The sequence below is a fragment of the Candoia aspera genome, chromosome 1, assembly GCF_035149785.1.
Source record: "Candoia aspera isolate rCanAsp1 chromosome 1, rCanAsp1.hap2, whole genome shotgun sequence".
Taxonomy (NCBI): Eukaryota; Metazoa; Chordata; class Lepidosauria; order Squamata; family Boidae; genus Candoia; species Candoia aspera.
Window position 1 is genome coordinate 40,489,692 of NC_086153.1, and position 122,226 is coordinate 40,611,917.

The 122,226-nt window shown below is 40.7% G+C and overlaps 3 protein-coding genes across 5 annotated transcripts; 1 reads left to right on the top strand and 2 right to left on the bottom strand.

The window, feature by feature from the left end:
• Nucleotides 1–2,337: 2,337 nt before the first annotated feature.
• On the bottom strand, nucleotides 2,338–9,130 carry CRIPT (CXXC repeat containing interactor of PDZ3 domain). Its single transcript, XM_063302710.1, has 5 exons — nucleotides 9,029–9,130; nucleotides 7,000–7,065; nucleotides 5,161–5,215; nucleotides 4,373–4,476; nucleotides 2,338–4,249 (listed from the first exon to the last, which is right to left on the bottom strand). The coding sequence occupies exons 1-5, from the start codon at nucleotides 9,042–9,044 to the stop codon at nucleotides 4,185–4,187; spliced, it is 306 nt and encodes a 101-aa protein (XP_063158780.1). The 5' UTR covers nucleotides 9,045–9,130; the 3' UTR covers nucleotides 2,338–4,184.
• A 157-nt stretch (nucleotides 9,131–9,287) lies between these two features.
• PIGF (phosphatidylinositol glycan anchor biosynthesis class F) lies at nucleotides 9,288–38,249 on the top strand. Of its 2 annotated transcripts, none has more exons than XM_063302719.1 (6): nucleotides 9,288–9,392; nucleotides 10,175–10,425; nucleotides 12,226–12,317; nucleotides 15,826–15,942; nucleotides 29,268–29,376; nucleotides 37,900–38,249. In XM_063302719.1, the coding sequence occupies exons 2-6, from the start codon at nucleotides 10,198–10,200 to the stop codon at nucleotides 38,011–38,013; spliced, it is 660 nt and encodes a 219-aa protein (XP_063158789.1). In that variant the 5' UTR covers nucleotides 9,288–9,392; nucleotides 10,175–10,197; the 3' UTR covers nucleotides 38,014–38,249. The 2 variants fall into 2 exon arrangements, with proteins under 2 accessions (XP_063158789.1, XP_063158796.1); XM_063302726.1 differs by having other exon boundaries at nucleotides 9,293–9,508.
• On the bottom strand, nucleotides 32,958–69,805 carry RHOQ (ras homolog family member Q). 2 transcript variants are annotated; one of them, XM_063302745.1, is made up of 5 exons: nucleotides 69,196–69,805; nucleotides 68,082–68,140; nucleotides 43,569–43,733; nucleotides 40,733–40,828; nucleotides 32,958–38,590 (listed from the first exon to the last, which is right to left on the bottom strand). In XM_063302745.1, the coding sequence occupies exons 1-5, from the start codon at nucleotides 69,344–69,346 to the stop codon at nucleotides 38,558–38,560; spliced, it is 504 nt and encodes a 167-aa protein (XP_063158815.1). In that variant the 5' UTR covers nucleotides 69,347–69,805; the 3' UTR covers nucleotides 32,958–38,557. The 2 variants fall into 2 exon arrangements, with proteins under 2 accessions (XP_063158815.1, XP_063158807.1); XM_063302737.1 differs by having other exon boundaries at nucleotides 32,958–38,594.
• Nucleotides 69,806–122,226: the final 52,421 nt, after the last annotated feature.

A 122,226-nucleotide genomic window follows, 5' to 3' on the forward strand; every position in this document is an offset into this window, starting at 1 on the left:
GGAAAAAAGAAAATCTTGGTCGGATGGAGTTGATAAGATCCTGTAAAGGAGGTGAGATGTTCAAAGGCAATGTGATATGAAATTGATTAATGAATACAGTAGAAAAATCCCAGGATCCCTGATCAAGAAGCAAAGCTTTTGTGATAGAAAATTGGCTGCATTCAATTGAACTTTTATTTGGCTCATAATCTCTCACAGAAACCCATCAAGTTCCTGCAGAATCCCAGGGTTCTGCAGAACACATAAAAAACCCTGGTACATGGGATTGATGTAAACTAGATTTAGCACTTTTTCCTTTTAATTTTTTGGCCTATTACTTCTTACAACTTTTCTGTCATTTGCATAATATTGCTCATGTCAAAGGGAATAGAACAATGGTTAGATTATGTATGTATGTAATAATAAGCCTGCATGTCATAGCTGGAGAAGCAACCTGTCTCTCCCAAAAGGGATTTTTCCTTTTTGGTTGCTGAATACTACAATACAGAAAACACTGCTGCTTAACACTAAAGATAAGCTGCTTGTTCAGAATGAATGCACAATAGAGCCTCTGCCTTTTAAAATATAAGGAAAATGCACACATCACACAGACATATTTCCAAATATATAAAACCAATCCAGTATCCCTATCCCCCTTGTATTATAACACAAAAATAAGGGCAAAGGAACCGTGTACATGCTCACTGTGCTAAAAATTACACTTGATTAGGGGTTTTTTTTGCAAGCACTGGTATTTTTGAATATGGATATGTACATATTTAAATACCCTTCCCAAAAAAACAAACCCTAGCTTGAATCTTTCAGTGATCAAGGAAGTGCTACCAAGGTTCTTGCTTGCATAAGAACATTTATTTTATTTATTTATTAGATTTATATTACCGCCCCTCTCCCCCAATGGGGAGACATAAGGCAAAAGAGCTACCTAGTTAAGTTTTCTGCACAGGATATGAAGACCCTTGTCCTGTTCCACTGCTGCTCACTGGCAGCCTATCTTTATGTCAAAAACATTTGAAAAGCACCATTATTAGGGGAAAATGATCTAAAGTCTAATGCTCCTTATGTTGATCTAAGGCAGGGTTTCTTAAACTTTTTTCTCTCAGGATCCCTTCCCGCTTTAAACAATTTGGCACACCCCAAAAGAGCTTTTGTTTGTTTGGGTTATATTTATCAATATTTACTGCATTAAAAATTAAAACTGACGCATTTGCTGTCGCTACCACTTCTCACAATTGTTGATGGGATTTTAATATTGTATTATTTTTAAACATAGGCTGTAAAGATTTTATTTATTTATTTAAAAGATTTATATAGACACTCATCTTACACAACATTACCCTGGGCAACTCACAAATGGGAGTTAAAAAGTTTTTTAAAAAACATAAAAACCAACACAGAAACTCCTAATACCCTCAAATACAACACATCCCCTCACTTCCACAAAGAACATTACTGGGAACCAGCCTTGCACTACCCCAACACTTGTGGGAAAAACCAGGGCTTTTTGGAAGGCAAGGAAGGTTGGATCCCCCCAGAATCTCATGGGGACAGTGTTCCAAAGGGCAGGGGCCGCTACCAAGAAGATGCACTACTGAGGTCTCACTAGATGGTAACATTTAAGGGAAGGGACCTAGAGCACATCCACCCTATCAAACCTAGTGGATTGGGCAGATACCAGCACTTTAAACTACACTGGGAAATAAACTGGAAGGCAGAGCAGCTTGTGCAACAGTGGTGAACCACGCAGCACCCAAACTGAACATGCCACTGCATTCTAGACCAATTGTAATTTCCGGATCATCTTCAAGGGCAGCCCATGTAAAGTGTGTTGCACAATCCAACTGAGAAGTCACCAGGGCATGAGTGACAGTGAGCAAGGCCTCCCGGTCCAGGAATAGGCACAATTGCTGCACAAGATGAATCTGTGCAAAGCCCCCTCAGCTATGGCTGCCACCTGCTTCTTGAGTCCATGGGGACCCCCAAATTGCATACTATTTCTGTCCAGGGGAGTGCAACCCCAGCAAGAGTCAAAGATGATACCTCACCAGAAGCAGGAGGACCAAAGAGTCAGAGCCACTCTGTCTTGTTAGGGTTTTGTTGAAGCCTATTCTTCCCCATTCAAACCCGTATAGCCTTCAGGCACTGGGCCAGATTTATAGATAGTGAAAATGTCATACAAAATATTAGTCAATTCCATGCCCTCTTTGCTCACCTTCACCATCTGAGAGGGACAGTTTTCTATCCTGGCCAATTGCAGGATATGCATGAGACATTCTTGTGCCATTTGTATAGATGTTGTTGTGGCCAAAACCAGGCTCACCTAAAGCAACCAAATCACTCTGAAGATGCAACATACATTTATTAGCATGCAAATATTGAAAAAGGGCACACTGGGCTTACAGCCCAGTTGGGTAGCCCTAACCAAAAGCAGAACCACAAATTATATGCCTTTGGCCTACTACATTTCAAAGACAAGACAAAGGAAAAAGGCAGACCTTGTATAAATTAAAGTGTGACATTGGAATGTTTTTGATGAACCCATCTGTGTAACTTTATTTATCCCTTCCTACTAGGTCAGCATGCTAGCTGTACTATCTTTGAGATACAGTCAGTGAATAGAAACATTTTGGTTTCCTGGGCCACAGGTTACTATCTGATTCTTGCCCCTGTCACCACTCAGGGTCAATTCTGCTTGCTGTGAATGTTTTCTTACAAGAGCACTTTAAGCAGTTCACATGTATTGGGGGGGGGGAATCTCGCACATTTGGTATTGAACATAGCTTGTGTGTGTGGGGGTACCTTTTATCACCACATTGTGATTAGTTCACAATTACAGTATATCCCATGATTCAGTTACTGGGATCAAAGTTAGGTAGTGGATTCATATGGCTGTCCATTTCTCAGATGTTAACCTCAAAGTAATGTATTTTTGTTGGCCCCCGAGTCATTGGTGTTTATGGAACTTTCAAGAAAAAGATGTGGGCGCTATGGAGGAGCCTCAGAAAACAGTCTAACTGAACACAATCACAATAAAATTTTCTGTTTGACTTAAAAGCTCTACATCATGTTCAACTTCATAAAAGCTATTAATTAAACATGACTGGAATTATGCTGATTGTCCCTTTCTAATCATTTTTTTAAAATTCTGACAATGCACTTACAATTTGGCAGAAATGAATCAAACCAATACAAGTCTATCCAATTCAGTCAGGTAGCCCACAGTGAGATAGGCCAATTTAATTCCCTCTCCAATGAGAAACTGTTGCTTGTTTTCTGCAACACACTGATAAAAATATGCAAACAACATATTAACCACTGAGTGCTGTAATATTCCATATAAGAGAATCTAACAAAAAAAAATCCAAAATACGAATGCAATAAATTGGGAACACCTTACATTCTTTCTCCTCTTTAACAAGTAATACCTCTATACTAATTGTACACCATCAAGCTAAAGATTTATTTTAGTAAGATTAATCCTATCTTAAATTTAAGCCCCTGTAAGTTTAACATTAAAAATGAAAACAATTTTAAGTGATAGCAGTTATCAGTTATCAACCAAAGTATTTAGAGTGTACAACCCATTGAGCTGAATGGAACTCAATAGCTGTGTATTGTTATTTGCCAGATGCTTTGACAGCCTCTGTTGCAAGCAATTCTAGGTATGTAACAAAAGTAAACTGAAAAGCTTCCTATTGGTGTAGCTGGATTACTAAATTACATAGCATTATATTTAAACATACATTTGCCACACAAATCGTCTTAAGCCAATCTATTTTATCAAGATTTTGCTGGTGCATTCAGCAGTCCTTATTCTTGATGTAAGAGTAGCTGAGATGATGGGAAAGTTAAACTATTTGCTGCCCTTTAAGTTTCTCAAAAAGAAACTTAAATTTTGAATGTTCTAAGCACTTACATATTCATTTTATTTTTTTCCCATTTGGCAGATTTTACTATATCTACCAAAATTCCAAATGCGTATTCTGATTAATCAAATTATGATGAACAAAGCTTTCTTACTCCAAATTAATATGAGCAAGCCCATTTAATGCAGATTTAAACTTAGAACTATGACAGCACAACTATCCCGTGCAAGTTCTCTAGGAGCCTCCCATCATACTATTGGTGCTGATGATGTTCAGCAATTGCTTCTATATTCAAAGCTGGTCAATTAAAAATCACAATAATTAAACTGATGTTTGCTTGTAGTTTTTTGTATCCAAGACTTTCTTTCCACACATTGCACAGATACCTGTTAATAAAAAGCACAGGAATATTAAAATTACTTTTAATCCTTCTAGTACAACTTAACTTGTTTCTCAGTAACCACATAAACTTTGAAGGAAAGAAACTGGGTTTATGGCAAATATCTCACCTTTTTTGTATGCACATCCCTGGCAGTAATGAGAGCCTGGCTGATGAACTGAACTTTTACAAATTCGGCATATTGCAAATTTGTTTTTGCCGTAAGGATCAAATCTAAGAAGATAAAAAGAAGTGAATTAGCTGTTTATCACAAGAATTTCTATTTACTTCCATATATTTGCAACAGATGGGGGAAGGGGGAGGTGGACATGAACCCAAGAAAGCTAATAAAAGACCCAAGAGAGTTTATTTGTTGCAGTTACATAAAACTATCAAAATGCAACTTGCCATTTTGAACTACCACTATAGATTTGCACAACATAATCTATATAAACTACAAGTGGCCATGTTTTCTCTTACACCTTTTCTTTTCTACCTATGGGTTAAATCAGCCCAGAGGACATAGGCATGATAAATTCCCCAATCCTTTATTTATTTGTTCAGTGCCTTACAGAATTACCACCATCTAGCCCAGTGTTTTTCAAACTTAGCAACTGTAAGATGGACTTCAGGGAATTTTGGGAGTTGAAGTCCACACATCTTAAAGTTGCCAAGCCTGAAAAACACTTATCTAGCCACTGCTTCTCAAGTTGCAGTGATGGTGGTAAAGAGTTACAGGTGCTAAAGGTACAGGGCAGTGGAAAAAAAGCTTCTATGGCAACCCAAGACTGGAGGAAGTAGGAGTGACTATATGAGGAAACATGGAAGAGAAAGAAATTCAGATGAATGTAGGGAATGAAGAATAGGCAAGTTAAGAATTTTTCCAGCATTTGACAAATGAATTAAGATTTTAATTACCTTGCCTTTTTTGATGTCAATGCCTTGTTTTCATTTAGTTTTCTCCCACCACTTTCTATAAACAAACAAAAAAATACAATTCTGAAACCATTGCAAATTAAAGCTGAAACCATTAAAAAGGAAAAATAAACCAAGTACCCAGTAATAAACATAAAGATGAACCATTTCTTTTACTACCACATAACTACTTGTGAGGCCTATCTAACACTATACAGGTAGGCTTCCGCACATACAGTGGGATTTTGCCTTCCTTCTGCATCCACACATGTCCACAAATCCTCCCTCCTAAATTTCAAGGATTTATATGGACTGAGGGAATTTGTTTTGATTCTACTGTGTGGGATACCCCTGGATACAACATATTTTGCATATCCTTACAGAACTTAATCAATTTCCTCTGGTAGATCTTTTGCTACTGACCTCAGTAGTAGATCCTGTTCTCTCTGATAATTCGAACAGCCAAAACAGAAAGTGTACATAGCTAAAGATCAAAACAGAACTGCAGGGGCACTCACCTTCCTTTGGAAACTACTTCAAAACAGGAAAACACTTAATTAAAATCAGGACATCATGTATCTGTGGGATAAATATTCACCGGGTTTCTCTAACCTTATATGATTAAGAATTTCTGCATCATAGGACATGTAATATTGCTATCAATACTTCATAAGTGTTTGTACAAGCAGTCAATAGAAGCCTTATTTATTTATTTAATTTATATTTCGAATTTTGTCACTGCCCATCTCCCTCAAAAGTTCTGAATTATGTATGAAAATACTGTCGTGGTAAAAGGTACCCCGCACCCCATACACAAATAAGCTGCATTCACTACCAAACCTCTGAGATGCCCCCCATACATATGAACTGCTTAATGTGCCCTTGTAAGAAAACATTCATAGCAAGTTGAATTGATCCTGAACGGTGACAGGGAGAAGACTCAGTCAGAAACCTGTGGCCCAGTAAACCAAATGGTTTCTATTCACTGACCATATCTCAAAGATAGTATGGCTAGCATGCTGACCTAGTAGGAAGGGATAAATAATAATAATGTCATACTGATGGGTTTATCCAAAATATTCCAACGTCATGCTGTAATGTCCACTGTGTCTGCCTTTTTCTTTTTTTGTTTTCTTTGCCTTGCAATGTAGTGGGCCAAAGGTATATAAGCCCTGGTTCTGCTTTCGCTCAGGGCCGCTCAGCAAAGTAACAAAGTTTTGCTGGGGGTCCAGGATATACTGTATTATTGCTTGTATGCACGCACATAAAATTATGTTGTATCTTCAAAGTGATTTGGTTGCTTTAGGTGAGCCAGATTTTGGCCACAACAATATGGTACCCCAGAGAAAATACAACTAGAACTATGGAATACTAAATATCCTACAATGATCCAGCTAAAAATGCTGAGTTCTTTAAACTAGGTTCAACCAGACAAAGTTCAGTCATGTTCTTATTATCAAGTTGTAAAAGTTTTTAGCAGCAATAGTTATTTTCAAGGAAGATTAATTTACAAATGTCCCTGTGATGTTCAGATGGTTGAAAGGAAACCTGCTTATATATTATACATAGCAGTTCCAGGTTCTGATAGTTTACTGCTTAAGTTCTTTTGGAATTATTACACCTGTATGAGAAACTTTACTTTTCTGAACAAAGGTAAAAGAAAACATACCCATGTGATTACTGAGGCAATAATTATATAGAAAATAAAAAACATACAGCTTGATGTGAGATCTGCAGAGGTTTTTTTAAATTGACATTTCCTACTCACTTTCCTGATCAAGAAATGAGAAAGTACTCTAATTATCAAAAATAGATAGCAGTTCCTGTGATACTTAAGAATACCTGTTGTGTTTCTTGCACCATCTTTCCAAGTATCAGGTGTAATTACTGTACCAAGTTTTCTTTCACCTATGAAGAAGCATAGAAAAGACGGAATAAAAACTATGATAATATAATAGATTACAACAGCGCAGTATGTTCAGGTCATATTATTTCACAGATTCACTTATGATGAACAGCAGAAATGCTAATAATATAAATACTAGTAATATAAAGTACCACATGCCATATAGCAAATTTTTCTATAATTATGACACTCTAAAAAAATTGAACAGCCACTGATGATGCATAGAATCTGTCCTGTGACTCAAGAAATTGCCCTATGGGATTTAGTGAGTTTTTCTACTAATACATGTTTTTAAAGCTGCGAGGTGTTGGTCCTTCCAAATACAGTAGGGATTACTTATCAATGACTATGAATAGGTCTATGACACGTGTTAGTAACTATCACAAGAAATTCTGATTAAATGAAAACAGGACATAAATGTAAAAATAACAAATGGGAATGCAAACAAATTGGGATTTGCAGATTATGAGGAATAGATGGCAAATTGATTGAGTTAGCAGAAATTCCCACGATCACATACATTGATGCTTGATGTGTAGTCACCACATAAGCTCCTTGAGCCTAGGAAAGATTAGGATTGCTGTCATGGATGAAACTTGTATCATAATAGTCCAGTCTTGGATATGTAATTTTTACAATTTATCAGCTGATAATTTTGAGAATAAAGTGCATATTTTCACAAAAGAAGGTAAATTTGTTTCTGGTTTCATATGCCCTAGAAATAAGAATATATAGCTATGCTGTCAGTGTAGCACCTTTTACAGAGAAATCCATGTAAGGCTGCGATCTTATAATCACTGAAATCATTACTACTTTCGAAACTGACACCTTTCTAAATTAATAGGAATATGCTAATTTTATTCCCAGTATTCTGGATGACAGACTTGTTTCCTGGAAATCTGCAAGTGGTATGTATACTACTAAATTATATCAAGTTAACAGGAATTGAGTGTGTGTGTGTATGTGTGTATATATATATATATAAACAAATAAAGATAACTTGGGATATAGGTTTTTCTATGCAGATAATATTAAAAATTTTGAGAAAAAAGAAAAATAATATAGTCACTACAGCTTAATTCTCTAGTGACAATAACATTTGTGTAGCCAAGTGGCTAAGAGAGACAGTCAGTAAGAGTTCTTGGAACTATAATCCCTATACATCACTACACAATCCTATGGGTTGAGAAAGGGTGTATTGATAAGCTCGAATCTTGAATCTTGTTTTTGAAATGAGCTTTCAGGTTCTCTCTTTCCCATCTATATTATGAACTTCGTAAGTAACAATCACAAAAGCTGACAAAAAACTATTAGCATAATAAACCTCTCCTACAGTTGTATCTGATCAATACATTCCAGGCGTTTTGTTACCAGTGATTTTCAGAATAGCAATCAACCATCATTGCTAGGATCTACTGAAAACTTTACAGTATTCACAATTTTGGGGATCAAAGCATCCAGCAAACCGCAACCTCATGGCACCTACTCTTCTAAGTCACTTTAAGCAGTCTGAAAACCTCCATCGTGCGTTCATACTAATGCTTCATCTGATTCAGTACCTCCAAACAGAATAATCTTAGGCATGTATACTCACAGAACCAAATCCCATTAAGTGCACTCAGGATGGCAACATAAGGCAACGGTCCCCAAACTTCTGTTTTAAGTATGACACAAAGAAACAAGTCCTTGGCTTTTACAGCAGGCAGCCCTGTTTTTGCTTGTGGGACTGAACGGAAAGCATCAGGCACCGACTCGTTCAGAAATACAACTAGATTTCCTTACTGGGGGAGTGGGGGAGGCAGCCATTCCTTACTGGAAAATCCTGAGGCCTAAGACAGAAGCGTCGGGCCACCTGAATTTTACTCATTTCTCAGGAACGAGCTCCAACGAACGGCTCTGTTGTTCAATGATCCTCCCCACCTTACCCCGCCTGTTCTCCCACCATCACCCATCCCTTCAACTCACACTTCTCGCACACCATGGCGAAGGCCTAAAATACCGAGCAGAAACCGGAGAAAACCGTCAGCCGGCTGACAGAGGCTCGAAACTCCTCCACAACCATCCACTTCCGAACCCCCCCCCCCAGCCTTCACGTTTCCGCTTCCGGGTTCCTTGCTCGCTCTCGCGCTTGCGTCCACTGGTTGAGACCAACTTAGTGACCGGCGGAATGTTGTACGGAAGTAGTCATGACGTAGAGTCCGACGACGCTACTGTGGGTTGAGTGTCGCCGGTTACGCTAAGGGAGAGCGAAGGGAGAGCGGAGGTTGTTTCTTGGTGAATCTATGACGTATTTTTGAGGCTTTCCCAGGTAGCATCTGGGAAACGGCAGGTAAGCTGGAGGGGCGCCGTTGTCTCAGAAGCCTTGTTTCTTGCCTCTCATAGTGGTGACCCTGCAACCACCTGCCTCGATATTTTTCCGGATAGCCGCCTCCTAAAAGCATGCACGTAGATGAAGGAAGGGAAGCGGGGAAGGACTTACGTTATTAGCGGTCTTCCTTCTTGTCGATTAGTCCCTTGCACATTTTCACCCACTCCCCATCCTATCGCATTTCGGTAGGAAAGGTAACTTATTTAAACAAACAATGCAGAGGCTGTCCTGAAGTACCTTTCGGTGCCCCATTCGGAATAAAAACCTATATCGGTAGGTGTATCTGTTCGCCTCCATTTCTCAATGGTGCAGGTTGCTTGGAAGGAGGCCACATCCGAACAATGACTCAGACAGTGATACTTCCTGTTTTTCTAAGAGTATATATCTCTACTTCCAGTTCTGTTCATTTGAAATAGAGGTGTTTGCAACTGAACCACCCCAGAGCATAGGAGAGGTTGGAAAGACTCAGATTACTTTAGATTGGCATCTTTTTGAAGCATGCTGAAGGTCTTAAAGGCCATTCTTATTAACAATTTTAAATATTTCTATTTTCTTTCATATAACAAATTGTAACTTTGAAGCTTGCTTGTTTTTTCATGTCCCTAAAAGTTCTTGTAGGAACATTTTCTATGCTATAAACCCATTCTATCTCTGCAGGAATACATTGCCATTATCTTTTGTATAAAAGAGAATTGCCTTCACTATCAATATTAACATAAATGCTTTAATTTGGTTCTCAACAGGTGGAAATTAAAAATAATACACCATGAGAGATACAGAAATAAAGAGACTGCTGACTGCCAATGTCCTCTGTATCTTTTCTGTTATTGTAACCACTACTGTTCCTTCTTTGTTCTCGAAGGATTTCTCAATCCTGGACTCACACTTAACATGGCTGTGCATCTGCTCAGCAAGTGTTGGTGTTATAAATATAATTTTACATATGATTTTTAAGCCATATCTATCTACAAGAAGATACTCTCTTGCCCACAAGGTATGTTATAATCTTGATAAAATTTAATTGTTCGTATGGTGCATGGATAACACTTTTACCTGGCATCTTTTGATTCTCAAAAATGTTTTATATGCAATAATGCTATATGGTAGGCCGTATGAGAGAGCAAAACTGAATGAATGATTGCATGCCTTTAACTATTTAGGAACTTTATGGGTGCAGTCAGAATTAAACTCAGAGCTCCATGTCTTCAGCATTATTCCACACCTCTCTCAACTAAAACAGTAAAATATATGTATCATCACATCCTCTAAATAACTAAATATTCTCTTAATATTTCTGCTATAAGGAAGTTGATTTTTCTTTAAATAATAAGATATGCCTTAGCTATTAATTAAAACTGATATTTTTCAGTATTTTAACTATAGAACATTTGAGTTGTAGTGATACAATCTTATAAAGCTTTATTTTATAAAAGTCCATGTTTGATTGCATTTCAAGTTTTAAAAGGATCCCAGACATATCAAGTGAATTTGCATATCAAATGAAGTTGCATTTCAAGTTTTAAAAGGACCCTAGTCATATCTCCCAAAGAATTGCAGCAAATGGAGAGAGAAGTGGTAGCTCTTTATAAAGAGGTTAGCTAGGTTTTCCTGACATTGTGACTGGGCAAAATATTTTGGGAGCTATGATGGTGAACCCTTGTAAGAAACCTTCCAAGCCCGTGTGTGTAAGCTTGTCTATTGTATAGGTTGTGTATAGATTTATCTTGCAACAGTATGGTAATCAGAATATTGTTGTGGGATTTACAAAAACAAAAATAAACCTACAAAATTTTCTAGCAGTTATGGTGAATAAGTATCCTAAAACTGATTGAGAGTCAGTTTAGTGTAGTGGTTAAGTCACCAGGATAGAAACTGGGGGACCATGAGTTCTAGTCCTGCCTTAGGCACAATGCCAAAGGTGGCCAAGGTTGACCTTGGGCCAGTCACTTTCTCTCAGCCCTAGGAAGAAGGCAATGGCAAACCACTTCCAAAAAACCTTGCCAAGAAAACTGCAGGAACTTGTCCAGGCAGTGATTAGGACACTGACTGATTTTGTGGAATTTGCTTGCAAAAGTATCCTTAGCCTGTAAATCTGATTCTGACAGTATTAAATCAGCTGTGGAACTGCAATGGCTGCTAAAAGAGCATCTTCCTAACCCTGAGTGCATCACAATATTCAGTATGGACATTGGGATAAAACTAATTCAGATTGTAGCATCTTAAATTATACTGGTTTCCACAAGAGATTGAAACCCATGCTTAAACATCTGTTTGAAAATAAATGAGACTTAAAAGAGTTTCAGTCTGGGCATTTTGTTTCAGTCGAATGCGTTTAAACAAGCATTTTACTTTAATACTAAAACTCAATGAGACAAGTATTTAAATAATTTATAGTCCAACAATGAGCAACCAATGGCTCTGTGCAACTCCTAGCGTTTCAAAAGCCATGCTGGAAATCAGATTGGACTTCTGGCAAGAGGGATAGATTCCTGCCTAGCAGACTGTGGGACAGGGGTGGGGGCCAGGGAGTCAGGCGGGTAGGGAGAAGAGAAAGGATGGTGGAGAGAGAGAAGAGGATACGGTAGTTATTCTCAGTTTTGGTCCTGACCACCAAGATACAGCAAGCATCCAAGCATTAGTTCAGTGTTAGTGATCTAGAAAAGGTTTAGAAGGGTTTTAATCTAACATAACTACACCTAATCATGCACTTTATGGAACAAGGACTTGTTTTCTGTAAAAAAGACCTATGCATATTGATGGCATTATATAGATAAATATTCATTCTCTTTAAAAGGTGACAAGGTTTATAAGATGCTGTGTATACTACCTCATATCTTGTATCCTCTTCCATGGAATTATTGTTCTTTACGGAGCACCATTAATAGAGTAAGTAAGTCTCTTACAATCCCAACTGGTAAATCATAAAGCTAAATGTTTAGAAATTTAAACCACGATCAGTCTGGATTTACAGTGTTCCATATAAGACCCTGTAATAGAGAAGAGTAATACTGGATTTGCTTTTAGGTACTTGCATAATTTGTGGTTCTGGATAATATTAAATATTAATAATGAAGACAAAAGTGATACAGCCTATCTGTTTAGTGAACTTAATGATAAAAAAGTCAAAGTGGCAGATAGTTTTGTTTTCCGGGCTTCAAGAATAAATAAAGATGACAGTTTGATGGTGAAGTAAAGACACTAATCCTACAGAAGAATGCGTAGTCAAAGTTAGACAAGATAATGAAGAATAAGGTCATTTCAATGACAGCAAAGGTCAGAATAATTAAAACAACTGTCTTTTCAGTGGTAATGCTTGGTTGTGAAGGTTTTACATTGAGAAAGAGAGAGAAAAAGCATAAACACCTTCAAATTATGGATCAGGTGACATTTAGTAAGATTATCGTGGACTGCAAGCAGCAGCAACCAATCAGCTCTGGCCCAAATAGACTGAATTTATAATACAGGCATGTGGTGCACGGAAATGATGGACTAGAAAAAAGAAGTATGTTTAGGAAGGTTGAGGGAAATCAAAAAAGTAGAGAGCAGATAACATGGATAGATGTGATCAAAGGGATTACAGGAATGTCCTTGGAAGAGCTACTGGTTATTAGCAGAAACAGGTCAAGATAGCAAGCATTTATCTGTGCTGTCACCAGGAGTGTAACCTTATTCAGTAATACCTAACCATGATCTGTGGTAGATATGCCAACATTTTAAATATTTTTAAAGTTACATTCCTACACATACATAATTATTATTCATTGCATTTATATCTCACTTTGCCTCAAGGAACTCAAGTTAATTTATATTGGAGTCTCTCCTAGTTTTATCTCCAACAACAACCACCCGTAAGTCAGGATGCACTGTGAGAAATTACTTGGCCTAGAGTCAGTCAGGATTTTGATTTTGGCTCCCTTGGTTCAAAATGAAGTATTGATAGCAATATTATTTTTTCTTTGAACCTGGCTTATTTTAATATATTATTGCCAAGTTCTTAATGAAGTACTAAAATTGTACTTCAGTTGCAGGAATGGCATTCTGTTTCAGGTTCTACAGATGAGCTCAAGTTGCTGCTACAGATCTGTCAATCCATTTTAAAGTTTCATTGGCAAAATATAAAAAGGCCAAGGAAAGAGATGTCTTGGAGTTGGGTGGCCTTAACAAGTCAAGTAAATACATGCATATATTCTAGAAAGATGAGCAAGTGAAAACAATTCAAACACATGATGCTGCAGGATTACATATTAAATCATAAAATATGTAAAGTGTATATATGCAGCATATTATCAATGTTCTGAGCATTTATATGTCATTTTTAAGTCTGTTTTAGAGAGTTAAGGAAAATTTATGTTAATAGCTGGGGGAAAAACAAAACACAAATGTTATTGAGACTTGATCATAATAAAACTAGGAAGGCCTAAGGTGGATTTAATCACACTAAATTCCATTTTTGAAGGCTGGTCTGTCTCAAAATGAATAAATACACTAGCATTACAAGGAAGACTGGCATGACAGGGAGAACTCTAGACATGAATTTTCCCCCCAAGCTTCCAGTTTTCTCTGTGGGATATTTATTTACTTGCTTGGTTGCTTGCTTTCTTACTTATTTTGTATGGAGGAGCATTAAGGTTCTCTGTCTCCAGCATGCAGTCTAAAAAGGTAAAACTAGCCCAAACTGGAAGCTTCATTAGGTTGGAGTTCTGGAAACAGTGCACTGTAGTGAAGAAAAACAAGATTTGAAGTATTCTAAATAAAAAATCAGTGTTGTGGGGTGGTGTTTTTTTATAAGTGGTTGTCCAGATGTCAGTGTTACATCAAAGATCTAAATTTTTGATGGGTTCTGTGGCAATGTGTTCCAAAGATGCTCTTCCTCCAATTTGCTACTGATGATTGCTGTATTACAGCAAAGTAATAAAATTAGAAAAGCACTTTTGAGAGTTATGACAATCACCATGTGGAATTTTTGACTTTCAGAATTGTGAAAACTCAGCTTTTATATAAGATGTATAAATTGATTCACTCCAGAGTCAGACACTGTTTGTGTTCGGATGTCACATTAAAAATTAACCACACATGCCCCAGATCATGAATTCAGGAGGAGATCAGAGGCATTTGCTTTTATTTTGTATTCATTACAGCCTGCTGTGGTATTCAAATTTGGCAAACATGAGTAAATCTTCACTGAGATTTGTTTAGATCTTTATTTTGTATGACAGAGATACACAACTTTTTCTAGGCCAAAAGCCATAGTTGTGTGGCACGCTGGAGGCTGCTTTCCAAAAACTTAAAAGGTAAGGCCAGAACAAAAACCAAATTTGATTTCATTTAATTGACATCTTTAACACTGAACAATTTCCCCATAAAGCTGTTTATATACATTAAAATGTTATTTCAAAAGGATGTCAGTTATTCAGAAGACCAAATCATGTGAGTCAATGACCCCTCAATTTTTTTATATTGCCAACAGAGAAAATATGATGCCCATCCTTTCAAATACATTCTCTGGGGAGTCCAGTAAACTCAAACTAAGATTTTTTTATGAATTGGTTTTAATTTTAAATTCGCTGAAGGAAATTTCACATTTTTTAATATTCCATTATTGGGTGTTCCAGTTCTTTAATTCAGGAACCATAAATGTCCTTAATGTCAACTTTAAAAATATTCTCTGGTTTTTAACATAAAAACTATTTCAAACATCAACTCCATCAAGTATATTTACAACTTGGGTTTCTCCGACACAGCCAAAGCACCCAGTCCATGAAGACACATTAAAACATGCTTGAGTTGATAATATCCCCACTCTTGTGAATTAGGGAGAAGTCAAGAAAAATCTTTAAAATAATCATTATGAAGTAATTGTATTCCAGATTCTCCTCATAGCTTCGGCCGAACATTTTGCCCCTAATTGACATTTAATCTTAATTAGAATTGAATGTAGTTAATATGATATACTATCCAGTCATTTTTCATAATTCCCCATCTCCACCTCCCTGGTCATATTAAAGTTATCATTGGCAACAAGTTTTAGAAATATCTGAGGCTATCCTGTAGCTCAGAGGCCTCAGATTATAATGGCTTTCATTTATGAAACTGACTGATTTCAACAAAGAATGAACGTTGATTACAGTCTGAGTGTAATAGTATGCTGTGACTAACTGAACTCGAAAGCAAAGGTTTCCAGTCTCTTTATAACCTTTCAGGAGGAAGAAAAGGAGTGTGCAAGCCCAGAGGAAAGCTAGGCTCATTCCTACTTTTATAACCACAATTCATTGTAATGTCTGAACACAAATGCTTTGCAGTTTATCTTACCCTTTCATTGTGTTTCTCAAGATAGACCTTTAAAATAGCTTCACTGACTTTTTCTTTCTTCTTTTTTTGCATTCCTTCTTTCCAGGTCAGTCTTGGAGACCTTCTTGTTTGCAGTTCTTTTATCCACCTTTACTACTTTGCCCTGCTTATGTTTGCTGGGGCCAAACTTTCAAATATGGCTCAGAGTGTTCAGTAAAAATGGGTAAGTTGCATGCAGTTGAGATTTGCAATGTCATTGGTGCAGTTGAGATTAGACACTTCTTTTTTTATTAATAATAGTTAAATAATGGCCATATTCTTATCTGCGGCGAGGTGTAGAAGGCTTCTACATTCTGGCTTAGTAGATCTAAGCAGTAATCTAATGCACAACTGCTCAGTGGCTCCTTCTCCTGCCACCAGAAGTAATTACAAGTATGATTTCTTTTCTCCTTCATTTATTGGAATTAGGATCCCTGCCTTTTTTTTTTATCTTAACAAGGCAGAATTTATTCTTAGCTCCCAATTCTGGGTTTTTAAAAAACAAGCCGGTGGTTAGGTTCAGATGACATACTATATACTACTTCTCTGACTTGTGTAATTAGTCTCACCAACAGGAGGCATCAAACTGCAGAATTCAGCTTTGTGGAGCATTTAAATTAGGCATTAGCATTCAGACCCTAAATTGTGATAGATAGTAATTACAGTTAGTAAGAACAAATCTGCATCAAAACTTTTGATTTGAAGCTGGCTTCTTTTCACTAACCATATGTAAGATTAACGTCAGCAAATACATCCAGTCACATGGTCATACTAGAGAGGTGGAGTCCACAAGCTGAAGGTAGCACCATTTCTTCATAATGCTAAACACTGACTTCTCATTCTTTGCAAATGTAGCCAGAAGTGGAAACAAGACATTGGCTCATAAGCAAACACAGTTAAAATAGCTTTATATTATGTTAGTTAATTCCTTATGTACTCATTGTTTATTTAATACATTTTGTTTTCCTTGAAAAAAAAATACTCTTTGAAAAATTGTTCCTAAAAATTTGGGTGTGTATCGTGCATCCTTTCAATAATAACTGTCTTTTGGAGTGAATTTATTTTAATAATTTTTTACATATTTTGTTCAAAACCTCCTGTTAAACATAAGCATGCAAAGCCAGGAATGTGCTGAACTATCCCAAATGCTCTGTTCTCAGCAACTTGACATTCAGTTGAAAAGGTCAGATCTCGGTGTAGAAACAATTTGATTAAATGAGCCTTGAAATTTGGCTTGTTGAATCTTCTCTGGTAATGTCTTTCATGTGCTGAACCCATTTATCTTAAGGCAGCCCATTCCTCCTCCCAATTCACCTGATTAAAATTGAAAGATTTCTTTAAGAGTGTATGCCAGCCTTCCTTGAGGGTGTGCCTATGGTGGCTATGTCTCTCATGCTTAGTCAGATAGACTGGAGGTGCTGGTCTATGTAGGTAGTCCTCTCTTCACCTCTCCCCACCCACCTGTCTCCCCCCATCTCTGCCCTTTTGGCCACCTTGCACTCCACTGCCTTTGCCAGTCTTGCTACCCCCACCTGACTTTTTTCCCGTTGCTACTGATGAGGCGTGCCTGGCCTGGCCCTTCACGAGGCAGCTACTGGCCCCATCAGGCCTTCTTCTTGAGGCCATGCCTGCCCCTTGGCCAAATTGCGTGTGGCCTTCTTATGAAGTTTTGGAAGGTAGGCGTGTGAAAGAAGGCCCTAGCTGCACCTGTGCAAAAGAAGGACCTTCTATCTGGGTCCTCCTTTCATGCCGGCGCAGCTGGGACCTTCTTTTGTGTGCCTGCCTTTTTCAAGACAGGTATGTGAAAGAAGGACCCTTCTAGCCAGGTCCTTTTGCGAAAGAAGGCCCTGGCTGGCATGCAAACAGCCACCTTGGCCAGAGTGCAAACTGGGGCCCCGGCCAGGGCATGAGAAAGGCCCTGGCAGCACAGGCACGAAAGAAGGCAGTGGGAAGAGGGCTCTGACTCGTACAGTAGTGGTGTGCATAGTGGCGTGCGGAGTGGCATGCAGTGTGGTGGCGGTCAGGGCTGGGTGGCAGGGGCAGCTGACAGCAGTGGGTAGGTGCCTGACCAAAAATTGGTTGTAAATGCAAATGGGCCCAAATTATGTTCACGTGATTGTGGAGGTGCTGCAACGGCCGGAACTTTGAGGACCAGTTGTAAGTCCCTTCATTCAGTGCCATCGTAATTTTGAATGGTTGCTGAATGAATGGATGTTAAGCAAGGACTACCTTTATTCACAAGCTAAAGAAATAGCTTAGGATATTTGGGATCTAGTGGGTCATGACACTGACAAAAGAATGTCATGCAGGTGTGCAAAAATAATTTATTTTGTCCCTGCCTGTCATGCAGGCAATAGATGAGGCAGCACTGACTGAAGAAGGAAAGTGTTGCATAGATTTGGGATTTGTAGGTAGACAAATTCTGTTTTTTGAGTTTCAGTGTCTGTTTACTCCTGTATGATTGCATAGACCTGGGATAGCACTGTGTTAAAACTGAACAGGAGACAAAGTTGATGATTAACGGAAGAAATGGAATTTATCTCATAAGAAGCTGTAATTTACAGAGTGAAACCATGAGTTCATCTGTCTTACTGCCTGTCTTTACGTTTCTGATGGTTGTTCCCTAGTATTTCAAAGAGGAATCTTTCCTAGTCTAGCTGGAGGTCTAGATTAAACCTAGATTAAAATCAAAATCTTTTTAGGCATTGTATATATTCTGTCACTGAATTAACATTCCTGTCTCAAATTCTCAGATTTTTGTAGAGGAATAAATAATTGGGGGAACATTTGGGTCATGGTAGTGGGAAATGCATTTTGGAATGGAGACTTGTGGGAGAAAATTAATTTGAGATATTCAGAGCAGGGAAAATAAATTGTCAAAATCAGAGAGAAATAAAGAGATGACCACTGAAAGGGAGAGTTGTTTGTCTTAGATGCTATTTGCATTATTTATTAATCTCAGTAGTTTACTTCAAGCAAAGTCTACATTGCAGCAACAAATGATGAGTAAAGAGGATGGTTTGGGACTCACTCTTTGCTATCTTAGTTAAGTCTTTTCTTGATTAGGTCCCAGCCATGAACACTCTAGCAATGAATACTGATGAAGCATGATAAAAAAATAGGTACAGGCATACTTTGTTTTATTGCGAAGCACAATAAAGCATATTGCAATAAAACAAGGTATGCCTGTACCTATTTCTTTCTCCACTTCCTGTCTCAGCAGCTGCACTACCAGAATTCAGAAATAATTACTATCTCTTCCCCCTCTGCAAAACTCTAGATTTCATTCTTGCTTGGCTGTAAGCTTATTTGATTTTCATTCTGGTTTGGCACATGTTATTTAATCCCTTTCTTGAGAGAGATGCAGCGTTTTAAATGGAAGCCTTATAGCTATGGCTATGCCTATAGTGGCCAGCAAGCCATGAGAGACCTGTGTCCTGCATGGACTGGCAAAATGCCTCATCACTGAGGTTTCCCATCACCATTAGTGGGTCTAAGTACAATGGAATTCAATTAGGATTACTTTTGAATAGGCACATCCATACGTGCACTGTTAGAGTCTAAAATTGGAAAAAATTAAGAGCGTCAGTACTGGAGTGTAAATGCGTGTGTGGGAGGGTTGTTCCATAAGTTAGATGTGATAAAAACTAAGCTTGCTTTTTTTAATTGGCCATGATTTGTTGTTAGCACAAATATAAAGACTAAGCCTAAAGTGAGATAGATTATACTGTCAAGTAAGCAAGGGAGATCTTTCTCAATCTGCGTAGAATATTATTAAATAAAACAGGTTTTAATGTTGTAGGTAACAGGTTATTTAGGCATCTGGAATAGTGCTTTGGTTTTCTGATTTTGCCTTTGTGTGTGCCATAAACATTTCTGAGGTAGAAAAAAAGTTGTGATTCTCTTTCATACAACTGTAATATCATTGCAACTGGAAAGCAATGTTTCTGTAAAACAACAGTTCTCAAACTTTTTGATCTCAGGACCCATTTACATTCTTTAAAAATATTGAGGACCCTAAAGAGCTTTTGTTTATGTAAGTTATATTTATCAATATTTACCATACTAGAAATAAAAAACTGAGAATTAAAAAAATATATTCATTTAAAAATAATCCCATTCTAGGTTAACATAAATAAAATATTTTAATGAAAAATAACTGTATTTAAAAAAATAGAAGAGTGACATTGTTTTAGATTTTTGCTAATCTCTTTAATGTCCAGCTTAATAGCAGACAATTGGATTCTCTTATATGCTTCTGCATTCAATTTGTTGCAATATGTTGTTTTGGTTGAAGTGTATGAAGAAAATCTAGCCTCACACAGATATGTGGTTGGAAATGGAAGGAATATTTTAACAGTCTTTTCTGCTAATGGTGGAAATTTTTCTTTGATACTACACCAAAATTTGAGAAGTGGTAGTTTCTTAAAGTTTAGTTGCAAGTTAAAATCTGAAATCATATCAATGTTTCACATTGTTAACATCCCTTGACCTTTGAATGGATCTTTTACCCATGCATGATTTTGTAGCATCATGCATTGGTCATTTGGAAAATATTGGTGCATTGAGTTATGTATATTTTCCTAATGTTGACACATTTCATTATATAATATATTTAAAAAATCACAGTGGCAGATACAAATTTTCTAAATTTCTAATTTTCTCCAGAAAGCCGGAATTTTGTCATTGGCAAAAAATACTGTCAGTTGTTTTCCTTGAAGTGACAGACTCACTTCATTTGTTTTCAAGAAAATGTCTGCCAGATACTGAGATCTGAATAACCATAGTTTGTCTATCATTCCTTCTTTCGAGTTAAAAAAATGTTGTTCCATGAAAATAGTGGCTAGTCAGCTTGCAACTCAAAGAACTGCACAAGTGCTTTTCTTCAAGACAACCATCGTACTTCAGTATGCAGCAGAAGTGATTTTTGTGTATTGTACTTCCTATTTTGTCACACAGAATATTAAAAAGATGTATACTCAAGGGTTTCATAACATTAATGAAAATTAATTTATAAAATTAATCATTTTTACTGCTTCATCAAGGACGTTCTTAAGTGAAACTGGCATTTTTTTCACTGCAAGTGCATGGTGGTGAAGAATACAATTACTACTACAACAGTCCTGGTGTCACTGTCTTGATTTATACTAAGGCACCAGCAGTTTTACTCACCATCACTTTTGCAATGTTGTGCAAGTGTCAACATGGCTGCTCCAGGATAAACCATGAGATTTAAAAAACGCTATTCAACACTTTGTACATTTCATCACCACTTGTGTTTGTTGACAACCATTCACATAAAAGATCTTTGATGGTTAGTTGGTGCTGATATCAAACAAATATTTTTTTAATTGTAAATTTAATAAATAAATAAAATAAATAAATACCAGCAAAACAGTAAGTCCAACCATGTCTGTTGATTTGTCCATTTGTAAGGGAAAAGTACAGTTGTGATGATGAGATATTAACTCCATTTTCACATTTGCAGCTGAATCTTTGATTTGTAAAAAAAAACAATTGTTCGCTTTTAAAAAGATCATAACTACTTTTAAAATATCCAATTCCTTTTTCTTTAACTCTGAAAATTTGGTCTCAAAAATGATACCACAGCTTAACTGGCACTATAATACTATTCAAAAATGTTCTGTTGCATAAGAAAAAATAAGATAAATTATTAGGCTCTATAAAGCTGAGGGAAAGATATTTTTTGTCAAATTTTTGTTTCTTATTTGCATTTTTCCCCAGTCTCTTTGGAGTAAATTCCTTCCTTCCATGAGTCAGAGGACTCCGTGATATGTCAGTTTCATCTTTTTCAGCATCTGCAGCTGTGGGATGAGAAAGCAAGTCTTCTAATCTCCCTTTTTTAAGCCAAAAGTCCCTCCTTAAATATAAGAAAAATATATTATAAATACATTTTCTTTTATAAAATATTATTCTAAAACAGTAACAGTCTTTTAGATAAAATTTAAACATTTAGAATTTTTAAAAAATTAAATATTGCAAAATAGGACAACGAACTGTATTTACTTCTTGTTTTTCTGTGTAGGCACAGGAAAACTTTGGGATTTCAAAATAACGATTGATTGGATGATAATGAGGTTACAGAGATTACAGCAGGTATAACCAAAAATAGCTAGTTAAAGCACAGAAGTACTGAGATGAATTTAGTTAGTCTCTGAAAACATATATTTTTCCTACCTTAGAAAGTTCTAGAAAATACAAGATTACACAAGCACACATTCCGTTGGCCAGCACAGCGATGGCATGACATGTAGCCTTTGGAAAACTCCATTGTACACTTGTGAGAGAATGAGAGTGAAAAAGGCCTTGGAGATCCCCAGGGGTCCGAAGACCACATTTTGAGAACTATTCCTGTAAAACACCAAGTAATACAGTGTCAAAGGGTGCCTTTTCTGGGTCAACTAAGAACCATCATGATAATTTTGATGATTTTGTTTACCACAAGTACGAATTGAATTACAGAGCCTGCAAAGTGTTTAAGGGGAAATATGACAGAAATATTGGTGCCTGACTCGATCCTTGTCTTTTATGTGTATTTGGTCATCTCATTTCTGCAAGTGAAAAACCAGCTACAAAAGTTCAAAAGCAAATGGTATTAAGAGCAAAGTAAAACAAAAGTGAGAGAATAATCTATATAATCATCTCAGTGAAAAGAATTAAAAATAATCATGCTTAGAAACTTCTTGGAACAAATCAACTTCCAACATATGTTGGAACATTACTAGATGAGATCTCCAAGCTTCTTGCAACTGGGAGTCCCACTGCTTTGGCATTGCAACAAGTCAAGGCCCTTCACATATTTCCATCATAAGCACCTCAGTTGAGCATGTGTATAAGAATCCAGCTAATTCAAGAGGAGGAGAGGGCCCTGTTCATCATTTTATATTAATATAGAGAACAGCACACTCAGTGCTTGTGCATGTGCATTTTGTAAAGCCTGAGCTGGCTCCAGAAAGTCAAGTATGGTACAGCTTGCATGAGATACCACTGCATCTTCTCTTTTGGGCTAGATACATACAGTTACCAAAGTATCTTCCTGCCCACCCAGTACGTTTTACTAACTGACTATTTTCTCAGGAGGGGGCGGAATGAAACTCAACCAATTTTAATTAAAACCCAACTCCTGATGTTAAATAAGCATAAATCCCCTCAGACTTGTGTAGAGACACATCTGGCTTCAATTTCAGAAAGCAGCAGCTCTGTTGCTTCTTCACATAAGTGCTATTCACAGTTTCCATAACGATTTGACAAGAATATGAATTTCACCTGCATAAAAAATTTGTGATTTGAATTGGATTCTTTCTTAGTTGTGAATTTAAATTCTCAGTTTATGAGCCTTTTGTTCCCAGCTGAACATAATTGTTAACACAATGGAAGAAATTGCAGTACATTCCAAATGGTTCATGACCAAATCTAATATTAATTAGTAAATCTTGCTGTGCATGTGGAATCCCTAAATTGCACCAATGCCTCTGAGGATGGGATTCTGGCCCAGTTGACAGATTCTGCTCCAGTACTTTTGTTGAACAGAAAATGCCCAATGTTTATGATGCAGAATTCTCACAGGGCAGTTTTCAGCTAAGGTACTTTTTTGACTCTTATTTTCTTCCGAGAGTTACAAATGATGGACATAAAAGTTGGGCTCACATAATGATTGATTATGTGCCATCAAGTCAGTGTCAATTCTTAGAGATCACATATATTTTCTCCAATTGTCAGTCAATTTATATTTTCTATCCATGTGGTTTTCTTAGTAAAAATACAGGAATGGTTTACCATTGCCTTTTCCCATTGATGTCTTTGCTCTTATCACTAAAATTTATTTATTTATTTATCAAATTTTCTCACCACCCATCTCCCCCCACAAGAGGGACTCTAGGCAGTTTACAATAAAAGTAGTCAATTAAAACAATAACCATAAAATACAAAATACACACAACCATATACAATAACCATAAACATAAAATGATCATCCACCTCCAGCATCTTCCTATGTGGTTGAGCCTGTAACTTGGTTATGTTGACTGTTGTTGGTTTTATCTCGGCTCTTATGTTTTTTTATTTATTGTTTTGCTCTGATGTTTTTATCTGGTTTTTATTCTCTGTTAGCCACCCAGAGTCATATGTTTGAGATGAGCAGCCACATAGAATGAATGAATGAATGAATGAATGAATGAATGAATGAATGAATGAAAATCTCTGCTGCCCAAAATAAGTGCTTGCGTGCTTTAGCTGGGCAGCTAGGATGACCTTCACACCTTGAGTGACCCTGCTGGCAATATATACTTTTGGCATATACTCCCAACCTTCTTCGCTAATCCCTCCCAGGAACAGTACCCCCATCACAATGAGGTAGCACAGTTAGGGGCAGGGGTGTTGGCTGGTTTATGGTTCAGTGCATTGTACAAACCCAACAGTTGGTTTTATTCAGTTAGCCATGCGTTAGTTATCAAGCCAACCTAGCCATAAAGATAACCAAAATTTCTGCCTTCATGGCAATCTCTAGAAGAGTTTTCTATAAGATAGTACAACCATCACATCAAACCAAGATTTATCCTGTGGCTCTTCCCAAGTGGCAGTTCCTTCCCTTTTTTCCTGCTTGGGTAAATTTAACCCATAGGCTTGAACAAAATGGCAGACTATAACTTGTCTTAAGTGAAAGAAGAATGGAGATGGGAAGATGTAGGAGCCACAAAAGGACTATTTTAATGAGCAGCAATGTATAAGTACTTTAACAATAAAATGTAATGCCTCATAATTGCATCATATGATTTTTTTTTTGAACCTCCAATAAAACAGCAGGTGCATATGGAAAATTTTTATAAAAAATCAAAATCTTTGAGCATTTTATCCTTTCTTAGAAAAGAATGAGCCACACTGGATATGTAGAAAATAGTATTTTAAGAGTTATGTTTTCAGTATGGAAAAAAAGACTTCACATTTTAAATCATATAACTCCCACTTGACTCCCTTGCTAGCTCTTCCATTATTTTATTATCAGCATGGAATTAAACTGATTCAGAGTTGGTGAAAAGAAGGAATATTGCAGAAATTATCCTAACTGAGGGAGATACAAGGTTTTCATGTTGTGGGAGGAAGCTCATTTCCATCATCAGCAGAAATAGAAGTGCCCCTTAAAATATTACCCAGATTGTACTTTATTATATGACACATAATTACTGAACTTTACAATGTGACAGGTTTTTAAACGTATTATAAAGAACAAAAAATGAAGTAATTTTTTTTTAAATTATCAGCAGCAAAGCAAATTATAGCCCAGTCTGGAAGCATATGAATAGTGTTTTGCTGATGCTCTAGTCATAATGTTTGGACTTGATGGAAAACATAAATTAAAATGACTGGAAAAAGACAATAGAGGGAGTTTACTTTTTTTTTTTTTTGCAGATTGTCATGCCTGACTAATCCACCTAAAGATTTTCAGCAACTAGTAAAAATGAAATGTAATTTTAAAAAATTCCTAAAAGTTTCATATCGAAAAATGTGTATGTATAAACAATTTGAAAATAAAATAAAATAAAATGGTTGCCAAAAACCTATCAACCCTTTCAAAATAGTGTTTTCATAATTTTTGAACAACATAACGATTGAGCCATGGAACAGTCTACATTCAAAAGGGAAAGTGTGATTTGTATTGCTGCAAAGGCCTAATAAAGAAGTAGCTGTTGTGCATAGAAAAAAACAAAATGCTTTGAAATTTTGGGACCACAGTTTGAAAAGTAGAGTGGACTTGTGTGACAAAGTCCTAATAATCTCCTTTATGCTTTGTGAAATATTACTAATGGAAAAAGCACTCCCAAGAAAATGAGATAGTTTCTTTTCTTTTTTTTTAAATAATAAATTTAGGGCAACTATGGTATTCTTCAGAATGTGTAGTTTATAGGTCCTATCATTTGTTTTAGTAAGAACTATTAGAAGGCATCCCGTTAGAGATGGGTGGTAATTTTGTTGTTTATTCATCCAGTTGCTTCCGACTCTTCGTGACTTCATGGACCAGCCCATGCCAGAGCTTCCTGTCGGTCGTCAACACCCCCAGCTCCCCCAGGGATGAGTCCGTCACCTCTAGAATATCATCCATCCATCTTGCCCTTGGTCGGCCCCTCTTCCTTTTGCCTTCCACTCTCCCTAGCATCAGCATCTTCTCCAGGGTGTCCTGTCTTCTCATTATGTGGCCAAAGTACTTCAGTTTTGCCTTTAATATCATTCCCTCAAGTGAGCAGTCTGTCTTTATTTCCTCAAGTATGGATGTTAGAGTAGAGACTGAGTCAGAGGATGAATGGGACAGCCGGGAAAAACAGCTAAGCCAAGCTGAGGAAAGAAGACTTAACAATTTAAAAAAAGCCTCCGAGTGGGAAGAAGCAGAACAGCTGAAGGAGCCAGGAAGTGAATCGGGTTCGCCACCACCAATCAGCGCTTGAGAGTGGCGTGTGGCAAGGAGGGCTGTGTAACGAGAAGCCCGATTGGCTCCTACGCAAAAAAGGCGAGAAAGCCGAAGATATAAAGAGTGCCAGAAGCCAAAGCCAATTGTCAGAGACAACCGTTCCTCTTTACAGCCTCACAATTTCTCCTCAGCGTGTTCAGAGCCGTCTTTGAATTCAGAAAGCAACCTTGATCTTGATAACCACGATCTTCCTGTAGAGCCTGTCATTCTTCCGCCTGCCTCTCCATTTGTCTTGGCTCCTAATTCTGCATTTCCTCAAGGACTTAATTACCTCAGCAGTCACTGCCGTTTCTCTGCCTTAGAACACTTTGTGCAGTGGGGCTTCAACTGTCAGCCTCTGACATCATCATTCAATTGTCAGCTTCTGAATTCAGCCCTGTTGTAATTATATCTATACCTTTTGCCCCAGCATCGTATACTTCAAAAAGCCACTGTCACCACCTCACCTTAGTCTGTCTCAATTCTCGTTCTACCATTGATTCATCTTGTTAAATACTAAGATCACCGGGTTCCTCTACCTCAGCTTCTGTATTAATTCCACTCCCTCGGAACCGCCCTGTTTAACGCCTCAGAGTCAACGGCTTCTACAATCTTCAACCAATCGGTAAAATAGTACAGTGCAAACAATCCATTTACTCCTCAATTGTATTCTGTCTGTTGCCTATGACTTTCTTTGCTTATACCTTAATTTTAAGAATCAATTTTCCCAGAGTTAATTACCTTGTACGTAGAATCCATTCTTTTTCTATTCAGAATTCCATACTGAATTCAGTTTCAAAAATTGAAATAATAAATTTCTGTTAATTATTAGACCTTCCACTGAGGTAAAATTAGCTTATTAAAGAATTGTTATTAATTCAGAGTCTATCGCCTAAACAGGACAATGGACTGGTTTGATCTGGCAGTCCAAGGCACTCAGAATTTTCCTCCAGCACCACAGTTCAAAAGCATCAATCTTCCTTCTCTCAGCCTTCCTTATGGTCCAGCTCTCGCAGCCATATGTTACTACGGGGAACACCATTGCTTTAACTATGCGGGCCTTTGTTGTCAGTGTGATGTCTCTGCTCTTAACTATTTGATCGAGATTTGTCATTGCTCTTCTCCCCAGGATTAAGCGTCTTCTGATTTCCTGACTGCAGTCAGCGTCTGCAGTAATCTTCGCACCTAGAAATACAAAGTCTTTCACTGCCTCTACGTTTTCTCCCTCTATTTGCCAGTTATCAATCAAGCTGGTTGCCATAATCTTGGTTTTTTTGAGGTTTAGCTGCAAGCCAGCTTTTGCACTTTCTTCTTTCACCTTCATCATAAGGCTCCTCAGTTCCTCTTCGCTTTCAGCCATCAAAGTGGTATCATCTGCATATCTGGGATTGTTAATGTTTCTTCCAGCTATTTTAACCCCAGCCTTGGATTCCTCAAGGCCAGCACGTTGCATGATGTGTTCTGCGTACAAGTTGAATAGGTAGGGTGAGAGTATACAGCCCTGCCGTACTCCTTTCCCAATCTTAAACCAGTCCGTTGTTCCGTGGTCTGTTCTTACTGTTGCTACTTGGTCGTTATACAGATTCTTCAGGAGGCATACAAGATGACTTGGTATCCCCATACCACTAAGAACTTGCCACAATTTGTTATGGTCCACACAGTCAGAGACTTCAGAATAGTCAATAAAACAGAAATAGATGTTTTTCTGAAACTCCCTGGCTTTTTCCATTATCCATCGGATATTGGCAATTTGGTCCCGAGTTCCTCTGCCTTTTCTAAACCCAGCTTGTACATCTGGCAATTCTCGCTCCATGAATTGCTGAAGTCTACCTTGCAGGATCTTGAGCATTACCTTACTGGCATGTGAAATAAGTGCCACTGTTTGATAGTTTGAACGTTCTTTAGTGTTCCCCTTTTTTGGTATGGGGATATAAGTTGATTTTTTCCAGTCTGATGGCCATTCTTGTGATTTCCAAATTTGCTGGCATATAGCATGCATTACCTTGACAGCATCATCTTGCAAGATTTTGAACAGTTCAGCTGGAATGCCGTCGTCTCCTGCTGCCTTGTTATTAGCAATGCTTCTTAAGGCCCATTCAACCTCACTCTTCAGGATGTCTGGCTCTAGCTCCCTGACCACACCGTCAAAGCTATCCCCGATATTGTTACCCTTCCTATACAGGTCTTCCGTATATTCCTGCCACCTTTTCTTGATCTCTTCTTCTTCTGTTAGGTCTTTGCCATCTTTGTTTTTGATCATCCCATTTTTGCCTGGAATTTACCTCCGATGTTTCTAATTTTCTGGAAGAGGTCTCTTGTCCTTCCTATTCTATTGTCTTCTTCCACTTCCACACATTGCTTGTTTAAAAATAATTCCTTATCTCTTCTGGCTAACCTCTGGAATTTTGCATTTACTTGGGCATATCTCCCCCTATCACTGTTGCCTTTTGCTTTCCTTCTTTCTTGGGCTACTTCTAGTGTCTCAGCAGACAGCCATTTTGCCTTCTTGGTTTTCTCTTTCTTTGGGATGTATTTTGTTGCCACCTCCTGAACAATGTTGTGAACTTCTGTCCGTAGTTCTTCCGGGACCCTATCTACTAAGTCCAGTCCCTTAAATCGATTCTTCACCTCCACTGCATATTCCTTAGGGATATTAGTGAGCTCATATCTAGCTGATCTGTGGGTCTTCCCTAATCTCTTTAGTCTGATCCTAAATTGTGCAATGGTCTTGTTTTTACTGACTGTATAGATGTCCGCCACCTTTGGCTGCAAAGGATGTAGTCAGTCTGATTTCAGTGTTGTCCATCTGGTGAAGTCCATGTATAAAGCCGTCTCTTGGGTGGTAATAGGGTGAATAGGGTGTTAGAATCTTTAACTTCTAAAATGTCAGCTTTTTTAGAAAGACTAATAGATGGGAATCTTTAAATGAGTAGCTCATATTTTGTAATATTGCAGTCCTGCATAGATAAATCAAAACTATGGGTGAGTAAACAAATCAACCAATGAAGAACAGGCAGTTTTAAGGAGTAACTTTTTTTTCACTCTTTTAGGGCTATGTCCATCTGGGATAACAATCTCCAGATTATCACGATATGCAGTGTGGTGGGAGCATGGCTTGGAGCATTTCCTATTCCACTGGACTGGGACCGTCCATGGCAGGTTGGTTGCTCTATTTTATATAAATTAAAAAATTTTAATCAGACCATTTCCATCCAGTCCCATGTTTAGTTTGCAATTATCTGACTAGTTCCATTATAAAAGCGTATGAGCAAATTGTCAAGTGTCTTTCCTGTTTTGCCTTCTAGCATTTTCTATTCAGAGACTGCTGTCTTTAAGATTTAATTAGCCTGAAAAAGAGCCACTGGTAGATTCTTTTTTCCTCTAGAAATTAGCCTAATCCTCATTTTTCAAGCTTTCTCAGAGGGCTATCACAAATCTTGTATTAATGAATTCAGCTGTTGCAGCCATGCCTTTTGAAGCTGAGCACAGAATTTCTAAGCAATCTTGTGCTTGACACATTGAAATATACAAAGTATGATGTGGCCATTTAGCTCTCTACCTCTGATGCATTTTTAATTGTTTTTTTTAATTTTATAAGTTATGACTGGTATTTATTTTAGCTAGATCTTCTTCAGATGATCAAACTATAGCCTGTATTTCAATTCTGTAGGAACTAGCAATTTACAATAATCACTTCAAGGCAGGTTACCATAAACAATTCAAAATCAGTCTGAAAAATTGCAATACAAGAAAACACAGCCCAAAGCAATTCAATAGCGTAAGATCATTCTGGACTGCAAAAAGGAGAAGATAATTAAGCTTGACCCTAAAATAAACTGTCTTAATATGTACTAGCCAGCATGATGCTTGGGGTTGAGGCTGATAGGTCTGTCAGAGAAGGAATTTGAACCATTTAAATACCTCCACTGTAAAGGCCCTTGAGAACAACATGGTAGAATGTTTTCTTTAGCAAGCTGTAAGTGGATGAAGCTGCTTTCTCAATGTGAGTTACGTGGTTGTCAGAACCCTTTCATATGTGCTCAGTTCAAACAAGGCTAGTTTATGTTAATGTTAAAAGTTAATGACATTTCTCGAGTTCAAGCAGTAGCCAGTCAGCATCCAGCCCATTAATGTCACGGAGGCCATGTGCTCTTACATCCTCTGAGAATTGGCCTGTGGTGTGCTGTTACCTTCCATTAAAAGCACTTAACAAACTGCATTTGAAATGGCTATTGGCTCCAGATTGATCTTTGAAAAAGCCATAGCTGAGCCACCCTGTGCCGATAACATATTTTGCAGTTTTCCAACAAGTCCTTAAGCATTTTGCTGCTTATAGGAAAAATGAGAAGCTGGCAGGATTGCAGGAAAACTGTACATTCATCTGTCCAAATTACTGTTGGGGGTAGGGGAATAAACTGATTCTGTTAATAATGTAAAGTGGATTAAAATATTCTCAAAGCAGATAAACCCCCAACTAGAGGGTAAGATATTTGGCATTAAGCATTCTGAATCTTGTTAGATTGAACAGAACGTCTAATGTAAATGTAGTCTGTTAATTACTACCCTTGTACAGTTTTTCACCTCAGAACTAAATGCAAATGATCTTGCTAGATAATTCAGAAGTAATAAATTGAAGATTGGGATGCTAGTTTCCTTTTTTTTTTTTTAAGAAGCATACATCTAATTATATTCCCACATATTTTTTACACTAGATAGATCTATGGTAAGTAATATGCATCAAAATATATAGCAAATTGAGGATAAGCTCGTAGAGGCAACAGCACAAGAAACCAGGACATTAAGGGGAACACCAGTGCCCAGCTTCCAAGGTGCCATGGCTACAGGAGGGAGGGAGGAAATGCCATGAATCAGGATGAGGTGTGAGTTCCCATTAACAGACAAGACTGCCCTCCACCTCCCAGTTTCAGAGGAAATGCTGCAAAGCTGCCTTCACCATCTTTTTTTTTTCTGGCAGGGACTGAGCTGGTATTGGCTCACCTTTCCAAAATTTTACGGGTACCCAGAAGCACAGAGCCAGTCTTACCCAGCAGGGTGCTTGAGGGCAGAGAGGCCTCTGTTGAAGCAAGGGGTATTTAAACAGGCTGATTGGGGTATCACCTTTCATGCATCAGAGCTCAATTTGTGGGTGAAATGGGTTTTAGTTCATGAAACCCTACACAAGAATACCTGATAGTATTTAAGATACCTCTTGATTCCTGGAAGCTTTAGAAAGCATCCTGATAATAATATTTTGTTTTACCATAATTTCTCCTCTAAGAAGCCACCGGAAATGGCTAGGCACACACTAACAAATTTAATTATAGGCGTCGTGAATTACAAATTGACAGAACTTTCAAATTCACCACCAGGCTTACTTTATTTTCTTTATTATCCTCTTAATAAGGGATAGTGAATGAAAGTATGTATTTTAATGTTGCAAAAGCAGCTTATAAATAAAGCTTTACCTCAAAACTGTAACAAACAGATGAGTCACTGGGATGAAAGACAGTTTCTGCTGAAAAAACAAGGCTCAAGAAATAATCAACTGGGTCATTTATATTCTTTTAAGAACCAGTGCTTCCAAAACAATAAATAGAGAATTGACTCATAGAAAAAGGAATACTTTTACTGGTGAAAGAAAGCATAGCTTTGGATGTTGCAATCTACTATGTCATTTAATTTGCACAATTTCCTGTGCAGAAATCCGCAAAACTTATACAGAGTTCAGGTACTTGATGCTTCTTCTTGGCATCAATTACAAAATGATCCTCTTGGTATGCATTCTGAGAGCTCCTGAAATCTTGAACGTTGCGGCTCCAGGATTGTACAGTAATAATGTGTATATATTCAAATAGCCCTTTCTGGTTCTTTGGATTTGCCTTAAACTGGTGCAAAAGTAAAGTCTGTTGCATTTTTTGTCAGGGCTTATTTCTAGAGATCATGGCACTCCTAAAACCATTTCTGCAGTATCCATAAGAGAAGGGGGGACTCTGTGGCTCTCACAATGCTTCTGACATTTTTAATAAAGAAAAAGTGTGGGAGAATGGAAAAGTGATGACTGCACAGTAACAGCAGAAGAATGCTTAGAGAGGGAGGGAGTTATTTTTGTATTTCTAGCTTGGGAAATGATTTTCACAGCAGAGGCATTTGGCATCATAGAGTTTTAAACCAGAGAGAGTTGTAGTAGCAAAAGACATCCAAAATTAATTGATGAGAAATTATCAAGATTCTCAGCTTTGAAAATTTCCCATATAGTTTGTCTGTAGAGATAGTGCTAACTTCTGTAAATCAGTACATGTTTAAAGAAGCCTTGTATCTAAGTGATAGAAAGTGAGCCAAAGGATACTGTGCAGCACTTTTCTCCCATGACCATATTCTCTTCCCTGCCCTAATTGGAAAAAAACTGCAGCCAATGTAGCCTTATTTCCAATTTAACTAGGCTTTGGTCTCCAAAGAATCCTGGCTATGCAAGGAGCAAGAAACAGCCTTTAGCAGTATTAATCTCATTAAGTCTGAATGTATGCGCCTATTGCCCTTGGCTCCTCTGAGTTGTGTTAGGAAATCTGGTGTGTACTTTTGTGATAGACTTACGAGAAGGAAGATGTAATTAAGGCGATAGCTAGGAACATAGCAAACCAATGACCTTTTTAAGAGTAGATGATCAGGTTCAAATATGCTGGGTGTAAAGGGATTGAATGATACAAGTTTTTCATACACAGACTAGTACACCATTGCCTAGATTGTTTTATTATTGTTTAATGTCTGGTCAATTCCTGATGAAATTGAAGTTATTTTGAATGAAAATGTCCATTGGAAATTCAGCCTTCACCAGGCCAAAAATGCAGTATGTTAGCACTGAATAAACACTATTTAACATTTTGCAGAAAATATGCAATGCCATGTTACTGAACATGAATAAGCAAATCTTTGGTTTGAAAAGCAGGCATGACAGATTGAAACAGTTACTTTTCTCAGGCTGTAAATAAAAGGCAGAAGCAAGGTCAGTAAGAGTCCCTAAGGCACCTCATGAAAATATTACTATCATCTTGACTACTCTTCTAAAGACCTCCAAATAATCCTATACAACACTAAACGCACATTTAGTGATATGAAGATTAAGCACAAAAGATCAAATCAAAGCAGATTACAAACAACAAAGAAGTTAGTTTGATGAGTAATATGATGAAAAAATTAATGGCTAGGAGAAATTGTGGAACAGTAAGATGGCTTTTTCCTGCCTGTTCTCTTCAAAACTAGTTCTGGAATAGCCTTCAACCTGGAGCCCCACAGGTGGGATAGGATGATATCTCAGAGGTCTGTCAATTGTATTTCCAAAACACCAGTAAGGGAAAGCTGTTCTAGAACTTGTGTTTGTGCATGCATTTTGCAAACTGGAGACAGGAGCTAAATGCCACCCAGACAGAGAAACAGACAGACAGTTTAGCATTCTATTGCCTGGATTACATTTCGTATGTTGTCCAGGTGATTAGTGAAAAACAAGATGAAGGACAGGGGATTGTAAATTGTGCCTTTCATAAAGGTTAAGGAAATACAGTGTGTACCTATCTTAGCATAGCAAAAGGCACTGTAAGGATGGCTTGAGCTTATAGCATTCTACGAAAGAGTAGAGATAAGCTGCAACAGTGTTTTTCTTCATTTAAATAAAAAGTTGGCCTCTGTTGTGTTATTTGGGCCAACAAGTTTCAGAACTGGAGTCAGTTCATTAATCAAATAATTTAATCTTTAATTTTGGCTAAATGTTTAAAAGTCTGTATCAAAATAAACCATTGGTATCAAGAAAGATTTCTCAACCCTTTTACTTTTTTTTACTTTTACCTTTTACTTTTACTTGAATAAAGAGTAGTTCAAATAAGTTAAGGCCCGTGGATTGGGATAGCAGTGCTCTGCTTCACATTTCTGGTTTACCTAACTGGGTATTGCCTTACATATACATATTGTAAATTATATTCTAGTAAAGACTTGTCTGTACGAACCCCCAAGCAGGTAGATCAGTTTTCCCAGCCTGGATGTACAATACTGTACTTCATTGCAAGAGGCAGAATTCCTAGTTACATTGGCCGAGAACCATGAGAGTTATTGTCTTAACATATGCAGTCATAGATTACTACATGAAAATAGTTGAAAGGAGTACTTCCAGTGGGGCCATGGCGAATGAACATCCCTGAACAACAGGGACAATATTATGGCTGAATTGGTGGCTAGATGCTGGATCTAAGCCTCTGAAATCTCTCCGGAGAAAGGAGGGATCATGAGATCGCCTGTACATATTATGGACAGCTGCTACTCATGAGTAGACAGCAGGAACTGATGTTTCTGCAGTGGCTTGTGCGTTGAGCAGCTGGGAATTGAGGAATTTCATCAGGCTCACAAGTGTAATATAGCCTCTAAGGACTTTACGTTCAACTGATCCTCATTTCTTAACCACTTTTGGAATTATTTTATTTTTAAAAAAATACTGAGAACCCTCAGAACAGCACGGTGATGAGTTGTTTAAAATATTTTTTTTAATACTTGTGACGGGGGAAGATACTTCATATTTTTTCTCTTTCTTTTTTCTCTGCTATACTTACATTTTTTTCTTGCACTTTATATTTTTTGTTCTTAATTTTTTGTAGTTCCTATTAGTTTTTATCTGTACAATTGTAATTTCTGCTAAAATTATTATTAAAAAAAGAAAATGGTTGAAAGAAGAGGTCTACAGGTCAGGCCCACTGATGTACAAAGGGGTCCACTGACAATCGTCAGATGCAGGAATGATGGGGTGATTGTTGAGAATATCTGCATACTTCTAACACCACAGAAATAGTGTGGATCACTGTACATCATCAATTCATATTAAGAACATACAGTGATAACTTTTAGATTGGAGCAGATAATGATGACAGCTGCAATGTTATATCTGCAAGTCTGAAAGTGAGAGCAAGGCATTCCCAGTTCAAGCTAGATTGTTTACACTGTGTATACATGCAAGAACTGTATGGTAGCACAAAGCTGGTTTTTGGCCACAAGTTCATCATTCTAAGAATCATTTTACAGTAGCTAACTTAGAGCAGAATAGCTGTGGCTCATGGCAAGGAAGGCTATTGTGCTAGCAGCTTGCATTCATAGGTTAAGAGTCACTTTGCTAAGAGATGCAAACTCAGCAGAGTGGAAATAAATGTGGGCTTTGTTATGAAAGAAGTAGCCCTATTCAGTGGCTCTCATGTGTAAGCTTTATATATGAGGAGATGGAGGTGGGATGAACGAACTCTTCCTCCCTTCCCCATTCTCGCTGCTTCTGTATGTGATCGGCAGTTGTACAGCAAGACACTTCCTGGGTTACAGAATCTTTGAACAATTGGCTTCAATGTGGAGGATGCAACAAGAGCACAAGGGAGGAGTAGAACTAACTAGCCCCCCTTCCTCTTTTTTCTCACATGCAGAGCTCAGGCAAAAGGGGAAGCACTGAATAGAGCTAATGCCTCTTAATGTCTCTCATCTGCATCTCTGCAAAAGTCTGCCATTAATTTTCTCTTTTATAACAAAGTTGGGGTAATTAGCCAGCTCTAAACTAATGTTCTTAAAAGTATTCACTGAAATGTCTTTATTTTATATTTATAGTTTGTAAATTTCAAATCTGAAAGCTCCTTAATAAACTCTAATCATTTTTAAAATTTAAATCATTTTCAATATGCTTTAACAATGAATTTGCAAAGGCAGGACACATTCATAATTACCAAAATGCAGTCCTGCCAACCCATCCATTCCCTCTGTGCCAGCAAACCCTTCCCTGCTGCCATTGCTGAGCAGCAAAAATTAAAGAGGGAAACTGCTCCTTGGAGCTACATATAAAAATCCTGTTGTATAACTCCACCCATATTAAGCAGCTAACACTTCCTGACTTGCCCAATAAAGATAGCTTGGACTGGATTTCACTTAGAGAAGAATGATGCTCAAAATGATGCCCTGTCCAATTAAGGAACTCAACTGATTGCCTATCCATTGTAATTCGAAGCAGCGTTCATTTGCAATGCATTCATTTTTATTACACTGTGACATTTAGTGAGTAATCAGTAAAACCAATTAAAACTATTTTATTGACTAAAAAGGTGCCCTGCATGTCAGCCTTTTTTTTAACCTTAATTTTTGTGTGTATTTATAAAAACTTTAGGAAGGAGGCACTATCCTGGAAGCAGCATTCATTTTTTTTCCACATTCTGAAGCTTCCTCTTCTAAGATAGGTTATGATGGGCATTATCTGAAAATAACAAGTATGCTTTCCTTCTCCGTGAAGTTCTTTTTTTTTTTTATTCAGATGCAATTCCAGTTGATCAATCAGCTGATTTGTTAAATTAGTTATCTGACTGATTGATAACCTGACTTGACTGATAGCCATTTACAAGTGGCATAGTATCTTTATTTTGTTCTGGGTGGATCTGGCTAGCTACATCTGATTTCACCCATCACAAACAGATCTTGGAGTATAGTTTCAAGGCTTAAATTCAGTTAGTGGTGCATAAACGGGATTGTGCTACCATGTTTATGTCTTCATCTGTTTAATACTGACTAGGGAATTCCACATAAATATCTGGCACTGTTCCTGGAATTTTTATCCTTACATATTTCACCTCTTGATTGAACACACAATATTGGGATATTGTGGAACTGCAGCTCCACATTGCCTATACAACTTGGAATTCGAAGTGCAGGTATAACACATAAGCAGCAAATATATTTCAGGAACTGCCAATTAATTTCATTTGAGAACAGCACTGAGAGGGAGGGAGGGTTAAAAAAGAGAGATCAACAGTTTTACAAAGGCTGGATCTAGTTCCAATCATGGGAGTATTCTCTAAACCAACTTCTGCTCAGATTTCTGTTGCTGGTCAAAAGGGGCATTTTGGTATAGAACCCAGTACCCATTTCCCTAATATTCTGGAGCAGCAGCAGCTAAGAAGACTGCAGGAAAAGTGATGAATTGGGAAAGACCATCAGTTCCTCAATTTTTTACAGGGATTCTTCTCCTGGGTCAGACATCTCCAGTGATGGAGAACCTTCTATCCACAGAAGATGGATGCTCAGATCCAATTCAGTATGCTTTCTAGCATGATAGCAGAACTTTATCTTGCAAATATTTGTTGCTATTGCTGGCAGAGAAAGGTCATTGCGTGAAGCAGTCATTATCATGTGTGCCCCTGCCCTTCCCTCTGATTTATGGTCTCCTTTAATATGTTTCATTCAGTTGTGCTTCAATATCAAATGTGTTATCAGAGCTACCTAGGAATGAAAGAATGCAGTAGGGAAGGGAGAGGGAGAAGCAATACAGACAGTTCTAACCATCCATGCTTTAAAAAGTTAGCAACTTAACTGGAAAATAAGAATACATCAACTGCTCTGACCACAGATGCACCACATATTTCTTACCTGGTTCTGATCAAGCATCATATGCAATAGCCAGCAGCTAGTTACATTTTAATGCACATGAGTTTAAAAACTGTACAATTGTTCATATTCATAACAAATGCTTGATGGCTATTACCATTTTTTGGCATTCTTGGTAAAAGCAGGTCAAGCTTTGCAAAGATTCTGTACCCCCTTTTGGTTTCTTTCAGTTATACCAAAACCTTGTGCTCATTAAAGTACATCCTTTTCTTCTTCTAATACAGCATTTTCCTCTTTCAGGTGTGGCCCATCTCCTGTTCACTTGGAGCCACCTTTGGCTATGTGGCTGGTCTCCTTATTGCATCTTTGTGGATATACTGGAATAGGAAGCAGCTTACATATAAAAGCAGATAACTGGCACAAAGAGGAGAGGCATTTTGATTGTGCAATTCCATGAAGACTGCACAGGGGTATGGGCAAAGCAAAAGGCTTTCCAAATCTTTTCAGAGCATCGTGGGGCTTTGTTCCTCTTTTTTACAGCATGGTCGACATGCAGTGACAATGTGATCATACATTTGTTGTGTGTCCTAAATTATGTTACCCCTGAGAGATTGTACCTTTCTTCCCATCTGAATAAAATCTTCGCAGTAGATGGTGCCTACTTCTTCACACATTTGTGATTTTCTCCCTCCCCCTCTGGGGTTCACCAAATGCCAGTTCCTAAAATCAGCTTCCCTGTCGGATCAGTGGATCTCTTAATAAGGTGTTGCTGTCTTGAAGTGTATATTTGCACAGTGTCAGAAGTTTCACAGCACGCGTGGCCATTGTCCCAGCAGCTCTCATGTGATCAGGCAGCAATTAATGCATCTTGAGCCTATTCTCTTTTTCATTGTATGTTTCTTTGGAGTTAGAATGGCTATAATGGCTTCATCAAAAACAGTCTTCAATCCTTTCTGCGTTAAAGCTGAGCACTCCACATAGCAATAGGCTCCTATCTGTCAAGAAAACAAATGCATTTAATAGCTGCACAGACAGTGGCCATCTTCCCCAAACTCTATTTGCAAGCTCGGGGGGCTTTCATTTTTATTGAAACATCGATGTTCATTTTTTGTTCTGTCTTTGCCCTGAGAAGAATGTTCCAACACTCTACCTTCCAGAAAAAGAAGTTATTCAAGTTTGTCTTTTGGTGACAGATTTAGAATTCTTTTCATTACATTCAGGGTTTGAAAGAAAAACATTAAATGCACTGGAGTTTTCAGTTTGTTTTACTATTGGCTGTATATTTGTATCTGAGGCATTTTAGGAAGGTGTAAAGAGCAAATGAAGTGTACAGATATTTAACATATACACAGAGATTACCATCAGGCAAAAAATTGTCTATGCCCAAATACATCATTGCACCTGATACAATATTATACTTCAAAAGCTTTAAAAATTCAGGTGGTTATTTTAATTTTCTGACTCATATTTTCACTGTGTTCCATTGCCTTCCATTCAAGTAAGTTATTTTTTAATTATTGAAAAGTACTAAATGAACTCTCCTACTTAGCAGTATTTAATACTATATTTTATTCATGAACAAAACAGCTGTATTAACAGATAAGATTATGTAGTGCTTAATTCTTACATAGCTGCCTTTTAATGCAGTACCCAAATCTGCATTCTTGCCTCTCCTTTTCACTGAAGGAGACCAAAAGTGGCACTGGCTCATTTGAAAAAAAAGTCATACTAGGAGTTAATTCCCTGAGACTGGGCACAACTGGAATTTTGGGAGCACATCCTGGCCATGCTCACGGGTACTGGCAGCTGGCCATGCAAGGAATTTCAGGTCTGGAAAGAAGTCACATACTGAGGAAAATGGTGGAGAAATGCAGTATTAAATTTTACGGATTTAAGTGTAAGAAAAGTGAAAGTTGAACCAATGTGCAGAAAAATGCTGTGTTTGTAATTAGTAGAGCTGAAGAAAAATGTCTGAATGCAAATCCTCCACACCAGCCCTCGTATGGCCTCACTGTCCACAGTTATGAATGGGAAGTATAGCCTAACATAACTGGAGGGTATTAGGTTAGGGATGAATTGCTGTTATACAGTTATCTGGGAATAATTGAACTAAATGGCAATTTTTTTTCTCCCAAACTTTTTTTAACTGTCAATGCTACACTAAAATTTGCTGATTTTATTTATTTTTATTTACTTGTTCGAGTTACATCCTCCAAGAACTCAAAGGGATTTATATGGGGATTCCTTTCGTGTTGCCGTGAAACAGCAACTTTCAAAGTACTGTAGGTTGGGCTGACAGTCCTTGCAGATCCTTTTGTTGCAAGTCTTTTCATATAGAAAGATAAAATAAAGGTAGGGGAAATACAGTACACATAGTACCAAGCAAGATCTATATATGGCTAAAACTCTTGTGTCTGTCTGTCTGTAACCTAAGTACCTCAAATGGGCTAACTTACAGAATGTGTCCAAAATCCAGGACCATTATTCCCATGGGATTGAAATTTGGGAAAGTTGTGGCTGCTTCAGCACTGCCTCACTGCTGCAGTCAGCCGCAGTCACGTGATTGTCATTTCCAATGCTCCCTGATAGCTTCCCACAAGTCAATGGGGAAGCCAGCAGGAAGTCTAAACTCGATTGTGATTGCTGACACTCCCTGCCAGCTTCTCACAAGCAAAGTCAGTGGGAAGCCGGCAGGAAGTTTCAAGTCCAAGACCAGTAGGCAGGTTAGTGGCTGCTCCCATGTGGGGAAGGGTACGCAGGGGTGTGCTGTGGGTCAGGGAGGGTGCGCGAAGATGTGGCAAGGGTTGGGGAGGATGTACCAGGGTGCACAAATGCAGCGCGAGTACAGAGGGACTGGGGGAGGGTCCGTGGGTGGGGGAAACTTACTCAAGCAACTTGAGAACTTCCATGTCATCTTCCCCATTGACTTCCTCCCTGAAAGCTTCCAACAAGCAAAGTCAGTGGGGAAGCTGGCAAGTCAGAAATTGCTCCCACTCCCTCTGCTTTTTTGCCAACCCATGGTCATTCTGTTGATCTGTTTAGGTAAGTAAATACCTCTGAAACAATGACCCAACTGAAACAATGACCCAAGGGTCACGGGTTGTCTAGTTTGAACTCTAAATGTCCAGCTTACCTCTTTTGCTAACTTCTGTCCCTGCTCCATAGATACTGGTTTTTCTTTCATGTCATTTAGCCTTGCTAATGTTTTAGGATCATCACGAAGATCAATCTGTTAGGAAAGTTACAGTAAATGTGTATACTTCTTTCTACATGATTCAAATCCAACTTTACATCATAGACTTTATTTAAAAAACAAGTGGCTCCAATACAAGTTAACAATGCTGATGCCTCACTGAACACCTTGGGATTTAAATTAGGCATATTAATACGGAATGCAATGGATTTAACTGCAGCTAACTCATTTAATCTATAACCTTCGCTTTAACTGGAATCTTAAGCCTACTTCCATAAGGTACACTGTGGTACAAATGAACTGTGTTCAAATGTAGGAGGCCCCATCACATTTCCAGAGAATGACCTCAAGGCATATTGTAGCAACCTCATTTAGACTAAGCAGCCTGGAATCTAGACTACTGATCTCTAATCTGGTTGTCGTCTTCCTCCATCAGATATGCTGAACTAAAATTCCCAACATTTTAGTTTAGCATATAAGAAGCAAGAATACACAAGAAGCCAATAACTGGAAGATGAGAGGCAGGGACTGCTTAACCTTCCCACTTAATTTTCTTTCTTCTGCTGACTTGTGAGACCAGAAATCAATTAAGAAGCAGCTCAGAGGAAATTTGCAGAAGAAAATAGGTAGCTGGAAGAAAGGCTAAATGTCCCCCAACCCATTCTTGGTTATTTGTTCATTCATTCATTTATTCCATTTAGGTACCACCCAAGTACAGAGAAGATAACAGATGTACAATTTACATCAAAAAAAAAGTAAACAAGATGGCAAATCCAGCCAACGACACAAAACATATACCACACACCTAGCAAGGGGCTCCATCCACCTTAGGCCAGAGCCTGGGAGAACAGCCAAGTTTTCAAGGCCTCTAGAACACTACCTGGTGGGTGCTTCAAAGTATCTTTAACATGACTACTGGTAAACTGGGGTGCTTGTGAAAAAATTATTTCATAGACACAACTGCTCTTTGCAGCTTCAGAATGAGTTCTGGACCTTTGTGATTTCATGGATTCGGGTGTTGAGAGTCAAGCCAATTTATTTCTAGCTCAGCTGTGGTGTACTTCAAGCCACAGTAAAACTTGTCTTTTCTTGGAATTGCTGCAGCTTTATGGAGCTAGTTTGTTTCTATATTTGTGAGCTCCCCACTGCTGATTCTAGCAGGTCTTTCAAGGTAAGAGTGGTTTGATGGCTCTGCAGCCAACTCATTCATAGAAATCATTCAGACATTTTTGTATAAAGACCAATGGATAGGTGGGGGGTGGGGAATACAAGCAATTTTTAAATTTCCTTAGTGCAGAATAGGGATTAGGGGATTTCCAGCCTTCTAGCATAAGCAGGGCAGTAAATGCATGAAATATTTGCTCATTATTATTAGTACATGAAGTCAACCCACTTTTCAAGGATTAGGGAATAGGAGTACTGTTGATATGCCCACAGTGTGTAGTTCTGTCTTGAATATCAGAACTAATTTCATGGTTAACATTTCAACATGAAAAAAAGAGGGAAATGGTAAGATGCATAAATTGTGAATAAAAACTGGGTAAAAAAGCAGAGTCTGACTGTGCGGTAGTATATATGTAGGACCATATTGGTGTGTTTCCAGAGGAGGAAGGTACTTTCTTACATTTCTATTTGGAAAGCCAGTGGTGGGCACTGAGCCCACAAACTGCCACAACCACGGGGGTAAAAATGGGTGAACCAATTCTTCCCACCCAGAGGGTACACAGAGTTGTATATGTGTATATTTATCAGCAAAGGAGACTCGTTGAAGACCACAAGACTCTTCTTTCCATCCAGCTGCAGCATGTGATACCCATGCTTGTCTGAATCATCTGTTTGATTCCTGTAATTGCTGCTTTATTGTTTATGAGCAAACACCCTTTTTGTTCATAAGCAGAGCACATCAAGATGCAGAGCTTTGCTTTCAATTTAAATGCTGAAAGAAGTTTTAAAAATTCATAAAGAGGACAAAGGGGGGTGGGTATTCTCAAAGGACTTGGTTCCCTAACAAGAGCAACAAAAGTAGATTGAGATGCAGTTTTGTTCTCTCTCTTCATTGGGACAGTTTCTCCATTCCATACTTAATCTTTCAAGGCCTGTTTACAACTAATGGTGTTAATCACAGAAGGACTAGAGGGCTCCAGTTGTCCCTTCTAGCTCTAAAATTAGATTGCTTTGGATGCATTTCTTGTTATTTTAGTTGCAAACTAGAAATATAAGCCTACATGCTTGGAGAGAGCAAGGGGTGAGGAAACTAGTTGCTGGAAAGAGGGAGAAGCTAGATTTATGTGACAAAGGAAATTATAGGTATTTGGACTTTACTTCATTCCAATTGTAAGTGGTACCTATCAGGTTAAGCCAAATGTTTTATGGGAAAAGGGTGAGTTTTGAAAAGAATTTTCAGGGAAAAATAAAAATGGCACTATTCTGACCAGGGCTTCATTGCATAAGAAAAAATTAGAATGGGCAGAGCCCCTGAAGAACTTAGGAATCTCTTTAATAGGTGATCTTAGTAGAGTTAGAGAGGTGAAGATCACAGGAAGGAACATGCCAGTGATTTTTAAAGATTCTGAGAATATTTCAAAGGCAAAGGTAAGTGGTGCATGTGCTTTTTGTAAATGAGGAAGAAAATATCTGTTGCTATTTCCATGGCACATTCTCACCAACAGAAATAGACATATATGTAACAACATAACATAACATAACATAACATAACATAACATAACATAACATAACATAACATAACATAACATAACATAACATTCAAGCTACATACCTGGGTTCCAACCAATAAATAAGGTACATTTGGTGCATATTCTTTAAGTTCTGGTACCCATTCCTCCTTCACATTCTGAAAAGAAGCTGGATTTACCACGGAGAAACAGATGAGGAAAACATCAGTCATGGGGTATGACAGCGGTCTGAGGCGATCATAGTCTTCCTGAAGACAGACATTTATATATACACATATTACTTTTCACTAAAAACTTGAATTTTGATCACAGTCTTTTCTAATAGATACGTGTTGGTGTTTCTAAGCAATCACTGTCTCAGTATTACATGCTGTATAAACTGAGAGTTAAAAGCCCCTTCCAATCTATTGCAAAATATGCATTTCCCCTACTTTTGGTCAATTCAGATGGTAATACTACTACAAAAACTAGACAGTGACCTTCCCTATCAACTGCTACAATATACTGAATGATGGATATATTTTTAAGAATTATTTCACACACACACACACACACACTAGAAAAATTATCTTATTTTTCAAGACGTTAAGCCAAGCTGCGGCTGTTGTCTGATTTTAACATTTTTGTGGATAGTGTCTGAAAGAACAAAAAACTGAATGGAACTTCTTGCTTCCTTGGTGAGGTCCTCACCAAAATAATTTAAGAGCATTTTTTTTGGATCAGGTCAAAGATTTATGAATACATTATCCACACTGGCCAATCAGATGCCAATAGAAAGTCCACCTGCAGGATTCAAGCACAACAGGGCCCTCTCCTGATATTCCTTAGCAGTTGCTATCCAGGACTCGCTGTCTCAATCCTGGAAATAGCCTAAAGCAGCTGTCACAACTAATGGCTGTCTTTAACCTCCATTACTTTATCTAATCCCTCTTTGAAGTGGTCCAGGTTAGCAGCTACCACATTTTGTGATAACTGTTTGAATATCTGATATCATATATCTGTCTTGAATGTTTCATTATTCAGCTTCCTTGCAAGGGACTGGGTATTCTTATTATATGGGATGAAAACTAATCCCTTCTCAGCTCCATTCATGATCTTATACATCTCTATCACATGGTATCTCAAACACTGCAGTGTTGGCTCATTGGAATCACCCTCCCCTTTCACATGTTGCCTCTCTGCAGCTCTAGAGAAGAAATACAAGGTATGTTGTAAGTTTTATTACTAATTCCTTCCATAAGGATGGAATTTGCCTTTTTCACAGCAGTTGTATGTTAACCTCTACTGTGGAGTCCTTGGTGCTCTCTGAGCTTGGTTGTTTGCTGCAGATGTTTCATTACCCAACTAGGTAACATCAGAGCAATGATGTTGGGTAATGAAACATCTGCAAGCAAACAACCAAGCTCAGAGAACACCAAGGATTCCATAATTCAACCCTAAGCTACATATATTCTCTTCTATTGGAACCTCTCTGCCATAACTCCAAGTCCTCTTCCCTGTTCAGTCAATTTCAGTTGAGACTCTAGCAGCATATATAAGTTTTTAGTCTTAATATGTATCACTTGCTCACACTGATATTTGACATTTTAAAGCCTGATTTGCAGAGATCCTTTGAGAACTCCTCAGTATACCCTTTTTGTTAATCACTCAAAATAATTTGATGTTTTCCACTATCTGTACAGCCTCACCATTTATTCCTAATTCTAGATTATTCTTCAATAAGTTAAAAAATAGTGGCCCCAGAACAGACTCTGTTTATAGTCCTACATTTAAGAATAAATTCTCGCTTTTTTGAGCATTTCCCCAATGAAGTAGCACTATGGCGTGAACAGCACACTACCATAACCATTTATTTTACCTTACTAATTATTAAGAGAGAAAGTCCCTGCTTCTGGTCTTTGGAACATAGATTTCTAAAGCTAAGATTGCCAGTGCATCATAATGAACCTTGATTTTGGATGTCCTAGCTTAAAATAAATAAAACTAGTAAGAGTAATGAGACCTGCGATTAAGCATAGCAAGAATGGAATATGTTTTGAAGAAAAACTTTATGAGGCTTTTCATCTTAGTTTTGCTTTAAAAAATTACAGAACAAAAATATATAAAATCTGAAGCTGATAAGAGCACATTCTTCATTTCTCTCAAAATACAATACTTTCAAGATCCGGTGAAACAGTTAAGAATGGAAGCAGATTTCAAAGAAAGCAAAAATTCACACAACACAATTAACCTATGAACTTTACTGTTACTGGATGTGGTGAAAGCTACTAGCAGTTTAAAAATTTATTAGATCAATTCATGGAGACTACTAGCCATAAACAAACAAAAAATGCAACCATGTACAAAAGACAACCTCTGACTTGTGACAAACAAGCCACCTGGGACATTGTAATTTTTATGTTTGTAAGCCTAGCTTTCTCTATTCCAGTCATTGTATCCAGGAAAACATCTTTTCTGGATGGAGAACACAGCATATCTGAAAGTAACTCCATAATTGTGAATTAAATCTGTTTCCAGCATATACAAGCTGTTGTGAGACTGAACATAGAAACATTTTTAAGGAGCTAGAAGTCTTTTAAGAGGGACCTCATTTCTCAAGATACACACTGGAACTGCCATTTGTATGTATTGGAATTCAATTCCAATAATACACAGAGCATCATGGCTATGCTGGGATTGGTTCAACAAATCTGGACAACAGAAGGTTGGGGAAAGCTAGTATGTAGACATTACAGTACTTTTATCCCTCTATCGATTATGCGAAAATGTAATATCTACACAGGACAATGGGATACCTTGACAGATAAATGTAGACATAAGGAAGGCTGATCCCCTTTAAATATGCTTTAATTCTCTGTAAATTATGATTGGGTAGACTCATTAAACTAAGCAATAATGTGATTTGTTTAGTTTTGCTTTGGCATGATGTACACATGGGTTTAGTGAATAAACTATTGTTTATTTTAGGACAGCAAGCCTCATTTTAAAGCCAGTTTGTTACTGACTTGTTGAATTCAACTGTAATTTTAAGTGATGTTTGAATAAGGATACAGGACTTGTTTATGGTTTCTTAGCATATTTCTAGTTGGCTTTTGTTACTGACAGCACTGCAACATTTAAAAAGGTATGGATTTCAGTGTTAAGGGCACGCAAGTTTGCAGCAATTCAGCAAAATAAATTACCAGAACTTTAGACACATTACTAAACTCATTAAAAATAATAATTGATGGATTAAGAATACCATTTAACAAAAAGTGTACATGCTTGATTGTCAGCCTATACACTTACTGCAAACAATTACTTATTCTCTAATTGAGATTAATCACCGTGGCCAGCCCCCAAAGACTTTATATAGCATTTGGACTTTATATTGAATTGTCAGGATACTTCTACCACAGATCAGAGGATGAAAGTTATTCATCTATTGTTCAAGGCATGATGTTTACTGGAACCATCTAGAAGATAGTTCATGACCAGTGAAAAAATACAATGATAGCAGCAGACATACTTCTGCAGAGTATACACTATACAAGCCATCTATATAACAGGATACAGATCAGAGCCCCTCTACTTGCACGTTTCATCATTTTGAAAGTGGCTTGATTTATTTGTACTGTTCCGACTGGTTGTATCACTTCAGGAAGCATGTAGGAATTTGCCTATTTCCATGGAGGTCATGCAAATCTTTATGTTATACAAAAAAATAACATGCCAGGGAGAAGAAGAGGCTTCTTTCCTGACATGTTAGTTTTCAACATGCAGAGTGCTTTTTTCATATGTGTGATATTCAAACAAGGCAATATCTACTTACAGGTGAAGTCGATTTATATATTGCTCATTCTAATACTATTTTTCTCTATTTTATAACGTGATTTGAAAGGTAGATTGATTCAGTGTGTTTTTCACTGCCTTAAAAGGCGTCATTCCAAAAGCAGATGAGAGAAAAGAAAAAGAACTGAACCAAAGTGGTATCAAAGCCAGCTATCAGTTTCAGATTAGACAGCTGAGAGCTTACAGATACAGCAAGAACTTCTCATCCAGGAGTTCCGGTAAAAAGCTATCATACAATCTTCCGCAAATGGATGCTCTCCAAAAATCACCTCAAATCTTATGAAATCAATGAATCTCATAAGTTTTGTGCACTCTCTCTCCTGATATCATGGACAAGCTTTTTACAGTCCCATGTCCAACCTTAAGGATTTCAAAAGAGAAGAGATTACTGTACACAGTTTAGAGATAGAAGGAGGCATGAGAAAGGAAGTCAAAATAACACCACCTTGATTTTGTTTAGTCTAGGATGGGACAGAGAGAAACTTGGACAGGCTTTCAAGATTCTGTTATTATACCTTACAACAGTAAAGTAGCATTCCTGGAATTCCTGTCTAGTTTCTTGTCCTGACTTATGTCAAAGGGCTGACAGTAATTAACAAAGGTGGACTAATGGTGTGACCAGTTGTAAGGCAGCTTCCCATGTTCAACCCCCTCCCAAACTCTCTGATCAAGAACTGATCTGACACACATACATACACTTCTCCCAGCTCTGCGACAAACAAACGATTTCACAACCTGTGTATCAAGTGTACTAAAGAAAATTATATTAATCTTCTTTTGCGTTATTTATTCTTTCCCACCCTTCCTCTCTTTCTTAAACCATTTCATATCATTTTTTGTGATGATTTTTTTCTTTATTCATCAGAGGGCAGATATTCAAATCTTTACTGAGACTGTACTTAGAAAACTGCATGTAACCCTGCTCACTGTATCTCTAAAAGGATATTCGAGAATTGGAAAAGATGCTGAAAAGGGCAACCAAAATAACTGTTGATGGAGCCATTCTTCTGTGAAGAAAGGGGCTACTAAGACAAAAAGAGAATAAGGGAGGGGCATGAAAGGCAGATGCAATTATTAATAGCATACAGAAAGTGGCCAAGATACTGCTTTCTCCTTTCTGACAAAACAAGAACATATGGTAGACATCCAAAGAAGCTAATTAATCGGAGATTCGGAGCAGAGAGAAAAAAATTCCTCACACAAGTAATAGTTAAGCAACAATATTTGTTTCTTTAAGGTGTTGTGATTCCTTCCTGTAAACTCTCTCACCCCAGGACCTGCCCCACCAACCAAGACAAGCCATGATTGTTTTCACTGGTATTCCCATCCATCAGTTTATTTTCCTCCAAAAGGAGGAAGATGCCTTCCTTTTTCCGTTTAAATGAAAACACCACAAGGATAGTTGAAGCCCATTATATTGGTAGTCAAGCTGTAGAAATTCAGGCCTTCCAAGGCATGTTACCAGATTACACCTGACAAGACATAAACTGGCGTAAAAAATGAAATGTTTAAAATAGTATTTAATTTATTATTATACTCAGGAATGAAGCTGGGTGTTGGTGATGCAGAAAAAGGTTCAGGATTCAAAAAGCCAATGTAAGCAAAAGAACAATGGGCAGGTCCATCCAAAATGGGAATGAGCCTTAGGGAAAATAGCTTTGTAAGGAATCAGGCAAGGCTTCATGCCCACCCAAAATAAAATAAAATCTCTAACATCTCTTATGGCACCTAAATATCTGGGTCCATTTAGATTTTCCTTCTCGAATTCTACAAAATCACATTCCACAATCATGGGGTAGGCTCAAAATCTTCTTGCTTTCACAGATAGCTGCTGCTTCATTATTTAACCTCAAGAGGAGTAGGGAGGTGCAGGTTGTGCTTGCTTAGGATTTAGCCAGTGGTCTTCCTGGTCTATCGTATAATAGCAGAAGGGATTAGATTACAAATCAAATGTGGGTTTTTTATTTTTATTATTTTAATTACTTTAGTAGAACAAAACAAGTTTCTGAGAGAGAGAGAGAGAAGAAAACCCATCTATCTTATTTTGTTCTTTTACAGCAAAAAGGGAGAGTGGAAAGGCTGAAATTTCCAGCCATTGCATCACCTCCATGCCTCCTGAGGCCCTCCAAATGCAGTCTAAATCCTTAAAGAAGTTGGACAAATTCTTTGAGGACATGGTTTTCCATGATTATGGGTCAATAATGGCTACATACTGACTCCACAATGAAAGGCAGGATGTGTTTGAAGGTTGGGAAGAACAGTGAGAGAGACCTAGGCTTTCTTATCCAGCTTGCAACTTCCCAGGGGCATCCTGATAGCTACTGTAGAGAAAAAGGAACTGGATAAAATAATGTCCAGCAGGGCCTAGTTCTTATGAACAAGGGGTTAACTGAAGCACCATTCCCCAAACCACTGAAAATCATATTCAGCTACCCTTCCCATTTTTGAAATGTCAGCAGACAATAGCCAAACATTTTCAAGCAAAGCCAGACATAAGGCTGCAAAGATCTTCAGCATAAAAATCAGCTTAAAAAAACCCTCTTCCTGAACAGGTTTCAAGGGGCACTGGTCAACAAGAACACTTTAAGAGGGAAAAATAGGGATAGGCAGATCAATCTAAACCCAATTCATGCCACATGTATTCAACTATGATTCTAGTCTGTTGGGTGTTCTTTTTTAAACATTTACTTTTATATCAAAGTTCTTTCATATTTTCTCTGATACTTTCTCTATACAGTTTGCACAAACTAGCCCAGTATATGCATTTGCTCCCAGCTTTCCCAACAGCATACAGTTAAGCCAAGAACAAGAGATATTATCAGATTTTAATTATAGAGTCTGTTGCCATTTCATTCAAAACAATATGTCCGTGGCAGAATTTTTTTGACATCCCTAGTGAAATCAGAGCTTTGTGGTTGGAAGAGGCTGAGAAGATTCTGCAATTGACTTTGTCCCAGCAGTGCATGTGGAGAACATACATATTAAATATGGTGGTAATCCATAGTGTATCAGAAATTTTCTGGCTTCTGTATCAATCATTAAAATTATATGGCCTAATCATAGTTCTTATCATGAAGAAAAATTGGGTAGATACCAGTTTTGATCTACCCAGTCATGAACCAAAAGGTAATTACATAAAATAACAAGTCTATTTCAGCACGGGGCACCATCTGTCTTCAGCTTCATCCACTGCTTAGGACACCATTCTCATTCCCCACCTCCATGGCAAAAAACCCACAATTGCAAAGTGTGGTAATAACACTAGCTGTAAGGCTGGAGCTACATCAACCTCTTTCCCTCAAGACAGTTCAAGAATATACTCAAGTCCAATTGTGAGAAAACTGTGCCTTCTAGATGTGGTCTCACCAACCCTGACCAAAAGTACTGATAAAAGCAGAACGTCTACAATGTATAGGATTCCAGGAGATGCTGTCAGTCTACATTGCCAAATTCCTCAGCTGATAAAATACACATGCAAGTTGTTGGGAAAGTATGAGCACTGGCCTTCACCTGAGTAAACCAGCATCCATTTCTATCACTGCAGCTACACTTTCTTCCAGGTATAATCCCCAAGAAAATGATCCTCAACCAGAATATCTACAGTCAATAACTGAGGGCCAAAGAGAGGCTACAGAAATGAGGACAAATCAACTCAGTGAATTTCAATCTATATCCCTGCTTTTCCTCAAGGCAAAATTCAATAGTGCTCTGATATAGGGAGGCTTTTTTTAAAATCATACGATTAAACAATTGTCCCACCAGCCACAGTTCTGGAAATCAGTGTGCAGCCTGATTTACATTACTGTGTATCAAGAAGCACAATTCTATGGAACAATTTAGTAATTCTGTGGAGGAAGTATGGTCATCCTAAACTAGCAAAGGACTGTGATAAAGCACATGCTTTGAGGTAGAAAGTTCCATCTTCAATCCACAGCATTACCAGTTAAAAAAGTCACGATGAAAAAACATCACTAAATCCTTCTAGGCCAGCCTTTCTCAATCTTTTGACCCTGGAGGAACCCTTGAAATATTTTTTAGGCCTCAGGGAACCCCTGCACATTCAGGCTCAAATATAGGCCAGAAGTTACAAAATTATTATATTTTTTTCACATGTAGGCCTGTATATATGCATTAAGAGTGTTCTTAAACTAAAGAATGAAACTTACCTCTTTAATGTGAAGTTGCCTGAATTTGAAATAAATTTTTAAATAACTTGTGATCTCCCAGGGAACCCCTAGTGACCTCTCACGGAACCCTAGGGTTCCACGGAACGCTGGTTGAGAAAGGCTATTCTAGAGCAATCACTACAACCCAAGTCCAACACCGCATATGCGGTACTACTCTGGTATGTTTGCAGATGAAGTGTTTAAAGTGCATTTACCGTGTATCAAACCCAAAATGATGGTGTCTCTGTTGGAACCCTCCCATATTTCCCCAATACTTAGTTCATCTGTTTTTCCAAAATAAGTTCATAAGAGAAAGACAATGAACTACTCAATTGCCTTCTTATAAGTAGAACTAGAAGCCCTCCATAGGGCTTCTAGTTCTATGGAATATGTGGAACCTGTGGAATATATCAGCTCCAGCATACTTCATCCATTCCCTCTTAACTTTTGAGGAAAATGTACTTGGAATATATTGGACCATCCTTAAATGGTGCAGGAGAAGGAGAAGGCTTGGGGATTGGGGGAAGGGGCGGAGTACACTGCAGGCCACTCTGGAGCCACATGAAGCCTTTCACTTTCACTTCATGTGGTCCTGGGGTGGTGAAATAAATTCCAAGTATTTTTGTTCTTATTTTGTGCAAGAAAGCAAATTGTTTAGAAATAATAAAAATAAAAAGCTACAAAAATAGAAGTAAAACTAGTACTACTCCATTGATATAACATGCAGTAACCTGTGTGGGCTATAATCCAATGGAAATTGGGCTAACCATGCTCTATGCTCATCTTGGTAAACAGAAAAGGAGGAAGGACCAGAGCAATTGCATCTGCTTTCTCTTCATTGTACATAATCAGAAAATGCCTGTGAAGATGTGAGGAACATGGCCGACTGAACAGCCTTGACCGCAAGCTCCGTGGACAGATCTGACAATGCGGGGTTTTTTTCAGGCTCAGGCTTTTACCTGAAGCCCAGAGCTTTTTAATGAATCAAGAAAAAGCTTGGAAGCATCCCATTTGTCCTCCAGAACGTCGCCTTGCAGCCTGAGAATTGCAACAGTGAAGACCTAGTAAGAGACTACAGGAGGTGCGGAAGCCATCATGTCCAGCCCGTTTGTAGCCTTAATGGACATTAGGTTGAGCCTTCCTCATTTCTAAATCACCCAATTTATATTTTTAAGCTTTCTTACCTTAAGAGAAGATTTTTACAATACGAAAAAGCAGATTCTCTTCATGCTTATTGCTATTTCTGGATTAACTTTAAAAAACCTTTTGTTTAGTCTTTGGTTTACTTCCCTTGAATTTTAAGGTGGACTGAGAATAATTAATAATCTCCCTGTTACTATTTTTGTATTCAGTTTGAAGGACTTAATTTTTTCCTACAAGTTGAATTTGCTGTTTTGACTTTCTATTTTTCTGTTCACTTTTGGTAGTTGTTGGTTAGCATATTTTTTCTTTGGCAATTTTATTCAATAACTTTGCAAGCCTTTCATTAACTCAGTAGCGCCAATTGACTGCCTGAAACATCAACACCTTAAGGAAGTTTTTGCAGAGCTTTGCTCTGGGCTCTGTTCTGATTTCAAACAGATTTTCTATGACTCTTGCCAAGCCATTATGCAAGATATTTGGGATATAGTAGAAAATATCAGTGCTGAAATGTATCAACTGGCTGAAGACGCTCTGCGGGTGGCTGAAGATGTTCTGCAGGGGGTGGGGGGGGGGGGTTGAAGAAAAGGAGACTTTTTTTCCTGACAGGGAAAATGATCTCTTTGAAGAAATGCCAGCCAATGAACCTACTTTGGTGAAGAAGGAGTTAAACTTTAAATTGCAAGACACCGTCCAAGATGTTTTCCTGAATGATTGTTATGAGAATGAAGCTATGATGAGTGGGAGGTTGTGTACTGGTGAATTTGTTTGTTTAAGGGGGACAGCTGGATTGCTTAATTTTATTATGAAAAATGCCTTAGGCATAAGATGGAGACAAGTAAATGCTTTGGTATATTTTGATGTAGGATAAGAAATTAAGAATACGTATTTGGATTGATATTAAGGCTTGTAGGATTCTATTTTACTTTAAGGATTTAAAGTTAACTTACCTTTTAGATTTATAAGGCATAAGAATAAGTGTTTGGAGAAATTAAGAATATGTATTTGATTTTTTTTTTCAAGGATTTAAAGTTCATTTGATTTTTTAAAGACTTATAAGGTATAAGAGTAAGTGCTTGGTTTTAGGTTTAATCAATGGGAAAATATGTGGAACAAAGGTTTGAAATTTATGCTGAATTATAATCTAAAAGAAAATTTTAATAAAATGATGTATCGTTGATATCTAACCCCTGATAAGTTGTCAAAAATGTATAATGGCATAAGGAATGTCTGTTGGAAATGGTTACAGGAGGAAGGAACCTTTTATCATCTTTGGTGGACATGTGAGAAGGCTAAAAAGTTTTGGGTCCGAATATGTAATATTGAACAAAAGATTCTCAAACTGAATATACCAAAAACAACCACCACCACCACCCAGAAATATTTCTCTAAGAATAATAATAATAATTCATCACCAACATCTTTTAGGCTTCCTATTCCTTTCTATGTGGATTTTGCTGGAGGTTGTTTTCATGTGACTTCACAGGCATTTTCTTTTTTTATTCTTGGGGAATACTTTATTTGTCATTAAATTCCTTTCCTTTGTGTTGCATATCCTATATCATACATCACATCATGTTTACTTATTTTTATTATACTTTATTTTTATTTTATTTTTATTATTTTATGGAACAGCAATTCTGCCAAATGCCTTTTTTAAAAAAATGCAAGGAGATGGTGAAAGGCACACAGCAAAAGAGTCTGCTCTGGGACCCAGTCGATCGATTGATCAATTGATGAGATGGATAAGGCCGCCCAGCTCAAAACAAGGTGGCTGCAAAATTCCTTGGTGATCTGGGCCATCTTTTTTTTAATTACTTTTTAAAATCTTTTTTTAATTAAGAACATTATTCAATTTTGACAATACAATATAAAAAATATAGAAAAGCAAGAAAAGATAGCTATAGAACAAAGAAGAGACTGTAAGAGTGAAGAAACGAAAGATGGTTTCCGATTTCTCCCATGCAGGTATAAATACAATTTGAGATGTAATCTCTTACCCGTAATTAGATCACATTAATATTGTTCCTTTCAAAGCAAACCATTTAGTCACTTAAACCCACAATTAAAGCTTCATTTTTTTCCCATCACATGCAGGTAGTCTAAAAATGCCTATGAAGTCACATGAAAACAACCCCCAGCAAAATCCACATAGAAAGGAATAGGAAGCCTAAAAGATGTTGGAGTTAAGGAATTTGAACATAGCATTTATTTCATTTTTTATTTTTTATATACCAACACCTAGAGTTTGTATTCCAACAGCAACTGGATAGCTGTTTGGTAATCATAAAATGTACTCTCTGCAGTACCCAAGTGATTTCTGAACTTTCAGGCAATAGAGAATTTGAAAACCTCAGTTAAATCTCCTTCAAGTTGTATTTGACTTCTGGCCACTTCATGGGCAGTTCTATATAGTTTTCTTGACAATAATACATAGAAGTAGTTTGCCATTGCTGTCTTCCAGGATGTTTTTTTTTAAACTTCCCAGGCAACTTCCCAGCTCTAGTATAGCTAGTATTCTCCCATCCAAATACTACCCAAACCCAACCCTGCTTAGCTTCCTAGACATAGTCAGCCAGTTGCTGCCACCTGCTGAGAAATAAGTAACAAAGAGCCCTCAAAATGCCTAGGTTGGGACAGCAAATAGTTGTTTAGTCTGTTTTGCCTTTAAGTATATGGATCAAGATGTTTAATGTATTCACTTTTAAAGGCTGTCTTGCAACTTCAAATGTCAGCTTGGACAAAAGACACACAGCACCATAGGAGTTCAAGCAATCTTGTAGCCACTAAACCCACTAGGCAGACATTTTTTAAAAAACAGATAGAATTCATTATTTTCTCTGTACATATCAGAAAAGGGCAAACATCTCATGCTGAGAGTTGGGAGAGTTTGTCCAGAACTTCATGACCATTTGGCAATTAAAAGAGGTCCTTTAATCTCCTTGCTCTAATAACTTCACCATAAAATTGGTTTCTTCATGCAGTTTAAAAAGCCACATTTTCAAAATGATGGGCAAAAAGTCAGATATTGACCTAGGAGACTTCCAAAATCTGATTATTCTGAAATTCTCTGTGGATTTTATAATTCTTAAATTAAAATTTTGTTTCTGGAGTTAAACTGATACATGGCATAGAAATCTTCCAATGTCCTAAGTACTGTATATGTGTATAGAGCCAGTTTGGTGTACCGGTTAAGGCACCAGACCATGAACTGGGAGACAGTGAGTTCTAGTTCTGCCTTGGCACGAAGCCAGCTGGGTGACCTTGGGTCAGTCATACACTCTTAGCCCTAAGGAGGAGGCAATGGCAAGTCACTTCTGAAAAACCTTGCCAAGAAAACTGCAGGGACTAGTCCAGGCAGTCGCCAGGAGTTAGCCCTGACTTGAAGGCACCCCCCCCCCAAAAAAAACTGTGTGTGTGTTTCCCAACAGCTTTCACTGCCTTCAAATCCCTATTTCCATTCTCGTTAGACATTTTTCAAAGGGAGACTCCAGCGTGAACTATTTGTTCATTTGGGTCACTATAGGAATTAACTTATTTAGGTATGCTTAGATGATTGTGTTGTCACCAACTACTACAGTGGTAAATAGTTCCTTTATTTTGAAAACATTCAAAGCTCTAACTGAATAGTTCGTGACTGAATTTGACTGTTGATTAATATGAATTCCATTTTCTTTCTTTTTTTCAGTTTCTTTGGGTTCTTTTGCATTCTCTGATATGGAAGAAGGATGATGATAAAACACAGGAAAAAAATCAATTCTTAATATTCAGACAGATAGATAGATAGATAGATAGATAGATAGATAGATAGATAGATAGATAGATAGATGCACACACATATATATCTTTTTTCTGAGGTGTTTTAAGAGTCCCTGTGTAAACTAGAAAAATACAAATATATTATGTTGGTTAATATGGAAAAAAGCAACCAGACTGAAGGATCTTAAGAATACACTACATCATTTAGACATCAATTCTAGAATTTCAACCTTCCTTCCTTCCTTCCTTCCTTCCTTCCTTCCTTCCTTCCTTCCTTCCTTCCTTCCTTCCTTCCTTCTTGGGTTTTTGCTTTTATTTTGTATTACAGTGTTGTTTTGTCATAATTTTTTAATGGATATGTTTTTAAAATTTATTTCTATTGCTTTTTAATAAAAAAAGAAGAAAAAAACAAAACACAATGATAATAGTAATGGAGATACATACATTATCATAGAGTGGAGAAAAAACAACATAAAAAGATATGTTTGTGTGAACAGTTTCTTAGCAATTAGGGTGATCTGGAGAATGTCTGCAACAAAATTTCTTAAACTACTTTTTCCCAATTTCGCAACTTCCAGATGCACTAGAACTATAATTTCCAGAATTTCTACAGCATGAGATACACTTCTAGATGTCCTAAAATATATTTCAGGACAGACAGAATATAAGGAACAGCAAACAGAGATTATGATAGTTTCAGGTGCAGACAGGAATGACTTAACAAAATACTTTCAGTCAGTCCACCTTCTCACTGCTGGTACTACTTGCCTACTCAGATGAGATAACAGGCAAAATCAGCAGAATGGAGGCATATATAGCTAGAGGAGTCTAGGGGTTGACAGTGGGTTCCCTGGAGAGGGAGGGAACCCTTGACATATGCCAAATTATCCAAGACTTCAAAAGAACAAAGAAGAAACAGCAAAAAGAACTGTTCCTTTTTCAATATTCCAGATTCTACCAAACAGTCCACAGAGTGATCATTCCATGAGTCAGTCCAGAATGGTTGGTCATATTCTCTGAAAAGGGTGGGTGGTGGTTAAATTAGGGACCTGCTTAAAATGTGAGAATGAATTGTTACAACCCTGCTCCCATCCCCTTCCAACCCACACCAAATAATAAAAATCTCTTTTCCCCTCCTGTTTCTTTCACAGTTCTAAAAGTGTACTTTATAACATGGTGATGTCTTCAAGAAGACAAAGGATCAACAAGGTGGGTTGGGCAAATCTTATTAAGTATTACACAAGACTGCGTGCTCTGGAGAAACATCTCTAGATTTTGTAACTGCTCCACTGCCGACCATCTGTTGCTTATGGCAAGGCATTGTAGGAGCAAAGGTTCTCAATCAGAACCATCTGTTTTTAGAAGCGGAACCAAAAATAGTGATTGGTCAGAGCTGCTGAAAAAAGCCGGCCTGCATGTGCTGAAGGGTAGCCATTAGTGCAGCTAAAAAGGGTGTATGGAAGCTCTCCTCTATACTCAAGGTTGCCGGCTTGAGAGAGGTACAGTCCCAGTTCTGGATCCACATTATAATCTCCTTCCACAGCATGGCTTTCTAATGAGGGCCTGCAAAATCTTCCAGAAGATGATTCATCCAACTCTTCTCTTTTTATCATTTTCCAAAGTTGAGTGTTTTAAAGTTGTTTTTGATGGTGCTAAGGAAAGGCCAGAGTATGGATTGCTTTCTTTTCTTTGGGAATGAAGAGCATATAATCTTCTACAGATAAAACACAATGAATGTAAAATGTTTAAAGCGGCCACTCAAAGCCACAGTTGACTATGGCAAGTCTAAAAAAGAAGAAAAATGGGCTCTGTAATAATCTCAACAATAGCCTACAAGTACAACATGCACAACATGCCTACATTAAACAATCTGTGACAAGGAAAGCTGAATTATGCAAGTTAACACAAGATCGTTCTACTTTTTAATTATTTTGGGTAATTTATTTTTCTTCTGAGAGCTGTGGAATAAGCAGGGCGTAAAAATGTGACTTTCTAGCAGGCCTGCGCAACATGCAGTCTGCGAAGAGCTTTGTGTGGCCTGCTGGCATTTTCTAAATTCACCACTGCCAAACGTCACTGCTGCCAGGAAGAAATTGCCTCCTCGAAAAACATGCTGCCGAGCTCCTCCAACGCCTGACACCACCAGCTCCATCTCCACTGCCACTCCGCTAGCCACCAAACTGCTATTCCTTTGAGGCCCGCAATTTTTTTTTGATGTATCAATATGTCCCTTTCCCTTCTATGAGTGTGCAGGCCTGCTCTCTAATCATCTGATAAAAAATTGATTCAGATATCACATCAAAGTCCAGCTTGTACTAGTAGTATTTGACAAATTGAGCCATGGTTTGTGCTTCCAAACAACTCTCCTTCATAAGTTACGCAGCCCAGGGAGACTGTGGTCATGTAAGTAATTTATTTCCTAAGTATATGTGATTCCCTAAACTCACTTCTATGGTCTGCGTATTGAACACGCACATCTGAGCTAGAGCCCTGTAGAAGTAGCTTATATTTAACCCCCTGCAAGTGGCTTTAGAGACTTAATTGTGTAGCCAGAACTGACTAATTATTCACCGTTATTGCACCATCACACTCACTAAAGGTAGTCCTCGACTTACAACAATAGGGACCAGAAAATTTGTCATTTAAGTGGTGTGGTCATTAAGCAAGGCATCACGTGACTGCACCAGATTTTAACATTTTTTGTGGTGGTGGTGGTGAAGCAAATCAATGCGGGTGCTAAGTGAATCAAATGGTTGTTAAGCAAATCACGCTGTCAAGTGAACTACATGGTTCCCTATTGAATTTGCTTGTTGGAAGCTGGCTGGGAAGGTCGCAAATGGCAATCACGTGACTGTGGGGATGCTGTGATGGTCGTAAGTGTGAGGACTGATTGTAAACCACTTTTTGCAGCGCCGTTGTAACTTCTAACAGTCTCTAAACGAATGGTCTTAAGTCGAGGACTACCTGCAGTTCCTGACTGATCTTTTCCATTTTACGAAACTTCCTTCTTGGTGGTCTTGATTTTCCTTTTGTGCGACTAAAATTTCTTAGAGCAGATTATACAAGTGCTATATCTTATCGGTGTGTTGATGCCTCTGTAATGGAACATACAATCCATACTCCAATCTGCCTATCCGATGTTGTATTTCTTCAAAAATCCATGTTTTCTACTGATTTCTTTTATGACAGTTATTTTAAGCAATTCTGACTTCACAATTTATCAAGAAAATGCTTTTAAAATTAATACAAACTTTTATGAAAATAATAAGAACAGCAGTAGTGTGTTAATGACTGATTTTCCTGGTTCCAGTGCATGTTTAAATGGAAGGTCTCCTAATACACAAGCACTCAAAATACTTCGTACAGTTATTCTTTTTTCCTCTTTAACAAATTTTTCTGCAAAAAATAACAGGATGGAAGGAGTGGGAAAGCGTGTAAGACTGACAAATGGAAGCCGATCATACCCAAATGTCTATAACTTTGGGAACATGATAGGGTAATTGCACAATAAAAACTTATCTGAAAGCACTTCCAGAAACCTGGATATAACCTGGAAATGCATCAGTTGATTCATTCTGTTTGTAATCTGAATCTTGAGATGCAATCTAAAATATCGACCTCACAGCCACAACATCTGGCCAAATCCTTCCACATTTTTATCTCCCTCCCTCTTCTCTGCTGTTGTTGAGTATCAACTAGCCTACTGAAGAATTCTGGAGAACCAGTTTGTTCATTAGTTTGTGGCATATTGGTTGGGCCCAATAAAAGTTAACACCCAACTGTAGTTTTTGAAGTTTTTTCTTGTGGACCACTGCTACCTTTTAATTTTCTTCTACCACGCCCAAATATAGTTACAGGTTTCCCCACACAATCAAGGAAAGCTAAAAAAAAAATCCGTAATGCTACTCTATTTTGGTAATAGAAAGGAAAAACAGCCTCTGCTAGTAATGGGTGGTAGAATGCTATATCTGCTGAAGAGTGGCATTTCCCACCTACTTCCTAGAAATAGGAGCTAGTCACTACAGCTGCAGAATGAAATAAGGATTCTCTGACCAGCAAGTGTACTGGCTATTTTCTGCTCCACAGAGCCTTGAATATTTCAACCCATAAGGCAGCTGAGCTAGCAGCAAAATGAACTTCTGTGTGTACATGTGTGCACACACATACTTATCCACCCACTCACATTTCATTCACAGCCCAAAACTGTTGCATCCAAAACTCTGAACAAAAGGCTAGTCGGTGGTATGGATTTTTATTCTTACATCTTTTCATAAAATCTTCTGAACTGATGCTACAATAACACTTATAAAGCAAATAAAGTGTGAGATACATGATTTCACTTCCTTGCTCTAAAAATCTTCTGCAAGTAGATCCTAAAGCATTCTACAAAATTCAAACTAAATAGAACACACTACAGATGCACAGACTGAGCAAAGTTGAAAGCAGTGAACACAATACTATGCACTGATAAGAATATAAACTAAGCCGTTATATGACTTCATTAAAAACTAAAGAAAACAAAACAGCCTTAGAAAAATGTTAAGACCGAAGAGAAAATCTATTTGGGAGATTATAGGGTTTTTTCTTCCCATCCGCGAATTCCACCATTCAATTCTATTCCAGTAGAAGACCACTCTTCTTTCAGAATATGGAGTGATATCCTAAAGACAGTGTCCTAAGTAAATGTTTTAGTAGAACTTTATTTCTTAAAAATGGCTTGTAGTAACTATGCAAGAAATAATTCTACAGAATTAGCAGATCACACTCCCTGTTCAAAACCAATTCTTCTAAAGCTAGACAGACACTTAAAAAAAAACCAAGCTAGGTTCTTATAAAATCTGCAGTTATGTTTTTTCCCTTACAAAATTATTTTTAAATTGTTTCTTCTGGATAATGTTGCTTGTGGAAGTTTCAACATTCAAGTAATCAAAGGTTCATTTTATTTACTACAACATTAATAGCTTCAGCTTCATATTCTTTCTTTTCCAGTTTTCTGCAATCTAAAAAATTAGGATATTTGGGGCACTTTAGAGTACAATAGTTTGCTGTTGTTTATGGACGTGCATGTGTATGTGTGTGTGTTCATGGACACTAGCACACACTATTCTTTCAATTCGCCACCTTGAGTTATTTATAAAAATAAAAATAATAAGAGCGGGATAGAAAAAAAATAAATATAACTAAGGCATTTCTACTTTTACATTTAATACATTTAATGAGTGTTACAAATTAGTGTCATCAGACTGGAAAAAATCAACTTATATCCCCATACCAAAAAAGGGAAACACGAAAGAATGTTCAAACTATCGAACAGTGGCACTCATTTCACATGCCAGTAAGGTAATGCTCAAGATCCTGCAAGGTAGACTTCAGCAATTCATGGAGCGAGAATTGCCAGATGTACAAGCTGGGTTTAGAAAAGGCAGAGGAACTAGGGACCAAATTGCCAATATCCGCTGGATAATGGAAAAAGCCAGGGAGTTTCAGGAAAACATCTGGTTCTGTTTTATTGACTATTCTAAAGCCTTTGACTGTGTGGACCATAACAAATTGTGGCAAGTTCTTAGTGGTATGGGGATACCAAGTCATCTTGTCTGCCTCCTGAAGAATCTGTATAACGACCAAGTAGCAACAGTAAGAACAGACCATGGAACAACGGACTGGTTTAAGATTGGGAAAGGAGTACGGCAGGGTTGTATACTCTCACCCTACCTATTCAACTTGTACGCAGAACACATCATGCGACATGCTGGGCTTGAGGAATCCAAGGCTGGAGTTAAAATAGCTGGAGGAAACATTAACAATCTCAGATATGCAGATGATACCACTTCAATGGCTGAAAGCGAAGAGGAACTGAGGAGCCTTATGATGAAGGTGAAAGAAGAAAGTGCAAATGCTGGCTTGCAGCTAAACCTCAAAAAAACCAAGATTATGGCAACCAGCTTGATTGATAACTGGCAAATAGAGGGAGAAAACCTAGAGGCAGTGAAAGACTTTGTATTTCTAGGTGCGAAGATTACCGTAGATGCTGACTGCAGTCAGGAAATCAGAAGACACTTAATCCTTGGGAGAAGAGCAATGACAAATCTCGATAAAATAGTTAAGAGCGGAGACATCACACTGACAACAAAGGTCCGCATAGTTAAAGCAATGGTGTTCCCCGTAGTAACATATGGCTGCGAGAGCTGGACCATAAGGAAGGCTGAGAGAAGGAAGATAGATGCTTTGGAACTGTGGTGTTGGAGGAAAATTCTGAGAGTGCCTTGGACTGCAAGAAGATCCAACCAGTCCATACTCCAGGAAATAAAGCCAGACTGGTCACTTGAGGGAATGATATTAAAGGCAAAACTGAAATACTTTGGCCACATAATGAGAAGACAGGACACCCTGGAGAAGATGCTGATGCTAGGGAGAGTGGAGGGTAAAAGGAAGAGGGGCCGACCAAGGGCAAGGTGGTTGGATGATATTCTAGAGGTGACAGACTCGTCCCTGGGGGAGCTTGGGGTGTTAACGACCAACAGGAAGCTCTGGCGTGGGTTGGTCCATGAAGTCACGAAGAGTCGGAAGCGACTGAACGAATAAACAACAACAAACCATCCATTATGTGTTTCATGCTCCTAAAATAGCAGTGGAAGAGTTTTATTTTATAGAGTTCATCCACAGATGGGAGCATCAAATGATAGTGGAACAGATTTCACCTCTCTTCTTCCCTAAATACACTCTAAAGAACTATGGGTTCCTCTAAAGAAATCTGTAGGATGTGAGTGGATGCAGCACGGTGAAAAAGAAGAGGCATCCCATTGCATCAATATATAATATTAGAATTAAGAAGCCAATAAATGTCACCCAAAACCTGCATCCACTGAATTATGATTCTTAAACAACTGAAACAGTATCTTCCATTCATAGGGCAAAGATATCAACAGGTTGGGGGAAACCCAACTGCAAAACTACCAAAAGACATAACAAAGAGAACTTCTAAAAATGAGGTTGGAGGGGGAGAACATTCCAAAGAGGACTGAAATACTGAATTGCCGCATTCGCTTGTCAGACTGTAAAACTGCAAAATATTTCTCAGCATCAAAAACAGAATAGAAAGCATTGTTCTACAGAGATTCCCACACAAGAAATTGAAAGTGAACACTTACTCAAGAAGAGTTACCCTGAATAAATTTTGTTTGCTCTCCATAGCATGATGGGGCTCATTATATGACCCTTCACTGGTTAAACTTCCCACGTGAGCAGTCCAGGAAATAGTATCCTCAGTCTCAGCTGGTTCTGTTGACCTTCGGTGATGTCACCATACAGGCATAAGCAATTAGCTACAAAACATCACTTCACCGTGAAATTCATGATATCCAATGGGATGAGAAGCAGAAAGAGAGATATTCTTAGAGAAAGTGCTGCAGAAACAGCAGCAATGGCAGAAAACTTCAACAATGTGAATGTTTACATATTAAAGATTTGAAGGGAGAGGGAGAATTTACTCTCTTGAAAACATCGTTTTTATTTGAAAATTAGAAAGGGAATATATTCTAGAGTGTCCTAATTTAAACATCAGATAATATATTTCACTTACCACAGATAAGGCCACATACAAGTTTCAGCTTAAAGCACTGATGAAAGAAATCTGTGGCCATCCAGAGATTGCTAAACTACAATCCCCAACATCCCAAGTCAGTGGTGGCCAATGGTGAAAGATGCTGAGGTTGTAGTTCTGCAACATTTGCAGTATTCTAAATTGCACTAAGCCAAAATCAAATAAATTACATTATGGCTTGCTATGATACATGCATCTGCCTCACAAACTGTTCAGGTTCCTGTTTATTACGCACACTCATGTCAACAAATATTTATGAATTACTGAAGGGCCATAAGTTCCTAGTCTCTATCTTAAGCATTAACAAGTTTCCTCTGTCTTGACTGTCTTGTAGTTAAGAGTAACAGCATACTCAACATGTTATGAGTCCTTCAGCTTACAACCTTCCTCAATTTGTAGTCTATGGCATCCAGAGGTCATCAGGTTGGAAAGTTTGGCCCACGTATGCATCACAGAGTAGCTTTAGCAGAAGGTCCGATGAAGTCTGATATCTATATACTACTAAAACTCATGTCTGTTTGTTTGTAACTTTTAACTGGGCAAAACAGTGTGTCCTAGGTCAACAGTTTTTGAACCAAGTACCTCAAATGGGCTAATTTACAGAATGCGTCCAAAATCCAGGACCCATGACTCCCGTGGAATTGAAATTTGGCCAATTTTATAAACCATATTATGATATAAAAATTATCATAAACCATTTTATGACATAATACAAAATGTCATAAAACATTTCCTGTGGTCAACTCCTGATCTTTGTGCTAAACAGTTCAATATGAATGACATGGGCTATTTTCAAGGCAGTTATATCTCTGAATATCTCCCTGAATTTTTAAGAACTTTTCCAGTGAAGGCAGTACATTAGAAGTTCTGTCACTGTTGAAGGCATTGAGGAATCTGGTAAGGAAATATCTCTGAAACAATGACCCAACGGATCACAGGATGTCTAGTGATACCCTAAAGGGAACAACTACTTCCCCAAAGCATGCAATTAAGGGTAAATATTTCTATTTCCTCACTACATGAGTTGATGCTGAAAAATCCCTAATTTTGTCATGAAAACAAGCAGAGTTAGTAAGAGAAGTCCACAAAGACGCTATGAAAAGGTCACCTGGCCTCAAGCCAATAAAATCTTATGACAAATTAGTGGCTGGGAGCTTCTGAGCTGCAGTCCAGAATTGTACAGGAAGCCTTGGTCATCAAAAGACTGACTTGTGATTTTACAGATCAGACTGTTCGATCTTGATGGTTTAGATTTCCTTTTTTTTGCAAGACAACCAACTTCAAGCTTTTAAACTTACAATATACTTTCCTTAGCAGCATAATTACTCATGTCAAATTACCTGTTATTATACATGCAACTCCCAGGACCTTAGAATATGCTATGAATATATAAATACTCATCGGTTTATCCTCCAAAACCCACAAAATATTCTTTTACACCTCTCATGTATCGATAAAACATAAAAAGGAAATTTTAGAATCAGCTCTGGCTTAGTTGTGAAATGGTTCATAATTCTCTAATTAATCTTTCTGCCCTGGGTTCAGTGGGGATGCATTATACAAGCAATATTTTCTCAAGTCTAGGTCGCTACCTGTTCCTATCTGTAATGTGGAATTAAGTAGTCTGGTTTATTTTACAGTATGTTGGAACTGCTTTAGAATTCAAAGACGGACTACAAAGATAAAGTACTACACAGTATGCTACAACATGGCTATTGGCCATACTATCTACAGGGACTTGTCCAGGCAGTCTCCAAGAATCAGACATGATTAAATGAAAAAAAAGAAGGACTATTTCAGTCTAGATTTTAAAAGTAAAATTTAGAATAATCTTATCACCCAGCTGGAGTTATTTTTTCAGCCCTTTGGAGATGCTTATCACATTTAATATATAATTTCTGTTTTATTGCATTCTACAGATGTTATTAGAATTTATTTATTAGGTAGCCTGCCTTGTGTTCATTGGTTATAAGATGTTTATTGGGTGAAATAAATTAATAAAATATTGTCTGATTATTATTCAAAATCTTTTTAGCTGGTGATTCTCATCCTGAAACATCAGTTACCATTTTAGTCACTGCAGCAAAACAAAACTTGCAGCATCTTTAAGACTAAGACGTTTATTATAGCATGTAAGTTTTCCCCCTCATTATATGCCATAGTGACAAAGTAAAATAAAGATGCCCTCAATTCAAGTTTAACTCCTTGTCTTTATATGGACGTGTCAATGGAATTTTCTTGGCAAAAATACATTGCCTTCTTCCAGGATGTTGGGTATTTTGTTTTTATTTCCCAGTAAGCCTATAAGTGCTGAGAATTCTTTGGTATTCTCCCATTAAAGTATTAATCCAACCCAAACATGCTTAGTTTCTGAACCCAGAGAAGATCAGCCAGGTGCTTCTACCTGCTGAGATATATCACAATAAGAGTCTTCATTTTTAAGATGCCACAGGAGTCTTTATTGTGTTTTATGCCTGCTACCAAGTATACCAGCTACTTGAAGAACCCAATATGAAATCCTAAATCAATAGCTATTGCAGCTATAAGCATTCCAGATAGATATTCCACCATTGTGTTGTATTGCTTTCTTGAGCCACTAGGCCCCTAAGAGCATCAAAAACAAATACAAATCCAGCACTGCAAATCTCTAATTGTCATTTGGGAAGTTTTATGTGGATTATTACGACTCTGCTGCCATCCCTGTAAAAAAGGGGATTTGAAAGGTTTTATATAATTCTAATGGACTTTCTAATTAAAGGCTGGGTTCTTGCAATTTTCCCAAAGGCCCTGCTATTTTTTTAGATGTTCATTTAATGCTTTAGCTGTTAAAACAAAGCATTTGCAGTATGAATGGCTCTAGAGAAAGGTTGATAGTATGATCGCAACATATGCTAGAACTTTAAATAACAGATTAAATTACCCTATTAATATTTTCATTGCTACTGAGCTACTAGCCAAATGCCCAGTTCTACGTAACGTATACTTTGATTCTTTCTGTCTTTAAGAATAAAATCTTATTGCCCAAACCATATATTGTCACAATTCATGTATTAGACAGACCTTCATATAAATCTTTGAAGTCTTGCTGCTGGCATAAAAATTCAGGCTACAGGCCTGATTCTGTGTATTCAAACATTCTCAATCTATTTACAGAAAGTACAGTGAATTAATTTGCACACAGCACATAAGCCATCAGGATTTGTCTTAAATGGCTTTAAAAAGTAGTAAACTTCTCAATGTTTACTAGACATTGAACTAGAAGCAGCTTGCCTCTCAGTACCAATCTATGGAAATATGAGTGGAAGAAGACTAAATACTTAAATCCTGCTATTGACTGGCCACTGTGGGACATAAGGTAAAGGTTTGTAATAGTCCTCTCAAAGGTGGTGCTTTTCCAATGTGTTGGGACCTCAACATTCATACAGCTATGCTGGCTGAGGAATTATGGAAGTTGGGAATCTAACAGAAATGCACCTGACTCACCCAGATTAGAGAAGGCAGATTAAGGCAGACTTTGTACGTGATGAGGCAGAATTCTTTTTAAAAATTGTATTTGATGCTTCTCAGATGTGCAGTTATTAAGGAAGTGAGTCATGGACTGCATAACCAGTTTCCAAGTATATTTCGACTAAATCTTTTTGATCTTAGTAGCATCATGACTATGAATGTCTTCATTTAAAACATTTTGGCCAAGACTAGGTTAATTTACTGAGAGGATATTACTTAGGGGCCCATAGCCCCTAAGTCAGCCCAGGCATTGGGAACCAAAAATGTACAGTGCATACAGTAACAGTTTTCACTGTAAGGCCAGAGTTGGATCATCACATTTACAGAGCTGTTTATAATGTCTTTTAATTGGGGCTGTGCAGGGAAAACAAGGGGAAGCAGGTTCATTCTGAAAGCTCTGTAGCAAGACAGCAAATGAGGCGATTAGTACAAGCTGCTGTATTGAGGCTTCTCAACAAACAGAATCTTTGAATAATTCAACATGTGCAAGTGAGCATAAAAACAACTAAAGCTTTAGAACACACTCTAAGCTGGACTTATTTTTTCTTCAACACAACCCTTGTCTGGCTCTACCAGATTTGAAAGGTACTTACCTGTCCGGCAGTGTCATATAGTCCGAGAAGGTATTGCTTGCCCCCAACTGTCACACTGACTGCAAAAAGAAAGAGAGAATGAAGTGGGGAAGGGGAGCCTGCATATTTGGCCTCTTCTCTCTAGAAGAGGAGAAGCAAAGGAGCAGTTTCAATCACTCACCAAGATTCAGGGGCAAAATGGGCAGTGTGTGTCAGGCATTGAAAATACAAAAATATACAAACGCTGCTAGCTTCTGTGATGGCATGAAAGAGAACATAAATGCTTTTTCAATGTCACAGCACTGAAAAATATTAAAGATCTCAGTAAAGATGTCCTGAGCGCACATGTTTCTCTGACCCCTTTACATGCATGTACTCTCAACGGGGTCAAACTATTCCAACAGATTGCAGAGGGGTGGGGGTGGGGGTGGGGGGGGTCCTAAAGAAATATTTTCCCCTCATGCTCATAAAGATTTTTGTCATAATATGTCAAAATCCAACTTAGCATGACTAAAGATTTTTTCTGCCACCACCATTACCACTTTAGTCTCTTTTCCAGGCAGTTTGTCATGGGGGCAAGGGGCCCGGGATATTTCTGGTTCACAACAAACCTGAGTACAGTTGAAAGCCTTTTCCCTTTCCTTTCCCACCTGCCATAACTAAGGCGTCAAACATGCAGAGAGAAGAAAGCCCGGGGGGGGGGAGGAATTGGGGGGACACTGTAAATAAGCCTTTTCGAGGGAGCAGCCACAAAGTGTCCCGGTAGCAAAAACCGATTCAAACGATTATAAATTCCAGCTTGACTTTCCCTAACTCGCTGCCCCCCATATACGCTCAAAACTCGACTGCTACACATCTGGAAAGCTCCCCGTTGGGGAAGGCTGACAGCTGAAGGGCGGCAGATCGAGAGAAATGAGAAAGGAAAGGGGGAGAGAGGAAAACGCGGAGCGGTGGTGGTGGGGGGGAAGCAAAGTTTTTGCTGAAGTTCCTGCTTTGCTGCTTTTCCTGCTACGGGGCGGGAGCGAGCGAGACGACCGGGGAGAAGCAATGGGGGGGGGGAGGGGTACGAGAAAAGGTGGTAGTGAGACACTTAGTCAGCTCTTGCAAACCAGGCACGTTTGTTCGTCCCCCTTACCTGCGTAATGGTCAAAGACTGTGGGCACGTACTCCTCCGGGAACGCGTCGTTGGCATAGCTCATGAGCAGGCAAGTTTTGCCCACCGCTCCGTCGCCGATCACCACGCACTTCAGCATGACTGTCGCCGCCGCCCCCGTCCCGTTGGCCATGATGAGGTTTCCGAGCCGCTCGTCATTTTAGAGAAAGGGAGAGCCAAGCAGGGAAAAAGCGGCGGGGGGGGGGGGGGGAGAGCGAGGACTGGGGCCGTTCACGCGCCGAGCCGGGAAAGGCGACGCTCCTTCGGTGGCATTTCGAGCTCAGCCAGTCCGGAGTTGGGTAGCGTTGGACTGCGCCTGGCAGCAGGGCTTGGCTGGGTCGCCTGTTTCAGCAGGCGCCACAAATCACTGAAGATGGCATTTCTTCTGTCCCTCGCCGTGGTCGAAGTCCTCCTCCTCCTCCTCCTCCAGTGCCAAATTTGGCTGGCAGGGATTTTCCTCCCCTGCTCTCGCCCCAGTTAGGCGCGATGACACAGTCTTTCATAAGACCAGCAGCAGCAGCGCGCCTGGAAGAGGAACTTAGAGCAGCAAAACCCGCACCGAGACGGGCACCACTTTCGTCCAGCTCCTCCTCCTCCTCCTCCCCCTCCCCTTAGAATCCAAACTGCTTCGCATGTGCCGGGTAAGCCCTCCTCTCCCCCTCCCCGCTCCGTCGCTTTCCGAGGGGAGGAGGAAGAGGGGAAGGCCCAGACTTCCTTTCAGAGCGAGGGTGGGAGTGGGATCGCGCTTTACTTTCCTTCAGATCCCTCCACCCTCCCTTCCCCTTCCCCTTCCCCGGCCTCAGGCACCACTTTTCCAAACACGCGCAGAAAGCAGAAAAATAGCGAGGCAGCCCCACCAGCTCCGGCTCGTTTGAGAGGAGAAAGGAGGAGCGATGCCAAACACTGTAGCTACGGAACGCTGAGGGCTCCTCTCCAAAGAGCCTGCAGCGCCGAGAAACGTCCACGGATTTTGCAAAGTGCCTCCCTGGCTTGAGCGACGATGTAAATAATCGAGATATACTAATAACTGACTATGATCCAGGGTCCCATCACCACCACCATCATCCCCAGAGGCACGGGATTATTTTTTGCACTTTCTATTGGTAAATGTTTTAGAAATCATTCTTGACTTTGAGTGACAAATTGCTCCTACAATTCTCACCTCCTATTGCTTAGGTGGAGATGGGGGTCATATAAAATTAAATGTATTTGGAAGCACTTTTAAAAAATTGAACAATGGGTTGTAAGCTATGTGATCAGGAAAATATCTATCAATGTCAATTTAAAATTCTGTAGATAGCCATATCAGCAAAATGGAATTGATGTTAGCAAAGTTGTTCTATTTTTGAACACTAACTTTTCATATTTTATGCCAACTCGAACATATTTATTTTCGTAACAGCACTGTGTGATAAAATCAGGCTGTGAGATAGGTCACTTAGGAACCTTCATTGTTAATCAGAAAATCTAATGCAGCTGTCCTCCAAAGTGATACCTTCCAGAGTAGCAGGTGGGGGCCAGGGTGAGAATAGTAATCTAACACATCAATTTATAGGTGTAGTCCCAACATTTTTTTTTAATTTTACACTGCCCCATCAGGCAGCTCTAGGCAGTGTAAAATTACATAGTGAACAGAAGAATGCTAAGCAGGTCCTTTCTAGGTGGCCTGGCAGAATGGGCAGAATCATTATAGCATACACAAGAGAATGGTAACACAAGATAATACATCTGGGAGCCCTCAGGTTGGGAAATGCTGTTTAGTCAAAATCTCTAAGATGCAGTTTCATCATTCAGCTCACAATTTTTTAAAATTTTAATATCGATCCAACAGGGATCTCTCAACAACCAGGCTATAAAATGATTGGCTCAGCATCACCTTGTCATCTTCATGACTAAGAAGGAGATATGAGCATGGGTCTTTAGTGTTTCCAACCTTGGCAAATACGTTGACTTCATCATCCAGAATTTCCCAGCTAGCATGGCCATTGCAGGTAGTTCTGGGAGTTAAAAGCTACATATCTGGATGTTGCTAAGATTAGGAAAAACATCTCAAGCCCTATCTAACCCCATTCACTAAACCACTCAATTTTCCACATCTACCCCGCATTAGCAACCATCACCTGCAGTACATTCCAAAATAAAAAGAAAGTTATTGTAAACATGTTCTCACAATGCGGCCCATGGATCGGTTCCACAGGCCCAAATTCTTGGCTGGTAACATGGCGAATTAAGAACTGTTGGCAGAGTGCTAGAAAGCGTTTGGCCCGAGAGATCAGAAAAATCACACACCAGGCATTTCTATAAAAATAAACTTATTTACAGAAAGCACAAAAACATATTTTCAAGCTGTGCATTCACACGCGCTCAGAGAGGGCTGGGAAGAGAGGCTGTGTAGAAAACGGAAACAGAAACCTAACAAGCCCAGGCAAGCTGCCCTCCAGGCAAATCAGGAGCATTTACCTTATATGGTAATGCCTTTTCATACCTAAAACTAAGGATACTTAAGTTTGGCCTTCTGACTCAGCTAGAGTGACTTGTTACCATAGTAATCTTAATAACTTTATGGCCAAAAGCAGAAGAAAAAAATGCCAACAAGAACACTGTCCCTAGGTGTACATATGGAAATGGAAGAAGCCTCTGGCCACTTTTTCTGACTGTGAATGACATCAGACAGGGCAATGACTAAATCTAACCTACTGGAATAACATTGCTAACCTTCTCTTAAGTGCCAGTATGTAAGTCCCCCATCTCGACTCCTTGACTCGAAGAAAATCGAGAATAGCGACATTCACTAAAGCATGGATGTCATCAGGAATCATCACTGTGAAGACTCGCTCTTGGCTGTTTTATCAGAAAGCAGGAGATTTGGACTAACTAGGGCAGAACTCTTCTTATGTTCTCATGGAAACAAACAAACTCCTAAAAAGAAGCGATATAGCGACCTATCTTGCTTTAATTCCTGAAAAAGAATTACAACAAAAAACATGGCTTCACTTTTAACTAACTTCATCTCAAAACTCCCTTTGTCCACATCCAGACTTTCTAAAATTATCTCTTTCCTGCCCCTCTCACTAGCCCAACAGTGTCATTTCCCACCCCAAAGGCATGGGAAAGAGTTTTCTAGCCATTAAGGAACATTCATATTCTTTGTTTAATCCCTGACCATCCATTAGTTGCCTAGTGATAGGCTGTTTCACAGCAATCAAGCTGACCAAACTCATAACAGTGTTATGAGCCAGCTCATGGGGCAAAGTGAATATACTTTGCGTAGAGGAGAATTGAAGTTTGTTGACTAAACTGTTGTATACCTTGCAATACCTAAAATTATACAGTAACATTTAAATCATAATGAAACAGAAGTACAGGACACAACAAAATGCCACTAAAAAATTAACAGGTGCAAAAGAGTTAAAAGATTTAAAAGCTAGGGAAAATAAGTAACTGGCACTGAGATTCCAGAAAAACAATGTTTTGTATGAGCACGGAGCTGAAAATTGCTTGCTGAATGCAATGAAGCATCATATGATAGAAGTGAAGCATGCATGAAAATAAATGGAATGCTTATCAAATCTTTTGATACTGAGTAGGGACTAAGGCATGGATATGTGGATAAGGACTGCTTATAGTGTGTTGGCTGGGGACATACATGTTCTTGTGTTTAGATGCTGTGTTGTTGGTGGAAAACCTTAATGGTTTGCAGCATGTTAGACTATAATGCAGTGAAGAGTATGGATCCGAAAATTAATACATCAAAGACCAAGGTAGTTGTGTTTGACAGGGAAGATGGGGTGAATTGTTGCAAGTTATGCATAAATGGTAAAAAAATTAGAAAAAGTAGGTGTGTTTTTGTGCCTTGGTATAATCTTTACTGAGGATGGGGAAATGGAGAAATTTTAAGATGTGCAATGCTTGTAGAAATGTAGTGGATAGTATGTGGTCTATTGTAAGGAACAGATACTTGCTGAAAGAAGCAGAAATAGCTGTAGATAATAGGGTGTCTGTCACCACTTCATATATGGAAGGGAGAGTTGAATATGTCAGGAGGAACATAAAAGTAAATTGGATGCAGTGGAAATAGGGTACTTAAGAAGTGTGTGTGTTAAAAGAAGAAATATGGTCAAGAAGGAATGGGTGCTGAATGAATGTGGACTGCATGTAACAGTAACCAATACAGAACAGTATTTGAGATGGTTTGGTTATGTATAGAGAATGAATGAGAATCAAACTGCAAAAAGAATAAGAAGGAAGAGGGGGAATTAATCAAGAAGAGGGGGAAGACAGAGAAAGTTGTAGTTGGGCAGAATCAATGAGATCCTCAGAAAGAGAGAGGGGAGAAGTTTAACATACAAAGGCAGTGTATGAGTCAGTGTAGGGATGCAGTGAAAGCACAGATGGTTTAAAAGGATAAAAAGGTATGATGAGATATAGGGAATGATGACGGAGTAAATAGCTTTGATGGTGTTTCCTTTTCTTTTTATTATCTCATGCCTTTAATTCTGTTGGTTACTGTTTTTTTCTCCTTTTTTGCCCTTTGCATAATGTTCCTTACCCTGACAAGTAATAGTGTGATGGTATGTATGTATGTATGTATGTATGAAGCCTCCCTGGGGAGGTCATTCGACTTCACAGATCAGGTGCTTTTGAGCAGAAATGTTACTAGAATGTGACGGTTTTGTCAGAATGAAGAAGACAAACGTTATCATGCAAACTCCACTTATTCCATACACACGTAAAACCTCGCAACACACATACAAAAGGTGTGGGGCTTGTATCATGAGAGTCATTTTGCTGTTCGCCCCTTGCCCTCTGCATGGATAGCGATGCTGCCAGAGAGGGCTTTCTCCCTGTTTGCTCTCTGTCTCACGAGATAGTAAGGGAAGCAAAAGTAAGAGACCACTGTAGAGTCTGATTCGTATGAGGGAAGGTTGTTAAGCTTGTATCTTAGTCTCATGCTGTGACGTTCTGGAAGGTAAGCAAACAACCATTTGAACTGAGATGAGATGGAATCTAGATTCAATAACAGCAAAGCTTTTGGACAACCTTCAAAGGCAGCCCCAGAGAGCACTTACTGCAATAACCCACATTACCAAAGCATGGGTAACTAAGGCTAAGTTATCTCTGTCCAGGAAAAATTGCAGTCAGTCCTCACTGTGAGGGGGGGCCAGGTCTTTAGGCTTTTTAAATAATGTGATAAAGTTTATCTACCTGTGAAGATCAGTGAAGCATCCATATGTTAATCTTGAGGGAAACATGAACCATCTTCAGAAGAGTGGTCTTAGGGTCCATCCATTATGCTGTGTTATGTTTTGATGAATAGGTTACAGCTGCTTCATAAACATACAATGTAAACAAGTTTTATGAAAACAATGGCTAAATTCATCATCACGTGAAGCCATAATTAAACAAACCATGTTTTGCTATAGTGCAATATGGGGAAATTGATCCTCAATCAATGGAAAGGGGAAAAAACGGGGAAAACGCTTACCCACAACCTTCTAATAGCCTCCAATAACTTATTCATGGTCCCCAGAACTTCACAGTGGATGTGGCCTAAATTTCCAGACTCATGTTTTTGGATTTTTAGGATTTAAGGGTTACAATAGTTGCCTTAAACTCTGGAGGATCTTAAGCCAACCATTGGGTCCCTAAAGCCCCCTCAGTTCAAAAGTTAGGATGCTGAATCAGTTATGGACAGCATTCTTCCACCTGCATGTACAAAATACTGTTCCAGTTGTAACAGGATAATCTGTTGTGGTTTTTAAAAAGAGAAATTAAAATCTATGCTTTCAGATAACAAAGACTAAGAACAGTTGCATACAGAATACAGTTACATACAGAATACAGTTTTTTAATGACATGATCTGCACAAAGGGGTCACTTTACTATCTTCACGACATGACCCACTTCCAAAGCAAGACAAAAAACTTCTGGTGAGCCATAATGGCAAATTGACATGCCTCTAAAAGAGAGGAACACATTGTGAGTGAAATGACACCCAGATGCAGGGTTCGGGCTGCTGGAATCTCTCTGGAGTTAAAGAGATTTTGTCAGATTACCCACATGTACTCTGTACAGCTGTTTTTTGCAAGCAGACAGCAGGAACTTCATTTTTGCAGTCAGCTTGTAATCGGCTGGGAGTTGCAGGATTCCATCGTGCTAATGTTGCCTATATGGACTCTAAGTTCAACTGGACTCATCTCTTAATCACTTTGGACTTAATTTTTTTCCTTTGGCTTTCTTTAAAGATTGAGAACCTTCAACTGGCAAGTTTTATTTAAATTACCAGGTGAGTTGCTTTCAATTTTTTAAAGGTTAACTATAAAGATTTGTATTTTTTGGAATATACAGCAAAAGGATGATTCTTGATGGCTTTAGACAGTTTTAAATGTATTAAGGGCTCGATCAACTTGATTTAAGACTTTGAAGTTGATTGAAAGGATCCTCTGTCAGGGGAAAGTTCATTTTGTTATCTGAAACTGATAACATGACTTTGACGATTGGACACTAGAGGGCACCAGATGGCTACCTTAAAAGAACCATTTGATCTGTGGGTGCAGGAGGTTTTTGAACTCTTTAACTCTATAGTAAAATCAGAAGGTGTTATTGAAGAGGAACAAGCCCCATTGAATAAAACTGAAACTGATTTACAGGTGGAATTAAAAATTATAATTTACAAGAAAGCAATGGAAATGTTGGATTTACAAATGAAAGATGATGACTCAAAAAATGAAAAAGATATACAAATAACAAATCAGATGAGCAATGTGGATTATTTCCTTATACTAGATTTACAAGTACAAAGGAGACCTGACCAAGATGATGATAAGAACTTTGAGAGAAGAGACGGATACAGTATGAGAAAGCAGATGCTAGAACTTTTTCTGAGGAATTTAAAGATTGTTTGCAGAGAGAAGAAAGAATTCAGAATTGTTGTATTTGATCAAAGTTAAAATAATGGGTTTCTATTTTGGGGGAGGTTTAACGGCTTCTGTATTAAAACTGGATGATGATGACTATTTGCTTCGATGATGGTTATTTCTGGTAATGCTTAATTGTTTTTTTGAGTGGGACTGAACTTTGATTATTTGAAGAGAGAAAATAGGGGGGAATTGTTTAAATGGAAAGGAAGGATTTAGATTGGGTGTAATATATATAATTTTTAATATTTATGTGGTTATTTCTGATAATCCTTACTGGACTTTTGCTGTTTAATAGGGAGAGATGAGGTTCTGGAGATGGATTTATAGAAATTGGGGTGAGGTATGGAATGATGTTTGGTTATATTTTAAGAGACAGTGATAAGCTGTTAAGGTTGCTGAGAATGGAGGTTTCTTCTTCTATTTTTCTTTTTTCTTTTCCTCTTTCCCCTAATTTTCTTTTTCTGTACTTTTTTAATTTTAATTTTTTAAAATTTATTTCTCTATTTTGCAGTTGTATAAGTTTTACTTGTATAATATAATCTTTAATAAAATTATTGGAAAAAAACAAAGCAAGACAAATAATCATGGTGCATTGGTTCGCATCTCAAAGGATGTATAAATCTGATGGAAACTTAAAGCTGTCTATAAACCTGCATTGATTAATTAGTTAACTATCACAATAATGTCTGTTGTGTAAGAGAATAAGAAAATTCACATTTATCACGTGACAATACTAAACATACTGTTTCAATGGGATAAATCATGCAATAAAAATTATGCATAGTCCTCAGGGACAGAAATAAAGACTGAAGGCATATGATACAGCCACCTTGCTATAGCTAAGTAGTTCTGAGTTAGTGCTTAGAGGCTCTGCATAGGAATCCAGTATAACACCTTGATTTTTGTTTGGTAAGAAATAAAGGGATATAAACATACCAAATAGACATTTATCTATGGCAGATGGTGGTTGGTGTTACTCAGAGTCTGGCAAGCTCTAAAACATAGGGACCATCACAGAAGGCATGCTTAGCATGTAGGAAAGCTCAGGACCAGTCCCCAGCATCTCTGCTTAAAAAGAACAGGTGAGGAAACAGGAAAAAGAAACTATTTTCTGTGCCTGAGGGCCTGGAAGCTGCTTTCTGCCATAGCAGAGAATTTGCCTAGAGCAGTGTTTCTCAACTTCAGCAGCTTTCAGATGTGTGGACTTCAGCTCCTAGAATTCTGGGAGTTGAAGTCCATACATCTGGAAGTTGCTAAGGTTGAGAAACACTGGCTTAGAGGAATAAATAATCTGATCCAAGGCAACTTTCTAAAACACATCTAGTTTCTTCTAGAGACAGGGTGAGGAAATTGTGGTTTCACAGAAACTCTTTCCAGCATGGCCGTTAGCAGTGGATCCCAGAAGTTGCATTTCAAAATTTGGAAGGTCTCCTTCTAAAGAACATGATTAGTATGATTAATTATCAGGTACTTTTTCCACTTGTGAGATTTTGCATCATGTGAAACTGATGTCAGAGCCTACCCGGACAAACATAAGATAGGCACAACCTTTGATCTAATACTGCTAAAAAAAAAAGAGCAATTTCCGTAGCATTTACCTACCACTCCAACCCATCCAGATGTTCATTCCTCACCACAAAAAAAAAAAAGCAGGGAATAGTTTGTCAGTGTGGATGTTAAAAAACTTCCAATGATGGTATATCCAATTAAAGCCCTGCACAAATGTTTTCCAGTGCAATTAGCAAAGTGGCGTGCTTTGCTCCCTTGACTGATCATTTTGTTTTCCTGCATTCCATAGTGAAAAAGACTTGAAGAGTAAGGAAGAAAAGTTCCAAAAGCTAGTCAAACTCACAATTAGCAGAGAGATTGATAATGGTCTTGAACCTGCCAACTTTTAGTCCCTGCTCAGAAAATATCACAGTTTGGCATAAATTTAAGTTGGTGCTCTAAAAACCACCTACACACCTATGGGATTTGATCTGCTCACACTGTACATTTCATCTACAGTATACGTAATTAACAATTTCTGTTCAAAAGAGCAGGCTTTATATTTGACTAATGCTAGTGGATCCCTTCTTATTTTTGAAAAAAAATCTGATATTTTAATTCGCTAAGCTCAGAAATAGTATATAGTACCGGACTTCTGGTGGAGGGAAAATGGTGGAGTGATGAGTCCTACTGAACTCCGGGGTTAGAACTAACAACGTGGTGTGTTTTTTTGGTAGCTCAGGCAGGTCCTTGGAGCCCCAAAATATTCTCTGGAGGAAGGAGAATTCAAGGAATTATTCCCTGTGCCCTCTGGACAGCTGCTCCTTGCCAGAGGATTGCGAAACAGTGTTCCAGCGACCAAACAGTGAGTGATCAGCTGAGAGGTGGGACTGCCATCTCTTCCAAGCTGCATTGAAGCTGAAAAATGGACATTAACTTCAACCACCCCACTTCTAGAATCACCTTTTTGTTTTTGAATTATTGAATTTAAAGAGGCTTTCTCCAGTACAGAAATATTGATTCTCTTGGTTGAACTCTCATTATTTTGGGGATTTCTTTTTTGTATGTTTTAACCGCTTTAAAGGATTAAAAAAAAAATTATTTCAAATTTGGGCAACTTCACATTAAAGAGGTAAGTTTCTTTACTTTTAGTTTAAGAACATTGTTAATGCATATATACAGGCCTACACACGAAACAAATATAATCATTTTGTAACTTCTGGTCTGTATTTAAGCCTGAACGTGCAGGGGTTCCCTGAGGCCTGAAAAATATTTCAAGGGTTCCTCCAGGGTCAAAAGGTTGAGAAAGGCTGACTTAGATAATTTGTGTGTCTAACTATTGAAGATACTATTTCCCAGTTGCTAACATTCTAGGTAAAGGTAAAGGTTTCCCTTGACATTAAGTCCAGTTGTGTCTGACTCTAGGGGGCGGTGCTCATCTCTGTTTCAAAGCTGAAGAGCCGGCGTTTGTCCGTAGAGAGTTCCGTGGTCATGTGGCCAGCATGACTACACGGAACGCCGTTACCTGCCCGCCAAAGCGGTACCTATTAATCTACTCACATTTGCATGTTTTTGAACTGAAATCTGTTCACAGATCACTTTAATATCCATGATTAGTAGGCATAAACATGTACCAATGAATTAATCACTGCTTTCACTTATATTTATTAACTACCAAAATGTTCATCATTAGGAAAACAAAAACAGAGAGCCCAGCATTGGCATTGCTCAAGGTTAGCTCCTACATGCTGCTGGTTGCAGAGACTGGCTGAAAAGGGGCAGGAAGAATTATATGTTTATATATATTGGATAGAGCAGCAGTTCCCAACCTTTTTGGCGCCAGGGACCGGTTTCATGGAAGACAATTTTTCCATGGACTGGGTAGGGTGGATGGTTTCGGGATGATTCAAGCACTTCCTCTTTTTCCTGACCTTTTATTCTTTTTTCTTCGCGCGGTTTGGAGATAGCAGCCAATGGGCTTGCTTTCTCTGACAGGAGATGGAGCTCAGGCAGTAATGCAAGCAATGGGGAGCGGCTGTAAATACTCAGGCTGTAAATTCACTTGCTCGCCCACCACTCACCTCCTGCTGTGTGGCCTGGTTCTTAACAGGCCACAGACTGGTACCGGGCCATGGCCTGGGGGTTGGGGACCCCTGGGCTAGAGTATGGGCTATAATGCAATTGAATCTGCCAACATGCATTGAATGCTATCAGAGAGTGCTACACTGTGTAGTCCTAAGTTTGTTTAACCGTCTTGTTAGAAATATAGCCTTGTTGTCAGTGTCAACAACTTCCTGACATTATTTCCCCCACTGCAGAGGTGGAGGACCTGATAAAATGATATGGTATTAAAGAGATGTGGAATTCCTGAATCTCTAGGAGAGTCTCTGACAATTACAGCTGACAATATTGTTGAGACCTTAGTCTTACTATGGAATTATGAGACAAGATAGATAATTGGCCTGATCACTAAATGCCCTCTGTGTAATGGTTGCCTATTCTAAAACACTATCAGACTCATGAGCAGGAATTCAAAGATATCTGATTTATTAAATAGTGTGCAGGATCACAAAGAAAGCTGAGAATGATGAAAGCGCGCCAAATTCAAACTAAAAACTCTCGGTGCAAATGAAATCCCTCCCCCTGTAGAATCTTCTCAAGTTCACAATCCCAGGTGCTCCTAACGGTTTCTGATGGTCTGCGGGAAAAGTCCTTGAACAGAAAACATAACCCAAACACATTCCATTGTAATGAATTCAGATACAGAGCTTGGTACAAGGTTTCACAGCAGCTCCCTCCCAAACAAAAACGCATGCCAGCGCCATGGCATGTGAAACGTTACGATGTATAAACTACATTGAAACAGTGAACATGACATACTGCCCCCCCAAAAGAAAGAACACATTAAGCAGCAGGCTTCAAAGGGTAAGCAAGGTGGAAATGGCGGACTAAATCAGGAGCATTAACATGACGGGCAGACACCCATTCAGGATGAGGAAAGTGTTTCCATCGGACCAGATACTGAAGGGTGCCTCGAAGCTTGCGAGAATCAACAATATCCTTGACTTCAAAGTGTTGTTGGCCGTCAATCATGATTGGAGCAGGAGGAGGAGGTTGAGGATGCCAGCATGAGGAGTGGTGCATAGGCTTAAGCAAACTGCAATGGAAAACAGGATGCAAATGTTTCAAATTGTGAGGCAGGTCCAATTTAACAGTAACTGGATTGATAAGATCAACAATAGGGAAAGGACCAATGAACTTGGGAGCGAGTTTTTTAGAGGGTTGTGGTGACTTGATAAATTTAGTAGATAGATACACCTGATCCCCAACCTTGAAGTCGTGTTGTAAGGAATGATGCTTATCGGCTTGGAACTTGTAAGCAGCTTGGGCATCAGCCAAAGCTTGTTGAATCACCAGCCAGGAATCAGACAGCTTAACAGCCCAGTCAGATGCAGAACATGTTTGGGAAGGGGGTTGTGGCAGTTCAGGGATGGGAACAAAGTCGTGACCAGAAACCACACGAAAAGGGGTTTGTCCAGTACTTTGATGGACGGCATTGTTGTAAGCCACTTCAGCAAAAGGTAATAACTCCACCCAATCGTCCTGATGGTAGTTAATGTATGCTCTAAGAAATTGTTCAAGAGTGGAGTTCAAAATCTCAGTAGAACCGTCAGTCTCAGGATGGGTGTCATGAGTGCCGTTGAGCTAAAGTCATCAGCGCAATGGCACTCATGACAATGACAAGGAAATAAGTGAAGGGGCACAAGTTAAGTAGCCATCAACCCACAACGACTAACGGCTAACAAACAATAGCTAAACGAATCACGGAGCCACCCAAGCCATCAGCGGCAATACAACGGGGATCGCCCAGCTGAAAGCAATCAGCAGAAGAATGGAAACCTGAGGATGGGCGATCCTGGAAACCCTCAACCAATGGCAGGGCAACGCATGGGACAAAGGGGGGTGACGTGACCGTGAGCGAGGGGGCGCTGACCGGCGCGGGGTATTTAAACCCCGCACCGGCGCGCTCCTGTCACTCTCAGCTTTTTTCTACCAACGTTGTACCTGCCCTGAAATAAACCAGAACCTGATTTGCAAACCAGCGTCTGAACGTTATTCAGAGGTAGGCAGCGCATGACATAAAGCTGAGAGTGATAAACTCAGCCTCGCCGAGCCCCACCGGACGACAACGAGCCGCGGGAGGAGTAGACGGCGAGAAGACCAGCAAGATGAGGCCGGAACGGCGCGGGCAAGGAGGGCGAGCCGCGCGGCAAGAGACAGAGGAGGACCGACCGAGGCCAGAGGCACCGCGGACTCCCGGAGCCATGGACGCCCACCCCACCCGACCCGAGCCTCAGCTCCAACCCCAAGGGGAGATGGCGACGGAGGCAACCCGACCACGGGAGGGAGCAGCACGACTTCCGAAACCAGCGGAGGACCCCGCGCCCCACATCGCACCCCAGCAACGGGCGTGGAGCGACAGCCCCACGGTGCTCGACACGGAGGAGGACGACGGAGACACCCATCAGACGGAGGAGGAAGCGGACCCGCGGCGGAGAGACGATGAACCCCACCGGCAACCCACCCCCGAGGACGCGCCAACGGAACCGGCCCCAGCGGCGGCGCGGGCTGTGGACGAGGAGGCACGAGCTGAACTCGCGGCCATGCGGGCTCAGCTGACGGAACTCCGGACCATGCTCCAGGCGCTTATGCCCCCCGCGCCACCCAACGACGTCCCCGCACAAGCCCACACCCCGAGCGAAGCACCGAACCCACACGGGCCAGCGGAGAGCCAGCAGACGGCACAGGCGGCCGACACCACACCCCGGGAAGCGAGAGGCGGGGCCGCGCAAAACGCCCGGGCCCCAAAGGACTTCCCCATCTTCTTCGATGGGACCCCCTCAAAACTCTCGTTTTTCGTTACCAACGCTAGGGAGTTCATGGGGAGGCACGGACACTCCTATGACTCCGAGGCCGACAAGATCGCCGCCGTGGCGATCAAACTCCAAGACAGGGCGGCGGACTGGTACGTCCAACTGTACGAGTCCAGCTCCCCCGCCCTCGCCACCTTCCTTGCTTTCATCAAAGAGATGAAAAACTACTTCGAAGACCCCCTAGCTAAAGTACGGGCGAAAAGCGCACTCCAGAGACTTAAACAGGGCACACGCACGGTCCCTGACTACGCCCTGGAGTTCAAAGCCCTCGCGGGAAAGGTCTGCGACTGGTCTGAGACCACCCTGCTGGAAATCTTCAAAAGGGGGCTCAACCGCGACGTTCTCCAATGGGCCCCCTACCGCGACGACCCAGAAACGTTACACGGGTGGATCCACCTCGCGGGGAAAGCCGAACACGCGCACCGCACCTTCCTTATGACAACCACGGAAGACACAAACTACGTCGGGAAAAAGGTACCCGCACCACACGGGGGGATGGCCGGCCCCATATACCCAAAAAAGAAGTTCAACCGGGAGCCCTGCGGGAGGTGTGGCAAATTAGGGCACAAGACGGCGGATTGCTTCGCCAACCGACCGCCGACCAGCGCGCCCAAGCCCGCCCCGAAAATTAGCCCCAAACCACCCAACCCGGGGCCGCCCCCTCACCGCCGAATGACCGTGGCCACAGCGACACCGGAAGAGGGCTGGGACGCTTACTGGGGAGAAGAGGACAATACCGACCCCGACCAGCCGGCGGGAAATGCTCCCCGCTTGCCCTGAGACGCGTGGCGAGGCAGGCGGTGGGACAGCAACGCGGACCACCTCAACGAAACGACAAAAGCTCCGTAATATTGGCAGCAATTCAACTCTCTGCCGGCAACGGAGCCACCACGGCCGCGGCACTAGTGGACTCGGGGTGCTCAAAAAACCTCATCCACCCCGACCTAGTCGCCAAACTCGACCTCCGCTGCTTCCCCCTCCCCACGCCGCTGGCATTCCACCAGCTGGACGGCTCTACAGCGGGAGGGAAACCAGCCACGCTACAAACCGAGCCGGTCACCCTGCAAATGGGCACTCACACCGAGCGCACATCGTTCGTAGTCACGCCCATCGGACGGCCCATTGCAGTCCTGGGGATGCCATGGCTCGCGAAAAACAACCCGCGGATCAACTGGGCGACCCGCACCTTCACATTCGGCGACGGCGAGTATCGAGCACCAGTACCAGCTGGCAAAAGCAACCCCACGGTAGGACGAGCGGAGGCGACCACACAAGACAACGCCGCTACCACAGCAGACCTACCAGAACAATACGCCGACTTCTCCGAGGTCTTCGGAGAGGCAGAGGCAGACCAACTACCCCCCCACCGCAAGACGGATTGCCGGATCGACCTACTGCCCGACGTCCCCCTACCTAGACCAAAGATCTATTCGATGACCCCGAAGGAGATGGCAACCCTCCGGGAGTTCATCGATAAAAACCTAGACAGGGGATTCATAGAGCCAGCATGCTCACCGGTCGGAGCCCCCGTCTTATTCCGGGAGAAGAAAGACGGGACCCTACGGCTCTGCACCGACTACCGGGGCCTAAACGCGGCTACCCTGTCCAACAAATACCCCTTACCCCTGGTGAAGGACATGCTCGCCCACCTGTCCACGGGCAAAGTCTTTTCCAAATTGGACCTTCGCGAGGCGTACTATCGCATCCGAATCAGGGAGGGGGACGAATGGAAGACGGCGTTTAACTGCCCCCTAGGCGCTTTCCAGTACAAGGTACTGCCCTTCGGACTCGCGGGGGCCCCTGGGGTGTTCATGCAGCTCATCAATGAGGTACTGCATGAACATCTGTTTAAAGGGGTCCTGGTCTACATCGACGACGTCCTCATTTACACAAAAACACACGAGGAACACGTAACCTTAGTCAGGCAAGTCCTCGACAAGCTCAGAAGGGCGCAGCTCTATGCAAAGCCTACAAAGTGCGAGTTTCACAAAGAGCGCCTAGACTATTTGGGGTATCGAATCTCCGGGGACGGCATCGAAATGGACCCCGCAAAAGTCGAAGCGGTGCTAAACTGGGAGTGGCCCCGCAACAGACGGCAACTACAGAGCTTCCTGGGATTCGCGAATTTCTACAGGTCCTTCGCCCGGGGGTTCGCTGAGATAGCCCTCCCCTTAACGGACCTCCTCAAAACCAAAGGGGTGGGGGACACCCGACGCGCCAAGAACCCAGGCACAGTGCTGAATTGGACTCCCGCGTGCCAGACCGCATTCGACAAGCTGAAAGCGCTGTTCACGACGGAGCCAATCCTCGCGCACCCGGACCCAGAACGGCCGTTCGTGGTCCAAGCCGACGCCTCAGACTTCTCCCTGGGAGCCATCCTGCTACAAAAAGACTCCACGGGGCTCCTGAAACCATGCGCCTACCTGTCAAGGAAGTTCTCCGAGACAGAGAGGCGATGGCACGTCTGGGAGAAAGAAGCCTTCGCGGTGAAATCGGCACTAGAGACATGGCGTCACCTACTCGAGGGAGCCACCCAACCATTCGAGGTCTGGACGGACCACCGGAACCTCGAGGCCCTACGAACGCCTAGACGCCTTAGCCCAAAACAGGTCCGATGGGCCCAATTCTTCAGCCGCTTTGATTTCCAGCTGAAGTTCATGCCGGGCAAGAAGAACTTCCTGGCCGACGCCCTGTCCCGGCTGCCCCAAGACGAAGAGCCCGCCCCAGACACCATTGGGACGGTCCTATCCGCCTCGCAACTGGGGATGGCCGTGACCACCCGAAGCGGCGCACGGAGGCAGCTCGACGCTACGGCGCAGCCGACGGCGGGACAACCGGCGACGGAAAGAAGCCAACCGCAACTACCAGGGGGAATGCGCACGGACCTCGCCGCCGCCCTCAAAACCGACCCCTGGTTCCTGGCAAACCCCGACAAGGTAACGATGGCGCAAGACCTGGCATGGGGGGAAGGCAGAATCTACGTCCCGGACTCGCAACGCCAGGCGATCTTGCATAGGTCACACGACGCCAAGCAAGCGGGACACTTTGGGTTCCTCAAGACCCTACACCTAACACGGCGCCAATTCTGGTGGCCCGCGCTCAGGCGAGACGTAAAAACCTACGTGGCGTCCTGCCCAACGTGCGCTAGGGCCAAACGGGCACCAGGCAAACCCGCGGGGCTATTGCAACGGGTGGCAGAACCCTCCCGACCATGGGAGGAAATCTCTATGGATTTTATAGTGGACCTCCCACCCAGCCAGAAGAAAACGGCCATTTGGGTGGTGAAGGACTACTTCTCAAAGCAGGCCCACTTCATCCCCTGCACGTCGGTCCCATCCTCACAACAACTAGCCAAACTCTTCCTCATCCACGTGTACAGGCTACACGGATGTCCCGCACGTGTGGTGACCGACAGGGGCACACAGTTCACCTCCAAATTCTGGCGGGCCTTCCTGAAGCTGACGGGGACCCAACAGGCCCTATCTACGGCTTGGCATCCGCAGACGGACGGAGCCACTGAGGTTCTTAATGCCACCTTAGAGCAATTTATACGATCATATACGAACTACCACCAAGACGACTGGGCTGAACTGCTCCCGTTCGCCGAAGTCGCATACAACAACGCCGTCCACACGAGCACGGGGAAAACCCCGTTCGAAGTAGTCTCGGGGCGCGACTTCGTCCCCATACCGGAGCTACCTCAACCCCCGGAACCCCAGGTGGACGCCAGCGACTGGGGACGGAAGATCGCGGAAGCATGGCCAGTAATCACGGCGGCGCTGAAGGAGGCACAGGCTGCTTACAAAGAGCAGGCCGACAAGCACCGGCGCCAACAACCGACGTTCCAGGCGGGGGATATGGCCTATCTCTCCACCAAGTTCCTAAAGTCAACCCAACCCTCGAAAAAACTGGGGCCTAAGTACATCGGGCCGTTCCGAGTCACGCAAATAGTGAACCCGGTAGCAATACGCCTGGACCTGCCACACAACCTCCGGAGACTCCACCCGGTGTTCCATACCAGCCTCCTAAAACCGGCAACCACCTCCCGATGGCACCCAAGCACGCCACAGCCCGCACCGCTAATGATCGACGGGCAACACCACTTCGAGATCAGGGACATCCTCGACTCCCGCAAGCAACGAGGAACTCTACACTATCTGGTCAGGTGGAAACACTTCCCCCACCCGGAATGGGTGGCGGCGCACAACGTTAACGCGCCTGACCTGACCAGAGCATTTCACCGGGCATACCCCGACAAACCGCAATCAAGGTCAGCAAAACCAACCCCCCCCCGCAGGCCCCCCCCGCCTCCCGTGCCCCAAGGGAAAGGGCCCCCCCCAAGCCCGCGACTTGGGTGGACCTTCCCCCCCCCGGGACTCACTCCCCCCGCCCCGGGCCCACGGGGTGGTGACAAACGATCGCCAGCACCCTCCCCCCGCCCCCCGGCCGCGGGGGAGTGGCAAGCAAGTCAACAGGGCAACCTGGGGGCAACGCCCAGGAGACACAACAAAGGCGACGCACTCTAAATAAGAAAAGAAGGGCCCTACCTGGAGCTGAGCAGCACCCGACCAGCCACGCCTCTCGCCTCGCCGAACTGAGCCAAACAAACAGGGTGTGGTTGGAGCATGCGCACGCCAGGTCAGAACCCGAGCATGCGCACCATGGACACACCCTGGGAAGGCACGTGGTAGAGGGAGGAGCAAAGGGAGGGGTGACAACTACTCCGGCGGGAACTTTGAAAAAAAAAAAAAAAAAAATGTGGAGTTTTGACAGCTCCACGGGGAAAACCAAGAAAACCGGGGGAGAACACTATTCGAAAAGGGGGCAGTATGTCATGAGTGCCGTTGAGCTAAAGTCATCAGCGCAATGGCACTCATGACAATGACAAGGAAATAAGTGAAGGGGCACAAGTTAAGTAGCCATCAACCCACAACGACTAACGGCTAACAAACAATAGCTAAACGAATCACGGAGCCACCCAAGCCATCAGCGGCAATACAACGGGGATCGCCCAGCTGAAAGCAATCAGCAGAAGAATGGAAACCTGAGGATGGGCGATCCTGGAAACCCTCAACCAATGGCAGGGCAACGCATGGGACAAAGGGGGGTGACGTGACCGTGAGCGAGGGGGCGCTGACCGGCGCGGGGTATTTAAACCCCGCACCGGCGCGCTCCTGTCACTCTCAGCTTTTTTCTACCAACGTTGTACCTGCCCTGAAATAAACCAGAACCTGATTTGCAAACCAGCGTCTGAACGTTATTCAGAGGTAGGCAGCGCATGACAATGGGAAGAAGTGGACAGCGCTTGTTTGGTGCCAATCAATTTTAAAAATGATTTCCAAAACTGGGAAGTAAACTGTGTCCTGCAGTAACTGACCAAATGGGAGGGGCTACTATGGAGGCGGTAGATATGGAGGAGAAATAGGCGCGCCAATTGTGAGGCTGATGGGAGGGAGGCACAGGGAATGAAATGCACTTGCTTGGAGAAAAAATCTTTTACAACCCAAATAACAGTTTTTTTCTGGGAGGAAGATCCACAATAAAATCCATAGAAAACTCGTCCCACAGATGGGTAGGACTGGCCACTGGCTGTAAAAGCCCCTGTGGTTTCCCCCCTTTCCGTTTTGACATGGCACAAACAGGACAGGAAGCAACATAATCTTTTACGTCACGTCTCAATGTTGGCCACCAAAATTGGCGGCGAACCAAATGTAGGGTTTTTACAAAACCAAAGTGTCCAGCAAGTTTATCATCATGGGAACGCTGCAAAACATCAGCTCTTAAAGCTTCAGGCACATAAAGGCGGTGGTCCATGCCAGACCGTTTTCAAAAGAAACATTGTCCCTATTAGCTAGCAACCAAGTGTCAGATTTCAGTGCCTGGATAAAGTCCCTCTGTAACTGAGAAGGCACTTGCACCTTCTGCTTTTTAGACTGAGCTGGGGGTGGGGTTGCCCGTGCATGGGTCTGGCTCCGAGTGACAGCAACCAAGCCCAGTTGTAGCTCAGTGAGAACAGTCCCAACCACATCTGCCCCCTGGTCAAAGTCCTGAGGTAAATGTGACAAAGCATCTGCCAGAAAGTTTTTCTTTCCCGGGATAAATTTTAACCGGAAATTGAAATGACTGAAAAACAGCCCAGCGAATTTGTTTAGGACTGAGACGCCGGGGGGTGCGGAGGGCCTCCAAATTCCCGTGATCGGTCCAAACCTCGAAAGGGCATTTAGCGCCTTCAAGGAGGTGATGCCAGGTTTCTAAAGCAGCTTTTACAGCAAACGCCTCCTTTTCCCAAACATGCCAACAGCATTCGGTTTCAGAAAATTTCCTGGACAGATAAGCGCAAGGTTTTAAATGATTTTCAGAATCCCTCTGTAACAAAATAGCCCCAACTGAGGAGTTAGAGGCATCAACTTGGACCACAAAGGGGCGTTCGGGATCGGGGTGCTGTAGAATAGGCTCAGCAGTGAAAAGGGATTTCGGTTTTTCAAATGCTGCCTGGCATTCAGGCGTCCAATTCAGCACGGCTCCAGGGTGTTTTACCTTGTGTGTCTCCCCCAAGCCCTTGGTAAGGAGTAAATCAGTGAGGGGCAAGGCAATCTCAGAGAACCCCTGGATAAATTGGCAATAATAATTACTGAACCCTAGGAAGCCTCCTGGTGCGGGGACGTTCCCAACTTAGAATCGCCTGAATTTTTGCAATGTCCATTTCAATGCCCTTGTCAGACACCTGATAGCCCAGAAAGTCAAGTTGGGTCTTGTGAAATTCACACTTGGAACGTTTGGCATAGAGTTTGGCATCTCTAAGCTTGTGTAACACCTGTTTGAGGAGGCATTCGTGTTCCTCCTTGGTTTCAGTGTAAATGAGAACATCATCTAAGTAAACCAGGACCCCTTTAAACAAATGAGCATGTAAAACTTCATTAATCAACTTCATGAAGACTCCAGGTGCCCCTGCTAACCCAAAAGGAAGGACTTTGTACTGAAACGATCCTAGTGGGCAATTAAAAGCAGTTTTCCACTCATCCCCAGCTCGTATGCGGATGCGGAAATAGGCTTCGCGAAGATCGAGCTTGGAGAAAATCTTGCCCTTTGACAAATGAGCTAACATGTCCTTCATGAGCAGAAGAGGGTACTTGTTGAGAATTGAGATGGAATTTAACCCTTGATAGTCCATACAAAGTCGAAGCGTGCCATCTTTCTTTTCCCGGAATAGCACAGGGGCCCCAACTGGGGAATTAGCAGGTTCAATAAATCCCTTGACAGATTTTTGTCAATAAAGTCCCGTAATGCCTCAAGTTCCTTCTGAGTCAATGGATAAATTTTTGGCTTGGGCAATTGAGCATTGGGAACCAACTCTATTGCACAGTCAGTTTTCCAGTGGTGGGGTAGCTGATCTGCTTCCATTTCCCCAAATATGTCTGCAAAGTCTTGGTATCGATAGGGCAAGCCTTCTAAATGTGCCAAGTTAGGGCACGGTGTGGCGATCGCTGCCCTTCCAACCCCCGCACATGCAGCTCTCTCTGCTGTCGGAGCTTGGTAAAACCCATCTTTAAAAGTCACAGTTCTGTGTTCCCAGTTTATATAGGGGCTTCGATAGGTCAACCAGGGGATCCCCAGAATTACCAAGGGATTGCCAACAGGTGCTACAACAAATTTCAAAGTCTCACGGTGGCCGCCCATTTGCATTGCAACAGTTCCAGTGAAATGGGTTGCCAGGCCCCCACCTGCTGTTGAACCATCCAACTGAGTGAAGATCAAAGGCTGCTGGAGGGGAAAGCTAGGCAGGTCCAAAGCAGCAACCAGATCAGGGTGAATTAAACACCTGGAACACCCAGAGTCAACTAAAGCCCAGACCTCTGCAGTTTTCATGCGGGAGCCCAATTTCACTTTTACTGCTAAAGTGGGACAGTCAGCACTCACCATAGCATTTTCGCGCCCATCCTCCTCCACCTGCCCGCAGGCACTCTTCATGGCAGGTGGCTGGCGTTTCCCGCCGGCTCCTTAGAGTCGTCTTCAGCCTCTCCCGAGAAGTAGAATACTTCCTCAGCATCAGCTGCACCCTTGGCTGCTGTCATCCACCGCGAGGGGGGGGGGGGGATTTGGCCGGCAGCTTCCCCACTCGATCTCCAGCCTTGGCTTTTGGGCAATCAGGTGCTCGATGCCCTTCCTTTCCGTATCGGAGACACTGACCCCTCGCGTAGCGCCGATCTCTCTCCTCATCCCAGGCTCTATAGCTTGGCCAGGCAGCAGTCGCAGCACTTCGGGGTCCCCTCATGGTGGTGGGTGGTCTTTCAGATCTTCTAGCATGCATGAAGGTATGCTGAGCATGCTCAGCCTTGCCTGCCAGACAGATCCATTTGTACAATGACTCTGGGTTGTCTCTACACAACGCCCACCATAGGACGTCCCAGTTGAGTCCCTCCTTAAACCGTTCTATTAAGGTTGACTGAGACCAGTCGGGGATTTTCCCAGCTAGAGCCTTAAATTCTAGGGCGTAATCAGCTACGGACATTTGGCCCTGGGTAAGATCCTTCAGTGCCTGCTTAGCTCTTGCCTTGGCCAGAGGATCCTCAAAATGCAGCTTTAACGCCCACATGAATTCATCAAAATAATCAAGTGCAGGGGAGTCAGCATCACTTAATTGAACATACCAGTCAGCCGCTTGACCCTTCAACTTGGTGGCAATGGCAGTTATCTTAGCCTCTTCGGAAGGGAAGTATGCTCCAAACTGCCTCATGTAACTTTTAGCATTAGTTAAAAAGAAAGATAACTTTGTTGGATCCCCATCAAACTTGACAGAAAAGTCTCTCACCCCCACTCTGGTTGGAGCGGAATTGGCAGCTACTTGAGTGGTTGGGCCCCAGATTACACTAGCTTTCCCTCTTCAGGGTAGGGACACTGGTGATCAATCCCTTTGGGGTGGAGATTCGTCCTGGAGCCGTCTCCGGCCCCGCTCCGCCGGCAGCCCAGATGGGAGGATGGGGGATGGTTGCGGGAAGCTGGGATCTCCTCCACATCTCCCCTGCCCCTCCAGTGATAGAGACAGGTTTCTTAACATGTACTCTATTGATTCTATTTTGGCTTCCACCACTCTTAGTCTCTCAGGGGTTTGAGAGCCCTCTCTCCATCGCGTGTTCAGCTTTCTCTCTGTGGACACCGTAGTAGATTCTTTGTCTGGGGTTAGTGGGAACTGATACTTCCAGGATGCCTGGGACGTCCCTGGCTGGGGTTCTCCCACTTCATCCCAGGTGATCAACTCTGCGAGCGATTCGCTGGGTGCTGGTTGCTCTGGTTCTCCCCCATCGTCAGATTCCTCCACCTCAGGACTGGAACTTGATTCATCCTGGAAATCTGAAGGTTCTGGGGTGAGGCTGAGTTCTCCGCTCTTGACCGTCAACTTGGGCATCAAGCTAGCCGTCTCCTCAAGTCCCCCGGTCATGAGCTTGGACTCAGCCGTCGTTAACTATTTTCCCTTGCAAGAAACTAATCTTGGTAGGAGCTAACGGTACAACTTTGGTGTTTCTCAGCTTTATGTAATGGTTGTCTATTCTAAAACACTATCAGACTCATGAGCAGGAATTCAAAGATATCTGATTTATTAAAGAATAGCGTGCAGGATCACAAAGAAAGCTGAGAATGATGAAAGCGCGCCAAATTCAAACTAAAAACCTTCGGTGCAAATGAAATCCCTCCCCCCATAGAATCTTCTCAAATTCACAATCCCAGGTGCTCCTAACGGTTTCTGATGGTCTGTGGGAAAAGTCCTTGAACAGAAAACATAACCCAAACACATTCCATTGTAATGAATTCAGATACAGAGCTTGGTACAAGGTTTCACAGCAGCTCCCTCCCAAACAAAAACCCGCGTCAGCGCCATGGCATGTGAAATGTTACAATGTATAAACTACATTGAAACAGTGAACATGACACTCTGAAGTCCAAAAGGCTCCATGGTTTTCTGCAGGTTTTTTTTAGCAATGACACATATCATTGGACAGATTAAGAGGAGAGGAGAGATGTTCTGGGGAGCCGTGAAACATCTCATTTTAATTCCAGACCATGACAATCAGGTCATTCCATGAGTGGTATGGTAGTTTTCCAGAAGTAAATCTACCAGAAAAATTGGTTACTGATAGTTTAGACATAATCAAACCCCAAAACAAGTTTTGCACACAGGGGCATTTATGAAATATTGTGAGGTTGACTAAATAAATGCTGGAGTAACCTAGGACATAGTCATGCCTAAGTTGTGACAGTGAAAAAAGCAAAGCCTTTCTAAGTCTGTATGTGCTCAAAAAGTTGTAGAGCTTTTCTGATTAGAGATTTACTACCATCTGTCCTATGAGATAGTATTCTGGATTCCTTGCAATCATGAATTTCCTAAATGCTTTGAGGATAAAGTTCTTCAACATCAAAGCCATCTGAATGCTGAAAGCAGTAAGGTGTCCAATGTACTATCTTCTCCAATTTTGTAAAATTGATTTCAGCTTATTCAGCCTGAGGCTGAAGAAAGTATTTTTTGCAGTAATGCAAAAGGCAGATGGCTACATGCCTTCTTGATTCTTTCCTTTATTAGACCTAGTCTACTGGCTGGATGGGTTTGACATCTTGGAATGGTACCAGCTTTCTCTTGAGAGGCAGTTGTACAGGTAATCTAGAAAATATCCTTTCTGGACCAAATAATAACTATGGTTATAAATATTCTATTGAAGGGTGCATCAAACCCCAAAATTCTGGTAATGACCCAATTGTGCTCTTTAAAACATCTGGGAAATTGACCACTGTACTGAGTGGTCTGAATTCATTTTGTCCCCCGACCCCCCAATTCTTCCATATAATCCCATTTATACTGTGGCACAACCAATAAAACTAGGTTGCATCATTCAAACAAAGATTGTAAGGTAGGTAATATATCCATTAAACATTTCCTGATCTGCAGGCTAAATTCAGGACCCAAAAGCATTTCTTTTGACTGTACAACCTGTCTCTCCAAAGAGGCAGGCTTTCCTATGGAAAAAAAAAAAGGTGAAAGGTCCCCTGTGCAAGCACCAAGTCATGTCTGACCCTTTGGGGGGACGCTGCTTTCGCAATGTTTTCTTGGCAGACTGTAGGTTTGCCATTGCTTTCCCCAGTCCACTTCCTATAAAAGGAAGGTAATGCCCAAGAAAAGGAGGCAGGCAAATGGTCAGCATTCAAACCGAAGGCCAGAATTATCTTTCTTCAACCATCCTCTCTGCAATGAACTCTGAAAATATACTTAAACACAAGAGCTTACTCAAAAAGGTAATAAGTAACGACTTTCCTAGTTACTTTAATTAATGGCTGGAATTATTTCTATAGATCAGGGAAGATCCAGGGAACAGAAACAGGGAACTTTGCTTCAGAATTCAGATTATCTTTAAGAAATAGATAAATATTGTAGGTAGAAATTGCATACAATTTTCTTTATTCTGTGTTTTCTTAAGTTGAATATTCTTTATATCTTGGTACAAGCTTAGGCATTGTACATGCATCAGCCTTTTGTGCTTCCTTTCTTTCAAATTTCTTGAGAAAATAATTTTCCCCCAATAAATTTTGTATGCTCCATAACACTTGGATTTGTAGGAACTATAACCAATCAGTGCCATCTTGTGATCTTTCAGATTTTTTAGTTTAGCCAACTTGCCAGCTGCTATATATTTTATATTGGGCAGCTCTGTATTCTAGATCCTGCAGTGCTAAATATTTATAATTGTAAGATTTTAAAGGTAAAAAGCTATTTTTATATCATTCTGTTTTTACAAAAATAAAGTTGGATTTTTCTTTATCTCTTCTACAAAGTAGACCAGTTCATGAAGCTGACTCCACTGGAAGACTAGAACTACGTATATTTTAATGAAATAGGCTATAGTAACAGAATATTAGAAGCTTGATTGTGCTTTACCTCCCCTCCCTCTTATACTCCAGTGACTCAGGGTGGAGCCTGCTTGAGTCTGTTCTGAATACTATCTTGCTTCCCAGGATTTAAGGATGTTTTAGCCCTCTTTGTTATGTATCAGTTCTTGCCTATTTCCCTGAAGATTATCTCTCTGATTCTCTGCAGGAGCTGGCACTATAGAAATTATTTCATTGTTACCTTTATACTTGTCCGAAACACAGCAGGAAGTGGGAGCCCTCTGTCTCTCAGACCCTGGAGATTGGGGAAAAGATAGTAAGTGAGGCAACTGCTTGGAAGATAGGAGGTTGCAGCAGGAAATATCAAGCTTCTACTACAGAATAGGAAGCAGAATGAGAGAGTGAAGATCTAGGTCAGTGTTTTCAAACCTGGCAAGTTGAAGTCCACACATCTTAAAGTCGCCAAGTTTGAAAGACACTGATCTAGAGGTTTCCAGGAGAGGTTTGAGACTTCCAGCCTGAAGCTTGACCCTATGGACTCAGCCCTGCTTGTTACAGGGGCTCACTCTTTCGTGTTTTTAAGATTTCAGCCTTAGATGATCCAGACTCCTTATATGAGTGGATACAGCTGGCGGGGAAGGCTGAGCATGCTCAAGAAACCTTTGCTCACCGAAGGGTGATGAAATATGCTAAGCTCAGCAAGGGTTCCCGCACCGCTGCACCCACTGGAAAGTCTGGGCAACGTGCATGGGAAGAGGAGAGAGAGCACCGCTACACGAAGGGACAATGCCTTCGATGTGGGAAGGAAGGTCACCGAGCGGTGGCGTGCCCGAAAGGAAAGACAGAGGAACGTCCGGGAAAGTCGTTAGGGAAATCTCCCTCTTTACCCAGGAAGATGAAGTCAGCTTTGGCTGAGACTGAGGCAGAGGAAGTCCCTTATTCTGGGGACGAGGGGGAGCCCGATCTGCTCCAGCCGGCGGGAAACACCAGCCACCTGCTTTAAAGGGCGCCGCTGGGCAGGTGGTAGAGGAAGGGCGCGACCACATTTCAGTGAGTGGCAACTATCCCACACTGACAGTGAAAGTGAACCTAGGCTCCCGCACAAGAACTGTTGAAGTGTGGGCTTTGATTGATTCAGGGTGTTCACATTGCTTGATGCACCCTGACGTGGTGGCTGCTTTGGAGTTACCCAGGTTTCCGTTAAACTGTCCCATGATTTTTACCCAGCTGGATGGTTCTACGGCGGGAGGGGAAGCCAGTCACCCATTCCACGGGCATGGTGGCGTTGCAAATGGGCAGCCACCGTGAGGGGCTGCCGTTTGTAGTGGCGCCTGTGGGGGGTCCTTTGGTCATTCTGGGGATTCCTTGGTTGGTCCAGCAAAACCCGTATATAAATTGGGTGCACAGGACTTTGACTTTTGGGGATGGCTTCTATCAAGCCCCTGGAGAGGACGACGCCCCGCAGGTTGCAGTGGGGAGGGCGGCAGCAGCAACCCCACATTTCACTGCCACCCCACTGGAAGGCTTGCCGGAGCAATACCAGAGTTTTGCAGATGTGTTTGGTGAGAAGGAGGTGGACCAACTCCCACCTCATCGAAAAACTGACTGTGCCATAGAGTTGGTCCCAGATGCACAACTACCCAAGCCAAAAATCTATGCCATGACACAAAAGGAACTGGCAGCGCTGTGGGAGTTTGTGGACAAAAACTTGGCCAGGGGTTTTATTGAACCAGCGAATTCACCAGTGGGCGCCCCCGTTTTGTTCTGAGTGAAGAAGGATGGGACATTGAGACTTTGTACAGATTACCGCGGATTAAATGCGGTATCAGTATTGAACAAATATCCTTTGCCAATAATAAAGGACATGTTAGCACATCTGGCCAAGGGGAAAATCTTTTCTAAGCTGGATTTGAGGGAAGCATATTTCCATATCCGTATACGGGAGGGGGATGAGTGGAAGACTGCTTTAAATTGTCCTCTGGGTTCTTTCCAGTACAAGGTTTTGCCGTTTGGTTTGGCGGGGGCACCTGGGGTGTTTATGCAATTGATCAATGAAGTGTTACATGAACATTTGTTCAAAGGGGTACTGGTCTATTTGGATGATGTTTTGATTTATACTGAAACAATGGAGGAACATGAGCGTTTGGTGAAACAGGAGCTTAGCAAACTGAGAAAGGCTGAGCTTTATGCTAAACTATCTAAGTGTGAATTTCATAAAACTCAGCTTGACTATTTGGGGTACAGAATTTCCGACAAGGGTATTGAAATGGACCCTGCAAAAATTCAAGCTATTTTGGAGTGGGAGCGCCCGCGGATGCGCAGGCAGCTCCAGAGTTTTCTTGGCTTTTCCAACTATTATCACCAGTTCATCCAGGGGTTTGCAGAAATTGCATTGCCTCTCACTGATTTATTATGAACAAAGGGGCTGGGGGACACACGGAAGGTGAAGAACCCAGGAGCGTTGCTCAATTGGACACCTGAGTGCCAGTTGGCTTTCGACAAACTTAAAAGCCTGTTCACTGCTGAACCTATTCTGCAACACCCTGTTCCCACAAAGCCCTTTGTGGTTCAAGTGGATGCTTCCGATTTCTCCATTGGAGCACTTTTGTTGCAGGCGGATGCTGCGGGCTGCCTGAAGCCCTGTGCGTATTTGTCCCGCAAATTTTCTGAGACGGAAAGGCGATGGCATGTTTGGGAAAAAGAGGCTTTTGCAGTCAAGGCTGCTTTGGACACATGGCACCACCTCTTAGAGGGGGCCAAATGTCCTTTTGAGGTTTGGACTGACCATAAAAATTTGGAAGCGCTTAGTACGCCCTGTAAGCTCAGTCCTAAGCAAATCCGTTGGGCTCAGTTTTTCAGCCGCTTTGATTTTAAGTTGAAGTTCATTCCGGGAAAGAAGAACTTCCTGGCTGATGCGCTTTCCCGCCTGCCCCAGGATTCGGTTCAGGTATCTGACATTGTGGGTACACTGTGGACAGAACCCCAGTTGGGTATGCAAGCTGTCACACTCAGTCAGACTCGTGCGCAGCTGCCCTCAGCTTCAGTTTCACCGGCTGGGGGAAGGCTGTCAATTCCTTCGCAATTGCAACAACAGTTTCTCTCCGAACTGAAATCTGACACTTGGTTGCAAGCAAATAGAGACAATGTTGCATTTGACTGAGGCTTCACATGAAAGCAGAACCGCCTCTATGTCCCTGACAGTTTGTGAATGGAGATTTTGAGTAGATCTCATGATGATAAAGTCGCTGGTCATTTTGGCTTTGTGAAAACCTTGCACCTGGTGCGCCGGCAATTCTGGTGGCCTACATTAAGATGTGATGTCAAAGACTATGTTGCTTCTTGTCCTGTCTGTGCCATGTCAAAACGGAAGGGGGGCAAACCGCAAGGCTTGCTGCAGCCAGTGGCCAGTCCCTCCCGCCCTTGGGAGGAGATCTCCATGGATTTTATTGTCGATTTGCCTCCTAGTCAGAGAAAGGCTGTGATTTGGGTGGTAAAGGACTACTTTTCTAAACAAGCCCATTTCATTCCCTGTGCCTCCATTCCGTCTGTTCAGCAATTAGCCCGCCTCTTCCTAGTCCACATCTACAGGATTCACGGGAACCCCTCCCACTTGGTCACAGACCGCGGGACACAGTTTACTTCCCAGTTTTGGAGGGCATTTTTAAAGCTGGTGGGCACCAAACAGGTGTTGTCCACTGCGTCGCATCCGGAGACTGACAGATCTACAGAGGCTCTTAATTCGACCCTTGAACAATTTTTGCGAGCATTTGTTAACTATCAGCTGGACAATTGGGTTGATCTCCTGCCTTTCGCTGAAGTGGCTTACAACAACGCTGTCCATCAGAGCACAGGACACACCCCTTTCCGTACTGTTTTTGGCCGGGATTTTGTGCCCATTCCTGATTTGCCTCAGCCCACTACACCGCCCTGTTCTGCTTCGGGTTGGGCTGCACACCTGGCCGATTTCTGGCCAGTAATTCAACAAGCGTTGGCAGATGCCCAGTCTGCCTATAAACTGCATGCTGATAAGAGACGAGCCCTTCAATCTGCCTTTAAAGTTGGTGATAAGGTCTACCTTTCCACCAAGTTCATTAACTCTCCTCAACCCTCGAAGAAATTAGCTCCTAAATTTGTTGGTCCTTTTCCCATTGTGGGAGTCGTAAACCCTGTCACATTTAAATTGGATTTGCCACACAATCTTAGACATTTACATCCTGTTTTTCATTGCAGCTTGCTCAAGCTTGTCAACCACTCCGATCGCTGGCATCTCCAACCTACACCTCCTGCGCCGATTATGATTGATGGACAACAACATTTTGAGGTGAAGGAGGTCCTCAATTCTCGCCGGCTTCGTGGCACTTTGCAGTACCTAATTCGATGGAAGCATTTCCCCCACCCTGAGTGGGTGGCTGCCCGCAATGTTAACTCTCCTATTTTAGTTAGACGCTTTCATGTTGCTTATCCTATGAAGCCTGCTCCTTAATATTTTTTGGGGGGCGGTATGTCATGTTCACCGTTCCAATGTTCCTGGTACATCGTAATGTTTCACATGTCATTTACCTGATATGTGTTTGATCTGGGAAGGGAGGAGGATTCCATCTCGGGGAGTCGTTATCTGTTGGCTGTTGGTTTGGAATGTGTTTGGGTTATCTCATTGTGTTCAAGGTTACTTTCCCAGGATCAGTAGAAAACAGTTACCAGCACCTGGGGGGGGGGGGGAGTTTGCTACAGCCAGGCGAGGGGAGGGATTATATTTTGAGCCGAGGGTTTTTAGTTTGTATTTGGCGCGCTTTTACTCATTCTCAGCTTTCTCTGTATTTGCATACTATTCTTACAATAAATCAGATATCATTAAGTACCTGCTTGTGAGTCTGGCTCTGTTAGGATAGGCAATCATTACAGCACCCAGTGCAGCTTGTGCAGCAACGGTGTTATATATGCCCTCCTTGAGGCTCCCAGAACTGCTTGCATGGCCTCATTCTGGATCAGCTGTAGCTTCCAGATATTCTTCAAGGGTAGCCCCATGTAGAACACAGTTCAGTAATCTATGTAGGAGATATTCCCCACTTACCTCTAACCATGCTACAAACATGATGATATGATTTATTTATTTATTTTTTGCTGTGCCTTCATGGCATTACCTTCATCTAGTCTTTAACCCATGAGTGAGACAGATGTAAAACATCCTTAGCTGTACTGGTGCTAAAGCAATGTTTCCCCTATTAAACCAACAGTGTCCAGTGGCAATTACGAATTGTGTAAAATCTGGTCCATTTGGCTGTCAGTGATGCAGCCAGCTGACTGATAGCAGATGGGATCTGTCAGGAATGTATTGGCTGTTTCAGGATGATGTGGGCATGCCCAATCCTCTATTTTTCTTTAACAGTCTCCTCCCCCCACCCTTTTCAATTATTTTGGAAAGTTTGATTTCAGTTGTAGCCATATATGTGTGATAAGAGGTCCTATTGAACACCTTTGGTGCTCATTCTGCATTAATTGCCCCTTCCAAACCACTCTCAAGGGAAGTCCTATTAAAGCATGTTATGTACAACAGTCCAATCTTGTGGTTACTGATATAGGGATTACAGTGGTTAAATTATTGAACCAGAAACTACAACACACGAAACCAAAATCATTATAACTTAGTACAATATGGGGACACATTCAGGATAGCTTTCCAAGCATTCAAATGGAATCTGCATTCCTATAACCTAAGACCATATTTCATAACCTGTCTTCAAAGATGATAGAAACATTGAGGCATTCTTCTGTGGGACACCCCTGTGTGACAAGTGCTACCACATCTCCCCCGCCCTACTCTTTAGCCATCTCTTCCCAAAGCTAAACATAGTCAACGCTCTCATCTTTGCTCATTGGACTTTCTTTCCCGACCTCTAAAATGTGCCCAGATCTGGAGCCATTATTTTCCATGAATGGAGCCAACTTAAAAATTTCCTTTTGCAGTCATGTTACACTGTTGATTCATATACAGCTTCTGATTAACTACAATTCTAATATCCATTTCACAAGTATTATTGACATTTAAGTATGCACTGTAAACAAGAACCAGAAGAGTCTGTGAGCTGAATGCATATATCACAATAAACAATAATATAATTTGTTGGATTCTGGTGTAGTGCAGAAGGAAGCAACCTGTGGCAGTCCAAATGTCTTCCCAGAGACTTGCTATCCTGCTGTTTTCTGCAGGATTATGTAATGCAGAATATGATTCCAACTCTCAGCTTCATAAAACAAAATGGAATGATGCATCAGACATTAAAGCAAGTGGACTATCTAGATACTAAGCATCACTGGATATCTCAAATATTTATTCTGTTAGGTAAGAGCCTAGTAATTCTTCCTTGCTTTTACAGCTTTTCTCCTCCTGCTATAGCATGCCTGGATCTGTGGGATTGCTGGAGCGCTTATCCCACCAAATATGACCTCAGAATGCATTTTGATATCATAGCACAAGCCTCATTGTAAAACTATGTGAGAAAGCACAGTCTGAGATCAAGATGACAAACTCCTTTAGCTCATGTAACCTTCATCTTTGCCAGAAAGTCTGGTTTCTCACCCTTTCCCTCTAATCTTTTCACAGACATCATTCATTTTCCTACACATGAGAATATATACCTCTTCTGTATACCCATTACAGCCAGCATCACCTTTTGGCATCCTTAGGCAGCAACCAGATTCCATGGGTCCTTCTGGAAACTTCTTTGTTTTATTTACAGCCCATCATTCCAAAGAGTGCCAGGCAACTGGATTTAGCCATTTTCTCCATGATGCTTCAGCCTAGCTGCACTCAATCAGGCCATACTGCTTAGAGTTCTTCCATTGTGGGTAGGTAAACTGACCAGTATTCACTGAAAGAAGATGGCCAGCAGAGAACACAACATCCCATAGCAGTCTCAATGTCTCAAAACAGCCAGGTGCTCCTGACAGATTGGGAATGAGGGATTTTTGGTTGGTTGGTCACATGGCTACTGTTTTGTAAATCTGAATCTTGATATGAAAGAAAATGTTAAGAAAAACTTACAGTGCTTGGATTCTTGCAATTCACTAAGCCAAAACCTGACAAGCCACATTATGGTTTTAGATAACATATGGACCCAGTTGTAAGGTGTCTGATGTGCTGTGCCTAAAAACATATGTTCCACAACTACAAACTTGTTATGCCTAGGTAGTGCCAATTTTATTGTGAAGCCTATTCATTTATAAAGCAGTCTTCTTTCAGCTTAAGTACACTTCTTTACTGCCTAGAAGTAGCTCTCAGGAATGTAAAAACTATCCATCCCTGATCTTGGTTGTAACAAAAACATACAGAAGCCCAACTGCTAAAACATCCTGGGGCCAAGATGATTCTTAAAGCAGTTTCAGTATGTAAGCCAACCAGGAACAAGCATGATGGATGCTGATTCCCTAGCTGATTGCAAACCATGTTTAATAAATCCTATTGAAATGGGGTTCACATACCACTCTAACCAACAATAACTGGGCATATGAACCCAGTTATTATGAGTCATAAACCATAGCTGATAGCAAGACTGAGCAACACTGAAACCCTTTGTTTTGCCAGGAGCAGGTGTGGTAATGTGGTAATATCATTGGAGAGATGGTAATGATAATTTCCAGCCATGGGGGTGGGGTGGGAGAACAGAATAGGAGATATACAGATGGTATAGACACATTTTGACTTGAAAAGGCTTAATACATACATTTCTGCCTTTTATTAAATGCTGCAAAAATTATTGCAGAAAGTTATACTCTTGCTGCAGAATTTAGGCAACATGCTCTGGTGGTACGCTGAAGGCTGCAGAAGAGAGGCTGGAGCACATTGTATGCTGCCTGGAAGTTGCCCAAACTGGTTTATGAAATATGTGTACCCAATAAATTCATTAAGGCATAGATAGCTGAGCACAATGAGTCCAGTCTAACACTGTATATTTTTCTTAATCCTTTCTTCCATATTAAGATTCAGATTCCAGAGGGATGACTATGTTAGTTTGCTGCACCAAAAGAGAAGGGAGGAAAATGTTCTTATGCATTTTAAAGATTTATTCTGACTTAAAGTGTACTCTTGTCCATGAAGTTTGTACCACATATTGTATTTAATATGCCAAAGATTACCAATATATACAATAGTTATTTTTATCTATGAGAAATTCAGAACCAGGGCAGTTCTAGGTTTCAATCTCATTAGATGGTCTTGGGATTCTCTGTATTTATCAATCTAACCTACCTTACAGTGTTAATGTGAGGCTAAAATGAGGAGGGAGAAAACTATGTGCACCAATCTTGGGTATTGGGCTCGGGTGTTTTGTGAGGCCATCTTTAAGGGGTTGATCAAGTAGATGTGTGAGTGACCTTGGATGTGATGTGTTGTTAGTTTTTGTTTTTTAACCTGATGTTAGCCATATAGGGCTGCATTGCAAGTTGGGCAGCCATATGAATGAATGAATGAATGAATGAATGAATGAATGAATGAATGAATGAATGAATAAACCTAAGCTATCTGGAGGAAAATTTCTGGATCTTAGTAGAATACATTTTGGTGATATCAGAGGGTGGAAAGTATTTAAGAATATCCAAGGGACTAGTATAGGATAAACTTCAATGCCTTAGATAATCCTTTTCCCCTTTCCATGACTCATAGAAAGAGAAGTTGTATCAAATATGTTTTCTTGATGTAGGATTTGCATAAGAACAAGTGCTGTAAAATCTTCCAGAAAATCTTCAATGCCAGAAAATCTTCAATGCATTTGAAAGAAGCAAATCTGATAGGGTCAGCCCGTGAAAAGTATTTATGGCCTCCTCCAAAATGGACAGCCATATGCTTTTCCATATGGATTTCTCCAGTACTTAGTGTTCTGTAGATTTCAATACTGAAATTATAGGATTCTTGTTTCTTATTGTAGATCACAAGATTTCCAAACTTTCCATCTGTTTCTCATATCTGTTTCTGTTTGCCAAGGAAAAAGTGGATGTAATGAGAAAAGAACAACTCCAATATTTGAATCTGAGAAGAAAGAAGGTACCAATCGAAGTGAATATTTGTAGCTCAGGGTTGAACTGTGGAGTCCTTGGTGCTCTCTGAGCCTTGTTGTTTTCTTGCAGATATTTCATTGCCAGATTAGGCAACATCTTCAGTGCGAACAGGGAGTAGGCCTTGCTCTCTGTATATATACCGTTGTTTGTCCAGCTTGTGTTGGTGGAGGTGTTGTTCTCTCTTTGGGAATTCCTTGATTGGGCTTTGTTTGCTGCTTGGTTGGTTGACTGAGTTAATAGTTCCTTGATTAGGGTATATTGTGCTGTTTGACTGTTCATCTGGTGTTAATTCTAGTGTTAATCTTTGCATATCTAGGTGTTGATTGCTGGTGAGGAGGTGTATTGGTCTTTTGGCTTTTCTATTGTCTCTTTTCAACGGTATGTAAATGTTGTGTACCTCTATGTGTCTGTTGATGGCTGCTTTGTCTGAGTGCCAAGCTTCCAGGAATTCTCTAGCATTTTTGGATTTGGCTTGGTCTAGGATGCTCATTTTCCCAGTTGAAAGTATGGTTAAGTCTGTCCATGTGTTCTGAGATTAAGGAGTTTTCATCATGTCTTCTGACTGCTAGTTGGTGTTCGTGGATGCGCTCTGCTAGTCTTCTGTCTGTCTGTCCGACATAGTGGCTGCTACAGTCCTCACACTGTATGTTGTAGATGACACCTGTTTTTTCTTCTTGGGCTAGTAGGTCTTTTGGGTTACTTAGGATGCTTTGAAGAGTTTTAGTTGGTTTATGTACTATGGTGATGCCGTGTGGTTGTGACAGTCTGTTGGTAGTTTCTGAGATGTTTCTGATGTATGGCAGTGTTATCCTTTTCATAGCTTCTGTTGCTTGGGTTGTAGTGGGTTGAGTGATAAGGCATTTTTTGATAAAGTTGGGGGGGTATCCATTTTGCTAGAAGATGCTGTACAGATGATCTGTTCCCTTTTTCTGGTGTTCTGGGTTGCTGCAGTGCATTCGTGCTCGTCTGAATAACATTCTTATGCAGCTCCTCTTGTGGGAAGTTGGGTTGTTGCTTTGGTAATGGAGAACTTGGTTAGTGTGGGTAGCTCTCTGGTAGACTTGTGTTTCTAACTTGCCATCATTTCCTCTGCTGATGAAGATGTCCATGAAGGGTAGTGTGTTGTTGTTTTCTTCTTCCCTTGTGAATTTTGTTCCATTGAAGATGTTGTTGTTGGTTTCATGTGTTTCCTCCAGTTATTCCTTTTTTATTATGACGAAGGTGTCATCCACATAATGGATCCATACTTTGGGTTGTATACGTGGGAGTGCTATCCTTTCCAGATGCTGCATTACAATCTCTGCTATGAGTCCTGAAATAGGTAATCCCATGGGAGTTCCTTTGATTCGTTGATATATTTGTCCATCAAACTGAAAGTAGGTCGTAAGGCAGAGGCTGATGAGGTCCATTATTCTGGGTATCTCTATTTTGGTCTATTTGGCTAGGTCTGGTGTAGAACTGCTGCCATGGATTCTTTCACTAGTGCCGGGTCTATGGATGTGAAGAGAGCTGTAACATTGAATGACACCATAATTTTGTCTTTTTCTATTTTTAGGTTTTTGATTTTCTGGGGGCACTGTAGTGGGGAGTTGATAGAGTATTCACTCTCCTATGTGAGATGCCCAAGTTTCTTTGTGAGCTTTTTCGCTATGTTGTATGTGGGAGTCCCTGGTAATGATTCAATTGGCCGAAGTGGAATGCCAGGCTTATGTATTTTGGGGCATCCGTAGAAGCGTGGGAGGATGGGTCCACTGCTTTTCATCTACCTCTGTTCTTCTTTTTAATTTGGCCCTTCTTGGTGAGGTTGTTGAGAGTTCTTTTGACCTGGTTGTCCAGTTTCTGTATGGGATTGGTGTTTATGGGATTGCTGGACAAACCACAGTATATAAACAGAGAGCAAGGCCCACTCCCTTTTCACACTGAAGATGTTGCCTAGTCTGGCAATGAAAAGATGCAAGAAAACAACAAGGCTCAGAGAGCACCAAGGACTCCATAAATTTATATGTCCATCCATCTACCAAAAGGAGCTCTGGCAATCAAGAATAGAAACACAATACAATTATTAAAAAAAATCATTAAAGCAAAAAAGACAATATTGAAGCCTTGATAAAACTCACATCTATAGATCAACCATACCATGCCAGATCCACTAACTGTGAGGTTCTTGATCTTTATGCCCCAAATCCAGCAACTCACAGCACAACCACTAGAGATATGCATAGTTCTTTATTGGGATAGTATCAAACTCTGTTAAAGCTACGAATGGGGCCTACTTCCTCCCGCCTTCTCTTTTAAGCCTCCCACCTTCTGCTTCTGTCCTGCCCCTTCCTCTTTTCTTCTTCAATGGCTCTCCTCTGTGGTGACAGCTTGTTCCATTCGTTCTGACAGTTAATGGCTGCTCATGCCTCTGGCTCCAAATGCGTTCACTTGTTCCCTGTCAGTCTTTTTCTTCAGCTCTGTGTAAGGCTGGAGCACCCAGTTGCAATTAGCCATTGCGACTGGGTGTTCCATCCTTATACTAACATCCTGGCCCCAGTGCCCGGAGGCTAAAGCCAAGTCTTTACTGCTTTTCTGAAGGCCAATAGAATCAGGGCCATCTGTATCTCTGGGTGAGGCTGTTCCATAAGGCAGGTGCTGTTACAGTGAAGGCTTGCTTCTGAGGCTCTACCAGGTGACACTGTTTCACCAGGAGGACCCCAGATCATGCTCACCCTGCCATATTGATGGGCGATGGGCAAGACCACTAGAGATAGACCATCCTGCAAGTAACCTGGCTGTACATCATGTGGGCCCCATATTCATGGATATCAAGAAAGAAAGTTAGAAAGATGGAAGGCAAGGGAAAAGTGTGTGTGTGTGTGTGTTTTCCCAGCCTAGTAGTGCCATGCTAAGATTCCACTGGTACCTGTTATAATTTTAAAGGGAAGAACAGGAGCTTGTTGGCTTTAACTGTTGTTAAAAAAACAACAACAGTGTAGCAGGTAACAGAAAAGACCATCTCCACCTGAGAACAGTTGCTGCCAATCCTAGTAAACAATGCTGGGCAAGACATAAAAACAGCCAGATTTGATATAAAATAAAATTCTTGAGCCTTGAAGTTTTACTGAAATGGCAGCCTAAAAGGGTTTGATCAGAGGGAAGTAGAAGAGTCTTTTGAAAGAAAAACTGGTCTAGAATCCCCAAAGACTCAAATGATTGTTCAAGAGAGTTGCCAGATAACCAGAACACAAGGCTGCCTGCTTCGGTGCCTTTTATGGCAGTAGCTTTGCCTGCAGAGATCAGCAGGTAAGGCTGGGTTTATAACATAGAGAAAAGCAGGATTCCCTTGTTTATTGTTTCCAGATCAGACTAATAAGGAGCAGGGCAAGGATGGGGGATTGAGCAGGGTCAACACTTTGTACCTTTGCAGGTATGTTTGTGCCACACAATGCCACAATAAATGGGGAGTTGATTACTCTTCCCTGATGCCCCAAATGCAGGTAATGGTCTATTCAGCTTTCTGATCCTCAAATAGCAATGCTTGCACTCTCAGGATTTTCTACTCTGAATTAATTTGCACTTTCTTAGAAAGTGTGAGTGAAAGTGTTACAACAGGAAATACATTTGTATCACCTCCTGCAATAAGTGTTGCAGCTGCATTTTCGCATTTGTAAGAGTCCCATTAAAGAAATGGTCCAGAATGTTTGGCTTTCACATTTTCATGACACAGAAGTACTCCCAGATTTACTGAAGCCACAGAACTGGCACAGATATCATAATACAATCCTAAACATGTTTATTCAGAAGCACGTTTCATTCAGTGGATTGTGTTCCCAAGCAAGTGTACATGAGATTACAGGCTCAATCTTAAATGGCTATTAGGAGTCTGCAGATTACTATTATTCACAGGTTAATTCATATAAGAGGAAACAATTTTTGAAAAACCCATCATGACTTCCAGGTCTAAGTCACACTGAATGAAATCTCATCCAACTCTGCAAAGTATTAGATTAGATCAGCCTTCTACACACTAGGAACCCCTCCTTCAATTCTCAGGATTCACAGCAGTGGTCTTGCTGGCTGGGAATTCTAGGAGCTGAAATTCACACATCTGGAGGATGCCAGTGATGAAGAAGGTTGGAATAGATTGATTGTCCACAACCTGGTGTCATCCAGATATTTGGAATACAACTGCAAAGAGCTCCACCCAATATGAGTAATGGTAAGAGATAGTAGGAACTATAACCTGAAACAGCTGCAGGGCACAAGGTTGGGAAATTATGGATTAAATTACATCCAAGGTTCACTCTTAAAAATATACCTATCTATTCTGATTTGATTGTAACAGTAACAGTCCTCTCTTCCCCTGTGCAGTCACTCATGAATAAAATTTGCTTTCTGAAGTCACATGAAGCGTGTAAAAAGATTATGCCCAGCACCCCTTTCCAGCAACACTTGCAACTTAAAAATGAATCCTAAACTAGACCCCATAATCAGAGATTTTACTATGGGCTTGTGTACCTGCCAAGCCTCACCCCTAGTAGGGCTGACCCTCAAATATTATTTAGGATTCTCAACATTAAAACATAATTAAATACACATTAAACAACCTATACAACAACAAAAAGCATGACTTACTTGCCCAAGCTCAGACAACCTGAACATAAACAAGTCTGTCTGCTACTGGAAGGCTAGCAGTTTGACACCCCCTCCCCCAACAAGGAATTTCAAAGCCTGGGTGCACCCATGAAAAGGCGCCAACAGGCATTTGCCTCAAGTGTTCCTCTGTTGGTAGCAGTACTGAGAATGTATAACCTGAATGCATTAAACATCTAGGCAAGCTTATAAGGGAAAGTACATCCTACTTTATGGAGGTGTATAGTCCCAAGGGTAGTTCTTCAAATTAGTACTTTGGCTTGTGCCCAGAAATAGACTGGCAGATTCTTAAGTTATTATTAATAACAACATGAGCCCTCTAACTTGTTGTTGTTAGTTGCCGTTGAGTCGTTTACGACTCATGGTGACCCTATGTATAACAGAACGAAATGCTGTTCAGTCTTGCACCATATGGCTGACTGTTCCAATGTTCACATCCATTGTTGCGGTAATTGTATCAATCCATCGCATTAACTAGCCCTAATCAAAAGTTTGGATGCAGCTTTCTGGACCAGCTGAACTTGCCAAATACTTTTCAGTGACTGAATTACAGTCCACTGAGATGTAAGCCATGCATATATCACCATGGCCTGATCAGTCTTCTTTGTGTATCTTAACTGGACTAACAGCACTCCTTTTCACTACTAAAATTAAGCATCCAGGTTCAGGACTGGGTCCAAAAACATATCCAAGCCATGAACCTTTTTTTTTCATAGGGAGTACAATCCAGTCAGCACAGGTTAAACTCCTATTATTTCATCTGTCTCTTGACTGAACAAGAGCATCTCTGTCTTGTCTGGGTTAAGCTTCAATTTGTTTGTGTCATCCAGTTCCTTACTGATCCAAGCACAATTTAGGATTTCAATTGGTTCCTTAGATTTAGATTGAGAGGATCACTAAAGGTGATGACATCACATTCCGAACCCCTGGACAGACAACTTCTTCCAGCAATTTCATGCATATGCTAAATAGCCTAAAGAACAAGATGAAGCCCAGAGAAATGGAAATGATATCTAGCAGGGGACCCTCAGCATCATGTTAATACTAACTTTGGATTTGCCTTTGGCCTATTCTGACAATTTCTTACCCATCTGCTGTAGCTTAGTGCATGAAATTAGGACTGTCAACCCTCCAAGAAGTACCAGAGCTCCCATTAAACAGTGATTCCAAATCCCATCCCAATGAAACAAAAAGGTATCATAGTTGAGGGTTATATTCTTAATACCCAGCTATCTAAGATGTGAATTGCTCATTTAGTTAGTAACCAGGCAAGAAAATAACAATCTGTCATAACACCAGCTTTTCCATTTGTTAATCATTCTCAACAGTTAAAACCAGCCCATAATTTTTCCACCTTGTCCTCACCATCTGTGGAACTCAGCATGGCATTATATACATAATTGCAAATCTCAAGCTTGCAGAGTATATTCAGCCTGTATTATTTGAAATGGGCCAACAACTGAGTATACTACTTTCAGTGTTTCCAGTACTCCATGAATTAACAAACAGACCTCCCTCTCTTTCAATAAAAGAGAAGCAAATAATCCTTCACACACATGCACAGTCTCTGAATTAGTCTGTATGTATTGTGCATATATTGAGACAACTTTGTCAGGAGGTTCGCAAACAATGCACTGATAGGCTGCTATAGAGGTAGCTCAAGAGCTGTTGGGTTAGTCTGTCCATCCATCCATCCATCCATCCATCCATCCATCCATCCACCCCATTTATAGACCATCATAATCTCAAAGGACTCTTAGCAGTTCACAAGTTAAAAACACAACAAACAGTACAAAATAAAAGTATTTTATTAAAAGATCCACACACCAATTAATAACATGGAATATAACTTAAAAACAAAGCCATTCTATAATCCAACCAAGATGGTATCTCAGCCCAATTGCCCTCCAGAAAAGGTCCATTTTGAGCTGCTTCCAGAAGGCAGCAATGCTGCTGGGTCTCCACCTGTCACCTCCCTAAGGTGGGGAACCATTAGCAATTTCTCCCAGGTAAACTGAAATGGGTGGGCTGATTCCCACGGGCAAATGCAGTCCTGCAGATAACTTGGTGAAACTTGTGAAAAAGATCTGAGAACAGCAGTTTATGTAAACTGAATATGAGCCAGCAGTGTAATGTGGCTGCAATGAAGACAAAGGCAGTTTGAGGCTGCATCAATACAAGTATAATTTCCAAGTCACAGATAAGAATCATAACACACACACACACACACAAACACACAAGTACCATGTCCATTCTAGGGATCACACTTTAAGGAGGACTTAGATAAATTGGAGCAGGTTCAGAGACTGGCAGTAAAGATGAGTAGTGGATTAGAAACTAAACCCTATTAAGAGGCTGGGTTGTTTTAGCCTTGAGATGACTGAGGGGAGATCTGGCAATACTCTTCACACAGACAGTCAAGATCTATTCATTCTCACTCCAGATTGCTGGCCATGGAATACTGGAAGAGCAATATGACAGTGGACCTTATTACCCAGAGAGGTAGAGGGCTCCTCTTTAAGTGGAGCCTACAGTTATTGTTTTGATACTTTAACATGGATTTTTCTGCTGATTAGAGGGTAGCTTTTGATGGCTTAAATAGCCCTTTCAGCTGTATGATTCTATGAATGAATTAATCTAAGTGAATAGTAGACGAAATGCTTGATTTGAAATGAAAGGTTGGGGATATTTTTTTAAAAAAAGCTCCCAGTACTACCAATATGCAAGCAAATCATTTAGTAGTAGGTGAAGACTCAAGTTAGATTTTACCAGGGGTGAATATTTGTGTGCTCACCTATTATCTGCTAGTGTAATGGTATGTGGGAATGACCTTGGGAGACAGGAGGAAGAGCCACAGACTAGACAATGATCCGTTAAATGAAATCTGAGTCCGAAGGAGGAGTAGGGGTGGAGAAAGCATCTCAGAAGGAACCCTCCCTAGTTTTTGGAAAAGTAAAAGTAAGGAGAAAATGTAGAAGCAGTGAAAGACTTTGTATTTCTAGGTGTGAAGATTACTGCAGATGCTGACTGCAATCAGGAAATCAGAAGATGCTTAATCCTTGGGAGAAGAGCAATGACCAATCTCGATAAAATAGTTAAGAGCAGAGACATCACACTGACAACAAAGGCCTGCATAGTTAAAGCAATGGTGTTCCCTGTAGTAACATATGGCTGCGAGAGCTGGACCATAAGGAAGGCTGAGAGAAGGAAGATCGATGCTTTTGAACTGTGGTGTTGGAGGAAAATTCTGAGAGTGCCTTGGACTGCAAGAAGATCAAACCAGTCCATCCTCCAGGAAATCAAGCCAGACTGCTCAATTGAGGGAATGATATTAAAGGCAAAACTGAAATACTTTGGCCACATAATGACAAGACAGGACACCCTGGAGAAGATGCTGATGCTAGGGAGAGTGGAGGGCAAAAGGAAGAGGGGCCGACCAAGGGCAAGGTGGATGGATGACATTCTAGAGGTGACGGACTCGTCCATAGGGGAGCTGGGGGTGGCAACGACCAACAGGAAGCTCTGGCGTGGGCTGGTCCATGAAGTCACGAAGAGTCGGAAGCGACTAAACAAATAAACAACAAAAAAGTAAGGGAGGGGAGAGGTACTTTCAGACTTGCAAGATTCTGTTACTGTAACCTTACAATAAAGGTAGTGTTAATATTCATGATTGGTGCTTCTTGTCTGGACTACCTTGTGTCAGAATCTGATATCTAGCTTGACACTATTGTATTAGGAGAGGAATTAGTTCTCCTTAGCACCTTTTGCCTTCTCGTACCTGTCAGAAAAAGCGTGTGCATATGGTGAGCTAAGCACATTACCAATATTGATATAAGCAATTTGTTTCCTTCCTTCCTGTTGGTTGTTATTCATTATATAATTAGAACCAAATTATTTACTGCAAGTATTTTTATACTGTGTTTTACTGTAAACATGCAACAAATAAACCCAAAACAGTTCACAAAATTCTAAATCCTAAAAGTGGTTTCAAAATTAAAATAAAATCAGTCAAATAAAAGACAAATGTTAAGCAGCAGCAATGGCCTAGGAAGGCCACTATTATTTACTTACTTAATTTGTATGCCATCCAAGCCTAAACAGTGGCTAACAATCTCATCACAAAATAAAATGACATTTACAAAGAGGGGAAAAATCAAATATACATTAAAAATAACAAAATTAAAAAAAATACAACAGACATCTGCTCACAAACCCCATTTCCAGTTGTAACATTCCCTCCTCCTGTATCAAGATAAGTCTTGACAGTTTTCCTAAAACCCAGGGAAATGTGGGGGTGGCTATGGAAAAAGCCCGCTTCTGAGGCACTGTTCTTGTGAAGAAAGGACCTGGAGGGAGTTTGATCCTATTTGATGTGATCAGACAGGTAGATGAATGTGGGAAAAGATGGTCTCTTAGATAATTAGGTCTATGTATGACCCTAAAGGTAACAATCGGCACCCCAAATTGCACCCAAAAGCCAACTGGCAAGCAATGCAGCTCCGGAAGAATCCCAGATATGTCAGGATACACCTGTCACTACCCAGGCTGCCACATTCTATACCAGCTGTAGCTTCTGAATGTTTCGCAAGGGCAGCTTCACTACAGCACATTATAGTAAGCCAAACGGAAGGTGACTAGAGCATGATTGCCATGAGCAAGGCCTTCCAATCCAGGAATGGGCACAACTGGTGCACAAGGTGTAACTGGGTGAAAACCTTCTTAGCTGCAGCTACCATCTGCTCCTCAAGCAGGAGCTGTGAGTCTAGGAGAACCTCCAGACTGCAAACCACCTCTGAACAGGGAAATTCAACTCCATTCAGAGTCAAAGATGGCATTTAATTGTAAGCAAGTGAGCTTTAAAAGACCAATAAAACGTTCTGCATTGGAGCCTGATGTACCACAGAGGAGAGATATTCCACCAGGGAGGTACTACCATGGACAAAACTCACCTCCATGTCACTGGTAAGCAGAAATCTGTCACTCATAGTACAGAACATTAAACCAAGGGAGCAAAGGTCACCAGATGTGGTGATATCATGACCACTGATCACAATGGCTTTAAAATAAGATTAGACAAATTGAGGTAAGCTTTTGGGAACTGCTCGTCTTGAAGGTAAATAAGTTCCCTGCAGATCTTGTGGAGGCATGGCTCTGAGTATAAGCTGCTGGGACAACCAACAGGAGACAACTCATCCCAGAATGGGCTGGTGGACCCCTGTGGGAACAGGATGCTTGATTACCAAGACCCTGGCTTGATTCAGTATAACTTTTCCTCTTTTAAAAGTCTGTTGAAAAGCAAAGATACGTTTTAAAATAAAGAAACATCCTCTGATAAAAATGACTCTTCTTGAATGTTTGAGTGTGTTACTTTAAGATAAAATAAAAGTCTCCCTTGTCTAGCTCCCAGTAACTTCTTGGACATGCCCATGTACTTTTCTTAATATTTATTTTTTATTGCTTTTAAAATAGTAACAGAAAGAGAATTTTCTGAATGCATTTTTATTTGACAATGCCCATGTACTTTTCTTGATAACAATATGCATGTGGTTTGCTCTTGCTTTCTTTGGGGATTTTTTTTTTCATCTTTCCAGTCTTCACCTACAGCCTTGATATCACCCATCCAAGTACTTTCTAGGCTCAGTCTCACTGTGGTGGATCGTGTGACAGACCTGGGGAACCCAGAGGAGGTAGCAAAAGAGTTAAGAGAGGAAACAGGGCTGTTACAGAAGGGGGAAGGGGAAAGGGGGAGTGTGAAAAAGAGACTCAGAGTAATTCTTCCTTAATTACGATAGGTATATGTTGTACAGGAGAATGAGTTTGGTCAGCTTTCAAGATTTTGTTACATTACCTTACTAGCAATGAAGACCTTTCCAGAAATGCAAGTGGTTCTTGTTTCCTGAACCTGCCAGACTTGCTGGACTTGACACTAACTAAGCTTCCAAGCCCAGACAGGATCTATGGGTTGGTCTTCAAATCCATAGCCCCAGCCAGCGTTGTCCAAGGTTCATTAAAAGTTGCACTATAGAAAGCTATATAAATTTAGAAGTGAATGTACTTTCTACATATTTATCCCTGTCATTTTTTTAAAGTAGGTTGGTAAATAAACCTAATTACTAGCACTGTTGACCCTAACCCTACTTGAGGGACATCAGGAAACCACCAATGTGTAGAAGCAGAAAGAATTAATGCTGTTTTTTTAATATCCCCACAATCCTTGTGGTGTAACATCTGGGGCAATGTGGGAAATTAAAAATAGTTGCCATGGATTCAACATAGATTGAGGCTACCCAACTTCTAATTTGCCATCATTAGGTAAAGTCATTAGTAGCACCCACCAATATAGGTGAGAATCTATCACTAAATAGAGCCTAGCACTTTAACAGAAACTGATAAAACCTGGACTTAACTGTGATTAAAACCTTAATCTTCAAAGACAACTGCCTGCCTGAATACAAGACAATCATTTAAATAAAGGATGAGGAGCTTGTAGCCCTCCCACTGTTGTTAGACTACAAGTCTATTAATCCTGGCTACTGGTTATACTGCTTGGAACTGATGAGAATAGTCTAACACCTTCTGGAGGCACATAGCTTCTTTGCTGCTAATTTAAAACATGGCATTATCCCATTTCCCTTTTATTCCTCCAGGCTCAACTGATTAGTGATGTTTACTAAGTTTTGACTGGTAGAACAAAAATTATATATGCTGTTATCCTAAGTAAAAATGAAAATTGGTCTCACCTACCATCTTACCTGGCTTTCATCTTTGTTTTTGACCTTTTGATCTTCTTAAATAATTTTTGTACTTTCTTTTCATGATATCACATCACGGCAGTCTACAGATACATTAAAGGCAGAAGCAACAATATTATTAAGCATACGCACCCTACTTCTAGAATATCAATAAACCAATATCTACTAAGCAAGATGCACCATCCTCAAAGCCAAACATCTTGATCTGCCCTTGGATTAGATATTCTTCTAAACAAGGGGTTTAAAAAATAGCTGCAACCCCTTTTCCTTCTTTCTGCCACCTATGCTTCCTTTTTTCCCTGACATCTCTTTTTCCCACCCCCACCACTCCAATATATTCTTCCTTCTCTGTCAAAAGTGAATTGAAGAGGCCTTTTGAAATTCATCTGAGGATTGCATCAGTGTCCAAGATCACAGATTGCCCATCCTTTCTAATATTTGAATGGCATTTGCAGGAACCTTCCTATCATTAAATAAAATAAAGTATTGCAAACTGATGCCAAAGTCCCATTAAGTTAGGTGTTTCTCCTAGTGATTAGTTATAATCTCTACAGGTAGTCCTTGACTTATGACTACAACTTCTGTTGCTAAGTGAGGCAGTCATTAAATGAGTCATGGCTGATTTTACAACCTTTTTGTTGTGGCCATTAAATGAATCACTGCAGTCGTTAAGTGAATCACATGGTTGTTAAGCGAATCCAGCTTCCCTTATTGACTTTGTTTGTTGGAAGCTGGCTGGGAAGGTCACAAATGGCGATTACATGACCCCAGGACGCTGCAACTGTCGCAAATACATAGATTTTCTGTCTACTAGAGCAGTTCAATAACACTAGAGACCAAGATACCGTCTCAGCATGGTTCTTCTCTCTAAGATAGGACATCAATCCTGCCAAACCGAAAGACTGTGGGAAACCCACACAGATAAACCCAAAACTCAAGGCGGGTTTGCTCTGAGTTTCTTTGAAGGAAGGTTCAAAGCCTCTTAACTACGCATGCATTTTCCCCCCTGGATAGGGGCCCCCTCCTGCTCACCATCAGTACTCATTACAACTATCATAACTTCAAACAGTTGCTATACAAATGGTTCTAGGTTGAGGACTACCTCTATAATCTCTGAAATCTCTATAATTCAATCTATTGGTACCAATCCTGCTGTCTACAGTAGCTGAGAACAAGCAGTTTCTATTGTGTGATAACCCTTCAGATATTGGAAGATCATGGACATTTCTCTTTATAAACTTTTTTCTTAGCCAAACATAACTAATTTGCTAATCCTTCATAAACTTAAGTTTACAGATCTCCTGACCGATCTTGTCACTCTCTCTGGACATGTTCCAGTTACTTCTTAAAATGCATGAAACCCTTGATCTGCCCTTGGATTAAATATTCCTTTAAACGGATGGGCCTAAAAACATGTGAAACAGGGCATGTCATCTAGGCTGGTTTATGATAGCAACAACCACAATAATCAGTGTTCTACAAGAACCTTGGGAATTATGATTTTGGGATTACTCCAAGAACTGCCTACTGGGGACCTCTAGTGTTCTTATAAAGGTTTTTTATAAAGTTTTTAGATGCTGTTATGGTGGCTGTTTATAAACTGGTATAACAGAGATACAGTTTTCTGAAAATGCCTTTTCTCTTTAGAGGTACATCTTTTAAATGGTCAATAATTGAGACACTGGAGCTCTGCAGGGTGGAACAAAGGCATAGCTAACCCAAACTAATATATGTTGAAGTTGATCCAAACTTTTAGTTGTCCACTCAAATCTATACACATTTATTCAGAAATAAGTCCAAATGAGTTAGTTGGTCTTACTCCAAGGCAAGTGGCTGAAATCTAAACTATTTAAATTTAGGCTTACATTATGGCTATTTGGTCTTTCCCTTTTCAGTTTTTGTAGGAAAGGAAGAAGAAACAAATAGTTGCAGTGGGGGTGAGGGGTGGAATGGGATGCTTTTGAATGGAAACCAATAATGTCTGCCCTGCCCTTAAAATTCTGGGTTGGAGGTAGGTCATTTCATAATAAGGTTTTTTTCTGGGAGCACCTCTAGCTGGATTAATCGATCTGTCTGCTTGTCTGGCAGTCTATCTAATGAATATGTTGACAAACACATGAGGATCAGAAACATGTTGGAACTATGGCTGGAGTTAGCTATAGCTTTTACACAATGAGCACGGTTATTCCGAAGTGCTGGATGCAGGAGGACCCCAGACAGCAAATCTGATCCTTTTTTAAAAATATTTTTTATTAAAGTTGTTAATAAACATAGTAAAAACTAATACAAACTAAACTAAAAGAAAAAATAAAAATAAAGAAGGTTCAGAAAGTGAAGAAAAAAGAACAAGAAAAAAGAAAAAGAAAAAGACAATAATAAAGAAGTGGCTTCCAACCTTCTTCACACTGAGCATAAGCTAATATATTAACTTTTCACTCTCTTTTAAAGTTACAAATAAAAAAATCCCTCTTCTCCTCATTTTTTAAAAATCTGTTCAATTGTATCCGATTCTCAGAGACTGCCTGGACAAGTCCCTGCAGTTTTTTTGGCAAGGTTTTTCAGAAGTGGCTTGCCATTGTCTCCTTCCTAGGGCTGAGAGAGAGGGACTGGCCCAAGGTCATCCAGCTGGCTTTGTGTCTTAGACGGAACTAGAACTCCCAGTCTCCCAGTTTCTAGCCTGATGCCTTAACCACTGCACCAAACTGGCTTTTGATTTAAGGGTTTTTATTTAAGAAAGTTTTAAATAGATTGGGAGACAAGAGAGATTTGAAATATGGGTTATTTTTGCTGTAAGACTTGAAAAACAATTATATAATTAAATAATATACTTGTGGGAAAGGACTGAAACAGATCTAAATCAATATTAGGAATTGAGGCTTGATGAAGGTTGCAAATGGACACTACAGGGAACCAAAGGACCAGGCAGAAAAGAGTTAAAAAGGTTAAGCCAGCTATAACTTTTTCTTATCTTAAAGAGTTTTTTACATGGGCTGAAATATTAATAACTAATATCTCAGAAAGTATACAGATTTCAATGGTAAACTTTTAGAAGACGATGTGAAATATTTTAAAAAACCTTTACATATACATTATAGAGTTTGAAGGTACAGAAGACAACAAAAGTGAGATTACCAGAATGGGAATACAAAAGCCAGTCCCTCCCTCTCAGCCCTAGGAAGGAGGCAATGGCAAGCCACTTCTGAAAAACCTTGCCAAGAAAACTGCAGGGACTTGTCCAGGTAGTCTCCGAGAATCAGACACGACTGAACTGATTAAAAAAAAAACAACTGAAATGAGGTTTGCCTCAACTGCAGACTGGCAGTTTGTTCCACAATAAAGGCAGTATCTCCAGAGCTGTCCTATAGACCTCAGAGCCAGGTGGGTCTATAAACTTTGTGTAGGTGTATACTTACCTATTTATTTATTTTTTATTTATTTTCTATTCTGCCTTTATTATTTTTATAAATAACTCAAGGTGGTGAACATACCAAATACTCCCTCCTCCTAGTTTACCCACAACCACCACCCTGTGAGGTGGGTTGGTCTCAGAGAGAGTGACTGGCCCAAGGTCACCCAGCCAGCTTTCATGCCTCAGGCGGGACTAGAACTCTCAGCCTCCTGGTTTCTAGCCTGGAGCCTTAATCACTAGACCAAACTGGCTATTTAAATATCAGTCATCATTTCTAGGTTTGCATCAGTAATATCATCGGTATGAGCATTTTTTTTTCATCTAAATCTCTGTCCTCTGTGATGGGCAATGCATTTCCGCAACGCAAGGAAGCTCCCACCCCACTATCCCGGGAGAGCTGAGGGTCGCGGCCGCTTCTATCGCTTGCGAGGAGTCGCGAATTTCAAGCCGTCTCTCCCTCGCGCTCTGGAGGGAAGGAAACCGTTCAAAAGTAGGAGTCGCAAGCGCCGGAGAAGAGCCAGGGGGCGCCGCGCGCTGCGAAAGTAAGAGGCCAGAGCCGGGAAATCTGAGCGCTCGGGAGCCACGAAAACAACCGTCATTCCCGGACGGGCTCCTCCGACTCACGTAGCAACCGCGGAAGTGGGCAGTGCCTCAGGAAGCGGGAAACCGAAGCTGCACGTCCCGAAGAATGCAAGTCCAGAATACAAGCGCCGCGCGTGTCACATCTCTCGAGGAGGCTCCAGAAGGCGTTTGCGCTGATCCAAGAGCCTCAGCTTCGTGCGCGGGGGGTGGGGGTGGGAATGAGTGGGTGGGTGGCTGGGGATGGGCCACCTTTTTGTTGCTTTTAAAGCTTTGTTATAGGCAATGAATCTACCGGCGTCTTTGCAACAGGACGGAACACGTCTGCAGCCGGAGGGTGCCTGTCAGTCAAGGGGCGTTTACCCAAACCAGACAGATTGCTTTGACTCTTGTGGCAGAAAATCCCACCAGCCCCTTTTTGCTCCCATGGCACTGAACGTAAAATCGTTGTGGTTGTTGTAAATGAATCCTGACACCCCAAAACAGCAGCTACGATAACCACCTCTGTGCGTTTTGCAGGCGATGTTGTGACGTGAAGAGATACAAGAGACGCGGATCTCCTTAATATTCCTTTTCCTCAGAGTGAGAGAGTACTAAACTACTGTCTCTTCCACAGGTTAGAAAAAGATGGGCAAAAAATACATAAAATGTATTCGCCTTTCATGAAAGATAGTGTTGGCTGACATTATTGCACTGACAGATTCTACCTTTTGCTCAGTGAACTTGCTAGGCAAACTTAAGTCAGTCCTTATCTTTAAACTTTAGCTATCTCACAGAGTTGTGAGAATAAAATGTGTGAGTAGAAATTCAAGCATCTTGTCCTGGGCATTATAAAACGAACAAAATTGGTAAGGGTTTTCCGCCATTGTGTCCTGGTTCAAATTTCACTTTGACTCTTAAGAAGTAGGTTGTACTTGCAGAGTGGTGGGGCTGATTGTGCACAACACCCTAATTGTGCACAACAACCTAGTGGAAGGCTAAGATCAAGAAGGAGCTAAAAAGACTCATTCCCTGTCTCTTCATTTTCAGCTTTTTGTGTGGGAGATAGAATCTTTTTTTTTTCCTAAAGAGACTTTAAGGGCATGTTAAGAGTTATTAAAAGTCACAACTAAATAAATGACAAGAATCTTATGATCATAATGACTTGGTTTATCACTTGCAAAAGCCACATGTGAGCAACCTCATTAGAGGTAAAAATGCCTTCAAGGGAATTCCACAATGAATGGATTTGAATTTTTCTTCTAATTCTATATCTATTCGTAGTATTCTATAGATGACATCTATTCAATTGGTGCAGTTTCTCCAATTATTGCAGAAGAGTGGTTGGAAAGCTGTGCTAAGTAAAAGAAATCTATAACTGCTGCCTGTGTTCTAATAGCAGGCACAAAATTCAGAATTGGACCTGATTAGGGCCCCAGATTTGGACTGCAAAAATCTAGATGGCCACTAGATGCCAGGAAAGAGAGTTTTCTCAATGTTTTGCTGCCCGGAGTTTAAACCAGATTAGTCACTGAATGGCAGTCCACTAGAAGACGCCCATTGTTGCAAAAGACTGGACATTTGAAACTTTACTTTTATTTTCTTTCACTGAATTCATAGTGAAGGAATGCTAGGACTAACAGCCTGACTCTATGTTAGTCACCTGTTTGTGTTTCTTGACTGAAGGCCCACTAATGGAGCTTACTTCCCAACAAGATGTGGTCTCCATTCTGCATATGTGCTATGGATGCTTAAGATCATACTGTATGTATTTCCTGGTCTTCAAAAAGTTAACCTGAATACAAGTATGAGGATAGACTTAAAACATGATTCAGTTTCTGGTACATTCCTGTTTGTTGTTTTATCAGCTAAAACAAACGACAGTGGAAAGTTTTTATTGGCTTAATAAGTTAATGGTTCTTGGGAAATAAAGAATAAGGTAGACAGCTTTCCCATTATCTGTTCCCCAATCATTCTCTAAACAGAGTTGTGGGCAACAAATGTTCTATCACTGAGTTATAGAAAAAACTATGGAGTGCAATGTGAATGCACTTGGACAGGGGTGGATAATATGAACCTGCTGGACAGCAATATGCTGGTGATAATTTCCCTTGCTAGTCTCCCTGCCTAAATTTAACTTAAAAATAATAAATAGAAGGATGAAATACTACAGAACACTAACCTAGCATAAACTTTATTTTTGCAAGAACGCTTCTGGATCTCATGTCTGTTATGTAAGGATTCTTAGGAAAAATGGCATCTAGCTACAGCCTAGTGCATTGCTTGATGGTATGTCCATCCACCCAGAGAAAAAGAAGTAGACTGAAACAGAATTCTTGGAGCTAGATCTGTTGGTAGAGAGCAATCTTGCCAATTTCCCTTGTGATAAACAGACATTTGGTGATACAGGTAGTCCTCATTTAGCAACTACCTCTTTTCGCGGCTTCATAGTTACAGTAGTGATGAAAAAGTAGCTTTGCGATCAATCCTCACATTTACAACCTTCACAGGTCTGTAAAGCAAAGGAATGCTGAAGTAAGATCATAAGCACAAGCTTGGTTTCACTTAGCAACTGCTTCACTTAATGACCAAGTTGCCAGTCCCAATTATGGTCGCTAAATGAGGACTACCTGTAATGCACCCATGTGGAACAAAATTACTTTCCTAGTTTAAATCAACTGGCAGCCTTTCTTCCAGAAAAGTCTACTGGACTTTTGAAAGACAGCTGAACATGACAGGTCTAGCAGTCTTCCACAAGAACATATACCAGTGTGTGTAAGGAGCCTGAGTAATGTCTGGATTGCAGGTGTGGCTGAGGCATTGTGCAGGCAGATAGAAAGGAAGTGTCTGCCCTCTTCTGCAGCCAAAGTATTGCCATTGCTTCGCTTAACGATCAAGTTGCTAGTCACAATTGTGGTTGCTAAACAAAGACTACCTGTAATCTGTGCCCACCATGGAGCTATTTTGTAAAGCCCTTTATGCTACCCTTTTGTGAGAACACCCAGAAAACGTTCTCAAAATTCCAAATGTATTTGCTAGATCCCCCTGCCCCCAGCCCCAATTTCAGTGGGGTTTGGCCAAATCAAGGAGTTAAGTCAAAAACATTTTTTACTTCTTGTTTGCTTCCTATAAGGACTTGGGGCCTTTCCCCAATGCTGAGCTGAAGTGGCAGAAAATTACACTGGCATGAAATGTTTTGTTCCCATTGTGGATCCCTATCCTGCTTCCATTGCCTCTGTTTCAAGGCAGTACAGTTCCCTGACTTGCCTGCAAGGTAATGGGTGATAAAACCTAACTGATTTTGTTCACTTGACAGTGCTGCTGAATGATATTGGAATAAGGACAAAAATATTATTTTAACACTGATATAGTTATGGAGAACTCCAGCCTGTCTC

What these genes read in the sequence shown, in the direction of transcription:
- CRIPT (XM_063302710.1), bottom strand. An exon ending in TGGTGCAAGAAACACAACAG is followed by an intron (nt 5,216 to 6,999) that starts GTATTCTTAAGT and finishes GTTTGTTTATAG; the next exon opens with AAAGTGGTGGGAGAAAACTA. An exon ending in GGGATGTGCATACAAAAAAG is followed by an intron (nt 4,250 to 4,372) that starts GTGAGATATTTG and finishes TTTTATTAACAG; the next exon opens with GTATCTGTGCAATGTGTGGA.
- PIGF (XM_063302719.1), top strand. Translation starts at nt 10,198, where the DNA reads ATGAGAGATACAGAAATAAAGAGACTGCTGACTGCCAATGTCCTCTGT. An exon ending in GATACTCTCTTGCCCACAAG is followed by an intron (nt 10,426 to 12,225) that starts GTATGTTATAAT and finishes TCTCTTTAAAAG; the next exon opens with GTGACAAGGTTTATAAGATG. An exon ending in ACTGGGACCGTCCATGGCAG is followed by an intron (nt 29,377 to 37,899) that starts GTTGGTTGCTCT and finishes TTCCTCTTTCAG; the next exon opens with GTGTGGCCCATCTCCTGTTC.
- RHOQ (XM_063302737.1), bottom strand. Translation starts at nt 69,346, where the DNA reads ATGGCCAACGGGACGGGGGCGGCGGCGACAGTCATGCTGAAGTGCGTG. An exon ending in AGTCTTTGACCATTACGCAG is followed by an intron (nt 68,141 to 69,195) that starts GTAAGGGGGACG and finishes TTCTTTTTGCAG; the next exon opens with TCAGTGTGACAGTTGGGGGC. An exon ending in ATTTATTGGTTGGAACCCAG is followed by an intron (nt 40,829 to 43,568) that starts GTATGTAGCTTG and finishes CTTTCCTAACAG; the next exon opens with ATTGATCTTCGTGATGATCC.